This window comes from Canis lupus, chromosome 3 (genome assembly GCF_048164855.1).
Source record: "Canis lupus baileyi chromosome 3, mCanLup2.hap1, whole genome shotgun sequence".
Lineage (NCBI taxonomy): Eukaryota > Metazoa > Chordata > Mammalia > Carnivora > Canidae > Canis > Canis lupus.
The window spans coordinates 23,294,788-23,426,897 of NC_132840.1; the positions used below are offsets into that span (position 1 = coordinate 23,294,788).

At 49.7% G+C, this 132,110-nt stretch overlaps 1 protein-coding gene and 2 long non-coding RNA genes across 10 annotated transcripts; 2 read left to right on the forward strand and 1 right to left on the reverse strand.

The window, feature by feature from the left end:
• Positions 1–1,014: 1,014 nt before the first annotated feature.
• On the reverse strand, positions 1,015–58,470 carry ZCCHC14 (zinc finger CCHC-type containing 14). 2 transcript variants are annotated; one of them, XM_072819525.1, is made up of 13 exons: positions 57,858–58,470; positions 34,815–34,938; positions 24,793–24,866; positions 16,513–16,584; positions 13,672–13,781; positions 12,848–12,942; positions 12,711–12,765; positions 11,525–11,804; positions 9,492–9,583; positions 8,701–8,828; positions 7,709–7,849; positions 6,155–7,624; positions 1,015–5,070 (listed from the first exon to the last, which is right to left on the reverse strand). In XM_072819525.1, the coding sequence occupies exons 1-13, from the start codon at positions 58,431–58,433 to the stop codon at positions 5,015–5,017; spliced, it is 3,273 nt and encodes a 1,090-aa protein (XP_072675626.1). In that variant the 5' UTR covers positions 58,434–58,470; the 3' UTR covers positions 1,015–5,014. The 2 variants fall into 2 exon arrangements, with proteins under 2 accessions (XP_072675626.1, XP_072675627.1); XM_072819526.1 differs by lacking the exon at positions 16,513–16,584.
• Positions 37,533–70,342, forward strand: LOC140630027 (uncharacterized). 7 transcript variants are annotated; one of them, XR_012027835.1, is made up of 6 exons: positions 59,319–60,355; positions 61,075–61,142; positions 62,778–62,888; positions 68,281–68,562; positions 68,799–68,896; positions 69,332–70,340. It is a non-coding gene; the product is annotated as an uncharacterized lncRNA (long non-coding RNA). The 7 variants fall into 7 exon arrangements; XR_012027836.1 differs by lacking the exon at positions 59,319–60,355 and adding exons at positions 37,533–38,156; positions 56,733–56,873 and having other exon boundaries at positions 68,281–70,342; XR_012027834.1 differs by lacking the exon at positions 59,319–60,355 and adding exons at positions 49,625–49,869; positions 56,733–56,873 and having other exon boundaries at positions 68,281–70,342.
• Positions 70,343–88,408: 18,066 nt separating this feature from the next.
• Positions 88,409–91,661, forward strand: LOC140630028 (uncharacterized). Its single transcript, XR_012027838.1, has 3 exons — positions 88,409–88,565; positions 90,289–90,463; positions 91,116–91,661. It is a non-coding gene; the product is annotated as an uncharacterized lncRNA (long non-coding RNA).
• Positions 91,662–132,110: the final 40,449 nt, after the last annotated feature.

Consider the following 132,110-nt stretch of genomic DNA (forward strand, 5'->3'; position numbering starts at 1 on the left):
AGGGAAAGATCCAGTACACACATGAGCCAAGTAGTGGCCAGCATTACTCATTTGAAAAACTCAACCCATTTCGCATTGAAGCAGGCACTTAAAATGTCTGTGGAAGAATCCAGGCAGGAAGCAAGATGACAAAATGTTCTGCTTCCCCATGTTTGTTGCTCGGTGTGTGTCGTCCCCCCCCCCCCCCCCAAATCTTCAGAGGGGCTGGCTGCAGTTTGTCTCCTGACAGGAGCCCTAGTGGCTGGAACTGTGTGTACATGAGCATTCTCCTATGGGTAGCCACAAGCCTGACAAGACCAAGCGGCCCTGGGGACCTCAGTTGGGAAAAAGGCACCAGGATTCTCCCTCTGGTGTCCGGCACTGCTCATGAGAACATCACAGTCCTGGGTGAGCTTGTGCTCATTAGGCTGCCACCATCCCCAACCCAGAGAGAAGACAGAGCTTTAAATGCCAGGCCATGTTCATGCTACGTGTATCACGTGTTTAGAAATGTTCCAAAGATGGTTCACAGATACCTATTTGTGCCAATCTTGATTTTTATCTTGATTTTTTTATTTTTTATTTATTTTTATTTTTTTTTCAATCTTGATTTTTTTTTTTTATGGAATCTAGAGATGGAACATCTTTAAACCCCAAATCAAGAGATCATGTTTCTGGTCATAGTAAAGATATTTTTTAAAACATGGGAAACTTGATAGGAAATGGATTTAAAACCATGTATCTCTTGTCAAATTGAGAAGGCATGGGACGCCTGGGTGGCTCAGCGGTTTAGTGCCTGCCTTCAGCCCAGGACGTGATCCTGGAGTCCCAGGATCAAGTCCCACGTCGGGCTCCCTGCATGGAGCCTGCTTCTCCCTCTGCCTGTGTCTCTGCCTCTCTCTCTCTCTCATGAATAAATAAATCTTCAAAAAAAAGTTGAGAAGGCAGAAAAGTGACTCCCCTAGTGTGCAGACCCAAGAGTTGCAATTTATTTGAAAAGATGTGTGCTTCATATTCTATGAGACAAAGACATAGTAAAATGAAAGTTTTTTTTAATTTTTATTTTCAGTACATTAAATTTACTCATAAAAACATTCTAAAAATGTACAATTTTTCTTTTTTAACAAAGTATAATAAAACATAAAAACTTCAAAAACAATACTTAACATTTACAATTCAAAATCAAATTAGCAGAATATTAAATATTTACAAAACTATATCTTTTAAAAATATTTATAAAGTTACATGCAATTTTGTAGAATTGACATAAAAGAATGGCTCAAAAATGGGAGAATTTTCCTTCATTCCTAAAAAGAAAATCTGTCCAATATATAAGCTGTGAAGATTCTTGAGTACACAAGGGTCTTCGGTTTCAGTACCAAAGCCTTCATCTTTGTGCATGTAAAAACTTAATGCATGTGAGGGGCTTGTTACAATACCTGGGACTGACTTGACAGAGATGCACTGAGCTCCCCTCCCCCCCAGAACAGTGTAGTAAAATTGACCTTTGGCCTCAACCAGCAAGTATGTGGTTTCCAGAGTGTTGATTAAAGATTTTTTTTTTCATTCAGAACCTAGGGACTTTGCAAATTGAGCCTCCTCAGAGCCCATGGCTTTAAACTGTTACCTGACTCATCCTTTGGGAGTCATCTGCGCTTTGGAAAGGACATCCGCCCCTTTGGGTTCCACAAGCCCATCCTCTGGGAAGGACACGGTTTCCCTTAACATCCTTAAGACTCCATGTATACGCCATCGGTAACCAGTATGTAAAACTAGCAAGGCATCAAATAACCCACCACAGAAGCAGGAAGAGTACAAGATGCTAGGGAGTGAGGACGGGTGCAACCTGATTCCTCCGGGCCAGCACGCTCCAGGGATACTGGAGTGAGCCCAGAGCAAGCCTCCATCAGATCTGGATGGGTCCGATCAGTCGGTGCTCCAACTGGGAGGCGCGGCAGTTGCTGCTGAGGCTGGGCAGCGTTGCTGCTGCTGCGCCGCACCTACACAGTGAACTGCAAACTAGCTACGGTGACTCCTAAATAGTGAATTAAAACACTGAACCTATTAACTACTATATTCACAAGCTGACTCCTGTAATCTTCTAGAGATTATTCTAGATGATGCTGGTTGCTTTTTTTTTAAATACCCAATCGCATACGTGCTTTGAAGAAAATGTTATTTAAGTGCTAGCTCCCATTTCCTCAGTGCTCTTTAGCAATTACGAGTTTTAACATTTAAACACTTTCCAATTTTCAGTATTACCATGACATAAAAATTAGAAAGTAGAAAATTGAGTGCTTGCTTTAAAAAAAAAAAAAAGGATTAAATAGTTGTTTTATCCCAACGTTGTATTCTACTTCAATCTGTACATTCCACTTCCCCCATTCTTGGAGACAAAAAAAGATGGGGAAACTCTGATAATATAACAGACCACACAGAGCAAAGTGGCTGTGCCACACCTACCTGGCTGCTACAGCATTTGGAAACTGAGCCCGTGATTTCTGGAAAATGACTACATAGTTGAAAGGGTCAGTCAGATCCATGTTTCTGAGAAGATGAGGACATCTGAGGAAATGCAAAACGCTCTTCAGCCTTACTGACTTTGGTTGCTTTTGGAGAGAAATTCACCAGAGATTACACTGCCAGCAAATATTCCCAAGTCCAAGTAGTCACTCAGGAAGAGATCTCACCGATCGGCAGCTGGATGCTTTGTGTCCCGTGTGGCTCACATTGACGTTTTACAATTCTCACCTTGGTATGGCCTCACTGGAGACATCACAGCGCACATGCACTTTCAAAGACAAGTGGGAATTTTTCTAAGACCTTTGATGACTGGAACACAGCCGCACAATGTCTGGACTTATTTACCTCAATTTGAATGTCCTACTTTGAATCGAAACTCCTATTTTAATTTTTTGTTGTATGGAACACACTAGCCTCTAATATTTGTCAAAATAGTCATAAGGGTAACAACAGACACTTTCAATCCCCAATACTGACCACTAAAACAAAAACCCTAAATATGATTTTTTTCTTTTATGAGACAGTTTTCAACAATTTCACTGTGTTGAAATAGGATTTATTTAAAATATTTCTTTGTTTAAAAAAAACCAAAAATTTTAAAAGTTTGGCTTTCAGCACATGTCCAGGCCACCGTAACGGCCTTCAGAAATATTAAAATCGTAAACATCAGCGGACACCCCCAAGTCTTCCTTTAACATCATATGACAAGTTCCAGGCTCCTACTCTTTAAGGCAAAGTTGTGTCAGTTCTCGTTATTTTGACATTTTGTTTATAATTAAGAGATCAATGTAACATTCCCCAAAAAAGTTGTTGTAAGCGTCACCATCACTTCAAAACTGTATGTAATACTGTGTACCAGGAAGAGAGAGAAGCATACAGAGGTCTGTCAATTCTGCATTGCATAGAAATGAAACTCTACTAAAATAAAACTCTAAAAAACTCTACTAAAAGCCTTTCATAAAAAAATGTAACAACTCTGCTAGTTTCCCTCCAGCCAGGAAACTGATCATAAAATTTGAAGCCTCACATCACAACGCCTCAAATTCTAGGATACTCTTTTACACCAATCGGGCATGAGGCTGATTGTCCCATTTTAAGAAAGGTCTGAATATTATGATTTTCTTTTCTTTTTTTTAAAATATTCATCTGCAGAATCCCTGGGCAAGGCTTTACCAAATATTTTAATATTGAAGGTTTTAGTGTTTAAAATAACAATATTTGAGCAGAAAATTCCCTTTTAGCTTTAAAGATTTATAAGTCCCTCAATTTCAGACCAAGAAGCTTTCATGGTAATGGGGTGACACAGAGCTGTACGGTGAGGATTTCTTTCCTACTTTGGATAAAACTAGATTCCTGCAGATCTTGTAGCTCTGTCCTGTTGGTGTGGTCTCTGTTTCAGAGTCTTACCACTTTCTATTGTAGTTTTCGGGTCATTTTTAGCAGAACTAACCATTAATACACAGCCTAATACAAAAGAAGTTGACAGGAGAACATTTCAAATCTTTTGCTCATGAATTATAGAACTGTATTGTTGAAATGTCTGTCTCAAGTGTGAATCCGTTAGCAGTAAGCCTTGGGGTCCTTGGGAGATCCGTGTGAGATAAAAGAACTTGCCAACTTTGCCAAGGACGTGGAGCATCCCTCAGAGCCAGCTCACGAAGGCTGTGCGGTCACCATGTCTCTGCAAGAGCTCCGTCGAGGTGGAAAATGACAGGACTTCAAGCTATTGATGGGCCGAGAAGGAAGGGATTCTCTGGGACTTGGACCCTTAGATATTAAGTTGTTGCGAGTAACTATTTCTATTTAATAACATAGTTTAAATTTATTCGCAGAAAAAAAATTAAAAACTTGAGACTGCTACAAGTGTTTTAAGGAGGGAAGGAAATGCTAAAATCTCTGCTGTGTACCAAGTCACATAGCCTGCTGGTGCCAACTCCTTAAAAACGGATGTCTTGCACTGACTGGTCTCAGGGAGTCTGTCTCCCAGAACGGCAGAGATTGACATCAGTGTACATTCTTCTGTAGTGCAATCCTTAAAAAGCCCAGAGAGATTAGTGTCTAACCACTGGAGGAACAAAACAAAACCAAACAACGAAACGAAACAAAGGCAACATGTCCCCTCACCCAGGGTATCAAGAGTCCGTCTGGCGGAACTCCACGTGGAGAACTCCAACCTGCAGTTCTGATTCCGATCTTGCGTAGCTGCCCTGGAATTACATGTGACCTGGTAGAACCGATGACGGCGATGCTCCTCGGGAGACGGAGGTCTCCACATCACAACCGTGGTGGAGACGCCAACCAGGCGAGTCCTGACGTCAAGCTCCAATCTAGGATTTTGGCAATAAAACTGAGTTTGATGCACTCCTACGCTAGGTTTTCTATCCAGTCTAGTAAAGTAAAGCACCTTTGGATTAAAAATAGTAAGCTCAACAGCAACTAGACTTCTCAGTTTTGGATTTAATTTTCCTTCTGTTTCCATGGCTTAATAGTGTTCTGTTGCCAGAGAAAAATGTCAGTCTGTGGAGTCCAGACTTTCTGCTGGAGGGGCATATTTCAACCTAAAAGTACCTATAGAGAGGGAGGAGGAAAGAGATCAAATTTAAATCACCGTGCAATTACTGCCAACAACTGAGCTGTCCCAAGTTCTTTCGAGAGTCACTGGTCAAGAGGTGGGTGCTGGAAATCTGGGCTACCTATTGGACCCACCTCCAGCTCCCCACTCACAGTCCCAGAATTAGACACTACCCATAGATCCACACAGAAGAGGAGTGACCTGGCAGTCCCTGGTCCCATTCTCTCTAGTCTTCGGGCAATCAGCTGGGCCAGGGAGGCCTGACCATCACCATGGGCCGAGGCTCCCAGCTTCAGAAGATATAGCCCCACCTCTGGCCACAGGATGAACACTGCCCACGGTCACCCCCACCTGCCCCCAGAGTTGTCACTAAACGCTCTCCAAGTGACCAAGATGCACAGGTGTGTTTCAGGATCCCAGGTCTGGGGCAACCATCAGAAGTGTACAGAGACCAAGTGACAGACTTTTCAAGGCTGCACAGTGAGTATCCCAGAGCTGGGAGAGACCCTCGGGCCTAGTTTAACCACCTTCCCAGAGCCAACAGCAAGAGCCTGTGTCACCACATCGGATACACACCTGAAGTGGACTAGAGACCAAAGAGCAAGTGGGAAAGGGGCGGGGGCACGTGGCAGTATGGGTGCCATCATACAGCCACACACCTCCAGCCCGGCTACCTAGGGGCAAAGACGACGGGGACAGTCCGACCTACCGGCAGCACCCGCGCTCACATGCCACACCCCTGGCTTTCAGCTGAATGTGGGGTGAGGGTGTCAAGTCACCCCCACATGCGACCAGGGCCACACAACCCCCTCCCCAGCTCACTAGTCCCTGGAACGAGGAGCAGGCTGAAATCAATGGCCAGCGTAGGGACAACGTAACCCTTTGAGGGGCGGGGGGGGGGGCTTTAGAGCCTATCAAGAATTCACGCTTTTCCAACTAGTATTCAAAAAACTGGTTTCTGCTTTAAAAAGATGATTTCCTACTGTTTCCATAAAGAGTAAAGCTCTGTGAGTGTGTCTCCTTGGGGGTGACGCTGCACCACTAACCAGGGCAGCCTGCTCTGTGGCCGCCCACCTTTACCTTGCCGATTGAAGTCCATGGACGGCTGCTTGCAATCCTGAGCGCGGTGCCCGGTGGCCCCACAGTTGTAACACGACAGATTGCCACTCTTCTTGTGGCCGGTGCCATTGCTGCTGCCCACCAGTCCTGGGGCCTGGTACACACCCGCCGCACCTGCCATGAAGCTCTGCATGGGTGGCACGGTGAACGCAGACTGGCCGCCCAGCACGGGCTCGGGAGGCACGCTGCCACCGTAGGGCGAATGCACCACGGGGAAGGCGCCACCACCATACTGCTGGGCACCCACGTAGCCGCTGCCACACACGGGGCTAAAGGGCAGGAAGGGGAAGGGGAACACAGACGGCCCCGAGAACGGGTGCTGGAAGTAGTTGGCATAGCTGACGGTCAGGCCACTCGAGCCACAGCTGCCGCTGCATCCACAGGACGTGCACACGACGCAGCCAGGCGGTGGGGCCGGTGTGGGCTGCTGGGGCGCCGATGGCTGCTGATGGTGGTGGTGGTGGTGGTGGTTCTGGGTGGAGGCAGGAATGTTCCCGGGGGAGCCGCCGCCACCTCCGCCGCCGCTACTGCTGTAGAAACTGCTTTCAGGGGCCGAGGAGAGCGCGGGGCTGGAGCTGGGAGCTGGGCAGCTGGGCACAGTGGCCATGCTGGCGAAGGACGTGGAAGGGTGGCTGCTGGAGGAGGCAGTGTTGCTGTTCGCACAGAAGCTGCCCTGCAGGGGCCCCACGGGCACACTGCTCATCGCAGAGAAGGCAGCTTTGGTGTTGGCGGTGTACAGAGCAGTCCGGGGGTTTATTATTGCAGGGGGCACGCTTATTTGCACGTTATTAGAACAGGGAGTTTGCCCAGAAATGGCAGAGTCCGCGGGGACAGATGAAGACACCAGAAGTTTGATGGGGGGCCGAGCCACGTGGAAGACCGTGCTCGACGTCCCTGCGGCGGCCGTGCTGCTCTCCGCCGCCAGGGCTGACTGCGGGGCCGGCTTCATCACCCGGTCCAGCGCAGACGTGTGTACGACTTTGGCACGGGGACCGAAGGAGACGCTAGGTGACACGGAGCTGCTCTCGGCAAGGGCGGAGAGGACCTGCAGGGGCTGCTGGGGGGTGGGTGCGGGTGCTGCGTCGATCACTGCGTGGCCGAAGTTCTTGTCCACTTTGATGCCGCCTCTTGGTCCCGAGAGTTTACTCCTTTCTTCTAGAGACAGCAGCGAGTGCACGGAAGGCGGGAGGAGCTTCATGTCCGCACCCCCTCTTTCCGACTTGTGCACCGAATTCAGCATCCGGATGGGCGCTAGGTGAGAGGCTGCGGCCATCATCTGGGGGGGCAGGGGGTGGTGGCCCGATGGACTGGAGCCTGCCTCATTCTGCACGGGGAGAACCTGGGCCGTGGGTCTGGCAGAACTGGAAGCAAAATGATTCAGTAGCATGACGGGCTTCTCCTTATCCGAGCCCTCCAAGTGAATCTCCACACCTAGGGATGGAAACAGGGCGGTCAGCACAGCCTCACAGGCCAGGGCAGGAACAGCGCAGTGCTCACCAGGCCGCATGTCCTTACGTCTGTCGTTCTCCTCGGCGCTGTCCGAGCTCTCTTCCCGGCCCTGCACCCCCATCGGGCTGGGCGAAGAGCTGGAGCATTCTGAGGAGCTGCCTTCCCGGGCCGTCTGGTGAGGGGCCTGCTCCACTTCTACCCGCAGCGCTGTGGAAAAGGGGCACCCACGTGGGTTGTGCTGGCCAACACCTCTTTGCGCCCTCCCTGCCCACCTGACCTGGATGCCAGCCCCAGGGAGGGGCAGATGCTGTCACTCCCACTGCAGACGGACAGGACCCAGAGGTTCAGAGAAAGCAAGCTGCCCAAGTCCCCACAGCTGGTCATCAGCAGGTGTGAGCATGGCCAGGCTCTTGGCCAGGTGCCGCCATGCCTCCCTACTCATGCTGGAGAAGGGACAAGGGTCCCTGGCCACCATGGTGTGACAAAGGTCAGCTCCCCACACTGAGAGACACCCCTATTCTACGAGGCTAAGGGATGTAAGACCTCTTATTCAAATAACCACTGAAAAGAGAACACTAGCATGTTTTCCTCCCTGGCTCCGTTACTCTGGTCCTTCAATGCCTTCTGCCCCATCTGTGGAGGCGAAGGCAGGGAACACAGGGGAGTGGCTCCCCAGGCCCCACAACAGGGAGGCTACACTAGGCACACTGGGGAGTTTCAAGATGGGCCTCCAGGGCAAGGACCTACACATGACCTGTCTGCACCTCCTGGGGGAGAGTATATTCATCTGTTTGGGGTACTTCCTTCTCTTCTCATCATGTAGCTTCTGGATCTAATTCTTTTGCCCAAACAACTTCAGGCGAGTCACCGGTCTCCAGCTTCTAATCCAAACGTCCCTTCTGTTTTCTAAGGTAGACATGATAAAAGCTAAACTAATGAGCAATAACTGTAAATTCTAAAAACAGGCAAATGGCCAAAAGTGTGGGTATCGTCTACGGTCTTAACTATTCTCAAAAGGAAGAGCCAGAGATCCATCCAGGCCGCCCGCCCTCACCCACCTGCAGCGTGGGTGCCTCGCACTGTCTGCACAGGCCCGACATGGCTGGTGGGTGGGACTCGGGCCACTCCGCTGCTGGTGACTGGGGGTGGGGCTGCGGGGTTCAGGCACCGTTTTTCTGACTTCTCCCTGTGTGGCAAGAGAGCATGTGAACAAGAGAGCGTTCAGGTCTTCTGCTAAAGAACCTTTTGACATTTCCCAAGCTCTGCTTTAGTGCACAGATTCCATACAAGGGTGACTGCCCCACAAATACCCTCATAGATGGAAAACAATTCATTCTGACTTGTTGGATTCTCTGCAAAGGTCCTTCCCTAGCACACCAAAACCACATCCGTAGATTTGTAAAAGCATTAATGAAGCTTTGCTAAGCAATCAAAGTGATCAATCAATGGCATTCAGCTGTAACTGCTAGCACCTGTTCCGTGTCGAGGCGCTTTCAAGCAAACATGCCAGAGCAACCCGCTGGCTGAACACAGGCCCACCTCAGAATATCCATAGGCCCCAACTGACCACTGGGCTACTTACAACCAGCACAGTTACTAAGAAAGGGAAGATTCCACACCTCCTCACCTTCCCTTTTTAAATACAGCCCCCACACCCACTGCCTCTAGCTAACAGCCTCTGCTCAATAAACTTCTGTCTCCTTTGTTCTGCCTCAGGAGAATTCTTTTGCCTCCCAGGGCACCCGATTGTCACCCCACATTCAGAGGTCCCTATCCAGTCCAAGACACCCCATTTAGATACCACATTCAGTATATTAGGAACAAAAAGGAACCGATGTTTCACACTTACTTCTCCAGCTCCAGCTGAGTCTTGAGTTTTTTCTTTGCTCCCATTGTGAGGGATTCAAATTTATTTAGATCTTCCTCAGTAAGGCTCAGAAACTTCCACAGAAGAAACACATTACAGAGTTATTGAGAATCAATTAAGACTCAGAAAACAAAGAACTTGGAGTATCATTTAATAAATGTATCCTACCATTAGGACATGCAAACAGATCAAACCTAACTGGATAATAAAAGGCAAATAAAAAGCTTGGAAACACCAAAATAGCTCGTTGCTAAATGATGTCATGTCCCTTGTTCAAAATATGAAATGTTCACTTTGCATAGAAGGCTCACAGACCATGTCCACTGGGCCTTCCCCACAGCCAGAGAAGATGGGGGACCTGCAAGGTCTGCACTATGGGGCAGGCAACTGAAGAATATGTCTTTAGTTTCCACTTCTAGAGAGACTGGATCTGTTCAAGTGTTCCCTCCTATCCATGGAAGTGTCTGAGGGATCCACCTCCTTGGATACAAGCCATTTATCCTCCTGCAGACAGGAGAACTCTTAACAGCTCTTTTTTCTCAAAATTCACTGTCATTTTAGGGGCAAAGCAACTTTGTTGAGAAGCAAGTGTTCCAGAAAAGATGATGCCATCTGAATTAAATGGCTAACTAACTGGTGGCTTTATACTGAGCAGGCACAACACGCTGGTTCTCACAACAGTCTATAATGCGATTTGTGATTTTTATGGCTAAAATTCAACTCCTACATTATGTTGAAACTTTTTAAATTGACCATGAGACAAGGTTGGCAAAATCTGTGGTTTTTAGGATTTATGTATCCTAAGCCAAGAATATTACAAATATACTTAAAAGCTGTTTATTTTTTTATTTTTAATTTTTTTTGTACTCAAAGCTTGATTTCTAGGTTCACTTGCAGATTTTTGGACAAATGAGATTTTTTACATAGATAAAAGTGCCAAGTGATTGTATCCAGCAGGGGGCATCAGAGCTCAAACACGGCCATGGGTCAAATTTAGTTTTTCTCAGTGATGCCACTAGTTCAGAAATTTCAAATTTTAACAACGAAAAAATGCTCATCAGAACTCTCTGTTGTAAAAAATAATTTTCAAGGCTCCTTGGCTCAGTTGGTTAAGCGTCCCGACTCTTGACTTCAAGCTCTGGCTGCGATCTCAAAGTCCTGAGATCAGCCATTTCACAGGCTCTGTGCTCATTTTGCAGTCTGTTTGAGATTCTCTCCCTCTCCCTCCGCTCCTCCCCTCACCCCTCCCTTTCTCTTAAAAAAAATTTCTATGTAGGATTGCTTGAAAGACATAAAATTCATCTATTCTTTTCAGCTGTATGACCCTCAATCGAGCCAGATCATCAGCAGGCTATTTCCTCGGATCCAAGTATCTGGGCACCTTGTAAAACAGGCCCTTAGGCACTGACCTCCTGCGTGTGCACAGCCTAAGCTGAAGGGCATCTAACAAAGGGGGCGTGCACACCCCAATTCACCGTTTTTACTGAAATGGCTGCTGGAGATACAATGTCCTTTGTATCACACAGTGTATCTAACACATGAAGACCCCAAACTATCTTTATTTTTTTTTAATTTTTTTTTTAATTTTTATTTATTTGTGATAGTCACAGAGAGAGAGAGAATGAGGCAGAGACACAGGCAGAGGGAGAAGCAGGCTCCATGCACCGGGAGCCCGACGTGGGATTCGATCCCGGGTCTCCAGGATCGCGCCCTGGGCCAAAGGCAGGCACCAAACCGCTGCGCCACCCAGGGATCCCCCCTCAAACTATCTTTAAAAAAAAAAAAAAGTTTGTTCATAACTGTGTTCCAGTTTTTGCTTCGGCTGCAGGGAGCCTTCAAATCCAAATGCACTGCCACTCCTCCTCTGGTGTGTGTGGGACTTAGGGCATATACATACAGGTGTCAGATACCAGGCTGTGTGATTTCCACATCATGGACAGTCTAGACACCCAACTCAAGCCCACGAGGAATGAGAGCAGAGGAAGACTGTGTCACCTGCCCAGTCATCCACATACCTTCTCCATTGTGAGCTGTTTGAAGACTGGGTAGTACTTGTGCAAGCGCAGTTTCCTAAGCCAGTCTAAGATCCCATTCTGCTCCTGGGTCTGAGGGGTCTGCAGACTGGAGGGCATCAGGATGGCAGGCGAGGTGTCCATCTGGGCCCGGTAGGCCAGTGCTGAGCCTGTACCCCCTGTGTGGGAGCAGTGGGGCAAGGTGGCTGCACTGGCCGAGTGCTGCATGTGGTGCTGGGCGCCGCTCTGAGAGGATGGGATGCCAGCCACACCACACACAGGCCTGTGGGGATAGCAGACAGGTGGTTTTCACAAGACTGCAGCCTCCACCACAACTGGGTGGGAAGCGTGCAGTAGCCAGCTCTCAGGTGCTGGATGGCATCAGAGGCCATGCCTACTGTCAGCACCAAAGCCCTTTCCTGCTGCTGTGCCTCTGTGATGCCACCCCCCTGAAGGTGTCTGTAGGCATGCTTCAGAGTATGCACATCTGTGTGTGTGTGTGCATGCGTGCGTCACCGACTCCTGGCTGAGCGGCCTAGTTTGTTACTCTATCATAGCATGATACTGAAAATCTTAAATTAAAACGGACTCCTTAAATCTTTTATTTGAATGGACTTTTTTTGAAAGGGAGTCTTGGTAGCAGGCAGGAATGCTCAGCATTCTGCTTTCTGCCCTGCCCCTTCCACCCAAGACTATAAACCCAGAAAGTCAGCACTTTCAAAGACCTCGTGACCTGACTGCATCTTCACATAACTATATGCGTGTGTGTCACTGTCCATGATACTGACCCATTTTAATGACAGCCTGTTTGCCACCCGAGCACTGCTATAATCACTGTCAACTCGAGGCTGACAGAGAACTCTTGGAGCAGTGCCTCTGCCACCTCATGGGCAGTCGTTCCCTGGGAGCTCGTAAAAATGAATATTCTCTGAAATTCTAGGATGCACAGGGCCCAGAAACTGGCACTTGCAGTAACAATCCTTAGGAATTACAAGTGCAATGGCTCAGAGAACCACTTCTCTTTTTACATGGAGAAATCATAAACTGGAGTATCTCTACCCAGTTCCCCTCACAATATTATTCAAGACTAAAACCAAAAATGACTTTGCTCTACAAACAATTATTTACACACAGTCAGAAGTAAGCTCTATGCTGATCTGAAACACACTGCTTACACAGGACGCCTCACCTTCCAGACACGCCCATCATGGTACCCACTTTAGAGAGGGAGGGGGTGCCAGGACCTGTAAGTTAAGATAGATGTCATAAAGTTTACACATAATAAAGATGTTTCTATCTTTATGTAATTACATTTCATAAACTCACTTGGACTTTGAAGCTGTTGGGTGGGAGATGAAGTGCTGAAAAATCTCTTAACGTGGTCATTTTTTAATAAGTGAGAAGGTAATGAGGCCAAATACCTACAAATTAAACAATGCAGGTTTATCAGCATTAAAATGGTTATTACCAAAAACTAATGGGGAGAGAAATTGTAATTTTCTGTTAAGAGAAATACAAGAGAGAAAAAAGTAAACAGAAGTGCCACAACCTATGTTCTCCCTGCCTCAATTCGACTCCTGTGTGAGTCCTTTCGTTCCCCTGAGCCCCTTTCCCCACACCCATCGCATCTCACAGTGGGAGGTGGGCAGCAGGCTGGCACAAGAGCCGCGCCCGCTGTGCTGCCTCTAGTTGCTGGTGCTGGGATGCTGGGCCCGGGCAGCAGGCCTGCCCCGTCAGCCATGGACTCGGCTGGGAGACACCAGCTTTTGGGACTTTATTGGGTCCTAGTCCCCTCCTGCAAATCTCAACTTCCCACTATGGGACAGAAACAATACTTGGATTTTATTTTGTCAGAATGTCAAAATCACATTAAGTGGTGGCATGTACCGTGAAACTCCTTTACTCACATCCTCAAAATCATGCCTACGTTACTAGCTCCACCAAATTCTCCGTAACAGATGAAAATCCCCAGGGACAGACAGAGACCCGGACCTCTGGGAGCAGCATGTGCCCTCATAGCTGCTGGGATGACCAGGCAGCCCAGGTGTGCACCCGCCCCACTCTGGCTATGTCCCACATCGCCAACGGGTGGGCCCATGGGCCCACTGCCAGAACTGCATCCTTGGCCCGCAGGTGCAGGATAGCATTACCTCAGGTCTGCTTCCAGATCCATGTGATTTCGCTCTACGTAAAAGGAATCTGGGCCAGCTAAGCAAGGAATGAACTTCTCCAGATTTTCTTCAGGGTACAGCTGGGGTAACTGAAAGAGATGGAAAAGCATCGGACGTCTGTCAAAATTCACCTGACACTGGCCTCCCCCAGTTGAGAAGTGGGAGGGTACTAGATGCTGACACCTGCAGGACACTATGACCCACCCTGCTCTCAGCTCCTTGGGGTTCTACTTCCACTTAGGATGTGGAAAGCCACAAAAGAACATTGCTCCCACCCATAGCATCGGTAAAAACCTCGATAACCTACACGATCGTACCTTCCATGAGCCCATCAGGAATTCATTTGCAAGGTCACCAAGTGAACTGAATTTCAAGAGGGACCTGTCCCTCCAAGGAGAGACAAGACACACAACCCGTCTCTGTTGCAGCAGAACACGAGGAAGAGGTGGCCGCCATGCCAGCAGCCAGAAGAGGTCAGAAGATGGACACTTCCCACGGGCTGAGTGTGGGCCACACAGTGGTCAGCCAAGAGCCCAGACACAAGGGGGAGTGTCCTCCCTTCCCAAGCTTGCTTCCAAAGGAGACTGGAGAGAGCCTCCAAGGCAGCGGTGGTGTGGGCTGGCTGCCCCTGGGGGCCTGGCAGGAACTTCTATGCCTTCCCCTGGAGCTTTCTCTAAATCTGAGGCAAAATCCTTAAGCCTCTGGGGGAGGGACAAGACAGCTCCTGCTCCCAGAGCCCAAGCAGACCCTCTGTTTCTGGGGATGAAGCAGAAGCACTACTTTTCTGCCTCTGCGGGAGGGGAGGGAGTCCTCCTTGCACCAGGCCATGGGCAAAGATGCCCTGCTCCCAGGAGAAAGGACAAGCACACCCCTCTGGCCCTGAAGAAAGGGCAAAAGCCTCACGGGCTGAGGATATGCTCCACCAGTACAAAGAGGAGGTCAGCGGTTGCTGGGGAAGAGAGGGGCGGGGATGCCGGGGAAGCCCCCAAAGACCCTGTGCCTGGGACTGGGCTGGACCAGGAGGATGGAGAACACTTCACCCCCAGAAGTCTGTCATCAGGCTGTTAAAACAAGCAACCGTAATCTCCCTGGGGCTGAGGAGGGTGCTCAGCAGAGCAGGGACAGCCCCTCCAGGCCATGGGCATCCAGGACTGCTGAGGGCCAAGGGTGAAGCCAGACCCCTGACAGAACTTCTGACACTGCAGGCCCCTCTCCCGGGGCTCAAGGTATCAGCTGCCCTCCCCCAGAGGAACCTGAAGCCCGCGGGATAGCAGCAACAAAACCCAAACCCGGCCCAACTCCTAATTAGGTCAAATCGAGGACCCCACCGAGGGCTTGAGAGAAGCAGCAACATGCCCATTTCCAAGCAGACATACTGCTTCCTTCAGTCTCCTACATTTTTTAAACATGATGTTTAATACTCAATAAAAAATTACAAGACATAGAAAAAAAAAAAAGAATGAATGAAACCTGTTATCAAGATAATCATCAGAGCGAGACTCAGAGATAACTGGAGGTTGGAACTATGAGATAGGGATTATAAAACAACTAGGTTTAACATAAAGATTGAGAAAAAACAGACAACATGCATGAACAAATGGGAAATCTCAGCAGAGAGAAGGAAACTTTATTAAAAGTCATGTCAAGATGGAAAAGCCAGGAACAATAGGAAACCACGGTCCCAGAGATGAACTCAGCACATAAACCAGGCTCAGCGGCAGTCTGGGCAGAGCTGCAGACTGAACATCAGGGAGCCTGAAAACAGGACAACAGAAATCGTCCGACTCAAACGCACAGCAAGAGGAGCAAGAAAACAGAAGGCGCCCCCAAGAGCTATGGATGATGTCAAAGGTCCAGGTGCATGGAGTTCAAGTCCCGGGGCAAGAGAGAGACAGGGCAGAAGAAATATCTGAAGAGATAACAGGGAAGAATTCTCCAAAATTAACAGGAGACGACAAACCAGATGTCCAGGAAGGTCAGAGAACCCACAGCCAGGCGAACATGAAGCACTCTCAGCACCCAGTGGGGTCAGAATTCCTGCCAGCATCAGTGCAGTCCAGAGCAACAGATGTTCTTGGCACGCAGGAGAGGAAATGTAGCGCTCTCAGGGTTACAGAGGAAAACGTGAATCCCAAGGGGAATCAGTAACCCCGGAAAGCCTGGCTTACAGGCCAACAGGAGAAGCATGAGCAAACAAATATGATCCATCCCCTGGATTTCCCCCTATAGGATTACAGCCTTGGTTTTATAGTGAAAACCTCAGACTCATTTTGGAGACACTTTAGCTCTGTCAGTTCATGAAACAAAGGGGATGAATTAAGATGCACCACTTTGTCACAGCTACGGCCCGGGCCAGTGGACTAGAAACACATACTGACTGTGGAGGTGGGTACGTACGTATGTATGTATGTATGTATGTATGTATGTATGTATGTGTGGACACACGTCTATGTAGGGAAAGTGGTTATTTATCTAGTAGTGGGACCTTCTGTTTGGATGACATTTGTTTAAGCCAGCAGAAAAGGACCAGGAAGCCCTGCAGATATGACAGACCAAGCTGGGACCATGTGGACTCTCCCTCAGTCTCCGCTGCAGAGTAACCAAAGCAGACACCCCTCCGCCGCGTGCGCAGGCCACAGCGTCCTGCCTCTTCTCGTTCTCAACAACTGCAAGCAGCGCAGATCAGGGTGTCGAGGACCATGCTTTCACGGCCATGCACGAGCTACTTGCTCTGCCAGCTGAAGGAAGCAATCCACTGGGATCACTCTGCAATATTATTGAGAGCCTTTTCATTCTTGTAAGAGCCCTTAATCACCTTACCTTTGAAATAAATTCAGTCACTTCAGAGGAAGATTTGGTTACTGATGTTACTGAAGAATCAGACCACAAGACCTTAAAAACAAACAAACAAACAAACCTTAAAAACAGACGCCACGTACGCCCCTCACAGCACACCTGCCCAGGTGCCGTGAGCATGCTGAGCCCTGAGTGTGGTGCGCCTTCTGAATGGGGTGGTTCCACATCCCTTGACTCGTGAGAGAAAAGTTCACACAAATCAGGTCCTTTAAGGCTTAACTTCCTGTTTTGTGCAATTATTCAAATATCCCCAAATTATTCAAGCATGGAGTCTGAGGCTTGCTCCACCACATTGTAAGCAGTCACTGACAATCACGATTGCTTATGTGTGCCAGCGCACACCATCCTCCAGGGGACCTCCTCTCAGGTGAACATGAGACAAGAGCCCCCGCCCTCGGGCACCTGACACAACGGGGGTAGGGCAGTCAGCAGCAGGGGAACAGCAAGGGTGCAGACAGTTTTAGGAGAAAGCAGTCAGAAAGGGCTCTCTGCAAGCAGCTCCACAGCACCAGGGGCGCCGGACACCCGAGCACACAGCCAGTGTATCCTCGCTGCAGGTGGCAGGCAGGCAGGCAGCCTTATTTCATCACCGTGTCCCAGCCAGTCCCCCTTGATGGACAGCAGGTGCTCCGGGGGGAAGTCTCCTTCCTCATCTTTCCAGTGCTCCTCCAGTGTTTCCTGATCACACCAGGACACTGAGGACTCAGACACGGGAGCAGGGCAGGAGCTGGGCTGGGAAGCAGGGGCGAGGTGGGAGGGCTATAAGAAAGGTGAGGTTGTGAAGCGGGAACTTTGCTCTCAGATCCAGAAGCTACCGGTTTCAAATCAGGAAGTAAAATGACCAAAAAAGACAGCATTATATTTGCAGCAATGGAGCAAATGGAGCATGGTGCTTGGGAAGACCCCTCTGCTCCCGCCACCCGTCTGCACCTTCTGAGAGGCAACCCACCATGGTCGCACACGGACCTCGTGTCCCCTCCTCTGCTGAAACCCACACGAACTCCGTCCCCACAGCTGCCGCAGCATGAAACCACCGCGAAGATGGCTGTCTCCTAGAGCAACCAGGACATACGAGCCAACTGAGGAAAGGGGCTCCTCCTTCCCTCTGATCTTGGGGCTCCCGGTACCAGGCCTCACCCATGGCAGGCGCTGGCACTCCTTGAATGAATGTGCCTTGCCGCCCAAAGGGACCTGCACCAGATACGGACCCCAACCTGCCTGTCAGAGACAAATCTCACAACAGCTTTGAACACAAGTCCAGGCAAGCTGCTACTCAATGAAATACCAGCACCATCTATGGCCAAAATCAGAAACTTTCTGGTCCTTAGATGTTGGACCCAAAGCATTGCTGACATTTTGCATTTGTCAAAGTACAATACATGGTGGAGGATTTCTCTTTTCCTTATGACGCATACAGCAGGAATAAGAACCTGATTCCAGCTGGAGTCCTTCTCTTTCTGTCCACATTCACATGGCATGAATGCTCTTCAACCCCACAAAAAATGAAATCCAACGCCCAAGCAACAAGTGCAGCACAGACAAATCATGTTATGTTGAAACAGACAATCTGTTTCCCCAACAATGATGTGCTTTAAACAGGCACAATTACTACTGTAGGCTGTCAGCTCCTGAGCTGTTTGACACTTTTACTTCTAAACGAAGCTGATACCTCAGTCTAAGGCAGGCAGAACTAAGGGCTCACTTCTGGGCTGACCTGAGCACCCCCATGCTCTGTAGCTGATGCAGGCTTCACAATCACCCTAGGTCTCACCAGCCAGGCCATGTCCCTGCACCAGAAGAGGGGCATGGACACAGAACAGCCTCATGGCATGCCACATGTTACACACACATTCCGTCAAATCTGAGGTGGCACCAACTGAAGCTACCCCATCATCTTACGTACCACCAGGAAAAGAGTTGCCAAATAAATTATGATGTCACTTGGACCTGTATCACTTTGCATAGCAAAGAGCTATGCAGCCCAAGACAGACCATAAAATACCCTAAGCTTATGCCAAAAGCAAAACATGCACAAACCAGATACTTAGGACTACATCACACTACATCTCAGCTCCATCCCCAATGTCCTTGAGTCACACACAGCACTCTGGATGGAGCGCATGGAGCAGTGAGCCAGAGGCCTGGCCCATGGCTCGTGCTACGCCGCAGATGTGAGTGGGCGGCCCAGCACCAGAACATCTAGCATGGAGCCTTCAAGAGCTCAAGGCAGCCAGGTGGAAACACAGACCACGTATGGAAAAGAAAACGGTATTAAAAAACTAAAAACTATCATTAATATTCTCCGTGATCTAAGAGAAGAAAAGCATAGCCAAGAACAGGACGCCATGAAAAAAGAATCATCAGAGAACAAGCATTCTTTAAAATTAAAAACAGGACAGGAGTGAAAAATCCCACTGATGAAGAGGGGAGATGAAGCAGTCCTCCATAAAGTTTAGATCAAAATACCAAAGGGAAAGGAAACAGAAAAAAATAAAACAAAGGACCAGTCATGAGGTCCAACAGGCAGACAGCAGGAGTTCCAAAGCAAGGAAATAGAGAAAAACAGAGCAGAGGACACTAAAAGGGAGGAATTAGGACGAGGCCCTCAAATTACAGACGTGTGCTTTCAGTTTAAAAAGGCCCACCAAGTCCCAGCACAATGATGAAAATAGACCCACAGCCAAGCACGGGTGAGGGGTGTGCAGACACCCAGGACTGAGGAAAAACCTTAAAAAATGCCGGAGCTCAGGATCAGGAGGTGGTAAGTTAGCAGCGCTCTCTGATTCCTGAGAAAGAGTGATGCCCAGCCTCCACCTGTGTTCTCAGTCACATGTTGGGGGGTGGGGGGGGGCATTTCCAGACACCTCCCGGGTGCCCTTTCTAAGAAGTTATCAGACAGAGAAGGACATAAGAACAGGAGGTAGCGCTTGCAAGGAGGGAGGGGGCCCCGGGCACGCGGGAATAAACGGGGAGAGCTTGGCCCATCGAGGGCCATCAGGTCCACGTGGGCGCAGAACCACAGCTCTGAGATGGAACAAACAATGCTGGGCATGTCTGAGCACAATGGGGGGGGGGGACTTTCAGGGTGAAATCATTTCGAAGCACTTTCCCTGAGTAAAAACACACCAGCAAACAAAAAGAGACTACCCTAGGGAAAGCCCTCAGCATGCCCCATGTGGCTCCTGGATCAGCACCCGTCATGCTGTTGCACTAATGCCACAGAACCACTGAGACAGACGTCAAAACAAACCGTTCCCCACTGCTCCTGGCATGTTCACAGAATTACTGGGCTCTAAAGTCTGCACAAATCACTTATGAAAAAAACTAAAAAAAAAAAAAAAGTTGTCAAGACTCCTCCTTGCTAACAGCAATAACATATTCAAAGCAGTTCAGATTATCTTGAAATGTAAAAATAAAACTTTCAAGGAAAAGATTTAGCACTAAAGTAAATGTAATACCTGGGTTAAGAAAGAACCACAGCTTTTTCTAAGCCACTAAAATTCTACAGTCTAGGGGGTGCTTCAAGGGTTCGGGTCATCTTCTGCTGTTTTCTCTATCCTTCACTTTTAACAAAAAAAAAAAAAAAAATCTTTTTGTTAAAAAAAAGTTTTAGTTATTGCAGTTTCTCAATGGTGAGTCTGGAAAAACAAGTAAAATCCAGACACTTCGTGTGTATGTAGTTACATGCTGATGTTACATTTGCAGTCGCTTGCTTCCTGCACACCAATCTGATCCCCTCGGTAGCCAGTGAGGAGCAGCCATGACTCCAGCAAAAACATGATCAGCCCCATGGAAAAGAACAGGAAGTGCAGGCTCCTATTTGCAGTACATGTTTACATACTGAAAGCATCTCAATCCAGCTACATAGGCCTTCCTATAAAAGAAGCCTTTCATTTGTATCCTGGAAAATACCGATCCACAAAGAGTGAAGCTAGAGACAAACAGGACTGAGGAAACAGTGGGCAGAGTCCACAGATCCTCCGGAGCCAGGGAGGCTGGCAGGAGAGCCTTCTCTGTGGCCAGCATGGCCGTCCCATCAAATCCCAGGAAGCAGTTTGACGGCTCTGGTCCCTGATGGGTAGCTGTTAACTTCCACATAAAAAAGACCCCTTACTTAAAGGGCAATTAATTTAAGCTTCATTATTTAGAGTTCTGTGGACAAAAGGGGAGGTTTAATCCTCAGGTGACTTTCCTTTTCTTTTTTTTTTTTTAAAGCTTTACTGAGTTGTAATGGGCGGTAAGCTGCGCCTATATAAAGGGCATGATGTGAGAAGTCTGGGCATATGTGCATGTTCAGGATACTATACCACCCCCAAGAGTTTCTTCCTCCTCTCCCCAAGAAGCCACTCTGTGGCTTCTGTCACTGTAGACAGTTGGCATTTCTTACAATTTCATGTAAACAGGCTTGTATCGTATCTACTCTTTGGCAGAGGTTTTTTTTTTTTCTACGTTTTTTTTCTAAACTCAAGGACTTGAATTTTCTCCACATGCTAGTATGAGAACAGTTCAGTCCTTTCCACTCTGGCCGGTGTTCCACGGTGTTTACGGTACCATGTGTGTCTCTCCATTCTCCTCTGGACAGACATTTAGAGGTTGTGGTACATATAAGCCATATATTTCTTACATAAATTTTGAGCGTTCACGTAAATATTTGTGTGAACAAATGTTTTCATTTCCCATGGATTAATACGTGGGAGAGAACTGATGGGTCATACTTTAGAGAAAAGTTTAAGCTTTTGTAAAACTGCCAGACGGCCTTGCAAAGAGGCTGTAGCGCTGAGCATACACACCCCATGTGCGCGCACCCTTGCCAGCAGCTGGCCTGCTCAGGGTCTCCAGGTGCGGCCATCCTGCGGCCACACAGCACCACTTCCCTGTGGCTCTACCTGCCATTCTCCTAATGACTAGTGAGGCCAAACATCTGCTCACATGGGATATTGGCCCTCTTAACTCTTTTCTCTGCTAAAGTGTTTCAAATCTTGGGCTCGCTTCTTAATGGTTTTTTTTTTATTGCTGAGTGTTGAGAGTTCTTTGTATATTTTGAATGAAAACTGTTTATCAAATATGCATTTCCTAATCTGCATCCTGTCCTCCCATCTCCTCAGGGTACTTTCGAGGAGAAGTTCAACCCTCTGATTACGTCTCACATACTCACTTTTTCTTTTAAAGATCATGTTCTTTGTGGTGTAGCCAAGAAATCTTTGCCTAGCCACACAGTCTCATATGCTTTCTTCAAGCACTTTTGTCGTTTTAGGTTGTACGTTTAGGACTATGATCAGTTTTTTTTTTTTTTAAAGATTGTATTTATTTATTCATGAGAGACAAAGACTGAGAGAGAAAGGCAGAGACACAGGCAGAGGGGAGAAGCAGGCTCCATGCAGGGAGCCCAATGCAGGACTCGATCCCAGGACTCCAGGATCACGCCCTGGGCCGAAGGCAGAAGCTCAACCGCTGAGCCACCCAGGCAGGGTCCCCTAGGACTATGATCAGTTTTGAGTTAACTAACTATGAGAGGTGAGGTTTGGTCAAAGGTTCTGGAGCCATTTGTTGAAAAGACCATCCTTTCTTCATTGAACTGCCCGCCTGTCAATTGGCTGTCTACCTGCAAGTCGATCTCTAGACTCTCTGCTGGCCTGCTGAAAGGTGCCCCATGCTCACGGCAATCCCACAGACCAGCGTCCCCCATAGGTTAACAGCGAGTCTCCAAGACAGGCTGCGCGCAGCTTCCAACTTCCTTCTTCTCATAATTATTTTGACTACTCTGTTCTTTCCACACACATTTTAGGGCTAGTTTGTTGATTTCTAAGGCAGAAAAATCCTACTGGGGCTTATTTTTGAGAGGAGTCTCCTCAGATGCCAGAAGATGGGTAAGTTTAGGTGGGCTCGCTATCCTCAGGCTGCCCACCCTCAGTTCTGTCACTGGAGTGTGGCGCTGGTAGCAGCTAGCTGGAGCCCTTGTGCTCACCTGCCCTCAGGCACATGGCCTTGAGGCCGCTTCCTTTCCTCGGTGACAGAAGTCCCCAACCTGACACAGGAAGGACAGCCATCAGCGGCAACCTATGGAAGCCCCGCATAAAACAAGCATGCAGTTTAAGCGGCGCAAATGAACAGAGTGTTTTGCAGTAACAAAGTAAGATTTCTTTTTTTTTTTTTTTTTTTTTTTATGATAGTCACACAGAGAGAGAGAGAAAGGCAGAGACACAGGCAGAGGGAGAAGCAGGCTCCATACACCGGGAGCCGACGTGGGATTCGATCCCGGGTCTCCAGGATCGCGCCCTGGGCCAAAGGCAGGCGCCAAACCGCTGCGCCACCCAGGGATCCCTAAGATTTCTTTTTAACGTTGATCATATCTTTCCTTTATGCCTCGAGTAACCATTCAACACACAGTTTGGGCTGTGGTTCCCTCAGGCCATTATCAAGTTAGTACCCCAAGGGTCACCCGGATGGCTCAGTCGGTTAAGCATCTGACTCTTGATTTTGGCTCAGGTTGAGATCTCAGGGATTGGGCTCCGTGCTGAGTCCACATGAGATTCGATCTCTCTCTCCCTCTGTCCCTCCCTCTACTCACCCATTCTCTCAAATAAATAAATAAAATCTTAAAAAAGAAGTTAGTACTCCAAAAGGAAAAAACTACTTTGGACTTCCAGGTGAGAGATGGATTCTCAATTTCCTAAACACAAGAATATTTTTGTCACTTATCACTTCAGGAAAAGTAAGATCCGCAGATAAGTGAAGCTTTTGCTTTAACTGTTAAAACCTTCAGCTCACCCACTGGGGTACAAATGTCTTCAACTACATACCTCACCCGTGTGACACTGTCAACACCAAGTGACACTTTGGAGTCTAGGGCCGCAAGCTCAGAGCTCCAGGACCCTTCTGGAGTTGTGTGGCTTGCTTGCAGAGGACCCTGGACACCGTGTCCCTGTTGTCACCAGCCAGTTACCTCCTGACTCCTGACCATAACTCCCATCTCCTCCGAGAGGCCACATATCTATTTTGCTAAAGCTCATTTCTTCAGAGAGAAGCTGCAAGCAGTCACACTGGCCAGAGTCACCATATCTCACACTGTACAAGCCAGCAGATAAGGGTGGATCAAGGCTCAGCACAACCAGACAGTGAGTGGGGCCCACCACCTGAGGATGGCTCAGCCCAGTGGAGGCAGATGAGCCTGAGGGGAGGTCCAGCCACGAGAAAGAGCATGCTGGAGGGGGAAACAACACGCTCAGGATTCCAGGGACCTGCTAGGCTCCCACCCTTATGAGGCCCTGAAGATTTTGTGACTCCAAGGTTCTCCAGTAACTGAGACCTGGGTGCTGGTTCCAAGTTTAAAGAGCCTGAAAACTTTAGGTGAGTCTTTCCTGTATGTTCTGAAGACACATGCATAGCTTATTGAGGGATTCTCACAATGCTGTACACCTCCTGAATCAAATGAAGATTTCATCCTTTTAGTGATAAAACTATTTAAGTCTCTGGATGCAGCTACACTTTGAAAACTTAGTGAACCACACAGAGCATCACAGCATACATACTAGATACAAACCAGAGGCTTCTATTCCTGAGAATACTCCCTAGTAATGCAGGAAGCAGATTTTCCTTGTCAATCAGTGTTCAGGCACATGGTCAAAGGAGAACCTCACACAACATAATGAGCAAGTAACAAGACCCTGGAGACATGGCCAGCCAGAATACATTCCCCAGCCTCCTCCGAAGCCAAGTGGGGCCAAGAAACCAAATTTTGGCCAGCAAAACATATGTGGAAGTATCTAGCGGCTGCTTTCAGAATGTTCCTTAAAAAAAAGAGAAAAGTAAAAAAAAAAAAAAGAGAGAGAGAGAAAAGTAAACTTTTCTCTTGTCTTCATCCTGTGTCTTGCTACCTGGAATGAAAACGTGAGGACTAGGGCCCTGGCTGCCACCCTGGACCATGAGGCTGAGAGCCGCACCCCAAGGATATCAAAGTGGTCAACTAGGGGTCACCTAGGCCCCCAAGGACCTCATGGAACACAGCCGCTGGGACACTCTGAGGCCTCCAATCTTACTGCGCAGCACACATCTTCGCTTCAGCCAACTCTGGTGACCAACCAGCCGCAGCTGAGCACGCCAGTCTAGACAACAGTTGGCACATAGGCTGGAGGTGGCCGGCCCATGGCCCATCTTCCATTTAGATCAATCTCAGTATCTACTCAAGGCAAATGTTTCCTTCCTACCCCACAGAGGAGAAAAGGGAGAAAAAACTTGGCATCTTACCTCAAAGGAACATTCAACATGTCTTTCATTTTTTTTGTGTGATAATCCCTTCAGGTCTATCTTTTCAACACTCACTGTAAAAGCAAAAAACAACAACAACAACAAACAAAATTATAAAAATGAAATAAAACCTTGAAGTACATATTAGTTAGCATTTGATATTTTAGCAATTTTCAAAACAAAGCTTTCGACGCTGGCGCGGCTGACTCTTTTGCAATGTGCTCGCCTGGGAAGAGGGGCCGGAGAGGAACGCAGAAATCTGTCACACTCAGGAGTGGAGGCGAATGCAAAAGTAGAACAGAATAGGCCAAACATAAAAACAAATCCTAGAAGAGGAAGAAACGGCACTTGGAAAGAGAACAGGAGTGATGTGGATGCATGAGGGCACAGACCCGGTTATTATTGCAGAGCGGGCCGGATCTATTCTGGCTCCTGAGAAACTAGTGCTCCACATTCTTGGCTGTGACGGTGCCAGACACCAGCGGCCAGCCAGTGGTGGCGCTCATGGCAGGTAATGGAAGCAGCACCAAAGCCTTCCAGCACCGCCTCTGAAGGACATGACGGGCTGTCAGAGGCCACAGCAGCATAGCCAGAGGAGACAAAGCTCCGCCAGAGGCCTCTGCATGCAGCAGGCTCGCTCCGCCCTCCTCCTGACATGGGTACCTTCTCTGTGCCTCAAAACTAAAAGGGCACAATGAAGTTCTTATGCACTCAAACTTGAGTTTGAAAATCCGAATATCTGAGCAAACATTATGTCAAAGATAAAATAGCCACTTACAAACATGATGCAGTTCCCAGGCCACACTGAGGTGTGCGCGTTCTATTTCTGATTCAAATGTGAATGTTTCCCAAGCACTAACATAACTGATTTCTGAAGCATCTGTGCTGTTTGCAGACACCAGCAGTCTAGTAACTCCTCTTTGTGGCTAAGAAAGTCCACGACCAACAAGGAGCTTTATTTAATACGTGCGTATTACACACGTCCTCCTCCATGCTAGCATTCACTGTCCCAGACAGCCCTTGGCCATGGACTACGGGGACTTCCAGACCCTGAAAACCTAACTGTCCAGTAGGAAGCACTTAACATAACCTCAGAAACTATTAAGCTCCAAGCCCTGCGGATGCCCAGCGTTCTGGCCTGCCACACAGGAGCCTCCCAAGGTCTTCTCCAAGAACGCCAGTGCCCTAAGGTGTTCAAGGGCACCTGCAGAAAGCTTCACGGTCAAACAGCTCAGGAAAAAAAAAAAAAAAACTAAGACTCTGGTAGGCTGTCTGTGTACATTAGCACATTAAAGGCTCTAAGCAGTCCTGAAATGAACAAATATGTTCTTATTAACAATTCCTCAGTTTTTTGAGCCACAGAACTTTCTTCCCCTACTGTGTACAGACCTCCAGAGAACAACAAATCGCTCTGTGCAACATGCTTCGGGGAAGCTTCTAACCCTGCAACACCCAACACTGTAGCCACTAACCACATGTGACTACTTAAATTTGTATTAATTACAACCAAACAGAATTAAAAATCCAATTCTTTGGTTGCACTAATCTCATTCTAAGTGCTCAACAGCCAGATGTGGCTAGTAGCTGTCATGCTGTACAGCAGACACAGAACACTCGCTCATCACAGAGTTCTACTGGACAGTACAATCCTAAGAGGGCCTGGCAAACTAGAGGCTGCCCTCCGCCTGTTTGTGTACATGGCTTTGTTGGCACTCAGCCATGCCATTTGTTTACATATCATCGATGGCTGCTTTCCACCCCAAGGCAGCAGAGCCCAGTCGTCTTGCCAGAAACCCTATGCCTCCCAAAGCCAAAAATATTTACTATCTGGATCTGTGCAGAAAAAATGTGTGATCCTTGTAAAACCAACAATTGTTCACCCACCAACACGTCCTATCAGATTCCTGCTGGGCGCAAGGTCAAATTCTAGGCACTGGGAACAGAGCGGCAAATATGACAAATGGGTCCTCACACTCTCAGAGGTCATTGACTGTGGCAGAAAAGACCCTTCACTGGTTAAACTGTTTTCTCCTAGGCCTCCCTAATTTTGCAAAGTGGCATCACGGTCGATGTGCATCTTGAGAGATACGAGAACTTATTTGATTTGAAGTATTTTAAGCTTAAAATAGCATCTTACAGGAAGGAATTACTAAAAACAAATCAAAACAAAACAGTCAAGTGTTTCCTTTCTGGCGAAACAAAGGACACACCACATTTTGAGGCTGCACACCTCTCTATTTTCACTAAGTGAAGCCGCTTGCTGTTCCTGCCTGGCTTCCTCTGTCAAACTGTCAGCAAACAAATAGCTTTTATGTTTTCCCAATCAGTATTTTTTAAAACTGACCCACAATGACATCTTCCCCTTTCTTAAACAATAGAACATACGAAGTCAATGAACACAGAAAAATGTAGTCAGCATTTTCCCTGGCCACAGAACAGCAACGTGCACCTAAATGTTCCAGGACTGAGTAATACTAGAATTTACAAAAAAAAGTAAAGAGAGAAAACCCCATCTGGACTGATAACGGAAGTGACTCATCCTTGGACAGGAGAATATGAAAAGCAGACGAACATTATCCAGCTGTTTGCAAGTAACAGGCATCTAGAAGTCTAGGGCTGCAGTCTGAGATGCCTGTCTAGGAGCAAACGATGCCACCACCCCACCTGTGGGCAGCGTGGACAGCTTGGGCACCAGCACCTAGGGACAACTCTGCTACTTTGCCTGTAGTGGTACTGTCCCTGTGGAGCACCTGTGGTCACAGGGGGCCCTCTGAAGTGGGTGTGGGGGCAACAGTGGCTGACATGGAGTGGGGCTGTGGGACCTTTTTTTTTTTTTTAAGATTTTGTTTATTTATGCGTAGAGATACACACACACACAGAGGTAGAGACACAGGCAGAGGGAGAAATGGGCCCCATACAGGAAGCCGGACGTGGGACTCGATCCCGGGTCTCCAGGATCACAACCCAGGCTGCAGGCGGCGCTAAACCGCTGTGCCACCGGGGCTGCCCTGTGGGACCTTTAATTAGGCTTCAACGATGGTGAAACATGTTCTTGATTTTGGAACTTAGGTTAAAGACCATGATTAGAAAAACAAAAACATGAAAACAGCTTGTAATATTAACTAAAAAATTACAAACTGTATAGTTGGGTTTTTTAAAATTAATTAATTAATTTATTTATTTATTTATTCATTCGTGAGAGACACAGAGAGAGAGAGAGAGGCAGAGACACAGGCAGAGGGAGAAACAGGCTCCATGCAGGGAGCCCGACATGGGACTCCATCCCAGGTCTCCAGGATCATGCCCTGGGCTGAAGGCGGCGCTAAACTGCTGAGCCACCGGGGCTGCCCCTAGTTGTTAAGAATAGGAAAGAAAGATGAAAAGTTATCAAGACTGACAAGGATCATTGTGCTTGCTGGTGGAATTATGAGCACTTTCCCCCAAATTTCCATAATGTAGTTTCATGATTTTAAAGAGTATTCGTTCCTATATGCACACGAACTTCTATTTATGATCCACTTCTCTCCTGGTTCATACAGTGACCCCTGTCCCATATACCACCCCAGTCAGACCTGCAGGCAGTTATCTGGTATATAGAAGCCTCACAATTTTCTGAAGAGTGTAAACAAACACAGCTAAGTCTGAGGGGCTAGAAATCAATCCACCATGAAGGGATGGGATTTGCACTGCCCACAAAGACTCCAAGACAAAAAGGCCACAGCCAGAGGGGTAGTTAGAAGGTAGACCGGGTAGGGAGGGCTCCTATGTGGGGAGAAATGGGCACCTGAGTCTAAGCCAGCCTGCTCACTCATGCTGAGCTGAGAAAGCAAAGTGGGATGTGTTATCCTTTTAAAATTGTAACTTTCGTTTTCTCATTCAAGATGCACATGAGGAATCTGCCTCCAGTCCTGCAAGTCAGACCACATGGCCTTCAATAAAACATCTAATTGCACTGAACTATCACTTTTATAATTGGATCCATACCTAATTTCAAAAGCCAATACACGAATGTAATTGGAAAAGGCAGGAAGGAATTCCTGTGGAAGGCATTGCTCTAGCAGTACAGGCAGGGGTTCCAAACATCCTGAAGCAGGACTGGACATCCGAAGCGGGGAGGGGCTAGCAAAAAGTCACAGACAGTTTAGGACTGAGCTGAACCCAAAGGCCTCTCAGCCAGCAGCAACAAACCCAGGACCATGAACACATTCTCACCATCAAGTCCTGGGAGCTCCCAGTTAAAACTGCCACACTCTAAAGTCATCTTCACTGCCATGCATCTTCAAGTGACTCACAAGAGTGGACTGTCATGTCATACTTATATATCAGACACCTGTAGAAAACAGCTTAGTGTGTTCCACAAATGAGTCACTCCTTTGAAACTTCTTCCCTTTCTCTTCTAAACTCTTCTGGGAAAAAACCAGGTAGTTGGTACTTTTCTGCCTCAGAACTTTTACTTGATTTCGACGTCTCTCCAGTCAAATAGTTTAATTTCTATGTGCCCCACATAGGAGACTGCTTCAAAACTTAGCAGAACTATGCTACAAGCCATCGCAGTCAGGAAGGTATCATTTATGACTTTGGGAAAGGACGCAAGATCATCCTCTGGCATGAACACTTCCTTTTCCCGAGTCCTGTACAATAGAACTCAATGCTTCCTACTTCAAGAAACCGAAGCAGAATAACATTTAAGATGTTTCCTGCTTAAATTTTTATTACTGAAATCTAGCTTTCACTTACAAATTGAAAAAGTGTATCTTAAAAGTCTCAGCTGAATAATAACGTTCCTCAAATATTGACTCACTTTCTCCCTTTCTCTTGGTCGTTCGCATTAGTGGGGATCATTTTTAGAAGCAGTTCTTCAGCTGTTGTTAAAATCTGAGCATTCACAACTACAATGATTAACCTGACCTTCCTCTCTGACAACTTTCTAGGATAGAACATATTATATTTAAGAATTCCCTAATTTGTTTTTCTTTGATTTTTTTTTTTTTTAGCATCTAGCTACCTTGCATTAATTTGTTAGTTCTACAAAAATAGAAATAGAAACAAGAGTAGTACATGGCATGATCTAGAAAACATAAAGCTGATAAAAGGTATTTCTCAAGTAGCAAAAACAGGAAATGAACATATACACATTCCATTTGAATGGTTAATGATACAGCACTAGAATCTAAGAGCCCAAGGATTCTCATTTATTTATATATTGAGGCAAGCATTTTATTCAGCATTGGTATGTACCAATATAACCATAAGTTACAGACTAACCATAAGTGACACAAAATTTACAAAGTTCACAGAGCTGTGACATGTGAGCTCAACTTCAAAGCGTAAAGCCCATCTGGGCAGAGGGATGTGAGGATCGAGGCCCAGGCAGGACAGCACACGGTGTCTAACAAGTATGCTCTCAGCTGGAGCCAGGAACTCAGAATTATGAGAGACCAGAGTAGGGACATGAGGACAAGTCACAAGGAGGGGAGGGCATAGATGAGGCTGGCCCACAAATCCCACAAACCCCACAGCAGGCTTCCTCCAAGCAAGTCAAGGTAAGCCCATGGGCTCTGCTTTCAGATGGGCTCAGTTTGAAATGTGACACTTTTCAGCTTGGTAACCATGGGCAGTCACTGAACCCCTGAAAAAGAGGAATACAGGTTCCCACTTCACGGGACTGTGACATCAATGAGGTGCACACACACTGTCAGGGTGGACCTGGGGCTGATCAGTGCTATGACAGCAGCTGTAGCCATGAGCACCGTGACAAGCTTCCTAAGTAAAGGCTACTGTGGTCCAGCTGCAGGTAGGTCCCTGCTTAGGGATGGACTGTACAGAAGAATCCACAGACAGCAGGGGGACAGAGGCCTGATCCAGGATGGTGGCCTCAGTGAGGGGAAGAAGAATCTGGGACGGCCCCGCAGAGCCACAGCTACCAGGGCTGTGAGGCTGAGCCTGCTCGTGTGGACCTGCAGGCGTGGCTCCAAATGCCTGAAGGCTGGCACCAACCACATTACTGGAGACTCATTTCAAGGGCGGCCATAGAAGTGATGGGTCCACTCTGGGCACATGGGCAGAAGCACCAGCAGGCCACCTCAGTGGAAATATTCACAGGGATTTTGGGTCCCAGGCAAGGGTCTCAGCTGAATTCTCAGATATGAAAGTCATCAACAGATGAAGAGAAGACACTCAAAGTGGGAGTAGATGCCAGAGAGGAGTGCAGACAGCACCAGCATCTCAGGGGCAGGGATTTCATAGGATACGAGCAGACAGAGAGGCAAGAGGAGAACTGGGAAGTGTGTTACCAGGAGACCAAGGGAACGAGCCACAGCAACATTTCTCTATGTAGGATGGTCCAAAGTTTAAGAACAGAAAGGAAAAATAAAAAATAAAAATAAATAAATAAAAACAGAAAGGAACCAAGGGAGGACAGAATGGTGGTGGAGGGTCAGATATGCCAAGGGAAGATAAGAGCAGATAGATCTGTCGTGACCCCTCACAACAGCTTCAGAGAGGAGGATGCTGAAGTTAGGATGCAGGGAGTCCCAGGTCACACAGAACCACCTGCTCTTCCTGGAGCTGGGCTGCAGGCACACAGCATGTGTCACGTGATGGACAGAGATGCGTGCAGCAGACAGGACAGGTCGGGGGCTCCTATAGTGGCACTTTGCAAAATGTGTCATAGCTGGCTTGGGGGACAGCCCCACATCTATGGCATGTACGGACTTCCACGGTATAAGTACTTCCGACCATGGCTGGTTTCTAGCCATCAATAAGACACTGAGAGGCTAAAAATCTCCCTGCACTTTTAACAACTGGCCTTGCGGGCCAGCACGTGCTGGCTCAGTACACCACCAAATACACTGCAAGACACTCCCGCTCCACAGGAAGTGGTTTGATAGTAATTCGAGGTAAGGCCTGACAAGTTACAGACGTTCACTGTAAGCCCTGTAGCTTCTCTCCATGGGGACTGAGAGACAGCTGAGCCCTGCTATCTGAAAGATGCCACTGCGGGATGGACCAACCTAACTCTTACCTCTCCAAGGCCCTCCTTCTTTAGGGGATGACGAACAGTCACTCAGACAACTCTGTTCTGTGGTTGAAACGAGAATCATTGGCTGAGGAAGGCTGCAACAACCAGCTTTCAAAAAATAATAATGCATGAAAGCAGCAAAAAAAAGTGAAAAGAACAACTTACTTTGAAATGTACCCCAAAATGCAATGTCTTCATGGATGAAGAGGCAGACAGAGAAGGACAGTTAGAGAATAAGCAGGTAAAATAAAATGGAACTATGGAATCTGGAAGGTAGGTATTCACTGTAAAATTCTCTGAACTGTGTTTTTTTTTTTTATTATTTTTTAAAATACTTATTTATTTATTATTTATGATAGACATAGAGAGAGAGAGAGAGAGAGAGAGAGGCAGAGACACAGGAGGAGGGAGAAGCAGGCTCCATGCCAGAAGCCTGACGCGGGACTCGATCCCGGGACTCCAAGATCGTGCCCAGGGCCAAAGGCAGGCGCTAAACCACTGAGCCACCCAGAGATCCCTGAACTGTGTTTTAAAGTCTTAATGAAATGTTAAAAGAGCCAAGAGAAAAGTTAAAATGATCAAAATGCCTCAATTCCAAATGTACCTTCAAATCCCCAGTGCAGCCCCAGAAAGGCAGCCAGAATCTGGGTTTTACTGTCATGCTTCTTATCAGAATTCCTACTCTAATTCTCTGCAGTGGGTTTTGCATCACCAAAAGGACAAGACTTTTGGAGCTTGACCTTGATGTAACCCTGTGTCATAACGCTGCTGCACGAGAAACACAAACACCGCAGTGGCACACAACAAAAAGCATTCATTTAGGTTAAAAAAAAAAAAAATCCCAGTTTTAAGTTCTAATATGATAAATATCTATAGTTATAACCTCCATTTAACAGAAGCTCTTTGGAATCGTTCCATTTTAAGAATGCAAGGAGGACTGGAGAGCAGGTTTTCGGACACTGGTAAGTGGTCTGCTGTGCTACCAGGCTTACTGCGATTCTCGGTCTCACACAAGGATAATTCTGAAAGATAACTAATCCAACCCAGAAAACCAAATTACAGAACTCCTTTCACTGAGAGCATCACTAAAAGTAATTTCAACCTTACCTTGTATATTATACGTGTTTCCTCAGTAACACAAGTCTGGACGTGTGGGTTTGGGGAAAACTGAGCTCTCTCAGAGCGAGCACAGCTGTGCTGCTCGGCGGTCCTGAGGACAAGGCCTACTACCTGCTCCCAAAGCCAGATGCTAGGAACTGCAGTCCCCTTTCCTCTTTCACACTTGAAAATCTTCACATGAAAGAGCAGAGGAAAAGAGGACACTATCACTTTCAACATGTACTTTGCAGACCACCACCTTGATTGTCATCTGTTGGGAGCAGTCAGTTTCTGGCTGTCCTCAACACTGCCCTCTGAAGTTTTTATACAGAACAAACATAAGTCTGATGTCTTATTGCTGAAGACTTCCAAGGAAGCACAGAAAAATCAAAACACAAGTAGAATACAAAAAAGACAGCGAGAAAACTCTATAGTATTAACACTCGCGGTGACTTTAGGCTTTGCCAAGAGCAACCACCCAGGCCTGACAGAGCATCACGAGAAGCGTGACTAAGAAAACCAACTTCACTTGCTTGCCAAGTTCTAGGCAGAAGAAACTTATTACTTAGAACCACTGAGTGGAGACTGTGGTAGACAGCTAATAATGCCTGGGCCACTATGCTTTGCTATATCTGATACTAAAGCCCGCTGGTCCATGGGCTCTCTGCCCCACAGCACACGGACAGGGAAGCAGAGTGAGATTAGTCCTATATCTTGCAATTATATTGAAAACATAGGAACAAGGGGTCTTGATGATTATGTGTCAAGGAAAAAGCACTATGGGAAAGAGGATGCTGTCCTCACTTTAGGAGGGTGCAGGGCACAGGTCACATGCTGGACACAACACCTCCTTCGAAGGCACTCCTCCCAGGATGACAGGTATCAGGAGAAAGGGCAGGGGCAGCTTCAGGGTAGAAAAGTCTCTATGCCTGAGTGACAACTATCCATCCTGGGAGGGGAGGCCTTGCCATGTCTTCCAAACAACAGCCCCATCCAGGAGCTCTGTGCTCCCAGGGTCACTATGAGGGTTCACGGTTTTAGTACCAGCACGTATTTATATACATAAACATGGTACGGCAGTCAGGATATAGCTATCTCTAGCACATGACTTTAAGTCAGGCATGGCTGGCTCTGCGATATTGTCAGAATGGGGCTTTATTTTAAAAACAAAGTATTTATTAAACATCTGTGAGGTACACTGGGCCTGAGACACAAATAAAAGGGAAACAAAGGACAGGGAGGGAGAGGGTGGTGGCCTTGAGTGCCCTGGGGCTCTGGATCAACCTGGCCCTCAGTAGGCCTACACATCACCTGCAATGGCCTCCTGGGAAGTCCCCACACCACCACTCCGCCCACCAACTGTACACTAAGTGCCACTCTGTCACTGTCCAATGGTGCAAGAACCAAGAGACTCAGCTTCATCTAAGATGTGCCCTCTGTCATCTCCAAAGCAGCGCTGTGCAGTATAGTGGCCACTCTCCACACTGAGCTATTACAGTTCCAAGTGAAAGGAAATAAACTAAAATTTCAGGTCCTTGGTTGCATGAGGCATATTTCAAGTGATCAAAGGCACATGTGGCTGATGACAGCATTAGTGCACAGAGAGAACATCCCATTATCTCCATAGAAAGTTCTACAAGACAGTGCTGCTCTAGAATTTAGGACTCGCCGTGGTGTGAGGCAGGGAAGAGTGTAATAACTGTCATTTTCCCCCTTAACAGTGTTTGAGATTCTTACAGCCAAGACACGCTCATGTATTACTTACAGAATTTAGAAACAATGTACCTTACTAAAAGACTATAGGTGATGAAAGATCTGAAAAGTATATAACCCAATAGCATCACAAAGATCTGCTTTCCACTGGTGTGCACCTCTTCCTCTCTGAGCCCTCGCACAGACTCACCTTTGGAGTGTTTCCCCACAGTCCTCTTGGGCAGCGACTCCTCTGTGGAATGTGCTGATGTATGTAGTGCATTCTCCAAACTATTACTCACACTGCTGACGGGGGCCTCGGTTCTTGGAGTCACCTGGGAGGACAAAAAAAAAAAAAAAAAAAAAAATCTTATTTTCTTCCATTTGGTTCATGTGAAATGATTTTTTGTTGTTATCAGAAAGTCACTGATGTTTATGGTAGTTTCAAGTTTTATATAAAATATAGATTGTCTATTAAAAATTTACATAAAATATAAATTTTATATAAATTCTTAAAAATTTTTATATAAATTATATAAATTCTTAAAATTTTTTATATAAATTATAAAAATTTATATAAAATTTTTATATAAAAAATTTTAAACACTACACAGTAGTGTAACAATTAGTACTTCCCACAAAAGAGGAAGACATCACCAATTTCCTAGGCATCACGGAAACTTGAAAACAGCCAGGTGAGCGTAAGCACATGTGGGAGCTGGTATCTGCACCCGTGCCCCACTCGCCAGCGTGGGAGCTGTGTCAGCCAGCCTTCTGCGAACTACATACCTCTCTCTGAGGTAAAAACTTGTATTTTATTTCTTCAAATTGTGTAATTCCCTATAAAATTAATTACATAGCTGGACCTGACACTGTCCTATAAATCTTAAAGAAGTCATAAAATGCTCTAAACAGAACAGCCAGGGAGAGAGCACGACCGGATCCACGCGGGGTACATGTTCTAACATGACATTACCATCCCACTTCTAGGACTTCATCGCACAAAGTACCCAGGCAGGGAGGGCTGACGCGACAGCTGTGACAGAGCTGTGGCAGACGCCGGTGGGTGCAGGCGGCTGCGGCACCGCGGGCACCGGACATAGCAGCCGTGCGGCGCGCAGCTGGTTCGCACGCCCAGTCAGAGCGGGGCTGCGGCTCCTGCGGCCCCTGCAGCTCCCGGCAACACGCAGGTGGAGGCCAGTGGGCAGCAACCCGCGAAGCGCAGGGGACCTCGGAGGAGCGAGGAGCCCCCCGGGGGTGCCTGGGTCGGGGGCAAGAGCTTTCACTTTCCCCCCTCAACACGGATCAGTACCTGAAATGCTTACAGCCAACATTCATTTAGAGCTTGTAGGATTCAGAAGAATGAAAGTGACCTATAGTTTTACCTCCTCAGAATCACAACTTAATGTACGTCAAAATTTCAAAGAATGGTAAAGTTAGGATTTTAAAGGTTATCAAGAGAGGGGTGAGTTTTAAGAAGTGAGAAACACTATGCTCCACACACAAGGAAGGGGACAGGTTTGGGGGAGGAGAGGGACTGCTGACCTCCATCCTCATGTGGAGACAGTCGTGAGAGATGCACACCTCACCGGCCCTCAGTTTTCCAGCCCGTTAGTTGGCTTCCTTACCTGGAAGGCAGAGGACAGCCCACGGAAGGCACAAGAGGGGGCAGGGGGATGGGGGGCATGATGGTAGAGGCACAGAGCCACCAGGAGAGGACAGAGACGCCGCTGTGCCTGCAGCAGCCAAAGAGCATCTGCTGGGTACCTGACAAGCCCTCTCTTCTTCAGGCTGCATCAAAGCCACAGCGGGGAGGCCTCCCCACACACAGCACAGGACCTACATACAGGTCCTACACCACACGAGAGATGCCACTCAAGAAAAGCCACCCAGCACAGTCTAGTTAAATGTGCAAGTTCACATAACTCAAGGAAATAAATCCTAACCACCCAATACTCCTCCAAAAAGTCAGTTTTTTGGACATTACCAAGATTTTATTAAGACAGTTTAAATTTTAAGTTACTTTTATTTGTAATTTAACTAAGTTGGATTATTTCCCTCAGATTTGGCAAAGTTTCATCTAATGATCTGAATATTCCAGAAATGAACTTCTTTCTTATTAAATAACACAAGCAATAGTTGAAGTAATTCCTGAAAGAGCAAGATTTTTAGTTCCAAATAGTAAGGATTACTTGGGAAGGAACTCAGGAGGTTAACTTTTTTTTTTTTTAAGATTTTTTATTTATTTATTCATGATAGACACAGAGAGAGAGGCAGAGACACAGGCAGAGGGAGAAGCAGGCTCCATGCAGGGAACCCGACGCGGGACTCGATCCAGGGACTCCAGGATCACTCCCTGGGCCAAAGGCAGGAGCTAAACCGCCGAGCCACCCAGGGATCCCAACATTTTAAACTCTTGTAATAAACTTAACCACAGCAGATACCACCAGGTCTGGCCTGACTCACGGGAGCCTCCATGCTCCCAGGCCACCTTGGTCAGTACATCTAAGTCCTCGTCTGAAGAATGAGGCTGAACTGTCAGGACCACCAACCAGAGAAGTGCTAACCTTGCTAGCGACAAACCTCTTCGGCACAAACAGATGCCATCACAACCATGAGGTCCTGCACATATACCAGTGCCCACCCTAAAGCATCCTAAAAGACACAAGCAGAAAACCAGCCTCCTGACTCCACCTCTGGGATGCAGAAGCAGGGGTGGGGAGGAGAACGCACCACAGCCAGGACACTTCCAGTGAGCACAGCCTGTAAAGTACCAGCAGCTGGACTGGATGGGTGGTCCTCAACCCTGATGCATGTGGAACCTCCAGGGCCTGGCAATAACAGTGTCACCCAGCCCTACCCAATCAGAATTTCCAGAGTGGGGCCAGAACACTGGTCACCGTGTTCTTTTGTTTTGTGCCCGGTGCACTTCAGCCAGGGTGTGAAGCACAGGAGGCTCGTGGTCTGGTCCACCCTGTAAGGACCAGGTGTCACCTGAGGGGACAGAAAGCTTCTTTCATGGGCTGACAGGAAAGCTAACAGGTATTAGGTCCACATGCCACAGCTTCCAGAAGGGGAAAGCCTAGGAGTTACCCTATGGAAGCACATGCCATGCTAACAATATAAACATGCGAAAGAAAACTCTAAAATTATAACCAGCAGAAAAGAAATATCTATTTGGCTCACTGTGTTTTACCAGAGTGTCTCTTCCTGGTTTTCCAGATGCTCACTTTTTCCAACCAAGCCTTTATCTTGACTTTGCTCCTTTGTTTACATTGAAAGCTCTCTTCCCCTGCATTTCCCAGAAATGCTGTGTTTGGGGTTATTTTTGGTTAAGTTAATTTGCCCCATGTGACCTCCACAGTTCAACTCAGATGCTCTCTGACTCACGCTCACAAGCAGAGCTCCAGTCATGAGCCTGATGGACACAAGAATAAAGACTTGATCAGTTCCAAATGTCGCCTCCTGCTACGGCTAGAAGGGCAACAAGAAGATGCTCTCCAACAATGAGCCTGACTCTGCTGTTTCCCTGAAGTTCAAAGTCCTCTGTCCTGTGAGTACCACACCTTCTCACTCAATGGACACTCACTCTGCCCCCTGGACCAGCTTGTCACTGCCCCACCTCTACACAGAATCTGCCATGACCTACGGGGACCCTGCCATCTCTCACTTCTCCCCTCTGCCCAACCCACTGCAGCCACTGGGCCTGGAGCCAGGATCTTCCTGGGGTGCCCCCAGGGGCCCTGTATCTATCTACATGGCCCCCTCAGGGATGTCACACTATACTCGTGCAACCTTAGTATAAGGACCTCTCAAAGCTCAATGAAGTGGGGACTTTTTTGTCTGTTTCATTTGCTGCTGTACCCTCTGTACTTCAAACAGTACCTGATAGGTATCTGTAAAATCTGATCATTTTACCAACTTTTAATGAAATCAGGAATAACCTGACAAAAACAGTTCTCCTTCAAAGAAAACCGTCTGCGTTCTCATTTATACACAACACTGCCAGCATCTCACCAGATCTAACACAGGACCAACAGAGCTGTGAGCATGAATGAAATCGGATTCTGGAGTATGTTTCTAGCCATGAGGCACACACTCCAGTCCAGTGCCCCTCAGGGAAAGCAATGTGGTCCAACACGTGCCGCACACCCAGGGACATAGTGACAGGCCAAAGCGCCCGGCCCTGGACGCAAGCAGCTGGTGTCACAGCTCTGAGCGCTAGCCCTCTGGCTGGCACAGCTGTGTGAATGGAGATGAGCTCTTGGCCTCCAAACCCATGGTCTTCTGGTTTCTAAAGTGCAGGTTCTGACGTCAAGGGTCAGATAGGACCCAAGACACTGCATTCCTCTCAGGTGCTGCAGGTGCTGCAAGACTGTTTCAAGATGAAGAGGCTCACCACGGTCAGAAGCCCAAAAAACAACCTCGCCTCGGGTGGGATGCAAAACGGGAACTCCAGCACTGCCCAGAAAATGAGATCAGATGAACTCTGAGTCCCCTCCCAAGGGTAAGGGTTGAAGGTGCCAAAGTGTCACACATCAGCCCTGGAGATTTGAGGCCGGCTAGCAGCGAGGCTCTAACAGATGCTTTCCTAAGTGCTGGCCTCTGACCAGAGAGACCAGAGGGACACAAGCTGCCCAAGGCTCTGTGCTGAAAATTCACTTTTATACTCATGGACCAGAACTACAACTGTTAGAAGAGAGGTTTCACTTTTAAAAGTCTATTTCATTAAAGATTATTCAAAGTCATCGGATGGGACAAAGGTAGGCAGAGGGCAAGGCGTGTGGCATGTGTGCAACATTCAACATCTACGTGATAGCAGGGAACTTTTAAGAAAAACCTGGTAAAAACAATAGTGAATATGCTGAAAAACCAAAGCCCTAGTATTCAAACTATGCTGGGATGTAAACTGATCTTTAGTAATCGAGGTAAGAAACTGAAGGGGCTCAGCAGGCAACATGAGAGCCCCATGTGTGTGTAAGGCCATGGTTCTCAATGGGGAGCCTCCCCGAATCTCTTGAGGAACCTACAAAAAGACAGCCTTTCCCAGACCATGAAGCCATAAGTTCCCAATTCTACCCTCAGATACACCCAAACACATTCAACACAACATCTCTAGGTTTTCCTCTGCAATGAGACATGCAGTAACAACACTAAAGTGCTGGTCCTGACGGCTGTAAATAAGACAACGGCTGTGCACGGGGCTGGGAATGAGATGGTGAGCCAGGCTGTGCCACCAAGAGGCAGTTAAAACAGCATTTCAACTTCAAAGGCAGATGCACATGGAATGCCCAAGATGTGAACACATGGGAAGATGCCATGGAGAATAAAAAAAAAAAATGCAAGCGACTAGAATTATGAACATACTTTACACCATTCTTATCATGGATGCAATCTGCTTGTACCCACACCAACCTACTCAACCCCTGTAATCCTCTCCACTTGAACAGTAGGAGCAACTGGCCCTCCATCAGGAATTTCCCTAAGGTCACCAGACCAGTAGGGGCAGTCCTGCAGCTACCAAGCTTCACTAGTTGGTTGTGCAGGTCAACTCCCAGCACAGCAGAGTCTGCCTACAGAAGCCACAGCGCTGGCAGAAGCAGCCCATGCTTGCTGCATCGATGGCCAGGATCATTGAGACCTCACTCAGGTCCAGTCTTCCCCAATGCAAAGTGGGGATAACGGTGCCTGCCTCCTCAGGGCTTTGTGACAAGTATAAAAAAATACATTGAAAGTAATGTGCTGGGATGCCTGGGTGGCTCAGCGATTGAGTGTCTGCCTTCAGCTCAGGGTGTGATCCCAGGTCTGAGGATCAAGTCCCACATCCGGCTCTCTGCGAGGAGCCCGTTTCTCTCTCTGCCTATGTCTCTGCCTCCCTCTGTGTCTCTCATGAATAAATAAATAAAATCTTTTAAAAAAGAAAAAAGAAAAAAAAAAAGAAAAGTAATGTGCTGGGCAAACAGTCAACATTCAATATAAGGTCAACTGCTATTGCTCCTGCGGCTGCGAGTCTGGTTGGGATCCTGTGGAAGAGACTCAAGCCCCCTGGTAGAGACCAGCTCTACAAGAACACCTGAAAGAGACACACACCTCTGACGTCCTGGCAGAGAACCTCTTCCAAGAGGCTGACTCTCCCTAAGGGCAAATCAACTCAACAGTCTATGCCTGCAGCAGGGCAGACAGGCATAGACATGCTGGCGACACACACCCTGGGACGAGCTCCAGACAGACAGCCACCTGTATCTATGGCCCCTTCGCCAGAAGCTGGAGGCTCCCTTCTCCAAATAGACATGCCACTTAAAAATGGACTCTACCATGACAAGTGATCACCTATTCTAAAACTAGCACATAACAGCTAAAAAGATCATTTATCATTTTTGAAGTACAATTCGACAGAACATTCTTAAGAGTTATTGTTCCTACTGTTGCAATGGGAGCAATCTCAGCCCCAACTACCAAGTGCAAAATGGGTCAACTGTCTTCACAAAAATTAGGTGTACGTAGTAATCTTTAATGACACCTACACAGCAACTCTGGATCTACTAATCCCTCTGGGAATAATAACCTATCCTAAGCCCAGCAAATGATACAGTCACAGCTTTGTGCACAAGGATGTTCATTGTAGCTTTATATACCCAGCAAGATGAATATCTAAATATGTAAATAAATTCACATCCAGAGGATTGAATATTATGCAGCCTTGAAAAGGTAATTTTAGAAACAAAAGGCATGGGAATGCTCACGCTCAGTTCCCGGGAATGAGGCAGAATGTAGAACATGTCAACAGCACATATCCAAAGGCAATGAAGACAGAAGAAAATGTACCACAATACTGACAGAGTTTATGATCTTTGGGTGATTTTCTACAAATATTTTTCGATTTTCCAATTTTTCCACAAGGAACAGTTACTGTTACAACTAGAAACAAGAGTTAGACGCTATTAGGTCTCAGCCTAAGTAACTTCCTACGAGACAGGAACACAACACAGTAAAACAGAAGCAGCTTCTAAAACCAAAGGGCTCACCCTGAGGCTCTCAGAGGTGCTCAGGGCTAGGACAGGTAGGGTAGATGCTGCCAGGGGACCGGACATGCAGGGCAGACAAGGGAACAACTAAGACAATTCGAAGGGGTGGGGCATGGACACTGGGTCCAGGGACCGCACCGCTAATGCCCTAGGACCTTCCAGGCACGGAACTGACGGTGTGGAGCGCCAAGGCAGAAGGTCTCCCTGCCTCCCTGCTTGAAGCTTATGAAAGCCAAGGGGCAGCAGGGGCCAGGGCCCTCAGGCACAGACATGAGCTCCAGAGTGCTGACAGACACACTCATTTATTTTCATTGTTTTCCAAGTAACCCACCTCCATACAGGAAAGAGTATCATCTGTTAAATACTTTTAACTCAGTGGGAAAAAAATACATAAAATCAAAAAGAAAAGTGATTTGTAAGCATTTTACTAAAATAGTAATTATGTGTCTCTAAAAACCAGAGAAGGAAAATAGATAGTTTAGTAGTGAAAGCTATTTGCTGACTTAGGCCAAGTGAAAGCCAATGCTAACCAGAAACCGTTCTCTATGTAAAAATATTCCTTTTAAAAATCTCTTACCCTAGAGCTGTACTCATTACAAAAGACAGAAAAAAGATCTCCGCTCAAAATCTCGGCAAAAGGTACCAAGTACTTGGCCAATTAAGTCCTGGCAAAGTGACTATAAAACCAAATCCTTCCACCAGCAGCCTTCAGAGCAAAGCAGCCTCTACCAGGAGCTCCCAGCCCTTAATGTGCACACTTGAGAATCCCTCATAAATTATGACTCCAGGGCACCCCCAACAGGCCAATTAAACTAGAATGAGGCGGGGAGGGGGCAGACACAAACAGCTCTGCAAACCCAGAGACTCTACAGTGCAGACTCAGCATGGATTCAAAGTCAGGAGCCCTAATTGGCTAAAAATGAGACTTCCAGCTACACAAACCTATAGACGGGCATCAAAGCTGCAGCCTAAGCCACTTCCTTGGCTTGTGCAGGACCAGAGCAGCTAGTACCTAGAAAGTGGCTCTTCTGGAACCCATCACATAGCAGGTGCTCAGCAAACAGAGGCACAGCCGAGGAGCAGGTGTAGCACAGAGGCTTCCATCCCAACAGCCACACTGCCAGCGTCTCAGTCAGATATGCACTTTAAATACAATGCCAGCAGGCTTGCTGTATTCTCCAGAGAAGAGGCAGCAAATTTAAGGTGTGAGGAGGGGAGTAAAAGAAACTGCCGGTTGCTAGAGAAAGGTACAAGGTACAAGGTTAGCAGGAAAGAGCGAGTGACAGGAATTTAAAAGGCGCCGTCACACGAGAACAACCCAATCTTAATAAATTCAAGGGCAACACTGCATGTAAATATAAAACAATACATTCAGGAAAACAATCCCTCCACCTTCCAGGAAAACTTGAATCCCGTGACCAGGGTCGTATGGAAGATGGTAAGGAGTGGCCATGGCTTCAGGAGGACGGGCCACAGCCTGCATCTGTCCCAGGCCAGCTCAGGCAGGGCTCCACTCATGCACCCCACCTCCAAAAGGTCAGCCTCAGGCACCCATTGCGGGCTGTGTCTACCTTCAGGACTTCAGATGTTAAGTGCATATATACCCAGGACTGTTATTCTACATATTTTGGCCAAAAGTAGTTTAAATATTGAGGTTTTCTTGAAGAAACTGGCTCAGTGTCTAACAGAAGTAAGTAAACTGTGCTATAATGACCATTTTGGTTCCCCATGTAATACTCAACTGCTAAGATGAACCATTCAGAGCTGTTAGCACATTAAAATGGTTGCTTTATGACCCCCAAGAGATACTGGCCATGATAGTTCAGTTACAGAGCATTCAGACATCCAGGATGGGAAAGGATAAGCACTAAAACCAGCTAGAAATGAGCAGGAAGCATCTGGAGGAGAACAGAGTGTATCAAAGGTCCAGAAAGTCAGTAAAACATGCCCCTGGGTTTTAGGTCCTTAGAAGCCACAAATTCTATTTAATGAGTCTTGACTGGACGCCTATTAGGAGCAAGGCAAAGCTGCTCAGGGAGTCAGAGACCAGGCCCCTATGGTTAGCCATGCAGGGAAAGGTCAGGCCAGAAAGGGCTCAACTGGACTGAAAAGAAAAGACACTGAGGTCAAGAAATTAAAAATTTACCTCCTATAGCAGTTATAACCAGACCCTGCATCCAACAGGGAAATGGTATTTGCCTACAGGAGCCCCAGCTGCCCTTCCACATTCCCTAGCCCAGGTCACTCTCAGCTCCTCAGCACCTACTCAGGACCAGAACACCTAATAATCACCCCACTTACATTTTCAAACGGCACCAGGCCAGCTCCTTTCTCCTCCACACAGAGCCTTATTCTTTGTAAGGACAAATGTCACAGTTACTGTAAAACACTCCTTCAAGCTACACTTCCTTAGAGAGAGTTAATCCCTTCTACAACACATGGCCCGTATTTACAACACGTGCATTACCAAAAGCAGGTGGTTGTACTTTTGATCATGGCTGATTATTTGGACCAACTTTCTTGCAGATAACCATAAGCTCTGGACAAAGTATAAAAAACAATAAACTGAACATGACCCAAAGCAGGCAGAAACTAAAAGAAGGTCTACACTTGGAAAAAAGAGATTTGCACTGGTGGAGTGTTATGTGCTGCAGGCCCAGTCCTCACCAGAAAAAGCAGCAGATGAAGCTCAGATCCAACTTGAGGAGCCTAGCAACTTGAGGAGCCAGAGATCAGAATCTGGTAAATTCTGCTACCAGAATCTGGTAGCAAAGTGAGGGACCAGTCCTTGACAAAGGAGTGCTTCAGAAGCAGAACATGTCTGGGGTGTCTGGGTGGCTCAGTTGGTTAAGCATCTCAGGTCATGATCCCAGGGTCCTGGGGTTGAGCCCCACATGGGGCTCCCTGCTTAGTAGGGCATCTGCTTCTCCTTCTCCCTTTGCCAACCCTTGCTCCCCTGCTCATGCTGTCTCTCTAATAATAAAATCTTAAAAAAAAAAAAAAAAGAGGATAAAAAAAGGACGGACCCAACAAAATCCAGATAAAAATCCAAGAAGTAATCTGTAATTCCTAGACATGTAGAGAAACAAGAACATGACCCATACAAAGAAGAAAAGGAGACAGGCAGAAGATGAATCATATGCTGGAATCAGAGGCAAGCAGCATTAAGTGGCCATTATAATCAAGCTCAACAACATAAAAGAAAATGTTTGTGATACATAAAAAAAAGGACATCTCAGGATAGAAAGGAAAATCCTTTTTTAATTTTTTTTTTTAATTTATTTATGATAGTCACACAGAGAGAGAGAGAGAGGCAGAGACACAGGCAGAGGGAGAAGCAGGCTCCGTGCACCGGGAGCCCGACGTGGGAAATCCTTAAGATATGAAAATTCAGGAAGCAATCAAGATGTTCCACAGTAGGTGAACACAAATGAACACATGGACACGTGTGTTCACCCACACAATGGATTATTATTCAGCAATAAAAAAAAAAAAAAAGCAGCTGTCAAGTCATGAAAAGGCATTGAGGAAAATAAAATGCATACCTGAAAATGCCTATACCCAGCACGACCCCAAATGGATGGTACTCTGCAAAGCCAGAACTATGGAGAGGGTGAGAAAGATCAGGGGCTGGAGAAGTGTGAACAGGCTCAGACTAAGGACTATAAGGACAGTGAAAATACTCCATGGGATATCACAGTGGTGGACACCTGTCATACATTTGTCCAAACTCACAACTTCTACCACACCAAGAGTGAACCCTAATATAAACCACAGACTTTGGGTGGTTATGATGTTCAATTTTTCTGTGCACTTAAAACTGCTCTAAATAAATAATAAAGCCTTAAAATCATAAAGAAGAGTTAAAATAGAAATCCTAAAATGAAAAAAAAAAATGCTATTCCTGAACTAAAAAAATCCATTAGATAAGCTTAACAGCAGTTTGGAAATTAACAGAAGACTTGAAGAATTTCTTTTTTTTTTTTTTAAGATATTATTTATTTATGCATGGGAGACACACACACAGAGAGAGAGAGAGAGAGAGAGAGAGAGAGAGAGAGAGAGGCAGAGACACAGGCAGAGGGAGAAGCAGGCTCCATGCAGGGAGCCCGAGGCGGGACTCGATCCCCGGTCTCCAGGATCAGGCCCTGGGCCAAAGTCAGGCGTTAAACTGCTGAGCCACCGGGGCTGCCCCAAGACTTGAAGAATTTCAAGACAGATCAAGTCAAATTGTCCAATCTGAAAAAAGAGACAACAACAACAAAATTGGAAAAGAAAAGAAAAAGGTTCTGGGACTTGTGGGATAACATCAAAAGGCCTAATATTTCTACAGCGGGAGTCCCAAAAGGAAGGAGACACTGAGGCAGGAAAAACCAGAGAAATCTGAATGAAAATTTCCCAAAATTAGTAAAAGACATGAACTTACAGATCCAATAATTTCAGAGAACACCAAACAAGAGCGATTCAAGCAAATGGCACTGGGCCACATCATAGCCAGGCCGCCCCACACTGACAGTGCAGGTGGGCACACCACTGGGCCTCGGCAGGAGCCAGAAAGACATGCCAGTAGTGGGCCTCCCTTCTTCTAAATGCTGGAGGAGGGCTGTCAACAAAGACACCTACATCTAGTGAAAATGCCCTGTCATGACACAGGTAGAAGCAAAACATTCTTGGATGAAAGAAATCTAAGGGAATTTGTAATCCACAGACCCAGACTCCAAAAAATGCTGGAGGAAAGTTTTCCAGACTGAAGGGACATAGTAACAAACTGGCTCTTCAGTGAGGAACGGAAAGCACTGGGATTAGCAAATATGTGGGTAAACATAGGACTGTATTTTCTTAATTTTTAAGAATACATCTGTATTAAAGCAAAAGTGCTGGGATACCTGGCTGCCTCAGTGATTAAGTGTCTGCCTTTGGCTCAGGTCTACATTTGGGATCCTGGAATCAAGGCCAACATTGGGCTCCCTGCAGGGAGCCTGCTTCCCCTTATGCCTGTGTCTCTGCCTCTCTCTCTGTCTCTCTCATGAATAAATAAAATCTTCAAAAAATAAAAAAATAAATAAAGCAAAAGGGCTGTGGTATCTATTGCTGGGATGCCCAGCACATGTAGAAGTGCAACATATGATGGCCACAGCATGAAGGGCCAAGAAGGTAAGCGGTCGCGATTTAGGTCAAGAGTCTTACATTTCACGACAAGCAAGGCAGCTCTTGCTCCATCGAGGTGGGTCATGGAAAGTTAAAAATACGTGCCATGACCCCCACCCAGACAACCATAAAAAGAATGCAATGTGGCATGCTGAGAGCCAAGAGCTAAAATGGAATTCCAGGATTCCACTTAAAATGAAGTTCTAGCACAGGCAACAATGATCAATGCTGGGACATCATGGAACAGAAGAAACCACCATTAAAGGTGGGAGGGAGGAGGAGGCCTGAGAACTGACTGGGAAAAGGCGGTGACAGGAACGTTCACCTCAACAGGGCTGGGATACTGAGTTGCACACGTTTACTGAAGCTCAGATGATTGAAAAAAAAAAAACAACCCTGAAAAGGCACAGTGAAGGGTGTGTGTCTCACCAAGCACCGGCTGTGAGGAGCTGGGGCGCTGAGGATCCCCCTGCGGCAGCTGGAAGAGCAGAAGTGAAGACCGTAGGTGGTGTGGGTAGGACTGTGCTCTCACGACAGCACACAGGGAGTCCACACATACCACGTGCACTGCCAGTGCCAGGCCACCAGGGCCACCACACACCCCAGAAGCCCTCTTCTCCTATCACCATCTTTGCTTCTCCCGCTCACTTTTAACGATAAAGTGAAAACATTGTTAAATATACTTTTGGCTTCTCATAATAAAAATAGCCACTTACTAATGTCACCTTCGGCAAAATTACTTACACTTAACCTCTTGGTGTCTGCCTTCTCACTGCTAAAATGAGGACAAAGACAGATGGGGACTCAGAGTTGTTCTGAGGACTAAAGAAATACGTGGGAAGCTCACAGAGCAGCGCCTGCGCATGGCAAACACTGGCATCATTCCCTCCCACTACCTGTTCTCTCCTTCCTCTATTGATAATTCTGAAAGAAGAAATCGGTTTGATAGGCAAATCAGCCTCCTCAACACAAATGTCAATAGTACACCAGCTTATGAGCCTCATACCTCATCTTTCAAATAAAGAGAATCACCCCCACAGCCAGTGTTCTCCGAAGTCCCACACCGTGCAGAAGTGCCCACCCAAGAAAACTCACCTGCCAGGAAGCTGCAGTGAGGAGAACCCCATGCTCAAATCCTGTGTGGGCTCCAGATTGCAGCTGAGCATGAATGGTGTCCAGGTCTGGCACACACACCACTCAGTGCCATCACACCACTCCTAGACCAGGGACTTTCAAAGTGTCTCACTGATTTCACTAACTCTACTAGGGCTAGATTGGTAGCATTATTCCCAAGATTTTATATTTTGTTGAAATGCCCAAAAGAGATGGGAGAAGGGAGCCTCTTACCCATAAATTAATTCTCCTCCTTTCACAAAGTTATTTTTTCTAGTCTAGACTGTATTTCCAGAAGTAGTTCCTACATATACATGTTTTAATTAGATTCACTGTGACTCAGTAAGAAACCTGAGGATACAATTTCTTTCTAGTAATTCTACTGAAGCTTTTACATAAAAGTCCCAAATAATTAGGACATGACTCTGTAACACTCCCTTCTAATTAATCTATGTTCCTATTGAAAGCATAGAAAAATATAAACTACACTTTAATTGGCATGATGAACAGTTGTTTGGTTTATTGTCATTCCATAGCAAACTATAATACCAAGCCTTAACATGATCTATACTTCTGTAAACCCGAGAGAACTATAATCACAACAGCCTTACTGCTAAGGCTGCCAACACCACTCCAACAGCAAAGTCATAGGACTCAGGTCTACAAAGTACCAGGGAGGTAATGTCTTTCCATCACCCAGCAGACTAATCCATACACTTGATTCTGTCATGGAGTAATACCATTCAAACTATCATGCACAGAGAGTTGCTCCTAGGGGAAGCTTTTACATGCCAGCTTTTGAAAAATAATAAAGTAGGATACTTATGTTAAAAAAAATTCACTAGAATTCACAACTATGCAATGCATAAGAGAAACAGCCACAAAAGCAATTAAGGAAGAGTGTGATTTGGTAACATGCGTTACTGACAGGACCACAGAAAAGCAAAGCAGGAAGGAAAAAAATTTTTCACTAGAGTGGCCTTTCATAAACAACCAACACCTCCCTCCCATTTGGCTCTCACAGATGTTCAGGACACATCCCCTGTTGGGTGGCAGGGATCACAGGGCTCTGGACTGAGAGACAGCCTCTGTCCTCCAGTAAGTCAAAGTCTGGTGATAGAAATTTAATGAAACCCACTTCAATATAGTGGAGGCCACAAAAGGCTTATAAATGTGAGCCAAGAACTGGGGGTTGGAGAGCCCCAGGTACCAGGTGTCCTATCTGAGAAAACAGTATCTACAAAGGCTCAGAGGAAAGAGAGACTGCAGTAAACATAAAGAACCTCAAGTATAGACAAAGGTGAGTATAGACAAGTGGCATGCCATGCTAAGATCTGCATGTAAGAGAGCAAGAATTCTGTAGGCATCTTACCAAGAGCATTTCAGGGACACCTTGGGACCCATTGTAAGAGGCTAAGAGTGGAGCCAGGGGGCCGGGTTGTCATTGTAGACTAGAACCAGGCCAAGGGTGGACAGGTTATCATAGTAGACTAAAATCAGGCCAGAGGGATAGGTTATCACAGTAGACTAGAAACAGGCAAGGGGGATGGGTTATCATAGTAGATTAGACCTAGGCCAGGGGACAGGTTGTCATAGCAGACTAGATCCAGGCCAGGGAGGTCGGGTTGTCATAACAGACTATAGGCCAGGGGGATGAGCTGTCATAGTAGCTTATCCTTAGGTCAGGGGGACAGGTTGTCATAATAGACTAGACCCAGAGCAGGGGAACAGGTTGTCAAAGTAGACTAGACACAGGCCAGGAGGATGGGTTTTCAGAGTAAAGTAGGCCCAGGCCAGGGGTGACAGGTTGTCATAGTAGACTACACCCAGACCAGGGGGTCGGGTTGTCATAGTAGACTAGACACAGACCAAAGGCACAGGTTATCATAGTTGATTAGACCCAGGCCGGGGGGACGGGTTGTCACAGCAGACAAGACCCAGGTCAGGTGACTGATTGTCATAGACGAGACCCTGCTCAAGGTGAGAAATAACATGTCAATGTTATTTTTAAGAGTTAAGGTACTAAAATTTCTAGATAATATAATTAAAAAACAAAACAGCAGCGACAAGTTGTTTCTTGTAAACTTTAAACAATGACATCAGCTTAATTCTAAAAGGAGGTGATCACTCACTTGCATGCCAGTGTGCGTTCTTGACTCAGGGGAAGGAATGGAGTTACACGAGGCTAGAGTTGTGCTTGTTCCCTGAAGACTATTTTAATCTACGCCCTGGCTCTCTGGCAAATGGCCCAAAATCTAAGTCCGCCTCCACAGAAGTGTGCCATATATGGGACCATCATGTCAAATGTGATGGGATAAAGAGACAGAGAAGAACAGACGGGAAACACTGACTTGGGCCGTGGTGGTATCAGCAGAAAAGAAACCTGCAAAGACGTGGAGGGCCTGGTAACTGGGGGACCAGGAGAGAAGGCAACTATAGGAGAGGCATGCGCTTCTGGCTGAGGGACTGGGGTGCAGCAGTCAAGGAGAGTTAGATGGAAGTATGCCTTTGGACATACTGAGCTACCCAGAACCTCCAGCTGGAGCTCAGATCTAGTTGAGCATGCAAATTTTAGATTCATCAGTGAGAACATCAGCATGAAAAGGGCAGGAGAGCTGAGAGAAACTGAGAACACTCAGAGAAATGAGAGGAAAATCAGCAGTGTGGGGGAATGAATGGGGCAGGAGACTCTCAGCAGGGTGCTCAGGGCGCGCCCAGACTCCTGAAAGCTAGCATCTGGGGGAAGCACCTCCACAACCATACTTGCTTAAAACACACACACACACACACACACACACACACACACACACACACAAACCCACCCTCCCTGGGATATTCCATCGTATGGGGAGATAAGAAAGATAAGGACTGAAAAGCATGCAATGAACCCGGCAAATCAGAGGCCATCCAGATAAAGACATCAGTGAAACCAAATACACACTGTCTAGAGGTAAACCCACATCAACAAGGGGATGGCAGGCAGCATGCAAGCAAAGGTATCACTTCAAATGTGAGAGGGAAAAGATGGATTATTCAACAAATGGCACTGGGACAACTGGGTTTTCATTCGGAAAATATAAAACTAGCTCCCTACCTTACACCAAATAAATTCCAGATGGATCTGTGAAATGTAAGATGAGAAGCCACACAAGTTCTGTACCAGAAGACACCACAGGGAATGCTTTCACAATATACATTGCATAACACGTGCCTGACCATAATCCATCATGCATATCATGATCTGTGCAATGCATAAAGTAGAATACATGTCTAATTATGACACAAAACCCAGAAGCTGTAGGAGATGGGTAAAAGGGACACAAAAGAGGAGCTTCATGTTAAAGTCAACAGGCAGGAAAAAAAAACAGGAAAACAGATTCTGGCCCACTTCTACTAAAGATAAAAAGATCTTTTCCTTGAAACTTAAAGTGATCCTAACAAACAATAAAGAAAAGACCAACAACTCAACAGAAACAGGCAAAGGATACGGAGAGCTTGCTAAAAAAAAAAAGCTCACTTGAAGAAACGTTCAACCTCACAGTAAAACACAAACCTGGAGCACCCTTAGCACCCCAACAGGTTCTTCCCCACAGCCACGGGCAGGACATGCACCCCACGGTGCTCAGAGGCATAGGCACAGGCACTCACGTTCACACTGCTGTGGGGGTACCAGAGGTGGGCTACCCCAGGATCTAAAATCACTAGAGGCACACACCCTTTGGCCTGCCATCAATCCCATTTCCAGGATTCTAGTCCACAGATACACTTGCCGAAACGTGAAAGGCCACCCATCCTGTTTGTCATGTGACACGTACATGATCCGTAGATGACGAGTTGTTTGTGACAGTAACGTGGGAACCAAATGTCCACCAGCAGGGATTCACTAAAGTAGCTTGCCCTAAACCAGAATGAAGATGCTCCCAGCCTGATGTGGACTGTACATCTGGAACAGCTGCCAGAAGAAAGCAAGGCACAGACCCGTGTGGGGGTACCTACAACAGGCACCTACTTGTAAATACAGAGCAAGTTTCTCTGGAAGGTTCTATAAGGAACAAAGAGGAGCAGAGAACCAGATGACTGGGAAAAGGGTACGAAATCTTGTTTTTTAAAATGTGAAATAACAGGCATCAGCATCAAGGTAAAGAAACAGAAAACTGCCCACACCTCAAAAGGTCCTGTGTGCCCTTCTCTGATGTGTGTGTGTAGAGAAGGGAGATGTTTCACTGAGTATCCTTTTGTATTTTTTCAATATTTACCTCTGATCATATTATAATTTTTCTTTTAATTAAGAGATTACTGAGTTCCCTTTACTAAAAATAGATTTAACCAAAGAAGTTGGGGGTAAAAGCCAGGTTCTAGGAGGCCACGGCATAAGCTAAAGGTGAACTGGCTCTAGTCTATCACTTGGGGGGTGGGGTGGGTAGCGTGCAGAACAGCAGCTGTTGGAAGATCCTGTATTTAAATATGGACGCAGAATGTTTTAGAAGAACATGTGTGGGATCCCTGGGTGGCGCAGCGGTTTAGCGCCTGCCTTTGGCCCAGGGCGCGATCCTGGAGACCCGGGATCGAATCCCACATCGGGCTCCCGGTGCATGGAGCCTGCTTCTCCCTCTGCCTGTGTCTCTGCTTCTCTCTGTGTCTCTCATGAATAAATAAATAAAATCTTTAAAAAAAAAAAAAAAGAACATGTGTATGTTTACATGTACATTAACATGTCAGAAGGAGACACACCGAATTGTTAAAATGGGTCTAGCCCTGGCAAGTAGGAACGAGGTCAGCTAGTGGAGGACTTGGCGAGGAAGGGAGACAGAAGAGCGGCTGACGGATGCGGACAACCTGGGAGGAAGGAGCCACGACCACAGTGATGCACCCAGTGGAGAAATGGAGGTCGGAGACTGACGTAGGGGGAGGCAGGAAGGTCAAGAAATGACCAAGTTCAGACACCTGAGCTAACAATATCCCCAAGGAAACCGAAAGATGTGACCAGAACAGAGTCTGAGGGACCAGCCTATGACAGAAGGCCCAGAGAGCTCATCGCTGTTTCAGAGATAGAGCCACACACAGGTCTGCGCAAGTCTAGGCCCACTTCATTACGCCCAGATCACAGATTACAAGTGGCCGATAGAGCATGAGTTTATGGGAAAGATATTCAGTCGTCTTCACTCTAAATAGCCTCAGGTTTCGTAACTCAGAACAAAACAAACTGCCTAAGAATGAACCTATTTTATGCCCATCCATTTAATAGAAGAGTGCCTGAATAAACTCTGGCTCTAACAACAAAAAGAATAAAAGAAAAAGAATTAACATATCTCTTGAAGCTCTTGATGATGGCTTTCCACCATGACAGGAGGCAGCTCTAGAACGTGGCGGGTCTCTGCACACGCAAAGCTCTGTGGAGAGGGGAGAGGAGCCAGCTTGCTGATACTACTCTGAACGTCAGGGCTGGAGTCCAAAATCAGAAACCCTCAATGATCTCTAAACTCACTGGAGAGCTTGTGGCAACAGTTCTCAAAGTCATGAGAGAACTGGTGTCCTGAATGGTGGTTTCTCAAAAAAAAAAAGAAAAAAAAAAAAAAAGACACATCCAAGGGACCTTTTTTCTGAAATACAATCTAAGATTGGAAAAAAAGAAAAAAAAACACTTACATAGAAACTATTTTCCTTAAACATCATAGGAATTCTTTGTTACTAACAGTCTCTGGGAGGTCAGCAGCCACCAAATGAACAAACAGAAATGTTCTACTAGCTTGCTTCTGAGGTCAAAAGACGCCTCTGTTGATTTGCCGGGAAAAAAATATATGAATCCCAAATGTCCTCAGTCCAAAAGAAAGATAAATGAAGTCTGGGTGAAATGAAGCCAAGCCCAGGGAACTGGTGGACGCCCAACACTGCAGAAACAAGGCCGACGTGGACGTTTATGTGTGATCACCTGCTAACCACATATGGAACACCGCATCATTCTCCCTAGTAGAAGCTAACAGGAGATGTGCAGTTTCCACAGCTGCACTGCACAACGCCAGCTAGAGCAAGAGCCCTAGCGGTAGCGAGGCTGGACACAGCAAACGGGCACTAGCGCACACAACGGTTCACAGCCTGGATGCCGCCGGAGGCCAAGGGGCAGAAATGGAGGGCCCTGTGGGCAGCTTAGCCTACGGTGCAGTCCCAGGTGGATGTGATCAGGGGCGCAATTCCATGGAGGGGCAACACTGCCACCGCCAAACAATCCTGCATCCCAGCTCATCTCAATGACCCTATCATGGACCTCAGCAGAAAGAGGGCAGTCCGTGGGCCTACAAAAACTGGCCAAAACCAGGCTAGGACATCATCCCCCGTAGCGTCATAAACAGAGCAGGGGAAGCCAAGGCAGCCAGACTGGGCTCAGAGGGCAGGCCTGAGTCTACGCGCCCAGGGAGCCCGGAGCATAGGCACTGAAGGCAGAGCCATCGCAACGCCTCGAGATCACAGCTCCTCGGGCAACCATCAGCGAGAACAAGGGCTGCCCGGCCAAAGTCCCTTCCTGTGGCCTGCTACATCACTCTTGGGGCACCAGGCAGAGTTTCGGGGAGAGGCCAAGAGGGGCCACCAGAGCACAAACTCCCGAGATGCCACCTTTGAACCTCCAAGATTTTCAACAGCTTGCGGGAAGCAATGCGACAGAGCCAGCTTGGCGCCTCGTTAGCAACTGCACTCACAGGATTTGTGTGCCACCCCACCCCCACCCATGGCACTTACCCTAGAGCGCACCAGGTGGAAGCCACAGGAGCACACCCCATGGAGGACCACCATCCCCACGGCGGGCGCTTTCAAAAGGTGCAGCACCCACTCAAAATAATCAACCTCATCGAGTTATCCGGTTGTGACCCTGTCATGAGATTCCGAAAACACCGTGGTGGGAGCCGCTTCCTGCCACCCTGGCTCCCCCAGCATTGCACCAAGCCCATGGCACCGCACCTCCCTCTCAGAACAGCACGCCCTCTGCCACCATCAGCCATGGTCCTGGGGAGCCACGTTGTGCCCCGTGTCCCCCCATGGGCTCTCACCACCACAGGGGAGTCCCTCAGCATGGCCACACATGGATGATATTCCCAAGGTGACTCGGTAACTGTCAGATATAAGGGATGAAAACAAGAGCCTACTAGCCACAGGGGCAAAAAATGCCTAAACATAAGCACATGCAACAAGCCCACTGTCCATCAACAAACAGATAAATGAAACAGGGTCCATCCATATCGTGAATGCTATATGACCCTAAAAAAGCAGAAAAGCACTGATACATGCTAAAATAGAAATAAACTTGAGAATGTGACCCTGAGTGAAAGAAGCCAGACTTGAAAGACCACACACCATGTGGTTCTACCTCCATAAAATGTCCAGGACAAGCAGACACACAAAGCAGAGAACTGGCTGCCAGGGTCTGGGCACAGGGAATGAAGAGTGACTACAAACAGGTACGGGGGTTTGTTTGGGGAGTGATGAAAATGTTCTGGAAGTAGGTAGCGGTAATGGTTACACAACTCTGTCAGTACATTTAAAACTAAATTTTTTAATAATATACTTAAATATATTAAAAACTATGCTTCAAAAGGGTGAGTTTTATGATTTTTTTAAAAATTAACTCTCAAAAACTTAAAAAAAAGCATTTACCCATAGCACATTATCATTTACATGAAAGACTACAAAGAATAAAATTAAACTTCTTCCAGACTACAGCTTTTCACTTAAAAAGGAAGAGAGTGAGAGTCCCAGGCGACCTTTATCACTAACTCACAGGGAACCCCGAGGAGCAGCATACCTATGGCACCTGTCAGCTGCTGAGTGCACCACAACCCATCACCTTTGCTGCTCCCAACTGTTTCCTTTCTGGACACGAAAATATCTATTTTACCTCACTCACACTCTTAAACACCTGCTCGTCCTCCAAGGAGGAAGGATTATCAAATAACAGTGAAGGTTTGGAGATGCCATTGCAAATCACGACTCTTGTCAGAAAACATCATTGTAAGAACCATCGCTTTTAACAAAGAAAAAAACCAAACTCAAGTCTCTATCCCTAAAGGATAAACACAAAGCCTCTAAGCTCAAAAAGTTCAAAACAAAATACAACAGCTTACAAAAGAAATGCAAGCAGAACTTGAAAGGGGCTGCTTTCCAGGATCACAGTAAATGTCAGATTCAGAGATGCTAAGGCAAAACGCTCAAAGTTAGATTCCACCAGAGGAGCCGCCTCCAAGCAGCAAAGGGTGCGTCAGACCTAAAAGTTACATGAATGGGGAAAGTTAGACGCCATGGCTGCTCTGAAATATGGAAGCAACAGCCCTTAAGATAACTTACCATAATGTCATAATTAAGGGTCAGAACTCTCGAATTTCCCACGGACAAGGAGAAAAAACTGTCAGCTCCAAGTAACTACTTAAAAATCAATTTAGAACACAGGAACTTTCTGAGACGTAAATATTTCACTCTCTAATAACGTGCCTTGCCTAAGGCAGCACTCCTCTATAAAAACCCAGAGAGGACAGACCAGGCAGAGAACGGAGGACTCCCTGAACATCTGCTGGGCATGTCACACGTGACCTCAGATAGCGCTCCAATACACCCAGGAGGCAGGTAACCTGCCCTCTGCTCCACAGACAAACACACCAAGAGGAGGCAGGATTCTGGCCAAGGTCACACAGCTGGCTGGTTCAGAGTGTGTGGGCAGGGGGGAGGGGGAGGCCAGCCTTTCATGTCATCAGAGGGATTTCAGACTAGACAGAAAGGCTCTCTTATAAAGCCTATTTTCATTCTAGGGCTAGCTTCTGCCCCATCAAAATAATAATGGCCATCTTTCCCTTTTATAACAGGATAAATCTGTATACGCAAAAGAATCCCCTTCAAGAGCTGACTAGAACAGGAGAAAGCGCCCCAGCCGTGAGTGCTCGGCATCTAAACAGAGGCTGGTGGCACATGGACCAGGCCATCGGAGACTGAGATCCCACAAACAGGTGATGTACCACTAGCACCCCAAAGCTGACTGAGCCCCCTGCAGACAAGCACATTTCCTGGGACACCACTTCCCCTTTGTTGTAGCTAGAACATCATTTTTCTGGGCACACCATGAGATTTATAGCAGGACTCAAACACACATTTAAAGAGAAACCACAGTCTCGGAGCTCAACATCACCAAAAAGAGATATGACAGAGATTAAAACCAACGTAGGTGCCACAGCCACATCTTAGAGACCTTAGAGGAAACAAAACCACAAGCCGGGGTTGAGAGACAGCTTGAAAACCACAGCAGCAAACCAGAGGAGCCAAGTGTCCACTGCAAGCAGCTGAGACGTGGGAGAAAGGCCTGCAGAGCTGCTGGTCCTGACTGCAACCTTTTCCCCTAGAGCCCCAGCGTCATCCAAGCACCCGCCACACTGGGTGAAAGACAAACCCTTTTCCTTGGAGCACCATCTTGGCACTGGGTCCCAGAAGGCTGTGAAAAATGAGTTTGAGCCCTGATCGCTTGATGTTTATGTAGTTTTGAAACATTGAGACAAAGTTCACATGGCCAAGTGGATGACCACAAGGCCCTTCCTGTTTAGTTTGGAGACAAGAGCCGTGAAGCTAACATTCCTGAGAAGCCCAGCATCCTGGGACCCGGGCAGCCCCGGGATCTGCTCCCACAAGGGCGGGCAGACTCCATGCATGCCAGGCTCCAAACGTGTGTTCGCACCCGACACGGGGGCAGGGACCCCCACCCCAGGAAAGGGCACAGGCCACAGAGGCCGCCGTCCGCTAAGGTTCCCGCCCCCACCTGGACAGCGGCTTCCCTTCCTGCTCATAAAGCGATCTGGAGAAGCCGGGCACGCGGTGGCTAACTTCTCTGCCGCCCCAGGGCCCGAATAGGGGGGCAAGAAGGCACAAGGGGGCGGCGAACTCTGACCAGACAGAGCGTCCCCGTGCCCGAGCGCCCCGCGACGGCCCCCGGAGGCGCGCACCTTGTGGCAGGCCGGGCAGGTGGGCAGCGCGCTCTTGCCGCCGCTGTGGCCCCCGCCGCCGTGGCCCCCGCCGCCGCCGCCGCTCAGGCTGCTCTGGATCTGCGTGAGCTCCTGCCGCAGCACCTGCTTCTGGTGGAAGCTGAAGGCCGGGTGGTTGGAGGCCATGGTGAAGAGCAGCAGGAACTCATCGCCAGTGCGGCCCTCGTTGAGCTGCAGCCCGTAGTTGTGGATGATGGAGTCGATGTGCGTGAGCGTGCGGTACAGCACGCCCGCCGCCTCGCGCTGCTCCGAGCCCAGCAGCGCCAGCGACACCAGCAGCTTGCTGCGCACCACCTCGTCCGTCAGGTTGGTGAGGCTGCCCAGGTCGGCGGGGTTGTTGGCCTTGATCTCCGAGTCGCGCAGCGAGTGGTAGTCCTTGCGGGCCAGGTCCTCGAGGCACGAGCCGAGGAAGCGCAGCTCGAGCGGGATGCACAGGTCCAGCAGGCCGCACAGGAACTCCACGCGCTGCGGCGACGGCAGCTCCGAGAACCAGCGGTACACGCCGTCCCTCTGCAGCGGGCAGCGCTTCTCCACCATGCTGCCGCCCGCGCCGCGCCGCGCCCCGGGGCCGGAGGCCGCCGGCCGGGACCGGGGGCGCGGGCGGGCGCGGGCGCGGGCGGGGGGCGCGGGGGGCCGGGGCGCGCCGGGGCCGGGGGCGCGCGGGCCGGGGCCGGGGCCGGGGCCGGGGCCGGGGCCGGGCGAGGGCGGGCGGGCGCCGCGGGCCGCGCCGGGGCCGGGGCCGGGGGCGCGCGGCGCGGGCGGGACCCCCGCCAGGGGCCGGCGGGTGGGCGCGCGCGGGGCGCCGGGGGGGCCCGGGGCGGCCGGGGCGGCCGGGGGCGGCGAGCGGCCGCGGGCCCCCCGCTCACGGGCGGGCTCCTGGCCCGCGCCCGTCCCCAGCGGCGGCCGGTGCGCGGCGGCGGCGGCGGCCGCTCCTCGTCGTCGTCGTCGTCGTCGCCCGGGAGGCGGCCGCCCCCATCTCCCCCCGCGCCGCAGGGTCTGTCACTGCGGGCCGCCCCCCGCCGGAGCCGCCCGGGCCATGCCTCCTCCTCCTCCTGCTGCTGGGGCTGCTGCTGCTCCTCCTCCCCCGCCTCCGCCTCCGCCTCCGCCTCCGCCGCCTCCGCCTCCGCCGCCGCCGCCGCGCCTGGGCCGGCCGGCCGTTGCCGGGTCGGAGGCCGCGGGCGGCGGGCGGGCGCGTCGGGAGCGGCGGGCGGGCGCGGGGCGCGCAGGGACTGGCGGGCGCGGCGGCGACGGCGGCAGCGGCGGCGGAGCGGCGGCGGCGGCGGAGGGATCTGCGCCGGCACTCGCGCGGCCTCGCGCTTCGGCCTCTCCCCGCGCCGCGGACGGATCCGGGCCGAGCGCGGCCGCGTTCGCTGCTGACAGGCGCCGGGACGAGGCGCAAGTGGGCGGGGTGGCCGCCTCTCGCGACAGCCGCGCCGGCCAGGCCCGCCCCCCTCGCTGATTGGCTCGCACTGCCCCCTCTCGGCCCGTGATGGTTCCGCGTGCCCAATGGGATTCGCCGCCGCTGAGGCCACGCCTCCGAGGAGCTGCCGATCACGCCGGAACCGCCCCGCCCCGCCCCTCGGCTGCCGGCGGGGCCGGGAAGGCGGAAAACCTGGGGCGGATTCCCTCTCGCTTTTGTTCCCGCAGATTTGCGCCGAGCATTGTTTGAGGCGAGAGCCGGCGTCCGGCCTTCCCGTGTGGCTCCCGGGCGTCCCCGAAGGCCGGCGGCGGCGTCTCCGGAGCCCTTCGGGAGCGGGGCTCCTACCCCGAGCCGCGCGACCCGGCGCTCCTTCGGCGAAGCTGTGTGACCTTGGCCGAGTTGCTCGGCCTCTCTGAGCCCTGGGCGCCTCCCGGAGCCTGAGGGTCACCCTAACTGCTGGGGGGGCGGGGGCTCACCGGAAGGTCGTGAGCTCCCGGGGCCGCGCCCGCCCCTGCGACCCGGCGGCCTACTTTGGGGTGCGCAGGGAACCCCGTCCTCCGCAGACCTCGCCCAGATGGAGCCATTGTTAAGCCAGCCTCCTGTCCGCGCCCCGGGAGCCGAGAGCTCAGGGGCGCCGCGCGGCCTGGGGGCCTGGGGGCCTGGGGCCGGAGCATCCCCCCCCCCCGCCCGGGCCCGTGCGTGGCCCCTGGCTGCGGGCCGGGCCCCATCCCCCTGGACACCCTACCCTGCAGGCCGTGGGTGCGGGAGCCACCGCCCCATCCTCCCGATCCTGCCGCGGGGTCCCGTCTGTGGGTGTCCTGTGCAGGTTCGTTGGTTCGGCCCCCGTGTGTGCCAGGTTCCGAGGCCTGGGGCCCGGGTTGCGCGCCGCCCTTCCCTCCTCGCCCTGCGGAGCTCCCAGCCTGCTCCTCTGGCCTTGCACGAGAGAGCGCGGACGGACCCGTGCTCGGATTTCTGCAGGATGTGGTTCAAGGGGCTGGAATCGACCTAGCAAGACCTTCTCCCGCCCTGGGACTTCAAGGTTGGACAGATTTTGCAGAGCCACATAGGCGACAAAAAAAAAAAATCTGCTTCCCACTCCCTGACTCCTCTCTGCTCCTTGAGCAAAATTTCCCAGAGCCACTCTGGGGTTCTTGGCCAGGGACAGGAGAAGTAGGCATCCAAGTGACAGTCCCAGACATCTCAGTATCCCAGTGACAGTCCCAGGCATCCCAGCATCCAGGTGACAGTCCTAGGCAACCCAGTAACTGGTGACAGTCCCAGGCATCCTAGCATCCAGTGACAGTCCCAGACATCCCAGCATCCAGGTGACAGTCCCAGGCATCCCAGCATCCAGGGACAGTCCCAGACATCTTAGCATCCAGGTAACACTCCTAGGCAACCCAGTAACTGGTGACAGTCCCAGGCATCCCAGCAACCAGTGGCAGTCCCAGACATCCGGGCAACTGATGACAGTCCCAGACATCTGAGCAACCAAGTGACAGTCTCAGATATCCCAGCAACCAGGTGACAGTCCCAGACATCCTAGAAGCCAACTGACGGTCCCAGATCTCCCAACAACTAGGTGACAGTCCCAGGCATCCCAGCATCCAGGTAACAATCCTAGGCAGTGTAAAATCCACATAGGAAGCAGGGACAAGACTGGCCCCCTTGGGTCTCCCTGCCTCAATTCCCCAGTACAGGCTAATTTCTATAAATAATTAAATTAATCTTTGTTCTCTTTAACCTCATCTTTTCAAGTGATTCTGGGAAAGTAGCCACATTCCAAAATCTGTGATATGAGGAAGTAAAGCAATGTGAGAATCAAGGCAAGTCAACACTTTTGCTTTCTCTTGGTTAATTAGGTTCCTTGGAACAAAAAGATGTCGGGACCTTCAGGCGCTGAGGGTTCCTCCAATCCAGCCTGGCCAGGTTGCAAAGCCCCCAAGCGATGGTATCAAGTAGACCTGTGTCCCTGTTCCACTTCTAGGCAGCTGTGTGACCTTGGCCGTTCACTCAAGCTTTGGTTTTCTCATCTGTGAAAGGAAACCAGGACCGCACTCCCAGCTGGCAGTGGAGGTCACAGGTGTTAACAGGGCCTGGGACGGGTGGGATGACTGAGCCTCTAGTACCTGAATCAAGGCATCCCAGCTCCTGACTATCTCCTTGCCACTTTTCGCTGTACTTTTTGCTATTGGATGTGTGTACTGGGCTGAATAGTATCCCCTAAAATGTCATGTCCACCCAGAACCTCAGGATATGACTTTTTAGAAATAGGGTCTTTGCAGATATACTTCAGGTAAGAATCCAAATAAGAGTGTCCTTGTAACAGATAGAAAAGAAAAGCAGAGACTCAGGGGATGGGAGATGCCCCTGAAGACAGAGGTAGAGGTTTGAAGCCAGGGGATGCCTGGAGCCACCAGGAGCTAGAAAAGGACCCTCCCATAGAGCCTGTGGAGGGAGCGTGGCCTGTGACTCCTTGACTGTGGAGAGAGCACGGCCTGTGACTCCTTAACTTTGGATGTCTGACTGCAGAAGAACGCTTCTGTCGTGGGAAGCCCCCGGACACTCTTACAGCGTGATTTCCCCCCAACTTCTCTCCAGTGCAACTTAATTCAGCTCCACCCATAGTACATTACTACACTGTAGGACCAGACTCCACTAAGGACTTGGGGGCCTCCAAGAAGAATGAGACCCAGCTCCTCGACTTTAAGGAACAGATGGCCTGGACTCCTGTCTCCAGAGCAGATGGCCACCCATCTGCAGGAGCTTTCTCTTCGCACACTGTTCCCTTCCCCAGAAGGCAACCAGGAGCCTCCTGGTGGCAAGAACGGACGACGACCTGCCAGTCCCTCCCAACACTATCCCTCTGGCCTGGCCGTGAGGCTGTGGTCCTCTGAGCCAGCCAGTGCCCTCCCTCCCACCCAGGGCTCCTTCCCTAAAACAGCTGCTTGGAGCTGGTCCCTTTCTCTCCCTCTGCAAAAGGTGACCCCTGGCCTCAAGTAGGATTTGGACATTTCTTCACCTCCTACAAAGTGGAGGGCCTGAGGCTCTAGGGGAGGAGGCTGGGGAGGGAGAGTAAGTCATATGGTAGGGCACTCTTCCACAGCATCCAAGAAGTTCAGGTAAAAGGGAAGCAGGCCATGTGTTTAGACAAGGAGAGATTCCCGGTAAGACGCTGAATGGGACAGCAAGTTCACTCCCAGGAGTGAACAGACCTGCTGCATGCCTAACTCAGGCAAGGGGCTGACGGTAAAGTGGGCCCTGCCCTCAGGAGCTCCCTGAGGTCCAGGGCAGAACTATATGTCTATCTACATTTTCCATAGAGCTGGAATAGAGTATAAATACTATTTTTGAGAAAGAGTTCTCTCCTTGCTTGGGGCCTCAGCTCCTGAGAGCCTCGTGTAAGCGCCACAACCTTGAAGGCCTGCTTCTAAACTCTTGCCCTTGTTCCCCTTTTATAGGTATGGACTAGTCATCTTGGGCTAAAGGCTATGCAGTCTGTACATGCTGGAACCACCTTCCGACCTAAGTCTGTTACCCAGACTCTGTCCCTCCTGGAGGAAAGCACAAAGGTGACGTGTCATTTATTCATTATTTCTGCAAACCAGAGACTCTAGTTGTATCAGTTGCATGCCAGTTTTTCCTAGTCTGGACTTGCTGACAAAGTCCACCTGGAGTCATAAATGGGCAACTGTCCCAAACAGTGCCCAGCACTCTCTCTCTCTGCACTGCCACAAATTTTCCTCCAGGACAGACCTGCTCCTTTGGGTTTCTTTGGCCTTTGGCCAGGTAGAGCATTTCTACTGTACCTGGACTCTGATTTAAGATGGACGTTCCTAAGCCTGACCCCCAGGTATGGAGTCAGACTCCCAGGGGGTGGGGTCTTGGACTCTGCATTTTGCTAGCTCTCCAGTGACCCTGGTACACACTGACATTTGAAAGCTGCTTTGGGGAATGGAAGTTTTGCTTTCAGGCATCTAGCCTGCTTCTCCGGACCAATAGCAACCACCAAAATAATCATTTAAGTTCGTGTCCCAGGCCTGCCTGTGGACAAGGATCCTCCCTGTTTTACAACCCCAGAAGCTGAGGCTTAATAAGGTTGCACTATCAGTGGCTCAAGGGTTCTTGTTAACTCCTGAGCCTTATTTCTTTTGTAGGTTTGTTCATTTTTCACATTTCTACCTTTCTCACACCATAATTATATCCTCTGAAAGCCAACAATTAATTCACTGCTGCTTTTGGTTTTGTGTGTTTTATCTTTGTACTATGAAAATTTTCAAGCATACCCAAAAGTCATTTGACTAGTGTGGTGACTCCCCGTGTCCCTGTTGCACTACTTCCAGAGCAATTACATTTGCTGTTCCTAGCTCACCTATTGCTCCCACTGCTCCCTGGCATACATACATTTTTCTAATGGACTATTTTAAAGCAAATAAATTAGGGGTTTTGTACATATGTAAGTAATAGCATAGGTATATATTAGTGTTGTTTTGCCTGATTATGAGGTAATACATACTTATTGTATCTATTTAGTGAGATTATGTTTCACTAAAAAACTATGTAAAAGTCACATATAAGCTTGCTTCTCAGTCATAGCCAATGTTAACATTTTAAAATACATCCTCCTAGACACTGTTGTAGCCACACATATTTATGCACACCTGTTTTTACGGAAGTGGTTTTCACCACAAAGATAGGGCTGTTCCCACATTTTATGATCTCTTTTTTCCATTTGACAACATATCCCAGATGTCTTCCCACGCCATGGACTCTCTTCTAAGTCCTGGTTTTCAAGGGCAGCCCAGAATCCTGTTGTTTGGCTATACCACAATCTATTCTACTAATCCCCTACTGCTGGGCATCCAGGTTGTTTCTACATTTTGCTGATTGAGTTTTAGAAGGCAGCTCTGCTTATCCTGGACCTTGCACCAGGCTGAAACCTAATCTGCCTCCTCTAGATCCCCCGAATGTTTCTGAAAAGTTCGGGCAGGGCTAACGCAGAGGAACTGGGTTGTTTCCCAGTGTCATCCCAGTCAAGGCTTCACCACCTGGCTTGAGGTCTCAAGACAGGACACACCCAGACTCAAGTCTGGGTGAAAACACATTCCAGAGGCAGATAACGTATTGTCTGGGTGACAAGGTGTAACTGTAAAAGATAGGAGGAGCCAGAGCTCACCCAACCCAGTAACACACCGTCCTTCAAGGAGCTCACCCCAGAAGGCAGTGCTCCTGCTGTGATAAAACTGTGATTGCTTAAAAATATAGACATGAACTCCTCTTACACACAGCTGTCTCCACACTCCATGTAGGTAATTTTTGGAGATGCTATAGGCTAGAAAGTCTTTATACTTCGAGGTGGATTGATATCTGGAAACACTCTGTGCTTATAAAATAAACTGCCTAGAGCAGTCTACTCTGGTTTGAGGAAAAACACGTTTATTAAATTATATCAGGGGACTCAGAGTCTCTAGCTTCGTTGGAGAACCAGATGTGGATACCATTTTTGTATCTTTTTTTTTTTTAATGAGTTGCCTATTCATGTTTTTTGCACATTTTTCTAGCAGGTTTTGGGTCTTTGTTTCCATCAATTTTTTACTTACTTATGTATTTAAAGATTTACTCATTTCATTTTAAAGAGATGCAGAGAGAAAGAGAGACAGAGAGAATGAATAGGGAGTGGGCAGAGAGAGAGAATCTTTCAAACAGATTCCCTGCTGAGTGAGGAGCCCAAAACAGGGCTCAATCCCATAACCCATGAAATCATGACCTGAGCTGAAACCAAGAGTTGGGTTTTTAAATGACCAAGCCACCCAGAACCCCCTCCGTCAATTTTTAAGAGTTTTTAAAATATATATTAGAGTTAATAGCCCTTTATCTGTGATTTATGTTGAAAGTATTCTGTCCAAATTTGTCAATTGTCTTTGACCTCATTTATGGTGTTTTTACCTTGAAAAGGTTTATTTTTTATGATCATTTATTACATCTGGGTTTTTTAGTTGTGATTAGAAAACCCCTCCCTATACCCAGGTTGTAAAGAAATTTATTTGTTATATTTTTTTTGTTTGCTTTTGTTTTTTTTGTATTATATATTTGGTTTCATTTTTTTCATGTTTAGATTCCTGACCCATTTGGAATTATTTATTTATTTATTTATTTATAAGATTTTATTTCTTTATTTCTGAGAGAGAGAGAGAGAGCACACATAAGCAAGGAGAAGAGGGGCAGAGAGAGAGGGAATATCTCAAGCAGACTCCACACTCAGCACTAGCCGATGCAGGGCTTGACCTCATGACTCTGAGACCAGTGACCTGAGCCAAAATGAAAAGTGGGATGCTTAACAGACTGAGCCACCCAAGCACCCTGGAGTTTATTTTTGTGCATAATATGAGGTATTTGCTTTTGAAAGCCAGTTTTATATTTAATTACCACAGGGGTTGCAAATTAAAATGCTTTAAAGTGGTTGGCAACCACTGAATGTGGTTGGTATAAAATAGGGTGAGGGTTGTAGGTAGTCAGGATTCCATTTATTTTTTTATTTTATTTTATTTATGATAGGCACACAGTGAGAGAGAGAGAGGCAGAGACACAGGCAGAGGGAGAAGCAGGCTCCATGCACCGGGAGCCCGAAGTGGGATTCGATCCTGGATTGCCAGGATCGCGCCCTGGGCCAAAGGCAGGTGCTAAACCGCTGCGCCACCCAGGGATCCCAGGATTCCATTTAAAAAGCAGGAACACACCTGGGGCGCCTGGGTAGCTCAGTTGGTCAAGTGTCTGCCTTCAGCTCAGGTCATGATCTCAGGGTCCTGGGATCCAGCCTTATGTAGGGCTCCCTGCTCAGTGAGGAGTCTCCTTCTCTCTCTCCCTCTGCTGCTCCCCCTACTTATGCTCTCTCTTTCTCTCTCAAATTTAAAAAAAAAAACAACTTAATAAATAAATAAGTAACAAGCACACATAGTGGGGTATTAGTTTCCTAGGGCTGCTGTAGATAAATTACCACACACTGCATGGCTTAAAACCACAGAAATTTATCCTCTCACAGCCCTGAAACTGGATGTTTGGAACCAAGGGGTCGGTAGGACATCTGCCCAGGCATCTCTCCCAGCCTCTGGTGGCTGCTGGCCATCCTTGGTGCTCCTTGGCTCATGGCCACACCACTCCAGCTCTGCCTCCATCTTCACGTGGCCACCTTCCTTTCTTTGTCTATGTCCAAATGTCTGTCTTCTCATAAGGACCCCAGGCTTTGGGTTCAGGGCCTGTCCAATGCAGTATGACCTTGTTTAATTTGTTTACATCTGCAAAGACCCTTATTTCCAAATCAGGTCACGTTCTTAGGTGCCAGGTAGACATGGATTTGGGGGGACACCATTCACCCCAGTACAGTGAGGGAAAGTCAGCTGTCCACAGCCCCCACAGCCTGCCTGCTGAGAGCGTGGGAATCCTCATGGGTCTCTTATGCTGCTGCGGGGGTCATCCATGCCTAGTGATGAAGGGTATCTATATTGAGAATCTCATTACACTTCATTCTGAGAATCAGTTTTGAAAAGTTCTGACAGCTTATCACTTCAAAATGTCCTGACAAAAGGAAGAAGAAATCTAATGGCTAACTCTTCCAAGTAGGCCACCTAATGGGTGGCCTCCTCCACAGCCTGCAGAAGGCAGATTTGTTCAGTATATTTGGGTTTCCCCTTGGAGGCCAGGTCTCCCATATTTTTTCCTTCAGGGTACAGAGTGAATTTCTGCAAATTCCTCTGTACCAGAAAAAGGGCCCATTTTATACCAGAGGAGGAAGATGGTTCTTTCCTGCCTAGGGATGGGAAGGGGACAGGGAGAGAGGCTCTCACAGCTAATCTCCCTGTAAGACCTCTCAGAGTAAGCAGAATTCCAAGGATGGTTCCCCCAGGATTTACAGCCCCTGGTTATCCAAGCACTAATCTAGTGAAGAGATTTTGCAGAAGTAAAATCCCAGATCAAGTGACCCTAACACACAAAGGTGATCTGGGTGGGCCTGGTCCAATCAAGTGAACTTTAGAAGTAGAGCATTTTCTCAGGCTGGTCAGCAATCTTAGAAGGGTCAGGAGGATGGGAAATGTTGTTGCTGCTTGTAACAGGGCCACATGGGAAGGGAGCAAAGGGTGGCCCTGACGTATAACCAGCAAGGACACAGGGACCTCAGACACACAGCCTCAAGGAAGTGGCTTCTGCCACAACGTGCTTGTGCCTGTAAGCAGATTCTCCCGCTGACAAGAGCTCAGCCACTGACACCTTGATTTCTGCCCAGGAGACCCTGAGCAGAGATCCTAGATGAGTCTGTTCAGATTTCTGGCGTATGGAGCTGCCAGATGATACAGGGGCGCTGTTTCGGGTCTCTGAGTTTGTGGTAACTGGTTCTGCCACCACATAAATGAATGTACCTCTGCTCCTACGGAAGGTCTGGGAGTGGGGACTCTTTGAATGGTGAGGGGGAGTGAAGGTGTGGGATCGGACAGTCCCATAGTCTCCCTCCCACAGCCTCTGCATGTGTTCAACCACTACCCGTGAGATCCACGTCTTTGCAGATGTGGTCGGGTTGAGGTGAGGGCATGAGGGTGGGTCCTAATCAAGCACTGGTGTCCTGCTAAGAGACAAACAGGGGAGAGGCCATGTGATGATGGAGGCAGAAGTGAAGGGACTCTGGGAGCCTCTGAGGGAGGCTGGAGGGAAAGGGGCCCTGCGCCCCCTTGACTTTGGCTTTGGCCTCAGGAACTGCGAGAGAGCAAATTTCTGTTGTTATAAACACCACCCCTACCCTACCACCTGCTCCTGGGTTTTTGGCTCCAGGGCACGGATCTGGTCTTCGAGACAAGGGTGGGGACAGCCCCTTGGGAGTGTGCCGGGCTGGTGAACCATTCCCAGTGGTTCTTTCTCACTGGCTCTGGCTACAGAGGTTGGAAAACAAAACTTTTACGATGTTTCCCTCGAATCCAGGAGTGACCTTGTGATCCAGGCTGGCCAGTAAGACTCGGGTGAAAGCCTGACGAGGGGTTTCTGGAAAACTGCTTTTCAAATAGGAGGGGAAATGTGTCAGGCAAACCCCTCCACCCTCCCCACCGGAGCTCTCTGGTGTGGCCGGGGCATTGGAGGCCATGGCTGCCATCCTGTCACCTTGCGATGAGGAACACAAGGGACGCTCGCCCAGACCTTGAGCCTGGCACCATCCGACTGCTCCACCAAGCTTCTTGCTTGAAAAATAAACCCACGTTTGTTCAAGTGAGTTGGACTCTCTGCTACCTGCTGCTGAGTGCGTTCCTAGTGGCTACATGTGGTTTGCCCAAGGGAGCTTCTCAAACCTATCTTCCCTGTGGTGGACCAGAGAGGTCGAGGGCAGGAGCTCTGGAAGTCAGAGGGAGCAAATTTTAATCCTGGCTTTCACCCCCAGTGTGCAACTAACCTCCTCTCCCATGTCTCCCTCCCTCTGCAAAATGGATGTAAAAATATCTCCAAAGGAGCCTGGGGAATTAGATGAGATACTGCTTAGCAGGCGCTCAAGAATTGGTGGCCGCCAGCACCTCTGGGAACACCTTTATCCTGTGTTCTAATGAAGGTAGGGGTCCCACAACAGGCTCAGGGCAGTAAATAGTGGAAACGGGCCAGGGCTTCCAAATCACCTGGACTCTCAAGCAGCTCTCGGTGCCGGATGCATACTCCTGACCTCAGTGGGTGTTTATAGCACAGACAACCCCCGGGTTGGCCCAAGCCATCTCCATGTCACAGAACAAAAATGATAGGATGTTATCACACCTGCTGTCATTTATGCAGTGGGTTCGGTGCATAGGGCACAGAGTGGCAAGTCCATTTTAAAGGACAGACAGCGAGCCAGCGATGGAGCCAAGCCTCGAGGCTGGGAGCTCACTGTGCCTCCTGCCAAGCCCAGCCAAGCTAAAGGTTTTGGCACCAAAAGCAGGAAAGGCAGAAATGCCAGGGGACAAAGCACTTTCATGCCTCATTTAACCCTGTGACATGCCTTTGAAATCAATAGATCCTTATCCTCACCTGGCAAAGGAGGCGATCAGGCCTTGAGGAAAGAGAGCAGATGCAGGCAGAGCAGGACTGGAACAAAGGTTTCCCGGTCCCCGGTCCTGCTGCCCTGTCCCCTCTGGAATGGCACAGTTGGAAGCCGAGTAAGGATGACAAGTCCATGGACGAGGAAGGTCATCGGACAGTGTCTCTTTGACACAGCTCAGATGACCCTGGTGTCGTGGAGGAGACCTGCTGGAGGCTGGGTGCTTTGCATCTTTTCCCTAGATTCTCCTTTCACAGATGAAGAGACTGTGGTTCTGAGAGGCTACCTGCCCTCTGCACACAGCCAGCAAGGACAGATCCCATGTCCTGTCCACTCTGTGACCCTAATCACACTAGAGTTTTCCTGCCTTGCCCTCACCTGTTAGCTACAGCAGCTTGGATACTGTATGTTTGTATGCTTGTGTATGTAGTGTGTATTTGACTTTAGCTTCTGTTTGAATAGTTGTTTCTATAGCTGACATTTTTTAAAATCACTGGTCCTTCTGTCACACATGTGATTCTTTTCATGCATTGGCTTCTTGGTCCTGAGACTTACTCTCTTTTACACAGGGACAGCATTCCAAGCAAACATCTGTACAGAACCATCAGAACCATCCCTGGCTGTAAAATATGATAAGACTATGCCAGCATGTCCCTAGGGAAGGTCAGTCCTGTGGACTCACACCTACTGGTTCCTTAATTAAATGCTAAGCTCCCCCAAGAACAGGGACTGGGTCTGATACATTTTTGTCACTTTGGGTTTCCAGCTCTAGATGGATGCCTTGTATACAGTAGGCATTTATTAAATGTTTGCTTATGGGGGATCCCTGGGTGGCTCAGCGGTTTAGCGCCTGCCTTTGGCCCAGGGCGCGATCCTGGAGTCCCGGGATCGAGTCCCGCATCAGGCTCCTGACATGGAGCCTGCTTCTCCCTCCTCCTGTGTCTCTGCCTCTCTCTCTCTCTCTATGTCTATCATAAATAATAAATAAATAAATATTTAAAAAATAAAAAAATAAATGTTTGCTGATGGTCATTCTGACTTCCCAAATAAGTTTTTGCAATGCTGCTTCCAAAGCTCTCTCTTTAATTCTGTAAAGATTATGGCATCATACTAATTTCTCCAGTTAGTATATATCTTATCTATCAGTGATGATTTGTTATGTGTAATTATGTTTCTACCCTAGTAGAAATTCCTTGCAGAGTGGAATTTTTTGCCAAAATATTGTTAATATTTCCTTACAACATGATGTGAATCCCAGAATGGGAAAAGACTTGATCTGAAGAGAATCTGGCAGTCATGTGAAATTAACATCTTAATTAGCAGATGAGAAAAGTGATAAAGGGGCCATCAGGGATCACCCAGCCAATCCACTTATCAACCTGTGTTTGAGAGATGATTGCTAACTGTAGAAAATAGTTGGTATGATTTACAACATCTTCATATTTTGGATCACCTTGGTTTGGCCACATTTTTGTGTATTAAATGTGTAATAACATTTTATGGTAATGCACTCTATTCACTATCCATCTGTGCTTCTGACATTAGATGTGGCATTACCCATGTAACCTGCTAACTAGCAGCTTGAAAAGTCAAAAAGTCCTGAGATAGGAAGGTTCCAGGGTTGTTTAATGCCCTGGCTTCTTCTCTCTATACATTATACCCTCCTCAGGGTGTCAGCCTTGACCTCTGGCTGGTTCTCCTCATGCTGTGGTTGCAGGTGTTCCAGACATCACATCCAGCTTCTGACAGAAGAAGAAAGATTATCTTTCTTTGTGTATGAATTTTAAGGAAAAAAAATCTTCCACTGAAGCCCCTTGGCTTATTGGCTAGGTTGCATCACATATCTATGCTGCAAGTAACCACAGACAAGAGGACTAGAGGCATCTAGTGATGGCCATTGATCAATCAGAATATGACTTCTGTGGCTGGAGCCTGCCTTTCCTAAAGTCCATGGATGAGCAGAGTGTTTGGAAGCCAGAACAAAATAAAGGTTCTGTTTGCAGATGAGGACTGGGAGGCTCAGGAGGTCACCTGTGGCATGCTGTAGTACCAGGTTTGTAACTTAGCTCTGACCCCAGCTGTTTCTCCATGAGGCTGCACTGCCACATTACATGAGGCGTGGGTGTAGTGGGGCTGATACCATTACAGGGTTGTTGTCACCCTTTATCATAATCGTGGAGCCATTGTACTCCATTCGAGCCAGCTTGTGATCATGTATGTGCTCTGTAATCAGTAATTTCACAGCTGGGCAGATAACCACCTGAGTGCATTCCAGCATTGTCTGAGGCCAGGTGTGCCCAATTAGTGTTCTTGTCTTCCAGGATAGACTCTATGGCCTCTCCGTGTACTTTTTGCCTTCCCATCCACCCTGTGGTTGGTTCTCCCAGAGTGGGGCAAGGGGCTTGTTGGTTCTTTATCCCCTGTTAATCCCTTTGGGAAATTAACTCAGGGGCGAGGATGAAGGGGCTGTCTGTGGTGAGACGGGACTATCCTGGACTATCTCACCATCACTGGCCCATTGCCATGGGTAACTGAGGGGCTGGCACCTCCACAACACCCTTCTCGCTCCCTGGGCATGCATACAGCACTGCGCATGCCCCGCCTGAGTCCTGCGGTGACCGTGCCAGCACCCCCTTCTTCATGTCCGCGTTCATTAGCAGTTGGCTGTGTTGGAAATGAGAGTGAGCTAGAAGAGCCCAGAGCCTTGGGGACCTCGGTTCGTGGCTGCATGGCCCTGGGCACGCCACTCAGTCTCCATGAGGCTCACTTTTCCTGTCTGTGTAATGGGCTGCCTTGTGGCTCAGGGACCATGAGTGCTGGCACCCAGGAGCCATGGCAGTTTCTCACAGTGATCACCTGACATCTTAGCATTCTCTGAAAGGGGAGCTTAAATTTTCCTGGGGGTAGAGGGCCTCCAGTTGTGTGGGCTTGCCTGCTCTGTGCGGGGAAGCCGGGAAAGCAGCCCCGAATGTATGCTCCTGGACAGGTGCCTTGGCTTCCTGTGGCTGCTGTAACAAATGCCCACAAACTCCAGAGCTGAGGACATGCATTTCTACCTCCCCATTCTGGAGATCTGAAGTCTGACACGAGTTCTACAAGTTTAGAAATGGGGCTGAGACTGGAGCTCCCAATAGCCAAAAATGTTGGGGGCCAGGCCTGGCTCCCTCACCGTGCAGAGTCCTGGTCCTGCGCGCACAGGGCTGCTACAGAGAGAATGCACTTCTGGTCCTTCTCCCCTTCCAGGCTGTGGTAAAAGGTAGAGATGAACATCCTTCCCTCCCCTTCCCCTGAGGACTGTGCTGGCCCAGGGATGCAGGGTGGAAGGCAATGTATTTGGAGAGATTCTTATCAAAGGCCTTCGAAGAGAGCTTGACCTCTCTGAATTTAGCTGCCACATTTTGCATGAAAATCCTGTGCGCATTTTTTAAAGCAAGAGACTCTGGGGCTTTCACAGTGTCCCCAGAGGAGTCGGAGTGAAGAGGGTTGGGAGAGCATCGTTCTGAGCTCAGGCTGTGTTCTGGCTGTGGGGCTGTCATTCACCACTCTGAGCCTCAGCTTCCTTCGCCTGGACAATGGGACCATCCTGCCCCGTCGTTGCCATGGATGCACAGCCTGGTGCCTCGAGGAGCTCAGTGGTTGGCGGCGATGCCCAATGCCCGCTACCAGTGACCCTGGAATTTGCTGACTCCATCCTTCTCTCCCAGGGCTGCAGGGGCTGCCCTGGGTTCCCTGCCACCAGTTTCCCCAGCAGCCTTTTTGTTTGTTTGGAACAGCTTCTTGGGGTCTCCTAGAGAAAAGATTCACATCCGAGTTCCAGCAAACCAGTACGCTCCCCAACCCCAGGCTTGGAAGGCTCCCAGCTGCTCTCTTGGCTGCCCAGCTGAGAAGAAATGATATCAGAAATGTTTATCTCTTGAAGAAGCTAGAGACTCCTTTCGGGAGGACAAGAAGACACCATGAAAAGGGGTGCAGGGGGGTTTGCCAAAGCATCCTTGTGTGGAACTATGGGAATATTCATTTCGTTCGTCTGCCTCCAGGAAGGGCTGGGCAGGCTGGGCTGGGTCTTGGTCTTGGTTTTCTCAGCCTGATTGCACTCATTTTATCCCACAAAACACGTTGGTGGCTCAGGACCAAAGGGCTGGGGGAGGCCTCAGCCCCAGCCCCAGCCCCTAGCCTTTGGGTAGCCGTGTGAGGAGTCCTCCCTGGGCTGCACATCAAGGCCTCCCTTCCTGGCCAGCAAGGAGGTGGCACTGTCCTTAGATGCCCTGCAGTGTGAAGACCCAGAGCCCGTGGTGAGGTTCGTGTCTGCACATAATGGTTAAGAGCCTCTGCTCTGGAATCAGGCTGACCGGAGCTCCAAACTGGGCCCCACCACGCTGGAAAAACTACTGGTCTGAGTCTCAGTTTTCCAACCTGCAAAATGGCAACAGCAAGGATTCCTGCCACCACAGGTGGTTGTGAGGCCCTGTCGTAGGGCGTTCGGCACAGGTGGGTGTGGACACATGGAGAGGTGGTCAGAAGCAGGAGATGCTATCATTTTAGTCACGTGACCATGAAATCAGAAAATCAGAAAATACAGGAAACCTCAAGGAAGAGAACCCACAGCGCTCACAGCCCCGGTGCCTGGAGACACAGTGCTGGCTTTCGTTACGTGTCCCTCTGCCTGTTTCTACGCTTGCGTGTTTCACAGACTCAAATCACTGTTGAATGAGCACAGCGTACGTCTGTATATGCGTGCTAGTTTTTCTTAAGCCCGGGTATGATGTTGCTTAACCCACTTCTTTTAAACTTAAAAATGTATCCAGAACATTTTCTCCAAATCATTTCATTTTCCCAGATTGCATATTTTCCCACACTTTGATGTTTCTGAAATAGGGATATGTTTTAGAATCATCGTCAAAAGAAACGTGCCAGCTGCTGCTTCTCTCTTTTTCTCCCCTGAAGGGGGTTATGGAATGGGCCATCCGTGTGACAAATGACAATGTCTCAGACTAGAAGAAACAGGGCGTTCTGAAGATGCTTCTGGAAGACCACATTGTATTCTTTGGTGCCTCCACCATAATTAACTTGATTGACCTCTATTTTTGGATGTTTTAGCTCCTTCTGGTTCTTCACTATTATCAACAATGCTGCAAAAGAAAACATACGGAAATGCAGTCAGGTGGGTCACTGGCCCAACAGGGCAGAGGCTGGATGGAGGGGTCAAGGTCACAGCCAGCCTGTAGTGACCTTCTAGGGAGGAAAGTAAGAAATGAGTCGATTCCTTAGGTGAGTCCCTCCTTCAATGCCTGGGTGCAGAACGGCCCTGGGTGGGAGGGGTGATGCCCAGTGCAGCAGCCCCGTTGAATCTTGGTGCTGGCTTCAGGCCGGGGAGCTTAGCACATGGGCTTTCCTTTCTCCACGAGGAACAGAAGGCAGGCACGGCTTGCTTAGAGTCCACGTGCAAGGGAGGAGATGCTTTCTCCTTTTCTGGAGTTCCGTCTCATGCCTACGTTTCGGGTAGGATGCTATTTTTAAGTGCCTGGCACTGTGGGTTTGTACACCCCAAGGGAGGAGGGGGACTCGACACAGGGTGGGGCTGGGCAGGCAGCAGGCAGGGGAGCGGGCGGGGGGCTGCATTTGTTCTGCTCTAACAATGAGACTGCGGGCTGGCAGGCTGGCGGGCTGTCACACCCACGGCCGACATTAATCACATCCTGCCTTGCCTTCCCCGGCAGCTCTGACACATGAGGCCACATCCCACTTCTGGAAAGTGCCCCACTCAGACTGTAAGGGTGCTTCTTGGCCACACTTCCGATGTTGGGTTTGTCGTTCCCCCGCCCCCCTCCTGCCAACATTGTGTCCCTTCCGCCTGGCTCTGGAGACGGTATGCCCTGGCCACCACCAGAGCCAGATAAAGCATGTTGCAGGCTCTGAGGCGAGGATGCCAGTCCCCTTTGGAACCTTAGCTGTTGTGTGGGGCGGGACACACGGCGCAGGGCATGATGCCCAGCTGGGTCGCTCTGTCACCCAGGGTTTTGGGGTTGACTCTTGCTAGCCATGTTGGGTTCAGGGGGTTCCTGGGTGGAGACAGGCTGGTTTATAGAACAGAAAGGAAAGATGGATACCAGATTACGGGTTGGACAGGAGCGGCAAAGTACCCAGGGTCCAGGAGTAGGAGCAATGAGCCACCTGGGGGTGGAGCAGGCCAGGGTGCTGTGGACATCAATTGGCTCCATTTTATACACGAGTGACTGAGAGTCAGAGAGGAAGGGACTTGCCCAGGGTCAGGTGGCTCACTGCAGGCACCGCTGGCCCTGGACCCTAGCCCCCTGATGTGGTGTGGTGGGACCAGCCCAGGTCTCTAAAGACTGGGGCCCCTGCAAGGGTCCATTCTGCAAAGCTCGAGGTCCTCGCAGCAAGAGTGCCTATCCCATGGCTCCTTCGCCTCCCAGATCCTGACCCCTTGGGCCATGCATTGCTTATTTTGAATTGGCAGGCAGCCTGCGCCCCAGGCAGAGGGAGGGGGACTCAGGCAGGACCGGGGTGTGACTCATTTCTGTCTACCCAGCCAAGTGCCAAACAGAGAGGCTGGCAAGCAGGAGCCAGTCCACAGCCACTAACTAGCAACTGAAACCCTGCTCAGAGTGGCCAGGCCTCAATTCACTCATAGGTCACCAAAGAATGGCCTTGGCAGGACACCAGTCCTGGCCTCTCTGACCACCAGCAAGCCCCCTAGTCAACATTTGCTCCCATGATGAGCCCCTCCCCTCCTTGCTCCGGCCACGTGACAGACTTGCTGGCCCTCCTTCCCCACACAGAGTCAAGCATGTGGTCCACCTCGCCTAGAACGCCCTGCCCCGGTTTCCTCCCAGCGCCACTAGCTTGGCATGAAAGAATCCCGGCAGTCAGAAACCCACACGTCTGGCTTCACAGCTTCCTGCTGTGGATCTCAGGCAAGTTGCATGGCTTCTCTCTGCCTTGTTTCCTCCTTTGTAACATGAGACCTCCCTCCCTTGCCGGATTACTGTAAAGATTGGAAGTAAGGTGGGCAAACACCAATGCCTGGCACAGAGCAGATGCCAGCTACAATTCTGTTACTTTCTGCCTAACGCCTGGCATCTCCCTGCAGGACCAGCCTGGAGGAATGTTCCAGGCCCGAAGGTTGCTCTCTTGGGCAGACAATTACCTTGATCTGGGTCATTTGGATAGCACTTTCCAGATGCTACCCTGTATTGCACTCGTGGCAAACAGGAACGTTTTGGCTGCTTAAACCCAAGCCAAATAAAAAACTGACTGTCATCAATTCTTGCCCTCTAAAGGGAGTGGCAAATTCATACTGGGGATGCTGGCCTGGGGACTCTGGTTAGCCAAGAGCAGAGGAAAACATGTCATTTCAAAGTACCGGGGAGTGTTTCACGCTGCTAACTACTGGAGTCCTGCCTTAGCCAAGGTTTTTAGCGCTTATAGTCTGTATGTTGCTTGGTATTCTTTTGGCTGCAAATGATAGAAATTCCACTCAAATCTCTAAAGCAAAAATAATGTTTATTGGCTTACTAACTGGAAAAGACAACCTACAGGTGAGCCAGACTTCAGGTACAACTGGATCCAGGGGCTCTCCTTCTCTTTGCTCTGCTTTCCTCTGTGTTGACCTCATTTTGTAGATATCTTCAACATTTGGCTAAGGAAGGTAGTAGTTCTAGGTTTCTGTAGTACGTTGTTGTGTTTTCCAAATTTGGCCACATCCACACACGTTGCATCCCACAAACTGTTCTAAAATGTGATGTTAACATACTTCCATCAGAAGGTAGGGTTCATATTCCCTCCTTTTGACAGTGAATGCCCTTTAATTGCCTCAATCAAGATAGTGGTGGAAGTTACATGTAATTCCTGAGGCTAGGCCTTAGAAGGCATACAGCGTCTACTTGGCTTGCTCTCTTTGGGGTCGCTAGCCCTTGGAAGCCAGCAGGCATGCTATAAGGAGGCCCAGGCTGGCCTTCACAAAGAGGCCACAGAAGAGGTCCACATGGAAAGGATCTGAGGCCCTGCTGACAGCAGCCACTGCCACTATGCAAGGCTGGGCCTCCAGTTAATTCCAGACTCTGCCTTTCAAGATTTGCAGTCGAGGCCCCACACATTGTGAGGCAGCTGGGACATCCATATTGTGCTTTGTCCTGACCTATGGAATCCATAAGCCCAGTAAATAGTGGTCTGTTTTCACTAGGTTTGGGGCTATTTGTTACATAACTGTAGCAACTGCAATAGATTTTATGATCACTACAGCTCAAAATCTCAGGTGAGGAGCTAGATCATCCCTCTCCCAACATCCAATATCAGGTCTTGGTAAAAATGCAGATTGATTCAGCTTGGGCACGGGTCTCAACTCTAAAGCAGTTGCAGTGGCCAGAGGGATGAAGAGCCCTGATGCTTAGGCTGGGTTGTGAGCCATGCTCTGGCCTGCTGAAGCATGGGTATAAAGATGGTCTGCCTGGCCGGGACCATAGGGACTTGGTCAGGGGAGGCTCAGGAAGGAAAAGAGGGGTGCAGCTGTTTGATGAAGGGGGGCCAATCTGGGGTATAAAGGCAGGTCCACAGCTTCTTTATGAATTGTTCTCCCTACCAAGGAAGTGTTTTATTTGTTAAGGTATGTGTGGTGGGGAGCTGGGAAAAGGAACCCAGAAAAATAAGAGTCATGCTACTTTTCCAGGATTTAGAGAAGGCAGGAGAATGTCAAGATAACAATGGATGCCTGAGTTACCCGTGTTTGTGTGAGGAACTGGCTTTTCTTCCAGGCTGCGCTGTGCTCAGCACTGCATTGGGTATTCTATATACATTCTCATTTGATGAGCCCACAACTCTTGGAGGGCAGCATCTGGCACATAATATGTGTATTAATTAGGATTACATCTTGGCTGCTAGAACAGAGGCCAAAATATCAGTGGGTTAAACAAGAAAGAAGTTTCTTTCTTTGATGCACAATTGCCCAAGACTAAACAATTTAGGCTAACGTGACATCCCTAGCTGCTCTTTTATATTTTGTTTTGTTGCTCTTCCAACCCCAACACATAGTGTCTACCCTAACATCTAAGATGGCTGCTCCAGCTCCTGCCAGCGCATCTGCATTCCAGTCAGGGCAAAGAGGGAAGCAAGAGGAGGGAAAGGGTGCCGCCTTCTTCTCTGCAAGGACAAGGCACAGGAGTTTCACTCATTTCTTCTTCTTACATCCCATTGGCTGGAACTTAATCACATGGCCCCAGCCAGCCAGCTGCAAGGGAGGCTGGGAAATGTAGTTCAAAGCCAGTGACCAGGTGCTCTCTGAAACTCAAGGTTTGTCATGCTAAAGAAAGAGGGAGAGAATGGCCATTGAGTGGCAGCCAAGAGACTGCATAAGACTCTCAAAGTTGTAGGGTTGGTAGTATTTCCCAATGGGAGATTCAGTGTGCAGTCTAAGAGCTCAGGTCCCAGAGCCAAACTTTCAGCAGCTTTCATCTTGGCTCTACCATTCACTCATTCATTCATTTAGATTTTATTTACTTATTTGATAGAGAGAGCACAAGCAGGGGGAGGGGCAGAGGGAGAGAGGAGCAGACTCCCCGCTGAGTAGGGAGCCAGATGTGGGATTCCATCTCAGGACCCTGAGATCATGACCTGGGATCATGACCTGAGCTAAAGGCAGACACTTCACTGTCTGAGCCACTCAGGTGCTCCTTGGCTCCACCTTTTAATAGTGGTGTGACCTTAGCCTTGATTTTCGATTTTCATATCCATAAATTAGGGATGATGATGCCACCACATTTCATTGATTCAAAGATTCACATGCTAACATCTCTAAAATCGGGATGTGTGGTTTTTTTTAAAAAGATTTATTTATTTATTTATTTATTTATTTATTTATTTATTTATTTATTTATGAGAGAGAGAGAGAGAAAGAGAGAGAGAGAGACAGGAAGAGGGAGAAGCAGGCTCCATGCCGGGAGCCTGACGCGGGACTCGATCCCGGGACTCCAGGATCGTGCCCTGGGCCAAAGGCAAGTGCCAAACCGCTGAGCCATCCAGGGATCCCATAAAATTGGGATGTGTTTACAAGTAAGGACATATTTCACTGGAAGTTTCTTTGATTCTAAATAGAACATAATGATGTATCTTAACAACTATTGACATTAATATTTGATGAAATAATTGTTTTAAGAATGAGATATGGAGTAAATGTGCTTTATTTATTAATAAAGTTATCAATAGAATATATAGATTGTAGAGATCAGTATTCATATTTTTCACATGGTTATGCCGGGATTGTAGGAAGGACTCTGTAAATGCCAGCCACTGTTATCAAGCATCCCCCGTGGGGAGAAGGAAGTGGCTCAATCAGCTGGGGCTGACATAATACCCAGGGCTCAGGGAATCTATAAACCACCCATCTTTCTGAAGGCAAGAGACCCGCAGTTCCTTCGTCCATCCTACACACCACTCAGGTTCTCAAAATCAATTTTGCAGTTGATGGCTAGATGGAAGGGATAGGGACCAGACTAGTATCATCTTAGTCGATTGCTCTGCTATAACAAAATACCACAAATTGGGGTGGGGGGTTGGAGTGGTGCTTATAAACAACACATTTATTTCCCATGGTTCTGGCAGCAGAGTGCAGCATGGTGGGGCTCTGGTGATCTCTGAATGTATCCTCACAGGATGGGGTTGGGGGGGCAGTCAGGCAGTAAACCGCTCCCGACTTGCAGATGGGTACAGCTCCCATTCCCGGGGCTCCATCCTTATGGCCTCATCTAACCTGAAGCACATCTCAAAGGCCTCACCTCCTCATGTCACATCTGGGGTGGGGTTTCAACGTAAGAATTAGCGGGGGGGGATACAAACATTCAGTCCACCACACTTACCTTCTCAGTTTTCCATCATAAGCCCTGGAAGACTTTCCTGAGGCTGCCATACAAATTATCACAAACAGGAGGGTTTCAAAAAGAGAAATTCATTCTTTTAATCCTGTAGGCCAGGGTCTGAAATCATGGTGTGGGCAGAACCATGCTGCCTCTAGATCCTCCAGGCAAGTCCTTCCTGCCCCTTCTACCTTCTGGGGGCTCCTGGCGTCCTGTGGCTTGTGGCCACATCCCTCCACCCTCTGCCTCTACTGCTACCTGGCAGTATCTCTCTGTGTCCTTCTTTTACGAGAAGTAGGCCCACTTTAGGGCACACCCCAATCCAATATGATCCCCTTATAGCCTAACTACACACCTGTGAATACCCTGTTTCCACACAAGCTCACATTCAGAGGTTTCAGGTAAATACAAACGCTGGGGGGCACAGTTCAACAAGGAGCACCCCTCATCACGGTCTGCTCCCTGCCTGGCTTCAGATGCGGCTGCTTTTCACCTCCTCACTTCTGCTTTTTTCCACTCCCTGGCACATCTGCCAGTTCTGTGTGGCATCCCTGACACCAACTGTTCAGAACATTCTGTTCCACGCAGATGGGGAAGGCAGTACCCGAACCATTCTGCTAGCTGCCGTGAAAATAGAATAAGTTATAGAGAAGAGATGAGGGAAGATAAGCCTGGGAGAAATAATTAATAGGAAGGAATGTCACATGGCGTGAACTCACTCGAGCACAACAAAATTTGTTACCAAAGACTTCCTTGGAGCTCTATTTATTTTTATTTTTTTTTTCTTTCAGTAAATATTCTAGTTCAGCAGTAAACTTGTCAGAGCGCAAGGAAATGGCATAAGAAAGAGTCTGAGTTTAGGGTATCAGCTTTTTTCTTCCTTGAGTTGAGAAGGAAGCACACAAGGCAAGTTGGTTGTAAGCGTGTGGGTTTCGATGAGCTGGCGTTCTACCCAGAGGTGGAAGGAAGCCTCTCGTGAGTCCACAGGGTCAGGTAGTGGAAATCAACTTCTGGATGCACATGGGCCACTGTGGTCCAGCAACGTTTTTGAAATTGTTTAAAAGGCACCACAGGCTCGGTTTTATGAGAAACGTGGAAAAAGTTTTCTGAGTTCAGGTTTCATTATGTAGAAGCTGGATCTGAAGAAATCAAACATAGCTCTGTGGTCCCCAGATGTATCTCAGCATTAAATAACACCTTAAAAAAATTTTTAATGCTCCTTTTCTCATTTTGAAATGAAATTCATAGAAAACATAATCTATCCACACACCTCTTGGGAAAAAAAAAAAAACAACATGAGGCCCTGACTGTAACATAAAAGAAAAGTCGCCTAAAATAAAATGGTATGGATTTCAAAGATAAATGTTTGGGCCTGACTGTACTAGACAGCACAGTGGCCAGTCGCGTGTACCTGCACGGGGAATCTCGGTGACACGGGTGTGTCCCATGGAAGTTTGAATGAAGGCATTGCCACTGGCAGTGCGATTTTCCAAAATGGTGAACAACTCTTGGCCAAGTCCAAATGGAAGCGACGAGTTCCTCTCAACCATGTGGTACTTGCAGTCCTGGACCCAGGGTACTGTACAGCTCTGCAGGAAGCAGACCAGCAAAATGGAGCAAAGTTCTAGACCTAGAAATTATGAGAGGATCTTTCATTTACATGGAAGTGTCTGGTGGCACACTGAAAAGTGGAAGGATTGGGGGATTCTCCATTTTGGGGGACAGTCCCACTCATGGAAGCCCTGCAAACTTCCAGAATGCTCCTTAGGGGGCAGCAGTGCCCCTGTTAGGCACCAGGGATATGTGGGGTCCCTCATTTTTTAAGATCAGCAAGATGAGAGAGAGATAGGAGGGGGCTTACCAAGGTCCCACAGCACGGTAGCCACAGGACTGAGTGTCAGAGTGGGGACCCCGTCCCCTTAGCACAGGCTTCTTTCTGGCAACAGAGGGCCTTTCCTTCTTGCTGAGAGATGAAGGGCTGTGCCCAGGGTAGGTAGCCTTGTGAGCTGCAGTCAGCTGAACCAGCATCCTGGAAGGATGAAAGAGCAATCCCCCAGGAACCCAGACCTTACTTTTGGACAGTGAGGCATTTGGAACACTAATTTTGGAGTCAGATGGGCCAGGGTCCAAGTCCTGGCTCTGCTGTCAGCTGGCCGTGTGCTGTTGGGCCAGTTGCTTAATTTCACTGTGAGCTTCTGTTTTCTCACCTGTGGGTTGGGTGAATAATCCTACCACTTGGAAGGGGGTTGAAGTACTTTGTGGAAAAGAAGTGTGTGAGGTGCTTCCTTAGCTTAGGACCTGGGTGACTTGGCCAGTCCCGCTCAGTGATCACCGGAGGTTTGTAGAAGGCCCTCGGACCCCCATCTGAGGGCCTTCTACAAACCTCCGGTGATCGAGGGGGGTGGAGAATCTCTTCTCAATTAATCCTGCACTTTGTTTTATAATTTGTAATTTGGTGGCTTTTAGGGTATTCAGACAGTCGCATGAACATCATGACTACCTACTTCCAGAACTTTCATCATCTCCCAAAAGAAGCCCCATATCCAGTAGCAGCCACTGTCCACTCTTCCTCCCTTTAGCCCCTGGCAACCACTGAACTACTTTGTTTCCCTGTAGAATTTCCCTTTCTTTGCCTATATTGGATGTTTCACGTACATGAAATCACATTGTGTCTGGTCCTTTATGACCGACCGCGTTCCACTCAGCATAATGTTTCAGGGGTTCAGCCCCACTGCAGCCTGAGTCAAGACTTCATTCCTTTTCCTGGCTGAATGATATTCCACTGGATAGACCACACTCTGTTTATCCATTTATTAGTAGTTGCTGGATTTATTTTCCCCCATTCATTTTTGGCTGTTATGAATAATGCTCCACTTTGATGGCAGTACCCCTGATATGTCACAGGTGCTGAACAAGAGCGAGCTGAATGTATTCTGCATCTGGGCCTTTGTTTGGGGTGGAAGGACATGGATGGGGCAAGCCTGGTTTTGGATACAGTTCCATATAAGTCCCTGTGTGCCTTAATTTCTCTGTATCTGTGTTTCCTCATTGAGCAAATGGATGGTGATGAGAAATCAAGATAACATTTTGTATATGACTAATCCATAGTAGGTGTTCAACATGGTCTCTCATTCATTGGAGGGCAGCCCTTTTAATGCCTTAATTATTGCTCTCTGGCCAGGGCAGGGCATCTTCCTTCAACCCAGCTCACATTTATAGGATCCATTGGGTTTTTGTGAGGAGTGCTCTGGAGCTGGCTTGTGCACATCACTTCCCAACTTTGCAGTCACCGACATTGATTGGTAGCTTGAAATTAACTAAAGTGGGAGTATTTACACCCTGGAAATCAGCAAACTTTGCAATGCGGGCTCTTTCCCTTCCTGGGCCCCTAGAGAACTGTTGTGAAACTACCCAGCACACCACAGGTGCTAGTACTTTCCATCAGGTGGGCCCAGGGTGGCAATAGGCCAGAAAGGTCAGGAGGGGGCCAGGTGAGACAGTCCGTGGGTGAAGCCCAGAGGCACTGGGGCAGACAATTTTCTGTCCAGGGCCCCCCTACTCCTGGCCACAGGGCCTGCCACCCACTGTAGAGGTGGAAACCTCCATTGTGAGCTGACTATTGGCAATAGGGCCTGGGATGGGGGGTGGTTTGGGGAATGTTTTCCTTCTTTTTTTTTTTATTTTTTTTTATTTTTATTTTTATTTTTTATTTTTCTTATGATAGTCACACACAGAGAGAGAGAGAGAGAGGCAGAGACACAGGCAGAGGGAGAAGCAGACTCCATGCACCGGGAGCCTGACGTGGGATTCGATCCCGGGTCTCCAAGATCGCGCCCTGGGCCAAAGGCAGGCGCCAACCCGCTGCGCCACCCAGGGATCCCAGAATGTTTTCCTTCTTAATAAGTCTTGTAAAGCAGGAGATGCCCCTATTTCTGGGTCTTCACGTCCACATATGTGATGCCTACAACTACAGCGCTGTCATGTCCCATATACAGACCAACGTGCCCGGGTGAGGGAGCAGAAAGACAGAGGTGGAGTCCTCAGGGGCACGATTGATCCCCTTAATCAGCCAGCCCTGGAACTGCCTGACTCGGGACTACTCACATGAAATAGTAAAAATTCTTTGTTGTTTAATCCAGTCTTAGTCAAATGTTCTGCTATCTGTAGCTCGAATCATCCCGACTCAGACGCCAACACAGGAAGAGAGGAGCAGAAGGAGCCTGGGTTTCTGAAGAGTTGGGGGCAGCTCAGAGATGCTGTCCTCGGATTCAGGAGGCAGGACCATCTTCTATAGCTGGCCAGACGAGGATTCTTCTAATTCAGGCAGTGGCAGGGAAATGGAAACATTAGGGAAAAAACCTATCAGCCAAAACCACCTCACAAAGGAGTAGGAGGTCTGAACAGTCCTGCAACCAGAGATGACTTTGAGCATTTCCAATTCCTCCTACAAAGAAAATAGCCCAGTGAGTTTTACAATTTTAGTTCCTTTTTTTTTTTTAAGATTTTATTTATTTTTTCATGAGAGAGGCAGACACATGGGCGGGGGTGGGGGGTTTGGGAAGCAGGCTCTCTGTGGGGAGCCCAATGCGGGACTCGATCCCAGGACCTAGGGATCACGACCTGAGCCAAAGGCAGATGCTCAACCGCTGAACCACTCAGGTGCCCTACAGCTATAGTTCAATCAGACATTTGAAGTCTATCATTGTGGTCTCATACGAATTCTTCCAGGGAATATGGAAAGAAGGAATATTTCCAAACTCGTTCTCTGAGGCTCCTGATACTGAAAGAATAATGACACCAATGGCGTGAGAATGGAAAATTCTATGTCAGAATTACCCACGAAAATAGACACAAAAATCTTACAGTATTGGCAAAACCAATCTTTATGAAATGGTAATGCTTCAAAACAAATGTAAACTTATACCAGGTATACAAGAGTGATTTAATATTTGAGAATCTATAAATGCCATTTATCACAGTAGCAGATTAAAGGAGAAAAACCCTGTGATCATCCACCAGATGCAGAAGGAACAGTGGCTGAAACTCAACATCCTTTTATCTTAAAAACTGGTAAATTAAGAAAAAATTAAACTTTAGCTGGGGCACCTGGCTGGCTCCGTCGATAGAGCATGCGACTCTTCATCTCAGGGTTGTTAGTTCACGTCCCACATTGGGCACGGAGCCTACTTAAGATAAAAATAAGACACTTTAAAATTTTTCTTAAAAAGGACAAAATTAAATTTTCTTAATATGATAAAGCACATCTACCAAAATGCTTTCATAAATGCCATTCTTGGTAGCCCTGGTGGCTCAGCGGTTTAGTACCGCCTTCGGCCCAGGGTGTGATCCTGGAGACCTGGGATTGAGTCCTGCGTCGGGCTCCCTGTGTGGAGCCTGCTTCTCCCTCTGCCTGTGTCTCTGCCTCTATCTCTCTCTCTGTGTCTCTCATGAATAAATAAATAAAATCTTAAAAAAAAAATAAATGCCATTCTTAACCAGGCACATTTGAAGCAGTGTCTTTAAAATCAGGGACAAGACAAAGATGACTCTTGTTTCTGTTCAGCATTGTATGGGACAAGCTACCAGCATAGGGGAATGAGAAAAGGAATAAAAACCATCAGAGTTGGAAAGGAAGAGATAAAGCCATCATTACTCTCAGATGGTATGGCCATTAAAAATTTGAATCTACAGAAAAAAATAATTAGGAATAAGATTTTAACAAGGTTATGCCCAGTAATTACAAACTCAAATCTAGAGCCAAGTAAACAGAGCAGCAGGCAGCACGGCTTAGCCAAGAGGCACAAGAGCATAGTCCATCACTGAGCCACTTGTCCTCAGGATGGGTTCTTCTTTTTTTTTTTCTTAGAATGGGTTCTGCCCAAGGCCAGAGCTGGTGCAGGAATGTGGGTGGGTCTGGTTCCATCTGGTTGGAGAAGAGGCATGGCAAAGTGGGAGCAGACGTTTCCTGGTGCTAGCCACATCTCTTGCTTCACTGTCCACTGGTCCCAGAAATACTGTCTCTGGGTTTCTTCCAAACCAGCTAGCCTGCAACCAAACGGTCAGCTTAGATTCTTTCATGTCCATGAGAAACAGGCATGTCAAGGCCTTGCTCTGTTCCCAGTGAGCCCGGCATCCTCCCGTCTCCCTTTGGCCCTCACCTCCCCAAGAGAAAGGATCTGCTTGAGCACACTTGTCCTTCACCTATGCTTACCTCCTCTTGTTCTACTGGTCTGGTGCTGCCTAACAAGTAACCCCAAACCTAGTGACCAGAAGACAAAAATCACACATAATTGTGACAAATCTGTAATTTGAGCAGGGCTTGGCAGGGACAGTGCATCTGTGCTTTATGTGGATTGAGGTGTAGCAGCTCGGCACCTGACAGTGATTCAGTGGCTGGGACCTGGGATCTATCGAGGGTTCTCTCACTCGCAGGGCTGATGGGACCTCACGCAAGCACCTAAATGTGACTTCTCCATGGTGGCTGGCTTCCAAGAGCAAGCATCCCAAGGCAACCAGGTGGCAGGTACATTACCTTCACGACCCAGCTCCATACTGGGATAGAGTTACTTTGACCATTGTCACAAGCCAACTCCACCTCAAGGGAAAGAGATCTAGTCCCCACTTCTTTTGGAAGGAGAAGAAAAATCTCACTATAAGAAGAGCATGTGGATGGGAGACAGTGTTGGGAACCACAACCTGTAACTCCTTTTCCCTGGTCCTGGCCTCCCCTTTTGTCTGGCAAACCCATCCTCTGTCCATAGAGGAAGCCCATGACCCAAGCTGAGCCAACTATAATGCACGGTCTCTCCAGCCACAGGGATCAGGCCAGGAGTGGCCACATGACCCCGACCAGCCCAGCAGAAGCCAAACCCATGGCCACAAACCCCGCATCAGGAATGGACAGCAAGGCAGAATGACACAGATGATGCCATTCTGCTGCTGTGCCAACCTAGAACTCTTGTCTTCAGGCTCTTATGAGAAAAATTATAGCTCAGCTGGGTAAGCCACGGGAGTGGGTTTTCTGTAACAGCTGAGCACAATCCTAGTTTATACTCAGAACAAACAGCCACTTTCACATCCACCCCATGTTCATCACTGAAGCAAACACAAAGCCCAGGATCACCGTGGATGGTGACTCTATTTGAATAGCTATTCACAGATGGACCACGTCTCTTTTGTTCATCTTTCCAAGCACTGGACATAAAAGACTCTCAATAAACTTGTCTTGGATGCATGAGTAAGTGGAGCAGACTAGCAGAAGGCTCTGTGGGTCTGGTGTCCGATAAATCTGGGTTCAAAGCCCACTCCCTCCCCTCACCAGCTTTTGGATCTTGGGCAGGTCCATGAACCTCTCTCAGCCTCATTTCCTTATGTGTAAAATGGTGATACTATGATCAACCACATCTGAGGGTTGTGGTGAGGATGAGGAGGTTGAATGAGAGTTCGCTCTCATTGGCTGGAATGAGGGCCGCACTGCGGACAGAGGAGGTGGAGAGTGATGGGGAGGTGCCCCCACCTCCACACCTAAAGGGGTGGGATCTTTTACAAGTTCCTAGTCCTTAGGTGGGGTGGCTTGGGCTGGGCTCAGCAGGTGATTCTTCCGTGGGATGCTGTGGGATCCCTTGTGTGGCTGCAGTGATCTGATGGCTCACTGGGGCTGCACAGTCAGAGCAGCTGCTGCCACATGCCTGGTGATTGGTGTGGCTGCACTGCTGTCCTCCACTCAAGGGGCCTCATCTTCGCCCTAGGCAGATGGGGCCTCCTCATGGCCATCTGAGAGAGTGAGAGTGGGGTCAGAGGTTGCACATCACTTCTGCCATACTGTATGGGCCAAAGCCCTTTGCAGATTCGCAAAGTCGCATTGCAGAGAAGCAGTGCACAGGCCTGCATGTTTCAGCTCCATACTGAGAATCACCTTCTTCCAACTGTATCATCCCCTTGGTAACCTATCCCCTAAATCTGCAGCTTTTCCTCTGAATAACATTCTACCGCTATTGTCATAGATTACCACAAATCTAGTGACTTAAGCAACACGATTGTATTAAAGCTCTGGGGGTCAGAAGTCTAAAGTGGTCTGCAGCTCTGCGTTTCTTCTGGAGGCTCTGGAGGCTCTGGAGGCAAATGTGTTTCCTTGCTTTTCCCAGTTTCTGGAGGTACATTGCTTCCTGGCCTGCGGCCCCTCCCTCCCTCCCTCTTCCCTGCCAGCATCTTATGTGTCTGACCCCCCTGCCTGCCTCTCATGAGGACACTTGGGATTGCATTTAGGGCTTGCCTGAATCATCCAGAGCAATCTCCTCATCTCAGCACCATTCATCATATCGACACAGTTCCTTCTGCCAAGTGAGGTAAATATTCACGGGTTCCAGGGACTTGAGACACAGACATCACTGGGGTGGTTATTCTGTGCAGCACAGATTCTCACATGCTTTCTGTCTAATCTGGTAGTTTCCAGACTTTTTCTAACATATTCTAATATGAGCTTGGAAAAAAAAAAAAAAAAAAGCATGCCCCATTCTATGTAATTAAAAGTCTGGGTTCCTCAGCTAAACTCCCTGGATTTACGTCCCAGGCCCACCCCCTGCCTGCTGCCCTGCACACTCCTCAACCTCCCCACACTTCTGTTTCCCCACCTGCGTGATGAGAGGTGCTCGTGTCCTGTGGTGCCTTATCACACGCTGGCTGATTTAAACAGCACACTTCCTCTGATGGCTCTGGAGGCCAGTAATCCAAGATCAAGGTTTCCAGGGAGGACTCTGGCTCGCAGGCTGCCAACCCTCTTGCTGTGTCTTCACATGATGGTTGGAGCAGGCGTGCTGGGCTGTCTGACGTCTGTTCTTATAAGGACACCGAACCTCTCGGGTCAGGGCCCCCCTTAGGAACTCATTTCATCTGCTATGTTATTGCCACAAGTTCAGCCATATTGGAGGTTAGGGCTTCAACACGTGGATGGGGGTGCACAGTTCTGTCCACAGTAGAGGTGATAGCATCTCACTGAAGTGTGAGGAGTGAATCGGTGTGGGTCTGTGAGTGGCTGGGGCAGGGCTGTGTAGCGTGGGCAGCACAAGGGCTAGCCAGCACTGTTTTATCTCTCGGAAGGCATGGATCTGTGCTCTGCTGCTGCTGCTTTATGCACGTTGTCAAACATAGCTGAGAAACTTTAAAAGGATGAGATGAATTGAAGTGGAAATTATAATTGTTTCTTCCTGTACTGCCAACAGATTCTCTTACATACGTCTTAGGGCACGTGTGCCCTGCTGTCCTGGCCTGGGGGTTCAGTCACTTGTGGCTCTTACAATGCAGCTTCCTGAGCCCTCTCGGAGCACTGGGCTCCCTGATGGTGGAGCCCAGTGTTTGCATTTTTAAAAAATATTTTATTTATTTATTTGAGAAAGAGAGAGAGTGTTGGGGAGAGAAAGAAGCAGGCTCCCCATTGAGCAGGGAGCCCCACGTGGGGCTTGATCTCAGGATCCTGGATCCTGACCTAAGCCCAAGGAAGACACTTCACCAACTGAGTCACCCTGCTGCCCCCAATATCTGCTTTTAAAACACATGTTCATGATGTCTGAGAAACTGCTCTTGCTCCTAGGAAAGCACCTGAGCCCCCGGACATCCCTCATGCTGGCCGGGCTCTGAGTCATGGTCACTCTGCTGATCTGAGTGCAGATGCAGCTGAGGAACATGAAGTTCTTATATCCACAGGGGCCATGCCACCACACCCATGCCCAAACCATCCTGGCAGCCCCTTACACCCTGCCCCCCCCCATTTCCCATCTTTTTTCTTCGAGATACAAAACCATCCTGGAAGTTTGAGATTGGACTGTCACACCCAGGCCAGCACTTCCCTTTAAAGGGTACTTCCCATGGGACGCCTGGGTGGCTCAGTGGTTGGGCACCTGCCTTTGGCTCAGGTCGTGATCCCGGGATCCAGGATCAGGTCCCACATCAGGCTCCCTGCGAGGAGCCTGCTTCTCCCTCTGCCTATGTCTCTGCCTCTCTCTCAGTCTGTGTCTCTCATGAATAAATAAATAAATCTTTAAAAAAAATAAAGGGTGCTTCTCATGTTCTCAGTGTACAGCGAAGCCTGCCCTGGACTTCCATCACTGACTCCGGTTCTCCCTCACTGTGAGCCCAGCTGCTCGCCAGGGACACCAGTTCTGGAGGCCCACCTGCCTGAGGCCGGCATTCATTTGAGAAATGTGGGAAATGTCAGCACCGTGGGCTGTGGCTGGCTGGCTGGGCGAGGGTAAGTGCAGCTGCCCTCCAGAGCTGCTTCCTGTTCACTCAGCTTCTCCAGAATCGCAAACCCCAGCCTCCACTCAGTTGGGGAAAACAAACTCACAGTTTGCCCTTTGCCCTCCAGGAAGCATTTACTAACAGAGCAGGGACTGATGAAGGCAGAGAGAAACTCTCTTTTCTGATTTGCGTTTTCATTGCCTGTGCTGGGTGCACAGATTGAAACCGCACTGGGGATCCTTCTGCTGACCTCCCAGCCATGCACCTCTGACATCCAGAAGAGGTGAAGATTCCTGCCTCCCTTTCTGGCTCCCTCCCTTCTTCCTGCCTCCTTTTGTTTTCTTCCCTTCATTGTGTTTTTCCATGCTTCCATTCATCTTTTCTTTTAATTGCAAAATTACAGTATGCAGATGGTAAAACATAACCCAAACACTACAGACAGGTATGCAATGAAAAGTCTCCTACCCCAAACCTTCATGGTGCCAGACCCACCTTTCCAGAGCCAAGCAAAGTCATCAGTTTCTCCATGTATGTTTTCAGAAACCATCTCTATCCACACACACGTATGCACATGCACAGATCTGTTGTTTGTACACGATTGTGAACATGTGTGCGCAGATGCAAATGTGTGTTTATAATACGTTATACATCTCTTCTTACAGAAATGGGAGCATCCATATGCCTCATTCCTTTTCCTTCATCTGTCCCAGAGACTGTTCTGCATCACCTTGGACAGACCCACGTCTTCTTTCCCACTGACTGAGAGCTGCGTGTTGGTATACGGACATCAAGCTGAATTTATCCACTGCTCACTCCAGAGGCATCAGGCTGTTCTGGGCCTTCACTCTAGTAAACAGAGTTGCATGGAACATCGCTCCTGCACGCTTGTAGGAATGTGCCTTGGCACACATGTGCTGGTGCCATAGACAATGTGGGGAGCCTCCTCCGAGGCAGAACTGTGCTGGGGGACCTTCCATCGTGCTCCTGCCCAAAGCAACACAATGCCCTGCGGTCTCGTCACTTTAGGTGTTTCGTGGGGGGACTCACTCTCACCAGAGAGCAAAGATGTTCCATCAGCTTGATTTTCAAATGACTTAACCACAGAATCTACCTCGTCAGCCCTTGGTTTGTGAATGTGAGTCCTTCCCTGGAAAACACTGTTATTAAAAAAAAAAAAAGAAGAAGCAGCAGCAGCAGAAGAAGAGGGCTGGTGGAGAAGAGCATCCTCAGAACATGGCCAACATTGCTCCCTGAACGGAGGGAGCCAGATGGACTAGAACCCAGACCCGCAGACCCCAGTCCCTTTGTTCTGCTGAGCTCCCCCAGCACCACAGAAACATTAAACAGCACTATCTCTGTCAGCTCAGACACAGTAAGATCTGTGCCTGCACCCCTCTGAGCCTTCCTCAGTTGCCAGAAGGGGTTTGGAACACACACATCACCCCCTGCCACCGTGTAGCCCATTAGCATCTGAACATCTCTGGGGTTCGCAGAGGAGATGGAACAGCCCCAGATATGTTCTCCGAAGCAGAAACTTCTCCGGGATGGGGCCAGGCCACCCCTGCCCAGCTGGACAGAACAGGACTTTGGGCAGACTTGCCGGCTGCCACCTTGCTTCCCAAGCATGGCCGTTTCTGTGGACGATGGCCTGGCCTGCTGCCACCGCGAACCGCCCTGCCGAGCCCACCCCATTCATACCAAAACAACTGATCTAGAAATTATTTATAGATCCGAACTCCACAGAAACCATTGTGTCCTCCGTTGCTGTGACAACAGGGATGTGGCGCAAGAGCTGGGCTTGGAGGGACCATGGAGGCCAGTGAAGGCGATTGATTTCCAGCCGGGAGCCCCGGCTCACACGCGCCATCGGGGGTCACTGGGAATGAAAGGAGGCTTTCAATTGTGCTTCCAGTGAGGGCTGGCTCGTGTCCCGGAAAACAGCACCACCTGGGTGTTCAGCTGCTGGCTAGGGGTTGGGTTTTGTTCAAACCTCTTGATGAAATCATCCAGAACAAGCCTGGCGGAGCATCGGCCAGCTGTGAAGTCTTCAAGATCTGGCTCCTCACCCCAGGCCAGCTGCAGCAGGCTCCTGGGAGCATGGGGCCCAGGAATCTGTATTGTAGTTTCTGGATTGGTGAAAACCCATGGGACGTGGTGAACTAAACCTCTAGAGAGTCACACACATGCATCTGTGTCCACTCGCTGTCCTAGGCACTTTTGTTAGCTTCTCCGTTTCTTCTGGTTTTCTGCATGGATATCAAACATGTAGAATATAAGTGCTTTCCTTTCAAAAAATAAGGGTACTGTGTCCCCTCTTATGCACTTTGCTTTTTTCACTCAACAGTACATTTAAAAAAATTTTTTTACAAGATTTTATTTATTCATTCATGAGAGACACACAGAGAGAGAGGTAGAGACACAGGCAGAGGGAGAAGCAGGTGTCATGCAGGGAGCCTGACGTGGGACTCGATCCCGGGTCTCCAGGATCACGTCGTAGGCTGAAGGTAGCGCTAAACCACTGAGCCACCTGGGCTGCCCTCAACAATACATTTTAAAGGGGTCTCCAGGGCACCTGGGTGGTTCAGGGGTTGAGCATCTGCCTTTGGCTTAGGTCATGATCCCAGAGTCCCGGGATTGAGTCCCACGTCAGGCTCCCTGCAAGGAGTCTGCTTCTTTCTTTGCCTGTGTCTCTGCCTCTCTGCATCTCTCATGAATAAGTAAATAAAATCTTAAAAAAAAAAAAAAAAAAGGTGTCTCCAAAATAGTAGCTGCCGCTGCTGTGTTTTTATGACCACACAGTGCTGTCCCTCTGTGTGCACGTACCACATGCTTACCTGGTTTTTTTTTTCTTAGGACAAATTGCCCAGAAGCAGAACCTAACATGAGGATTTGTTTTCAGGTGACTTTTAGGAGTGTCCATCTGCTGGAGAAACAGGTACAGGTGTGGGGGAAGGAGGCCACACAGGGTGCCCACATGTGGGTGAAGGGCTGCCTGGAGTGATAAACTCCCAGGCATTTCCACTGGGGATGGCAGAGCAGCTGCAAGTGCCAAAGGTATCTTCCGAACCATCACCACAGCCTTGCCTGTTGGACGTGTCAACACGCCAAAGCTTCAGGTTCACAGAAATGGCAAACATGGATCCCCAAGACCACGGAGGATCCCTGACATCATCCACTCAACTGAAGCTTGTTCTGTTGAAGTTGATTCAGATAGGCAGCTTCTCAGAGGTGCTCCCCTAGCTCGGGGGCCACTTGTATTTACAGAGTGCTCCCGTGAACAAGGGAGTGCAAAGGATCTGCGGGGTCCAGAATGATGCTTATTTCCTCCTGAAGCCTGGGGCCCAGCAGGTGGGCGCAATCAGACATGCTGGCCTGCTCCCATCACCCTGCTGCCGGGGCCTCAAGATCAGGAACCCCGTCTGCCAGCACCCTCTCTCCGTGGTGCACATGGAGCACCAATGCCAAAATGACTCCAGTCGTCACCACATTTAATAATCTGTGTCATTAGTGTGAAATACATTTATTGGTAATAACATGGAGATTGATTCCCCGCATTTGATAGTAAACGCTCAGGTCTTTCAAGTAAGCAGAATCCCAAACATGCTGGGATGGACTGTGTCATCCCAGGCCTCTTAGCGGTCTCTGTGATCACTGGGCGCTGCTCCCACACAGGCCTGCCTGCCGGGCCTGCTCTGTAAATCATCCTACAGCTGGAGGCCTGGCTCCAGCAGAAGCTGTGTGGTCCCGAGTGAGCCACAGTCTTCTCAGTTGAGATGTGTTTCTGGAAGAAGCTCCCTGTAAGGACTTCTGACTCTGCTGGCCACCATCATGCTGTGATGGGCCTCACTGCCTCCCCCCTTCTGTGCAGATCCTGCTGTGGGCAGTCCTCAAGCCATGTGGCATGTGGGGCTTGAGCCAGTCTTTGGGATGTCTTAGGGCAAATGAGAAAAAGCACAGCCCTCTGGGTGCAGGAAGCTTAAAGGTTCACATAGTGACAGGGACTCAGTCCATCTGGGCTGCCCGAGCATCTGTGCAGCCTGGTCTGTTAACTAACAAAGAAAACCAAAGCAGCAGAGGTGGAGGTTTCTATCTGCCTCTCTCGTGTCCAGGGCAAGCTGGCACGGTTCAGGCACCCTCTGATTTACTCAAAACTCTCTGAGTCCCCTGCTGCTGACTTGTTTGCTGGCCATAGGCTGTAGGCTGGCCCCCAGGGAAGATCTGCATGCAGGAGGGGCCTCAAGGTGCTGCCAGGCAGAGGGAGCACCTGCACTGTGATGAAGCCTCACAGGCCTCAGCTGTCCCCACAGCGAGCTCTGAGACTAGGGTGGCCTTTGAAGGTGTCTCAAGCATGGGTGAGGGGCTGAGCCTTCGTCTCCCCTCAGGGATCACAGGGGACTATGGCTCTGGACAAGACCACTGTCTTCAGCTTGAGGGTGGTCCCAGAGAGGGCTGAGAGCGGAGGGCCACCTCCCAGAGCAGTCGGAACCAGGTGGAGTGCAGCATGTAGTGCCTAACCAAGCTGGCTCACCTCAGGCCGCATCCCAGCCAGCAGGAAGGGGTGCAAGGGAGGGTGCTCCCCGGGCTTTAAGGGTGTTCGGGAGCTGTGCACATCGCCTCTGCGCAAACCCCTGGCAGGAACTCAGTCACATGCTGTGTCTCCCTGCAAGGAGGCTGGTGGTGCCGTGAGCTGAGTATGCCTGTTAGAAGCCAGGGGTCTCTGCTATGAGAGGGGCAGGGAGATAGATCATGGCACCAGTGCCACCACAGGCCAGCCCAGAACCCAGGGCCCCAAACATTAATGATGCCAAAGAAGAGACTGAGGCCTGACTCTCTGGGGCAGATAGGAAATATGGGATGTTTAGAACTCAGAAGGACCATGTGTGTTTGTTTTCTAGGCTGCATAATAAATTACCGCAAGCTTAGTGGCTGGAAACACCCGGTAACTGTGGGTCAGGAGTTCAGGCTCTCGGCTGTGCTAGGTCTCTGCTCCAGGCCTGCAGTCTTGATGTTGGCAGGGCTGTGCTCTCATCCCAAAAGCCAGCTAGGGAGGCTGGTTCCAAGCTCACTCATATTGTTGGTGGTATTTCTTTCCTTGTGGCTGGAGGACCTCACTTCATCACTGGGTATCACCTGGAGGCCATGCTCAGGCCCAGCCTCACGGCTCTGTCCATGGGCATTTCCAGCACGGCTGTTTACTTCTGCAAGGCCTATGGGAGGCTCTCCCTTCCTCTATCTAAGACAGAGCCTAATGCAGTCCTAGCAGTGGCATCTCATATTCTAGTGGTAAGAAGCAAAGCACAGGGTGCTTGGAGGAGCTCAGTTGGTTGAGCATCTGACTCAGGTCATGATCTTGGGGTCCTGGGATCAAGCCCCTCATTGGGCTCCTCACACAGAATGGAATCTGCTCTAGGATCCTCTCCCTTCCACCCCCTCAAATAAATAAATCTTTAAGAAAAAAAAGGGAAGCAAGTCATAGGTCTTGCCCATACTTGCAGGGAGGGGATCCCACAGGGTGTGGTTCATTGCTGGTCACTCTAGGATATGTCTGCCACAGCATGAGATTGTGGAAACAGTTTCAGAAGGTCTGTGTTCCATTCTAGACTCACTTCTGCTACTGCTGTGTGACTTCAGGCAAGCTACGCACCTTTTCTGGGCCTCAGTGTCCTCATCTGTGTGACTAAGCAGTAGAGATCATGGTTAGTAGTTTTGACATTGAAGTAGATGCACAGTTTTCTTATGTTCAAAGGGTGTGTTTAGCTGTGCTGTTTTTGTATTAATCCTAAGAATGCTCCCAGCTGTGGCTACAGATGCTAGCAATAAGTGTGCCAAGTTTAAATGGTCCGTGTACACATCTGTATAATTCTACAAGGGCCAGAATGCTGCCCTCACTTCACGGACCAGGACAGCTAGCTCAGAGAGGCCGAGAGACCTGCCCAAGTCACCCAGCAAGAAAGCGGCAGGGCTGGGCACTTGGCCAAGGCAGTCCCAGCCTCAAAGCATGTGTCCTTCCTGCTGTCCCTCTACTTCTAATTGGCAGCTGTCACTGCTCTCTGATGGAATTTAACTTTCTAGCCGGTAGGCTGGGGGTGGGGGGAGGCTGCCTTTTTGACCTTGACAAAGTACTGGGTGGGGGGAACCTGGGCCACCACACCATCCTGCCTACCTCTCCCCTCCCTCTGGCCAGCTGCCTCCATCAGAGCTCAGGACACATTCAGGAAGGGATGGCTCGGCGTTCTGGTGGCAAGGTGGGCCCTGGAGCGGGCTGAGCGTCACCATACATCTTTATGACATCCCATCTCAAGGAGAACCATGATCCAACCAGTCATCACCAATGAAATTGCCTTTGGAACCCATTGCTGCATTTGCCACCACTGCCTTTCTGACTTTTACTGGGGTTTCCATATCACAGGAATTGGGGTTTCCGAAGTGGGGGGCATTGCACACTCACAGTAGGACAGCATGAGTAGGTGCTTATGGGGTTTGGCTTACAGTATGGTAGGCAGAGGGCCATGAGGATACTGCAGTGACCCCACATGCACAGCTGCAGAGCTGCTTCCACACTGGGCCTGGGGGATGCAGGTGAACATGGAGGGAGCACATGACGCCATTGCCTTGAGGGGGGTGACCCTCAGTTGAAGGACTTGGCCAGACGCAGCCCTGGGGGAAGGGTCCAGAGGAGTACACACTTGGGGCTCCTTCTGCACCTCACACTCCATTTGCACCAGGGCACCCTAGAGGCATCCAGAAACCAGAAGAAAAGGATGGCTATCTCTGCAGAATGTGTAGCTCAGCTCGTTGGGCAGACAACAGGGTGGACAGGGGCAGGACGCAGATGTGCAGGGTGGTTTTGGTGACACCTGTGCAGTGGCAGCCATCTGAGCAGGTGTTTGTGCATTTGCACCAGGTTTTGGGGCACGTGTTTGTGGCAGGCTGAGGATGTAGCCAAAGTCACATGGTGAGCAAGGAACAGAGCCGACGTGTTAGTCAGACTCTCTGGCCTGGATCTGGGTGCAGGAGGAGGTGCAGCAGAACCATTCTGCATGATACATGGAAGATTGGGAGATGGGGAGAGCAGACCCAAGGGAGGACGCGAGGAGGGATGGAGGTGGAGGCAGTCTGACTCTTTGATGGCACGCTGCCTTTAACAGCAAAGGGGCCTGTGACTACAAAAAGCAAACATCTACAACTCTGGGAAACAAAAGTCGTATCTTCCTGACTTTATGGCTGGGGAGGAATTTTTTTAACAAGATCCCCAAAGCACAAACCATGGAAGAAAATACTGGTGGCTTTGATGTTAAAAATGTAAAAATTTCTGGGGGCGCCAGGGTGGTTCCATCCATGAAGTGTCTGCCTTCGGCTCCGATCATGATCTCAGGGTCCTGAGATCGAGCCTCACACTGAGCTCTCTGCTCTGTGGGGGAGCTGCTTCTCCCTCTCCCTCGGCCGCTCCCCCAACTTGTGTTCTCTCACTCTTTTTCTCAAATACATCAATAAATAAAATCCTTTAAAAAATGTAAAAATTTCTGTTAAAAAGTGAAAAACTACGAGACACAGACTAAAAGTTACTTGCAATATAAGTAACAGATGAAAGATTAGCAACCAGACCATAGGAAGAGCCTCTGAAACTCTGTATGAAAAAGACAAGGAACCAAGTGGAAAGATGAGCAGAGGACACAAGCTGGTGAGGCGAGAGGGAGAGAGAATGTGCTTGGGCCACGTGTGCTGCACACTGCGGGACTCTCCAGTCCACAGGACCACACAAGTGAAATCACAGCGTGATGCCTCTTCATGCCCAACAGGTCAGTGAAGCACCGGGTGTGGTCAGGATGAGGGAGAGTAGGTGTCTGACACTTGGCTGCAGAGAAAGTCCCAACGTGCAGCACCCAGCAGGGGAGACACCGCAGATGTGCAATGACCCAGCAGTACTCGTTAGAGTTCAGGCCACATAAAAATGCTCCCAGATGTGCAAAGACACACGCATGAATGCTCACTGTATTATTGTTTGTAATAGCAAGCAGCCTGGAAGTGTCAATCAGTGGGAGAATGAATCACTAAATTATGGTAAATTTGTATAATGTGATCCTGGAGCCATTGCAATAAATGAAGTAAAGCTGATAAAATCTCCCAACATAATGAATTAGAAAAGCTTAATGGCAAATGTGGCATAACACTACTTCCATACAGTTTGAAAGGAAGCCCAGAAAAGGTGGTCTAGGGTTTACCTGGGATGGCTCGCAGGGCTGAGATGCAGACTCCTCCCTCCACCCTCCTTCCACCTTCTCAGAGAGCACCACTGTACAGGCTGGGAGGGGCTGGGGTGTGAGGCAGTATGTAGGGGTGTGTGGGTGTGCGGGAATGTGAGTGTGAATGTGCATAGCACATAGTGCTCAGCTGCGAGTGTGCCAGAGTGTAAGTGGCAGAGATGGATATGTGAACATGGGTGTGAGTGTGCCGGAGTGTAAGTGGCAGGGATGGATATGTGAGCGTGGGTGTGAGTGTGTCAGAGTTTAGGTGGCAGGGCCGTGTATGTGAGCATGGGTGGGTGTTAGTATGGAACAGTGTGTAACTGAACATATGTGCACATGTTGGGCGAGTGTGAGAACGTGTGTTTATATGAGCATGTGTAGGAGTGTGTGCGAGTGTGTGACTGTAGTGCATGTGAATGTATGTGAGAGCGAGTGTATGAGTCTGACTATGAACATGTATGTGTGTATTGTGATGAGTGTGACGACGGGTGTATGAGTGTGTGCTAAGATGGGGCTGAGTCTCTGGGTCACAGGTGTGAAACCCTGAGCAGCTGCAGCTGGCTATGCTGGTGACTTGGGGGCCATCCCCAAGGTCCCCGTCACTGGGCACGGGTCACTCTTGCAGCCAGAGCCAGAGGGGAGACACCCGAGGAACAGGGTCGCCGGCCTCCTTGGGAGTCACCTTTGAGGGAAGAATTCCGTGATGGGGCCCCAGGCTTGAGGACCTTGTTCCCCCCTCCCCTCCGCCCCCCCCTTCGGTTATAGGAAGGTTCCTGCCACGTGCGCTACCCAGGATGTCCGGCAGGTGGCGCTGCCCAGGCAGTTTGCAGCAGGATATCTGGGTCTGGGCCCACCGCTCTGGGTGCAAGCCGGGGAAACTGAGGTAAGAGTTCTCGTGCCCCTGAGACTTTTCCTTCCACACCAGGGAATTCATTCTCACAGGCGCCACGTGTTTGTGAGGACCTGCTCCATGCTGGGGGCTGTGAGCAGTGGTGAGCAGAGCAGATTGGGGCTCCCCTGGAACTCGCATCCCTGAAACAGGACAGGTATGTGCTCGTGGGAAATGCCTGGCCCTGACACAGGGCCCTAACCCCATACCCAGCACAGTCTGCATGTAAGCCCCCCAGTGTCGGCTGGCCCTGAGCCCCATCTGGGTTCTACAGTTATGGCTGTGCACCTCACCTCTCTCGTTAGCCCCTGGTCTCTTCTGTCTCCATGTTTCAGGGATAGAAAGCACATCCTCGTGCACAAGAATGGGGACATCGATGGACCTGACACACTGTGCAAAGGCACTGGGGTCCCTCCATGCAGGCACCTGGTTTGTTGGAAAGTGTATGTTCAGGATGTGCTCAAGTCCTGTTACCTGCGGACGTGGCCTTCTTCGGAAATAGAGTCTTTGGAGAGGTCATCAAGTTAAGCTGGGGTCATGTTGGATGGGGTAGGGTGAGCTTTAAATCCAGTGTCAGTGTCCTTATAAGAAGAGACACAGGACAGACACACAGCGGAGAGCCCCTGTGGTGACAGAGGCACAGCCTAGAGGGACGGGTCTAGGGGCCCAGGAACACCCTGGGTTGCTGGTCACCAGCAGAAGCTGAACGAGACAGGAAGGCACCTCCTCTAGAGCCTTGAGGGAGTGTGGTTCTACTGACATCTCACTCTCAGGCTTCTGGCTTCTGGGAAAGCCCTGCGGCCTGCGTGCTTTGCGATGGCAGCCCCAGGGCGCTAGTGCAGAGGGCACGCCCAGCACTGGGAGGGAGGCTTCTGGCTCACAGCAGCCCTGAGGGGCGGGCTGGCTCCCCAGGCTTGGCAGCCGACACAGGCCAGATGGGTGCCTCCGGGGCTGGAGAGCAAAGGGCTCCCACCCAGACTCGGCCCAGATCTCTGCTCAGCAGCTGCAAGCTGACCCCTCAGCCACCACTTTCATGCACACGTGTCCCTGTGTGCACCCCCCTCTGGCCAGTGTGTGCTCTGGGCATGCACCTGAGTGGCGCTCCAGGCCGAGCATGGTGAGGGGTCCTGTGCCTGCCACTCGCGGAGACTCAGCTGTCTCACCTGCAGGAGCATAGTAATAGCTGGCTCACGGGGCTGTCGTAAGGATGAAGGCAGCAGCCCCTGCTGCCCCGCTGCCTCGCGGGGGAAGAGAGGTGCTCTGCTAACGGTGGGTCCCGACTGTGAGGACTGCGTGTGGCTCAGAACACAGGCTGAGTGCGCAGAGGGACTACGGCGCCCTGGTTCCCACTGGGAAGTGGCTAGCCTGCAGCAGGGGGCTGGCAGTCGGTCAGGCGGGGTGGGGTGGGGGGTGGGGCTGGAGCAGCCGGGGGCTCAGAGGAGATGCTGCACCCCAGGGCTGAGGGGAGAAAGTCCACCTATGCATAGGGCTCACACGTAAAGCTCCGGCACAGATTGTGGGTTGAAACCCCTGCTGGAAGAGCTTTGGACACGGACAAACACACACCCCATGGGTCCCTGGGTGGAACGTGAATGCTTAGGAGGCATTGAATCCATCAGGAAGACTCCCAAAGTTGGGGTAGAGTGTACAGCATGCAGTGGATCACGTGATTTTCTAGCAACACCTGTCAAGATCCAGTTTCAGACACTGACTAAAATCCATTCATGTGACGGGCACCTGGATGGCTCTGTGGGTGAAGCATCTGCCTTTGGTTCAGGTCATGGATGTCATGATCCCAGTGTCCTGAGATCGAGCCCCAAGGTGGGGTTCCCTGCTCAGCAGGGAGTCTCCCTCTGCCTCTCCTCCCTTACCCCTGCTCCTGCTCTCTCACTCTCTCTCTCTCAAATAAAATCTTAAAAAAAAAAAATCCATTCACATGAGTATGGGAACCAAAAACAGACTGTGGGGCAGCAGGAAGCACAGGCAGGAGCAGGGGGCCTGGGAAGACATTGGGGCCAGGCCTCCCACCCTCTGCAGAGGGGGGCCTGCATGGTCTGGCCTACAGGATCATCCTCTGTGGCCAGAAGTATCTGCTTCTGTCTGTAGCAGGAATAGGCAGCTGGAACCCCAGGTGAGAGACACTGAGGTTCAATTTTTGTCACTTTTTTAAGGTCAGATATTTCTGTAGGAGCCACATGCTGGCCGTCTAATGGGGGGCATATTACTGATGTCAGTGGACACATAGACTATGAGATACAGTAGTCATTCTGGTCAGATTTGTCACTCTCTCTGATGTAAACTTTGGTGCACCTGGCTGTTTTAAATGAACTGTCAAACACGGCCTGAGGGTCCCTGGGCATCTTCTCTGCAGCCAATTCGGTAAAGCCAGGCTGGCCAGAGGTGCTTTGTGCTTGAAGATGTTCCCCCTCAGTGTTATTTATTGTGGAAGATGTTGGGAACAGTGGACGCATCCAACCACAGGAGATGGCAGGGTGAACAGTGTTGCTTTCTCCAGCCAGAATGTTCCAGGATCCTCCACCAAGGCGGCCAGAAATGTGAACACGTGCACTCCCAGGTCCAGCGATTTCACTTCCCAGAATCCCTCTCAAAGGCACGCCCAAGGGAGAGTATACGGTGTTGCACAATTATTGTGAAAAGTCGGACTCCACCTCGCTGTCCCCCAGCAGAGACGATGTTCAATAAGTTTCTGAACTTGGACGGTGCAATAGAATGCAGAACAGATGATGGGCAAGCTCAGAGAATTCAGTGGACGGTGGGTTTGTGAAGGTGTGCATGGGGCCGAGGGCCGTTAGCAGGGGATGCGGGAGCCTGCAGCCCTAGGCCGGCGGGAATGCAGCCCCTGACCGCCCGCCCACCCGGGACACTGTGCAGGGCCAGCAGGACAGTAGGTTCCCGGACAGATGCTGTGGCATTTACAATGTAAAAATGCGTATGAGTATATCCAGAACTCCTAAATCCGATATTTTTTAGTGTCCTCTCTTTGTGGGGGTGTGAGGTTATATAATGAGGTAAAACATATGAATATATGTACATGTGTGAATATATACGTATGTGTGGATACCTCTACACACATATATGTGCATATAGATACATCTATAGAGATGATTTTTAAAACTCAGTCTGGAGGCACCTCGGTGGCTCAGTTGGTTAAGCATCTGCCTTCGGTTCAGATCATGATTCCAGGATCCTGAGATCGGGTGCTGCAACGGGCTCCCTGCTCAGCAGGGAGTCTTCTTCTCCCTCTCCTCTGTGCATACGCTTTCTCTCTCTCTCTCTCTCTCTCTCAAATAAATAAATAAGGTCTTAAAAAAAAGTATAAAAAAATAAAACTCAGTCTGGCCTGGTGAGAACCAAAGGGTTACCAGTGACAACCCATGGATATTAGGGTTAAGGGCAATCTTTTTTTCCTCTCTCTTTGTTATACTTTTCATTTTCTGAAAATTTTGCAATGAGTACGTACGTACTGCTCTTACAATAAGAAAAATAGCTGTTTTGCAATAAATACATAAATAAATAAATGTTGCAAAGGAAAGCAGTGCTTACCAGGATTACGAAACAGTACGGACAGACGCTTCCAGAGGTGCCGTGACATGGGCCAAGAAGGTGGGTGGCCTGCAGGTGCTCAGTGTGTGTAGGATATGTGCAGACAGAGGCGACCCTGCCTGGGCAGGGGATGCAGGGTGGCCCTCTGGTGGGCGAGGTAGCATGCGAGGGGCTGCTTCTGCCCCTTGTCTCTGCACTCAGCTTTTCTGTAAGATTCCCGCACAAAAATGAACTGAACAGGCTTTTCAAAGAGGGCAGCGAGGCTCAGCTGCGAGGAAGGGGGCTGGACACCATCTCCAGACAAGAGGAAGGGATCACATTGGATTTAGAAGGTTCTATAAGATGGGACAGAGTCTGTTTTCCCAGTTCCCATATGGGAAAACTGCGGAGCTAAAGCTCCTTCCACTCTCACTGTGCCCTCAGTGTGGCCACTGGCTCTCTGCAAGAGCTCTTAAGACTAGATGCTCTGATAATCCACATCTTCTTGAAAAAGAGCAGTTACGCAACTGGCCCAAGGCCGCACAGCCAGAAGCGGGCTTTGAACCCCAGAGCCAGACTCTGAGGCCGCATGCTTGGCCAGGCTTGCTGCTCCAGGAAGAGCTTTCCGCTCCAGCCCACGGTTCCATCCTTGCTGCTGAATGCTGCTGTCCTGCCTGCGTCCAGGCTCTTCCTTGCCTGAAACACCCTCACTTCTACGCTCTGCCTGGGGGGAGGAGTGGCTGGGCCACTAAGTGGGCAACGTCCCTTCCCACACACTGACTTGCCAGCCGGCTTTGGGCCATGCCGCTCACACCCAGCATCACCGGGCACAGTGGCCGCTTACTCACAGCTGGGTTAGCGTCTCCACTTCCCAGCCAGACAGCATTTTCCCATCCTGCCTACACTTTCCGGAAAACCAGGGTGATGGTTGGTGACTGGACGGGCCCGGCCCTGAGTGGCCTTTCTGGCGGGTTGGGCCCCGGGGACACAGGCACAGGAATAGCCTAGCCTGTCCCCAGCAGCTAAAAGACCACCCAGCTGCTGGCGTCAAGGGCCTAGTGCCTAATAGACCTGTCCTCTGCTTAGGACTGGCCCTATTTTCTTCCTGGGCAGAACAGAACGCAAAGCCTCAGACTGTGACCCCAGGGGTTTCCAGGCTGGGACTTGGGGTACAGTGGGGGTGCAGAGGCCATTGTCTCCAACAGCCTGGACATTCCTGTCACCATTTGGGCTCACAAGGTCCCCACTTCTCAGGAAGGACAAGGACAGGCTGCCTGGAAGCCCACAGTGAGATCTGGTTCCCATTGGAACAGGGATTCCTATGGGGTTCATGGAGGGGCTTCAAGGGTCTGTAATCTTAGATGGGAAGAAGGAATTACACTTTTTCCCCACCGATTTTTATCTGATACACGCAGTACCCAGCCTCAGTGGGATTCACTGGGAGGCAACTGTACTGCCCACAGAGACTGCAGAAGGTCATATCAGCCAGAGTCAGGGAGTCAGGGCAGGCATCTCAAAGAAATGCTATCCTCACCTCCAACCTTCCAGGCAGGTGCCGTGATCATCCCCACTTTACAGATGAGAGAACCAAGGGTCGGCCCGGAGACGTTACTCAGGCTTGTGAATTCCAATGCAGGTCCACCTAGGCCCCCCTGCCCATCCGTCCTCTTATTTTTGGACATATTTGAGAGTACGTTTGCTTCTCCCTAAGTACTTCGGCATGCATGCCATTAACAAGATGTTAATACTGCGGACACTTAATTTTACTTCTGGAGATACAGATGTCCTGCCTCCCTCTTGCCTGTCCTCACTCCCACCCTGCAACCAGAGGCTGGGATATCCTAGGCCAGGAACCAGCAGGACCCTCTGAATTCCCCCCCTAGACCCCCGGTTTCTGGAGGACCTTATTCCTGGGAGAATCTGAGGACAGAAGCTGGTGTCTTAGCTTGCTTGGGGCTCATTTCTCTGGAAGCCTTCAGTGCTGCCTTTCTGCTATGGGGACACAAATGCAACTTCTCCCCCTGGATGTCCTGCCAGCTCTGACACCGATGCCGAGCTCCTCACCTTGGACCAGCTGATCCCACAGGTAGTGAGCCCTCCATTGCTGGAGGCAGTTAAGCAAAGGCTGAATGGAGCTCTGGAGTGGGAGGAAAGATATCGTGGAGCTGATTTGAAACCAGAAAGCGACCTGAACTGCATCAGGGTTTCTCCACCTCTGCTGCGTTGGTACTCTGGGGCTGGTGGCTCTGCTCCTCCGCCCTGTGTGCTGCGGGCTGTTTTGCAGTTTCCCTGGTCTCCATGCACTAGAGGCCAGAAGCACCTCCCACCCAACCAGAATGACCATCAGACATGCCTGCGGCCATTACTAGACGTCCCCTGGGCAGAACTCATGCCCTGCTGAGAATTCGTGAATTAGAGGAAATTGAAGGTCCCTTCTATCCTCAAATCCCAGGATTTATTTTGCTCCCAGGACAACCCCCTCCATCCTCTGTTCACCGCTGCAGCCTTTCGTTGCTATGGAAACTGGGCATTTCCCTGCCTCTCCATCTCCTTGCCCACCTCATTTATACCTTCTTCCAACCAGCAAAACTCATGTGTGGAGCTGAGGGGGCAGCCCCACAGGCAGCCCTCAGTTTCTCTTTCTGCCAGATGGGAGTGACAGTCGTCTCATCCCCCAGGACTGAGGGTGAAGTGAGAGGTGCTGGCCAAGTGCGCAGAATCAAGGAGTCTGCAGGGGAGGAGGGGCAGCAGACAGAAGTGGCTCACTGCCCGGAGCGGGTGGGGTGGGGAAGCTGACACCCAGTTGGAAATGAAGGAAGGGGGTGCACGAGCAGCCGTGGACAGCTGGGCAGTGTGCTGGGCTTGCAGACAGACCTGCCCCGGGGGCAACACGCCCCTAGGGGCATTTAGGCAGGGGCAAGAATGGGGCAGGAGAGGGGGTAGGAGGCAGGCTGGAGGCAGTTACAGCCGTCCAGAAATAGGCAGTGAGGATTGGGCCCGGAGGTGATGGCCAGAGGCGGGCTGGGCAGGGGAATGCAGAGGGAGGGAGGACAGGATTTAATGGAGAAGGAAGAGCCAGGTGTGGGGACCCAGGCCGCCTGGGGGTGGGGCTACATATCCTGGGAGGGGGCCATATACCCTGGGGGTGGGGCCAGGAGTGCTGGCCTTCTGGCGGTCTCCCAGCCTGCTTTTCACGGGGCTACCTCTGTGTTTCCCTCATAGTCTTAGCCATCTGGCCAAATGGTACCTTTAGAAATCATTGCCTGGAAAGCATGTGCCTGGAGTGGTTGGAGACAGCCCGGTGTCCATCAGTGGGGTTCTGGTTATGTCTTCAGATGGTGTCACACAGGAAACACATCCTCTGTAGCAACTTCGCCTGGCCTGGGAGGGAATCGCGTGCAGAACTGTGTGCCTCATGCCACCATTCCGTGGAGAAGGAAAACAACACGTAATGATGGTGCTTGTATGTGCATCCAGATTTCTGAGATGACCCCGAGAACCTGGCCACATTGCTTGCCTCTGGGGAAACTGGGTGCTGGGATGGCTTCCCTTATTCCTGAGCTGGTTGGGAACTGCACGTGTGCACTTCAGGAAATAGAATCACACTCGGTAGAGTGGACAAGGAGCATGTCTCATCATGGGACCCAGAGGTGAGCAGATGTGGCCATGCTGGTTGGGGCGGCAGCATGTTGGCAACAGTGACCTCCCCCAGCTCCTGTCTTCATGGCTGCAAGTCAGTGGCTGCACCACCACCTTCCATGGCCTCTGCACAGGAAAGAGGACAGTGCGAAGTGCAAAAACCAGCTGAGTGGGAAGGGCTTTTCCAGCAGCCTCTTCCTGACATGTATGTGCTGTCAGTGGTGCTGGGTCCCACCACCTAAACCAGCTATAAAGAAGGCTGGGAACTGGGGGTTCTCAGTAAGGACCTTGATGCCCTGGATGAAATTGGAGCCCTGGTGGGAAAGAAGATGGAAGGCGTGGAGGCAGGATGGGCACGCTATGTGCCTTTTGAATTTTGTGCTGGGAAACTGTCACCTATGTAAAACAAACAGAGACCTCTCCAGCACTGGTGGAGGGGGTGCTGGAGAGCCAGCTGCCTGTCCTTCCCCCAGGGTTCCCGCTTGCATCTGTCCCACAGCCTTGGCCTCAGCACACAGCCCCCCATGGGAGCAGGATGCAGGCACAATTTGGAGAGAGGAGGCTCAAGGCAGTGTGGTCGCCCCCATTCCTGCAGAGGGAGGATGGAGATATGCCAGGGACAGGTGAGATGGCAGATGGTGGCAGAGGGGGGTGGCAGTCTGCAAGGTAATGAGGTAGCTCATTATCAGGCAATTTTTGCTGGTGGCTGAGGGCCCAGCCCCAGTCCGACTCACTCAGCCCAGGGAGGTGAGGTCTGGCCCTGGCCCTGCCTGTTTATAGAAGGCAGAGTCCTGCCTGCATGCAAAGGGTCCTTGACGCCCCTCTGTGATGGGCCAGGATCCCCAAATCTGCTACCTAGAGATAGGTGTGCTTCAATGGCAGATCCTGGGCTCCTCCACCCAGAGAAGAAGATTCAGCAGGTCAGAGAGGCCCAACAACTTGCTTTTTTAGACAAAGCTTGGGTGATTCTGATGCAGTCAGGTCCCTGGCCCCACCTGGGAGCATATGCAGAGGCGTTTTGCTGAGCGCCTAGGGGGAGCCTGAGCACAGCTCCTTTTGTACGCATTAAGTTTCATCCAGTCCTCGGGATTGCCACCAGAAGGTAAAACGGCCATTAGCCCATTTCATAGACAAGGAAATAGAAACCTAGGATGTCAAGGTCAAGGTCAAGGTCACACCACTGTCCAGAAGGAGCCTCTATCTTGCAGACAGGCTTACTCTCAGGAGCAGGCAAAGCCTCGCAAAACCTGTGCCTGTTGGCCCATGTGGTCTCAGTGACCCGAAGGTGGGCTGGTGTTGCTCCTCTTTGGCAGAAAGGCAGACTGAAGCCTTAGGGCTGTGTCCTTACCCTGAGTTCCAGTCCTACCAGAAAGTCGGCACCTGTATTTGTCAGAGAAACAGACTAATATGTAAACGATATCTATCTATCTGCACATCATATATTTATATATAAAAATCTCTCTCAGATATATACTCATATATTATATATACACACACGTCTATATTTATGGAGAAGTTGACTCATGCAGTGATGGAGGCCAGCATTCCAGAATCTGCAGGGTGGGCTGGCCTCTGCCGGACACCAGGGATACAGCTGATGCCGCAGGCCCAGGCTGTTGTGTGCTGCCATAATTCCCTCATACTTGGAGAAGGTCAGTCTTTTGTTCTATTCAGGCCTTCAACTGATTGGATGAGGCCCACTCTCACTATGGAGGGAGATCTTTCCTCAATCCACCGATTTAAATGCTAGTCTCATCTTAAAAACATCCAGCATAAGGTTTGGCTAAATAAATACCTGGACACAGTGGCCCAGTCACTTTGATGCATAAAATGGAACATCACAGCACCCAGTAGATATTTGTTAAATGAATAAATCAACCCTGTTGGGGCCAGGCAAGGCCCAATTCTCTCAAGGCAGATTCCTTTGATGGGCATGGGAAAGCCTGCTGTGTCCTAGGCCAGCCCTTGCCCTGCTGGCTACCTCTTGCTGTGGTCTCAGTCCTGGGCTCTCATTTGTTCCTTTGCTGGAGGGAGACCAGCTCAACAGGGGCCAGCTGGGTACCTGCCCACAGCTCTGCACAAGCAGAGGTGTCCAGCCCCGCAGGGCGTGGTGGCCTCCCCTGGGGGCAGCCGCCAGTTCTGCTTGCCATTGGAACTGTCCCGGGACTGAGCACTTACCACCCCCTCTGGGAGATTGTGGAGGTGTGTGTCTCCACACATTGACCTTGAGGCCCGGGCTTGGCTTCCCTCGCTCGTTATGTAACCTGCTGCCTGGGGGAAGGTTCCAAATGTTGACCGTGCCAAACTGACTTTGCCATCACCAGGGGGCACGCTCAGGGCCCAGGCTACCTGTGGGGAGGTGATGTCCAGCAGGTGGCTCTGGAGTCCAGCTTTCTGGGTTCCAATCGCCACCCTGCCACCTGGCGCTGTATGAGTGACATGCCTTGTTTCCTCGGCTGTTGAATGCAGAACACCCTGAGTGGTCGGGAGAGCCCAGGAGGTGATGCGCACAGGCTCTGAGAGGCCTGGCGGGCCAGAAGCCATCCATGAGCTGCCACTGTCACCATCAGTACACTCGGCCGCTCCCCGGCTGTAACGTGGGGTTTTAGGACGTTATAGTCACCCCTAAAAGAATCCCTGCATGGCCTAGGTATCATCCTCAAGGCGCCATTCCATCCAGCCCTGGGCAATCTCTGATTTACCTTCTGCTTCTGTATAAATGCATTCAGACAGGATGTGGTCTTTTGTGACTACTTCTTTCATTTTGTTTTCAAGGTTCCCCCATGTGTGGTGTGGGTCAGCACCTCATTCCTGTTTGTGGCTGATTAATGTTCCAGTGTGTGGACAGCTCACATTTCATCTATTCAATCATCAGGAAACGGTCACTTGGGTGGGTTCCACCTTTTGGCTGTTGTGAAGAATGTTGCTGTGGATATTCCAGTGCTAGTTTTTGTGTGGACACCTGTTTTCGTGTCTCTTGGGTAGATACCCAGGAGGGGCATTTCTGGGGCAGAGGGTAGCTCTGTGTTTAGCTATCGGAGGAACTGCAGACTGTCTTCCACAATGGCGGCACCACTGTACACACGGCCGCTCAGCAGCCACCTCTGTGCCCAGCAAGCATTGCGCTCCTGCAGGTGATGCGAGCATAGGCAGCCTCAGGGAAGGCGGCGTCTTCTTGCCGGGTGCATGCTGGTGGGGAGCAGGAAGGCCAGCATCTGGGGAGCATCCAGTTTGCCCTTGGGGGTCAGCCGTGTACATAGTGGCCATTGCAGTGTCTTGAGGCAGCGTCTGGCCTAGAGTCAACAGTGGGATTTATTGCCTGTGGCCACAGCTTTTCACCATGAGCTGTCCCGCTTCTCTGGTGGCAAGAGTCTTCCAGGAAGGACCATTGGTGCAAATTCCCCACACAGGTTGGTAGGGGGGTGCCCAGGCTTGATTTATTTTGTTGTTTCTAGGGAATTTCACAGAGGCCTGGCCAGCCTCTGTGAAATGTTGTCCAGCCCTGACTGGCAGTCCCATGCTCATGTTTTGCCAAAGCCTAGCTTTTGCTTGTTGGGGAGGGTGGAGCTGAAAAAGCTCCTTGGTTCTTAGTCACTCACAGAAAGTTCCAGAAGTTGCCTTTGACGTGGAGAAATCCCCCATTGACTGCTGACTGCAAAGTGGTCAGCCCTCCCAGGGGACCGTTGCCACTTGGATGGAAGCATAGAGGCATCTGAGCAGGCTCTGGTCAGTGGGGACACCGCAGCTTCGGTGTGAAGGCCCTGGGTGCTGGGTGGTCACTGGGCACCCTTGTGCCCACAGAGGAGGCCCTCCTCCTTGCCTGAGCCCTCGACCTCTTGCTCTAACAAGATGCCCAGTCTGGTGCAAGCTGGGCTCAGCGGGGTGGCAGCGGCTTGGAATCTGCCCCTGGCTCCCGAGTGGCCTTGGGCAGGTCACTGGCCGTCCTGGTCTCAGTTTGCCCATCAGCAGGAGCATGGGGTCAATCAACCCAGGGATGTCCTGGGCTTTCCCAGCTCTCTTGGGAAGTGGGCCCAGCTGCACGCTGGTCTTTGGACAGCCGTGCTCCGAGTCGGCTAGCAGGGCCTGTGGCCCTCCCGGAGGCCAAGACCGGGTGGAATGTGTTTATACTCTGGAGCTGAGGAATGCCTGGTTTCTGGAGGCGGCCGCCCTGGCGAGCGTTCCTGTCTGCCGGGGACCGCCCAGTGTCCGTGGAGCCCTTAGGCCTCCCAGTGGCAGGAGGGAGAAGGGACAGCTCCTGGGAAGCTCCAGACATTTCCATTTCAACCAAGATAGGAACTTCTCCAAAGCCGTGAGATTCTCTTTCCTTTCTTTCATTTACTTAGCTTTTAGCTCAATGACCTACACTCAGTACCTGTTTGATAAAATCATTCGCTCATTCACTCGATGACAATGTTGGAGTCTGTGCTCAGAAACTGGCTACAAAGGTGGCATAGGCTAGTTTATCCCCTGCATGCTGCAGTGGCCATGTTGGGTTAGGTCTGCACCCACGACCTCTTGATGGCCTCCATAGAGCCCTGGAGAGGCAGGGGTTCTTCTGTCCCCTTGAGGAGGAAGAAGTGCCAGGCGCAGAGAGGCAGGGCCCTGGGCCCAGGACTGACTGCCTCCACACTGCCTGTCCCCTTTGCTCCACACTGCCTGTCCCCTCAGGCCCAAGCAGGAGGGACTCCTCTCCTCTCCTGCCCATGTTCTGACTGCCTCCCCCCCAAGGCAGGGTGGTGCTATGGGGACATCTGTGTGCTGTGGGAAAGCCACGAGGGGTCTGTGGTGCCCTGAAGAGTGTGGGGAAGGCACTGCAGAGTGGCCACCCTCTGGACCTCTCTGCAGACAGCCAGATGTGCCCAGTGCAGGAGAGGGCACTCTGGGAGACTTGGTGAGGCTGTCTGCACAAGGGCCGTGACAGTCCTTGTCTCATACGGCCATGTGAGAATGCTGGGCACTTAGCAAGAGCTCAGTTTTAGAAAGGCTGCCACACTGGGCCTCTGCAAGCCCCTCACTTCATAGATGCCATGGGGCTGGGGGGCTCGGGTTCAGGACCAGTGATACTGAGATAGTTTGATGGTGAAGACAATGGTGCCACAGCACTAGGGCGCTGAGCCGAGGAGCTCCTAGGTAGAGGCTTGAGAAGAATCCTATCATTTGGAACCTGAACCCAGGGACACCTGGGTGGCTCAGGGGTTGAGAGTCTGCCTTTGGCTCATGTCGTGATCCCAGGGTCCTGGGATTGAAGTCCACATCAGGCTTCCTGCAAGGAGCCTGCTTCTCCCTCTGCTTGTGTCTCTCTCTGTATCTCTCATGAATAAATAAATAAAATCCAGAAAAGAAGGTTAAAAAAAAAAAGAAACCCACTGCAGCCTCCGCAGGCTTAAGAGGAACCCCATCATTGAAACCTGAACCCACTGCAGCCTCCTTTGCCTTCCAGAGCTGTATGGGCGTCCTGGGGCTGCCCCAGCATAGCCCACACACCTAGTGGCTTAGAACCACACAGCTTATTCTCTGGCAGGCAGGAAGCCAGAATCAGGTGTGGCCTCCCTGGGCTGAAGTCCAAGTGCCCGCAGGACTGGCTTCTGCTGGAATCTCCAAGGGGAGTCTGTTTCCTCGTCTTTTCCAGCTGTGGAGGTGTCCACACTCCTTGGCTTGTGGCCCTGGACTACATGGCTCTTCCTCCCGCTGCGTCCCCACCACCCTGCCACCTGCCTCTCCCGCAGACAGACCTTCTTTGGCCTCCCTTTTCTAAGGCTCACCTCCCACCTTCAGATCCTCAATCCCACAGGCACATTTGCCCTTTGCCCTGCAAGGTCGCATATCTACAGAGTCCAAGGATGGGAACGTGGACGTCCTGCAGGACTATTATCCAGCCGAGCACAATGACATAATGAGCCCCCCGGGGGGGTGGGGATGCTCGTGTATACTGTTCCCTTCCACTGACAAAAACTAGAGGCGCCCAGAGAAGGATGTGAAAGCATAAGAGTCATGGCCTATTCTTCCTGCCATGCAGTGTGAGACCCAGAGCAGAGGTTCCTGACCAGAGTGTTCAGTGAGCTGGGAGTCACCGAGTCACCCCAAGGTGAGGCCCCAGGGAGTTGGAGGTCCTGATGGTAAGAGCCCTTGCTGGCACCCAGTGTGTGCCCTAATCCCCGCTGCCTTGGCCTTATCTGTCCCAGATGGGATCCCTGGGCTGACAGAGCCTTCGTCCCCAACCCAGGGCTGGCCTAAGACAAGGTCCTGACCCTGAATGGCCTCTGTAACCTGGGTGCAGTGGCACACTCCCTGGCAGGCTAGAGGGCAAGACACACACAGTGGGGGAGACCTGGGTATCCTCTGGAGGGCCCCACAGCCTCCCTGCCTCCTGTGAGCCTCCCCTCCTTCATGAAGCCGCCTTTCCTGACTAGGGACCATAACTAGCTTCTTGGCATCACTCAGGGACCTTCACAGCCAAGGCTGCCAAAGGGAACCTCCAGCTGGTCCTCCTCAGATTCGCATCCTCATGTTGGGGTATGAAGGGCAGCACGCCTACCCAGGGAGGCCTAGGCATGGAGGTGGGCAGGGCCTCCTGTCGCTGAGTCCCCTTATTTCACAGGTGCGAGTCGTCCAGGTAACAGAGGCAAGCCCTCTGGGGACACGGAGCCTGGGGTGGCAGCTCTGGCTTGCGGACTTCTGAACTGCCGACAGCAGTGCACTGGGTCCCTCCTGAGTCCCATTCCCAGCCCGGATGGGGTCACTTCTTCCCAGAGCGATGGGCTGCTCTGTGGAGTCTGAAAGGACGAGCAACACTGGATGAGGAGCCTGTTTTCAGTCCTGGTAGAGCAGCAGGACAGCCCCCCAAAGGAAGACGGGTGTGGTGGGGTTGGGGGGTCCCCCAGAACTCCATGGCCAGGCCAGTTCTCAGGGCAAGACTCACCGTGGACACTAAGAGAGCCTTGCTGGGGCCAGGGACACAAACATGGCCCCCTTGAGGCCACAGTAATTGTGCAGTTCGAGGTTTCTGTGATTTGCACCCTGAAATCTCTCTGGTGTTTTCCTATTGACCCCTGAGAATCCTTGTCGTGACCTCTGATCACTGACCTCCTCTGCCCCCATCAGTAATACTAACAACCAGCACACTGAGTGCTCGAGGGGCTTCCTCGTCCCGCTGCCATCTGGTTCCAGAGCACTGACTTCCGTCTGGTGACAGACAGCTGGCCCTTGGCGTGGCCCTGCTCTGCGGCCTGTGCCTCAGGCTTCCCTCTGCCTCCCCTCCTGGGAAGAAGCCTCTGAAAGCCAGGTCCAGCCGATTCTCTTCGGCTCCAGGGGCACAGGTGTCCTGGGAAACCCTGGCTTGGGTGACCACTGTGGTCTCTACTCTCTCTGGCTTCTAGTTGGGCGCTGTCATAGGGGAGAGCCACAAACTAGGCCCCAGGTTGACATACCCTAGCCAGTGCCCTTAGGGCCTGGTGGACTGCCCAATGCATTGGGCACTGCCTTCCCTAGGAACCAAGTTGGAAGTTTCTGGAAGGAGATTGTTTGCCACAATGATCAGGGGTACAGCCTGCACTTGGGTGGGGGGGCTATCGTAAAATGAACATTGTCCCTGCCAGCATGGACAGTATAGTCAAGCGGGAAAGGCAGCCTTAGGAAAAAAAAAGCTGCTCCCACAGAGAAGGACCAGCAGCCCTCTGTCTCCTTCCTCCTACCTGCTCTCAGTTCAATTCCCTGCTGTCCTTAAGGGGCCTGATTTATTAATGACCTCTACCTCCCTCCCGTGCCACCTCCCCCATGCTCAGAAGCACTCCTAGCTACCTGCTATCATGTTCTTGATTTAGTGACAGTGGCCCTCGGGTATTCACACTGGGCTAAGCCCCCCACCCAGGTCAGCTGGTCACTCTCACGACTCCCTCCAGAGGCAAGGACGGTTACATAGTCCCTTTCACCAACCAGGCTTGGAGGAGTTAGTAACTTGCCCAGGCTCACACTGCTACTCAAACTCCGAGGGCGATTCAAACGCCAGCACAGTCAGGTGTTCCAGCTCTTGGCTGTGGGGTCTTTTGTCACTGATGGCTGAAGCGGCTGAATCGAGGTGGACACTTCTGTTTCTCTAAGTTTAGATGAGCTGTATCAGGTTGGCAAATCGAGCCACTGCCAGTTTTTGTAAATAAAATGCCTTTTCATTCATTTCTGGCTGCTTTGGTTCTGCAACCCCAGAGCCCAGTAGGTGCTGCAGAGACCCTATATCTGCAAATCCTCAAATATTTACTGCCTGGCCCTTCTTAGGAAAAGTTGGCTAAGCCCTGAGCTGCATGTTTTACACAACAAAGAAAAAGGGAAAGGAGCTTCTCCCCCCAACCTCAACTACTTAATAGCTTCGTCTTGAACTGGCTCTGGAAAGGATTTCCTCTTTTTCTGGAAGGCAGATGGTATTATATTGTCCCAGGTGCAGTGGGCACATGAGTGTCCCTTATACACTTCACTCTACTTTTATATATGGTTGAAAATCTCCAAACTAAAAAGTAAATAATGATACAAATAAAACATATCAGGTTAAAAATAAAGTCATCTAATAATTGTGTCTTTAGAGGTTATTCTTTCAATTATTTTATTTTGAACTAGCAAATTTATTTTATTTTATTTAGCACAAACCTTCTTCTGGAATGACCTCAAATGAGGCCCTTAAGGGGGTAACAGGAGGAAAGCAATGAAAGAGGATGCAGATGGCTAACATGGGTTTAGCAAATCTTCTGTGGGAGGACCTCCCAAGTGTAGGCGTCATAGCTAATAAGCCTTTCAAGAGTCTCTTTCAAAAGGAATCCTGTAAACGCTTAGGTTGTGAAGACCAAGCATTGAAACCTACAAGTGAACTTGGGAAAACACCACCCTAATATTCTGTCTGTGGAGACGTGTGTCTTGGAGAAGCCATCAACAACACAGGATGGATTCCAACCTCAGAACTCGAAGGGAGAGCAAGATGATGAGCTTGGGGAACTGAGCGTGAAGGCTCAGGAAGCAGTTCTGATGTTGACAACACACGTGATGAGTTTGAATAAAATTGACTCAGGAGACATGAAGTGGAACAAGCACCACGTATAAGTTAATGTGTTGAGTCAGAGCAGGTCAAGCACTGCACCGAACACTGAGACATTCGTGTGAAAAGCCATGGGTTTGTTCTTTCTCATCTCAATCATGGTTGGGTGTCTAGTGGGTGGCCTTTGGAGGCCCAGGGCCTGTCATGCTATGGGTCCACTGTCGCCTGGGCATGAGCATCCTGGGCTGGATTCGGTGTCCATCCAGCACTTGAGCTGCAAGCTGGGGAAGGCTGGATGTGAAAGGTTTCTGAGCCAGGCCTGGAGTGACACAGTGTCACCACTGGAGTTCCACCAAGTAAACCATTGTGTGCCTATGCTGCCTGCAGGGGTGGCTGGGTAGTGGAGTCAGCCTGTGTCCCCAGGAGTAAGAGGGAGCAGCTGGGTGAACAGTTTGCCAGCCTCCACCATAAGTTCTTTCATTCTTTTTAAGATTATTTATTTATTTATTTGAGAGAGCAAGAGTGCGAGTGCCAGTGCACAAGCAGTGGGGAGCAGAAGTCGGAGAAGGAGAAGCAGACTCCCTGCTGAGCAGGGTTCCATCCCAGGACCCTGGGATCATGACCTAAGTTGAAGGCAGATGCTTCACTGATTGAGCCTCCCAGGAGTCCCCCCACATGTTCTATGTGACCTTATTTATTATCTAAAAATGCATTTCTAATTAATGAGTTAAATTTCATAAGCATTCCTGTCAAGACTTCATTGACATCCAGAACATGTGTATATTCAAGTTGGAGCGAAACCAATTCAGAGGATTCCACTGGGCATTTCCGTGGATTGGAGGCTCCCTCATATCCAGGCACAGGTGTGATTTCCTGATTGAGAAAGATGTTTGCATAGACGAGGAGCCAAGAGCAACTTGCAAAACAGAGCGCTTTCCTGCCTGCTGGCTGCTGCCCTCCCTCAACGACGACGCAGGGGTGGAGCTGCTCGAGGGCTGGTGGTGGGACAGCTGCCGCAGTCTGACCAGTGACAACATGGCAGGCAGGGTAGACTTCATCTTCCCACGAGATAAACACACGCGTATCTGCACGCGAGAAGGTCTGTACGGTCAAGATGAATGGTGGCAAACCCCAGGAATAGGAAGGGCGAGTGCTTATTTGGTCAAGACGTTGCTGAACGTAGGGGTGGAAAAGTGCACTGTGGTAAGTGGAAGGGGCACAAGGGCACACCCTCCCTGCAAGGCCCTGCTCCTCTCTGGTGCCTCCCGCTTCGGCTTCCCGTGGCCACCATCCTGGCTTCAGTGCCTCCACCCCCAGACTCCGGTGGCCGCCACCGGGCCTCCGTGCCCGCCCCATAGTAGTCTGCACTGTCTGAAGTTCAGCGGCAATCCTGGAGGCCCTGAGCCCGGCTCCCTGCCCGGGGCGCCATCGCTGGGCCCGTGGGGAGGTTCACCTCCTCACTGTGCGGCGGGCTCGGGAGGCTTTAAATGCCTCCCAAGGAATTTAAATGCTTATTTTAATTTTCTCATTTTTTCCTGCAATGTGTATATATTACATTATGAAACAGTTTTAAAAAATGAAACAGGGATCCCTGGGTGGCGCAGCGGTTTGGCGCCTGCCTTTGGCCCAGGGCGCGATCCTGGAGACCCGGGATCGAATCCCACGTCAGGCTCCCGGTGCATGGAGCCTGCTTCTCCCTCTGCCTGTGTCTCTGCCTCTCTCTCTCTCTGTGACTATCATAAATAAAAAAAAAAAACAAAAAACACTTAAAAAAATTTACCAAAAAAAAAAAAAAAAAAAGAAACAGTTTTTAAAAATCAAAGCTGGGTGGGGGAGAAGCAAGCTGACTGCAAGGAGCATTCAAACGACAACAAAATGGCCCTGTCCTGGGGCTTCTGTTTGGGAGCAGCTTCACGACATGCCAGTCCTGGCCAAGACCAGCCTGTCTGGTGGCCAAAGGCGGGGAGCGCGGGCGGCTGTCACCACAGGCCACGTCCTCCTCCTGCCCCGTGTGCCGACCCCGGTGCGCACAGGCCCGGCGCCAGGAGCGAGGCTGCGTCTCGGCTCTCCCTGGGCCAGAGGAACCGCCCCCAGCCTTCTGGCCTCTGCCCGCCTTTCTCTTTCCTGCTAACGCTGGCAGTGGGGTGAGAAAGGGCAGCCACCCTCGGCGAGAATGAGTGGTCAGGCAGCAGGGGCCCTGGGCAGTGAGCGCGGCTGGGCGCAGGTGGGTGCTGGCTGCGGGTGGGCAGAGGCTCACCCGACAGAGCGGGTCCCGGCAGCCGTGGGAGAAAGGCCGCAGCTTGCGCAGGCTGGGCTGGACGTCGTGCTGCATTCTGGCAGACATGTGGGGTCGACGCTTCTGCTGGAACCGCCAGGATGTGGGGACGGGGGCTGGAGTCACACCTGTTACTGAGGTCCCGTGAGCTGGGGGGAAGGACATGGTGCCTCTCCCTGGAGTCCTTCCTCTGGATTGTAAAGTGAGCATACGGACCAGATACACTCTGGGAGTTTTTGCTCTCATCGGCTGTGAAGGAGCCAGCACACAAAGATCACTGAGCAGTGGCTCAGAGGGAAACAGATTTACGTCTTCAAGAACATGCCCTAGAGGTTCAGAGCGTGGGTTCCAGAGTCAGAATGTCTGCTCTTGCATCCTGGTCCCAATCTACCAGTTGTGTAGCATAAGGAAAATTACTTTGCCTCTCTGAGCCTCAGTTTCCCCATCTGCAAAATGGGAATAATAGTAGGAGCGACCTCAAAGTGTTGTGCAGATTAAGTGGGTTAGTACATGTAAAACCTTGAGGATGATGTTGGGCCTACGACAAGTGCTCAGTAGCTACCGTGATGTGTGCACACACACACACATGCACAATTCACGTAGGCAAACATACACAGAAATACACACAACACATACTCACCTACACACCCACGTGTGCTACACACGTATATACATATGCATGCATCCATGGTCACAGGTGCAAAACATACAAATGTACACACACATGCATACACATGTGTTCACCCATGTACACACTCACACGTGTGCACGCATGCGTCCACAGAAGCCTTATCTACTGTCAGGACGAGGGTCACCAGGACAAGGGGTTGCCACCCCCCGGGTGTAAGCCTGCACTGCAGGACTTTGAAGGCACTTGCTTGCCTCCCCTCCCCTGGTCCCAGCCTGACCTGTTTCTTCAGAAGGAGGTGGTGCAGCACCACACAGCCGTGCAGAACCAGAATGTAACCGTGCCTAGTCTAGCAGCCCCTTGATTCTGGTAAATTCTTGTTGTAAATGATCAGTCACTCCTCCCGATGGCAAGTCCAGTCTTCAGCTGGACCAGAGGGCACACCTACCATCTTAGATTAGGTTCCAGGAACAGACCTAAGCCAGGATTCAAGTGGGTTCATTCAACCTAGAGGTGATGGAGGAACATCTGGGGGGCAGATGGGGGGTGGAAGGAAGTACATGGATGAGTGTGTTAATTCTAACCACATTAGGATGCCATCCAACTGTTGTCCTTGGGGGTAGCATAGGACGTAGTGTAGGTCCTGCACCCCATCAGCCATTCAATAAGGGCTGCCTCTGTGCACTACCTGCGCATAAACTCCCAGCACTTCAACCTACCCCATGGCCAACTGAGTGTGTACTGCATCTGCCGGGTGGCCCTGCTCCTGGATTCTCGGGCTTCCTGCTAACATCTCTGCTCACCCGTTGGCTCATACCTGCAGTCCATTCTCACATTAACAGGTGCTCACTGAGTATTTTCATGCACAAGGCCTGGATGCAGGGTGAGCAGGCCCTTCCCTGCTCACATGAGGCTCACAGACCACCATTCAGATCTTTCCCCCAAAGTCTCATGGAATGTGGCCCCTGGAGAGTGTGCAATGACAGCACTGCACTCTGAGAGCATGGTGGGAGCTGGCAGGCAGGAGTGGGGGTCCTCAAAAGGAAACAATCTCTCAGGGAGCTCACACCCAGGTACCTCCCCAGGAGAATTGAAACTGCAGGTCCACACAAAAATCTGTGCATGAGTGTTCACAGAGGCATTATTCATGACAGTCAAAACAGGCCAACAAGCAAATGTCCACCTGCTGAGGAATGGACAAAGGCAGTCCACACAATGTAATGTTCCTCAGCCATAAAGAGGGATGACACTCTGACACAGGGTACAATGCGGATGCACCCCAAAAATGTTTTTCGAAGTGAAAGAAGCCTGCCTCAGAAGGTCACATAGTATATGATTCCTCTTACAGGAAACGTCCAGAGGAAGCAAATTTGCACAGACAGAGGTAGATTCATAGTTGCCAGGGGTGGGGGGCGGGGGCGGGTAGTGAATACTCATGGGGGTGGGTTTCCTTTAGGGTAATGGAATGTTCTGGAACTAGCTTGCAGTGACAGTTGCAACAGCTCAGTGCATGTAATAAATGCCACTGGATTGTTCACTTTAAACAGTTAATTTTATGTTGTGTGAGTTTTACTTCAATAAAAAAAGAAAGAAAAAATAGAGTTAGCAGGGGGTGGGAGGCAGCATGCTTCCATGTGGAGCCTAGAGAAGGTCCTGCGGGACATGAGAGACACCAGAAGGAACCAGGAGGGACCCTCCCTGCTTGGAAGCACCTCCCTGGCCACACCCCACCGCATCCCGCCCCAGGCCTCCCTTGGAAGCCACGCTCAGCCACGGTCTCAGGCGTCCCCCAGGGCTGAACTGCCAAGTACCTCCTGCATTCATGTTAATAAAGGGATGACACCCGCACAGCATGTTTGCTGAGGGCTCTCCACTACGCACCGGCCCTCCCCGTCTGCTTCCATTATTCTCTCTGTTGTCCTGGAGATGGGCATGATTACGGAGCTGCTTTCCAGAGTGAGCCTCGGGGGCAGAGATGGTGGGAGGAAATTGGAAACCCAGTCTGTCTGTCTCCAAAACCTCTTGACTTGGGAGCAAAATTCCAAAACACTTTCTGTGGTAAGGATTGCTGGATTCTGTGTCGGAACTGATGTTGGCAAGGAAGCTCGGCCAGGCGATTGAGCAGCAGATCAGAGCTGGTCTGAGTTTATTCTGTGGTGTCCATCCCTGGAGGGGCAGATGGTCGGGTGATAAGGGAACTGGCTGAGGATGGCCTCCTGGAGGACAAGGAGGGGGCCGGGAGGAGGCGTGTGCCACCGCTGCTCATACAGACATGCCTGGATTCAGCCCTCCAGGGCACAGCTCAGCATGCTGGGTCAGGGGTCCACACTGGTGACTCCTAGGTCATTACGCCGCATCCAATGCCAGGACACTGTAAGGAAGAGATGCTTTGAGACTGTTGGTGATGGAAACAGGTGGTGCTCAAGTCTGCCTATGTCCTAGCACCCAGCCTCTGAGTGATGCCAAATGGGTGTATTAGTTATCCATTGATGTATAACAAGTACCCCCAAACTCAGGCTGAAAACAACACACATATATTAGTTCATAGTTTTAGCAGGTCAGCCAGCTCCTGATGTTTCCTGTGGTTGCGGTCAGAGGGTCATGTAGGGCCCTAATGGGGCAGAAGGGTCAACTTCCAAGCTATCTTCATGTTGTTGACAGGCCTCAGATCCTTGCTGGCTGTTCATGGGAGGCCTTCACTCTTTGCTATGTCTCTCCATAGGGTGGGTCCCAACCTGGCAGCTGGCTTTCCAGAGTGAGTGATGAGAGAGAAAGAGAGAGAAGTAGGAAGAGGAGCACTTCAACTCTAACTTCGATCTCCTTAAAAAACATTCAAAGCAAATATGAAAAAAATTAACATTTGTTCGATCTGGGTGGTGGTACATGGGCGTCTGGTACATAATGAACTATTCATAATTTGGAATCTTGAGTGTATATTGACAATGGAACTGGTATGAGGATGCTCTGGGAGAGGTGGGCTGAACACACTCCCACAGACACTAATAGGATGGAGACTCACAGGGTCATCACGCTCCCCGTGTGTAGTATGCTCACATGTGCACATGTATGCCTGCCATGCATGTCACTGAGTGTCTTGGAACCGGGAAGCCGGCATGCCCACATGTGGTGGCATCTGACTCCATCTGAGATGCTGCACTGCTGGTGGCTGTTAAGCCCTACCCTCATTTCCTTGTGCTCCATGTCCTAGCTGGCTGATAAAAAGTCCAGCTGCTCCCTTCTTTGGTGCTACAGTAGGTTCATACCACACAGCTCCTTTCTGAGTGAAGGAACCCTCACTCTGGCCCCACCCTCCAACCACAGGACAGTCTCCCTTCCCTGCTCCTTCCTGCAATTTTGGAGAAATTTGGAGCTGCCCTGCTCTCCCCAGAAAGCCTTAGGATAGGAGTAGCAACCTGTTCCTACTCTTTGAGTGTATGTGTGACTCATCACTCTTGGCATCTGAACCGAACACTGGGTGAGGATCTGCCCTGTTTCTCCAGTGTGGTCACGACATAGTGACACCTGGGAAATTCTCACCTCCTGATTCTGGAAGGCCAGGGCCAAAGGAGTCAGTGATCTGGCTATGTATTCGCATATTAGCATCTTTGTTTCCTGGGAGCAGGCCAAACTCAGCCCCACGCTGGGTTAGCATACTCTGGGGCACAGAGCCCTTGGCCTGGCCTCCATCTCCACCCCACCTGCTGTTCTTCCCTGGGGCTGACCCTCAGGGTCTTAGTGGGAGAATAAAGAGGAAGAGGACGGCCCCCTACTGACACAGACGGACACCAGGCTCTTGAGGGGCCTCCTCCCCTGTGTCAGCTCATTATCCCCCACAGGCATGTGGCTCTCGGAAGTGTACCATGAGGTGCAGCAGCCTATTACGCTGGAAAGAGGAAATAGGAGCCGTAACTCTCTAAAGTCCCCAGAGCACTGTCTGGGGTTCCTCAGGTGTTGGAGTGACAGAGGGACCCAGAGTACCTGACACTTGGCGGCATCTCAGATTCCATGAAATACGGCACCCGTGGTGCCAATGTGTGTTAAAGCAATATGTGTGAAATATGTGATTGTGTGCAAATATACCAGCTTCATGCATCCATAGAACGGGGGGAATTTATACAAACAACCCCAAGTTTGCTCTGAGCATTAACATGGAAAGCAAAACTCTAAGTGTTCTGTGTTCTCCCTCCAACTTTTACCAGGATTAAAATTATTTGTTAATATCTTTGCTTCTCCCCTCCCCCCACCCGGACACAAGGAAAGGACAGGCATTTGCAGCTCTGGGAATAGAATGGAAACCCCTGTCCCACGTACACCGTCTCCAGTTCCTCATTGCTGGGATTTGCAGTGGAGTCCGCTGCGGTGCTGCATGGCCACTCCTGTCCAGACGGGGTCTCCCTTGGCCCGCCATCCTCTCTGGACTTGCTCACTGCCGTGCAGCAGGGACAGTAGCCCGCAGGCCCAGGAGGCTGCAGGAAAGGCCCTCCATGCACAGGGCTGGACCCTGGCTGCCTGGCCTTGGTGCAGAGAGCTGGACTCTCTAATCCTCTCTGGGTGGATTAGGTTTGCAGAAGCTGGCTGCGTAAACAGCCAGGCTGGGCTAGTGGCTAACGGCGGAGGTTCAGGCTCTGCGGGGTGGGCAGGAGCTGTGCTGGCCGTAGGCGGCATGCCAAGAACCAGCTTTCTCCAGCTCCCACAGCCACTTGCGGCTGACCATTACCACCCCACCCGAGGCTATGGTCTGCCCGGCCCCGCCAAGCACCAGGTTTCCTGCAGGAGGGGCAGTGGCAGAGAACCCGTGGACACCTGGGGACCCCTACCACCCAGAGGGTGCTCCTGGACCAGCGGCATCAGCATTGTTTTAGAAATGCAGAGCTCAGGCCTCACCCAGCCCCACCGAACCAGCATCTACTTTTTCACAAGGGTACAGGAAGGACCATGGTGCCATGGGAGGCTGAGAAGCACTGTGACGAGGGGGACCTTCAGGGGACAGCAGCAGGTGCCCTTTGACCTGGCCCTTGCACACTTTGGAATTTATTTAACAGAAGCAATCAGAGGCATATACGTGGGAACGTTTGATCTAGTGATGAAGCACTTACCATGGATGTTTCATTCCATCTTTGCGGCAACCCTGGGGGATGGGTCTCCAAGGCTTACGCAAGTTTGGGAGGCCAGAGTCACCCAGCCAGGACATGGCAGGGTTAGGAATTAAGGTCAGTCACCTGCACACTGTTTGCCTGCCCCCATCAGCATCTGGGCTGCCTGCTTGTGGGAGTTATGTTATTTATTTGCAAGGGGCAGGATGATGCATCTCCCACCCGGGGGGTTGGCCAGGTATGTTGCAGTCTGTCTCTATAGCTGGCTGCCCTGCTCTCTGGTTTGGGGAACCCTCATGGACACTTAAAAACAGCCCTCCACACTGACCTGAAGACTATGCTTTCCTTCCTTCTTCTTCCCCTCTTAAGGAGTCCCAGAGCTCCAGGGGCTCATATGGCTTCCCAGGGGAAGGCGTTCCCCTTCTGCCAGCTGAGGCCTGTGATCTGGCTCTTGCTGTGTGGCTGTTATTGGAATTGCTAGTTTCCATGGACCAGCGAAGCCCCCGTCTGTGGCGATGTAGGCCAGCAATGCCACAGGCAGCCCGAGGCCGTCCTCGTTCTAGAGCATGATGCTTGGGACCAAAGGGGTCAGGAGCCGTTACTGAAGCTAATGCGAGCTCCATGTCAAATGCGTTTCCAGCACTTTATGCAGGTGCAAGAGAGCACACAGGTCCACGCAGGCAGGTGTAGCCACCTTCCCCACTGCAGATTCCTGGGAACGGTGTGGCGGGGCCACAGACAGCCTAGCACCAGTTACATGCTTGGGCGCAGACTTGGCCAGGCATCCTGCTGCCTCTCAGGATGCTTCCAGAGCTCTGAAGAGGGCAGCATGCCCTCACCACCCAGTGCCACCCCTGTCCCATTTGCGCCCATGATGAGAGCACATCAGAGGCAGCGTGAATTCTGGAGTCAGACTCCTGGGTTCAAATCCTGGCCCCACCACTTAGCAAGTCTGTGACCCTGAGCAAGTGGCTTTGCCTCTCTGTGCCTCGGCCTCCTCCTCTGTAAAATGGGTCTTAATAGGATACCTAGTTCACGCAGGTATGAGGATTAAATGAAGAGCACTGAGAACATATGAGCAGGAGGTAAGTGTTACCAGGCTCTAAAGCACGATATAAACCACACCCATATATAAACATTTGCCATTATTAACGGCTATAGACAGACACCAACAACTATTAAGATGGGCTGTAGAACACCATTTAATGAAATGGGGAAATGTCTGGGACAAATTGCTAACTGAAGAAAAAGTAAGTATCAAACAGCCTTCTCAGTACAACATTGATTTCGTAAACTATATCCGTGTTAACTGTGCCCTGAAGAAAACAACTTAAAGGGCATAAATTATTTACTGTAAGCACTGGGTGTTCGGATAATGAGGATTTTCATTTCTCGTGTGCTTTTCTGCATTTCCCAGAAGGTGTACAGTAAGTGCAATGGCTCCTATTTGAATCAAGCACGTCCTTAACAGCTGCTCTACAAAGAAGAAAGCTATAGTTCAGGGGTCCTGACTCTTCCTGCAAGGGAGCTTCCTTTCATTTCCCCAGAATCGACACCCAGCGGCAGGACAGGGTGAGGTGGGGGGATTCAGACAGCGTGGGGTGTGACAACCGCTGCTCTCTTCCCATCCTGGTGAGCACAGAGGCCCTGCCTCTCCCTTTCTGGGGTGTCTGTCTCCTTTCCTGAGGTGCCACTCACATGGGGCACAGTCCCTGAGAAATGCCTAGGCCAGGTCCTGGCACACAACTCTCCATGAGCGGGGAGATTGTCACCACCTCCTACCAGGTCAGCCTGTCTGTGCAGGGAGGAGGGGCTGCTCTGTCTTCCTATGTGACAGGGCCACTCTGAGGCTCAGAGAGGCTTAGTGACCTGCTCAAGGCCTCACTGCCAGCGAGGGGAAGGATTACAACTGAGCACAGCTCTTGCATCCACTCTGGGCTTCGAGAAGTTCTTTATTTGGGCAGTTCTTCATTTGGTTAGGGGATTCCTTTACTGACATAACTGCTTACCATCTGAACCTGATTGCCATTTGCCAGTAGAATGTGTTGAACTTCCACAGTGTGATAGCTTTCTGGCCACGTGGACAGAGACTGCACCTGTCTTATTCCCTGTGCTTCTCCAGCCCCAGCCTTGAGCTCTTAAATGTTGAGGGTGAAGGGTCTATGTTTTGGGAGCAAGCTGCAGGGTTTCAGCCCCCAAAGGGATGGGATGGGACTTGCACTCACACTCCACGATTGGCCCCCTCCCTGTTGCCAGCTTCCTTCTGGTCATTCCTTCAGGAAGCCCTCGAATGTCCATCTGCTCTGGGTGCCTTGGGGGCAGGAATGTGTGGCTCAGATCCTGGTCCCCCCTGGCCCCCGAGATGCCGTCTCTGAGAACACACTGTTGTGGGAGTGGGCGACCCAGGCATCATGGGCTCACATACTCCCGTCCTGAGGTTCTCACTGGGAGGCCAGGCTGCTATGCTGGGAGTACAGAGGGCAGGGACAGACTCTTGAGAGTGAGCAGTCCTCTCAGAGAAGGTGGGTGTGTTAAGATTCTTAGCAATGACACCAAACACACAAGTGATGAAAGGAAAAATAGGTACATTGGGCTTCACCAAAATAAAAAACTTAAAAAAAAAAGATTTTATTTATTTGTTTGACAGAGTGATAGAGTCAGAAAGCCCAAGCAGGGGAGATGGTAGAGGGAAAGGGAGAATCAGGCTCCACTAAGCAGGGAGCCCGATGTGAGGCTCAATCCGAGGCCCTAGAGATCACCACGCGAGCTGAAGACATATGCTTAACCGACTGAGCCGCCCAGGTTCCTCAAATTGGAAACTTTTGTGTTGCAATGAAATATGCCATAAAAAAATAAAAATAAAAAAATTCCATAAAGACACCAAAAAGATAACTCACGGTAAAGGAAGACCTCTTCTGCAAATCATCTATCTGACAAGGAGTTTGTATCCAGAATATATAAAGAACTACAGCTCATAATAAAAGCACATATTTAGAAAAGGGGAAAAGTTTTGTGTTTTTTTGTTTGTTTTTTAGAGTTTTTTGAAAAATTTATTAATGAGAGACACATACAGAGAGAGAGAGGCAGAGACATAGGCAGAGGGAGAAACAGGCTCCAGGCAGGGAGCCGGACGTGGGACTCAATCCTGAGACTTCAGGATCACGCCCTGGGCCAAAGGCAGGTGCTAAACCACTGAGCCACCCATGAATCTCCAAGGGGAAAAGTTTTGAATACATGTTTCTCCAAAAGAAGACATAAAGTGGTCAGTAAGCTCATGCAGAGATAGTCCAAATCAGTAAGCACCAGAGCAGTAGGGCGGCTGGTCCCAGAAATGGGTGGGGACTCCTCAGAAGATGAAACAGTCACCTCATGACCTGGCAATGTCATCCCTAGGTTTACACCCACAGCAGGTGAAGACATACATGGACACAAAGGCTCAAACACAAACGTTTACTGCAGCGCTATTCACAGGACCCCAAGTTAGAAATAACCTAGACGCCCATCAACTGAGGAAGAGATGCACAAAATGTGGTCATCCACAGGGTGGAATATAACTCAGACATAAACAGGGAGGAAGTTCTGACACCTATTGCAACATGGATGGACTATGAGGACATTATGTTCAGTGAAAGAAGATGGTCCCAAAGGCCCTTCTTGGATGGTTCTGTTTCTATGAAACGTCCAGAGTCAGCAAATCTGTAGAGACAGAGAGCAGATTTGTGCTTTCCAGGGGCTGGGGGAGGGAAGAACAAGGAGTAACTGCTAATAGCTCAAGGTTCCTTTTTGGGGTGATGAAAACGTAAAATTACACTGTGGTGGTAGTTCATAGCTTTAGGATTATACTGCAAACACTGACTTACATGCTTTAAATGTATATATTATGTGACATGTGAATTATATCTCAGTAAAGTTTTTTTTTAATTCCTGTTGAAAATGCCAGGAAATCCAGCTCAGAGTGATATGAGCAAAAAGAGAATTTATTGGTTTTATACATCAATAAGTGGGTAAGTTCAAACATAGGCTGGCTTCAGGTTCTGCTGGATTCAGGGGCTGAAACAAGTCATCAGTGCCTGGGTGAAGACTGCCAACACCCAGGCTAAGAACTGGGGAGTGGTCTGAGTGCTTTAGCCTGAGTTGCAGGTTATGGATCCTGAGCACCCATTGCAGGCTTGAGTTGGCTCAGGAGGCAGCCCCCACGAGAAGCAGGGAGGGAGACCTTCCTGGCTTATCTATAGGGAAGGCAATGCTGGGGGACAGGCCCAGAAGAGGAAAGAAGCTGTCCCCACACCTGATTACACTTTTCTATGCTTTGAAAATACTTGATAACCTTATTCACTCAGTCACCCAGAACATATTTACTGAGCACATGCTGTGTCCAGACACTGAGTTGAGAGAAAATGTGAATACAGCAGCCGTGGTGTCTGTTCTTAATCATCCAGCAGAGAATGGTGCAGAAGAAACAAGCCTGGACCATATCGTGTGCCAGGTGCTACGATTCAGAAGGTCCAAGGGGCATTGGGAGCAACTGTCCTGGCCTTGAACGGGCTGGGAGGTCAAGCAGGCTTCCTGGAAGAAGAAGTCACTAAGCGGGGCCATACAAGAGTGCAGCAGGCAGGGCAGCAGAACCTGTGAGGGAGGAACAAGCCCAAGCAGGGTGAGGCAGAGGAGCAGGAAGTAAGGAGTAGACCATGGAGAGACCGAGAGGTTGCCAGGCACTGGTCAAGGAGGCCTGGTAAATTGTGTTAAGGAGGCTGGACGTTATCTGAAGGTCAGTGGGTGCTCATGAGATCTATTATTAATAGGACGATGTGAACACACCTGGCCTGGCCTGCTTGTGGAACAGAGGTGGTCTACACTGGCCAGGGCTCCAATCCACTAGTGTGACTTCTGGACTTGCATCCCCAACTTCTGAGCCTTTCTATGTTGGCTTGGACCCTTGGCTACACCCCCAACCTATGGGAGCTCAGCCCTCTGCCTATGGCCCTTGTTCAGACTCCATGACTTTCATCTTCCTCTTCAATAAAGGAGCAGATCTGGGAGTCTTCTGCTGCTGCCCAGCTCACTCCTCTTCCCAGGATGGACAGATCAGATACACGGTAGGTGAGGAAAAGTTGGGAGGAAGCCACTAGCTGCCTCCTTCTGAGGAGATCTAATCACCCTTATTAGCCCTGGGAAGCAGAGGAGGAGGAGGAGAAGAGGAAAGGAATCCAGCTGGGAAGCGTTTCTCTAGATGTCTTTATGTCCAACACACCATCTGCTAAGCAGGAAGAGAGGTCTCCTTCTCTCTCCTCCGCCAGTAGACTGTGTCCCCAAGTGCCATGTCGGTGATTCCAGCTGGTGTCGAACAAGGTCAAAATGCAGATCAGAAACAGCCACAGCTGAGCGTCTTAACAGTACCTCCAAGCTCTACCATTCACTTCTGTGATGTGCTTTGATTCAGCAAATGTTGAGGGAATGCTGACTGTTCATTCATTTATTCCTTTGCTCATTCATCATTGACTCTATGATGAATTCTATGATCGCATTCCTAGTGCCAGATATTATGCTGGGCACTGGGTGGGGAGGAGAGGAACCCAACAGGGTCCCGGCCCCAGGTGAGTGGGTGAAGCCATGAATTAAAGCACAACAACCTGGCAGAGTGACATATGCAATAATGGGGGGGAGAGCACAGGTGTTGACAAAGGTCAGAGAAGAGGCACCCCCTGGGCCTGGGGATCCTTGGAGAGGGAGGTTTATTTATTTATTTTTTAAAAATATTTTATTTATTTATTCATGAGAGGCACGGAGAGAGAGAGAGGGGGGCAGAGACATAGGCAGAGGGAGAAGCAGGCTCCATGCAAGGAGCCCAATGTGGGACTCTATCCTGGGTCTCCAGGATCACACTCTGGGCTGAAGGTGGCGCTAAACCGCTGAGCCACCCGGGCTGCCCATGGAGAGGGAGGTTTATGGTAAGTGTTCCTGTGCATACATTTTAGGATACACAGACAATAGCCCCTAACTGAAAACAACCCAAATGTCCAGTTACAGTGGAATGGGTATCCATACCATGGAACATTGTGCAGCCAAGGGGACAAAGGACCCCAAGAGACATATAACCATGAGGATGAACCCCAAGAACAACGTTGGGCAAATAAAGAATGTGGATAGTCCAATTCCAGCGACGTAAAGTCCAACAACAGCCAGAACTAAACTACAGTGTGAAGGGACACACATTCACAGGTGGGAAATCAAGATGACTGTAGATTTAGATGAACAGTTCTGTCTCAGGGGTGGAGATGGTTATGACTAGGGAGGGGCACACAACAGGTTTTGGGAGTGTGAAAAATGTTCAGTTCCTGGGCCTGGCTGCTTGATTGTTCATGGACATTTGATATATTACCAATCATTCAATTGTACAAATATGTGGCTTGAACGCAGACAACAGCTCATCTTCTCCAGTGAGGGGACATTTATACTCTTAAAACAGAGAAACATGGTAGTTATATGCTCATGCTCTGCTGTCAGCTGCTTGAGTTCATTTCTACTTGGGCAAGTGACTTGACCTCTCTAAGCCTCGGGTTTCCTCACCTGTAAAAAGGGGATAATAATAGTAGCAGCCTCATAGAATTGTTTTAGGATGAAATGTGATAGTGAACATAAAGTGCTCAGTACAGAGCCAGGTACAAAAATGTAACCACTATCATCATCACCACCATCATCACTATCATCATCACCATCCTCATCCTCATCCTCTTTATCTTAATTATCACCACCATCATCATCACCATTATCATCACTATTCTCATCCCCATCCTCATCCCTCTCATCTTTATCATCACCATCCTCATCACCATTATCATCATAATCACGATCCTCATTACCATCACCATCACCATCATCAATATCCTCATCACCAACATCACTATCATTATCACCACGATCATCATCCTCATCGCCCTCTCCTCATCATCACCATCATCATTATCATTAACATCACCATTATCATCATCACCATAATCATCACTATCATCACTATCATCATTATCACCACCACCACCATCATCATCCTCATCACCCCCCTCACCACCATCACCACCACCATCACCACCACTGTCATCACCACCAACATCACCATCATCATCATCATCATTGTCATCCTTATCAATGCCCTCATCCTTTTTCTGCTCATCACCACCATCATCACCACCAATATCATCATCACCATCATCACCACCATCCTCATCATCACCATCACCATCATACTCATCACCACCATCACCATCATCATCATCATCACCACAACCTCTCTTTTTCTTCTTGCTAATCCATCCAAATCACTTCTACATTATCCTTCTTTTCCTCTTCATCCTTCCCTCCTGTACCTCTCTCTTTTTCATAATAATCTTCATTTAGAAATTAAATAGCCAGTGACAGTGCCCCCGGGGTCATAGGCAGTTCTAGATCTTGACAAGGAGGTATAATTATGCCTACTATTTTTCAAAGCTCCTTCATTTTCAATTTCAAATTATCTGTTCCATCAACAGAATATCCCAACTTTTGCCTCAGGATGTCCTTCCTCTACTTGTGCTGGAAAGGCCAATCATGTATTCTTCCTGCTGTCACAATGTAGGTCCTCACTCCCAACTATGGCTGATGGTCAAGAATCAGTGCCTGACTCTATCAGAGTCTCTCCCAGGAATTTGGATCCGTAGAATCAGCTGGTTTATTGACTGTCAGGGTTGGGACTGAGAGGTGAAAGAAAGAGCAAAGTACAGCAGACCCAGCAGAGCAGACACACAGAGCAGATGGGCCAAGAGGAGAGATGGGGGGCCCAGTATGAGGGGCAGACTTGGGTTCTGACTTCTTTGTTCTCAGCTTCTGTCCAGAGCCTACTTTTACCTCTATCCTCAAGTTTGGAAGGGTCTCTATCTCTTCAACAACTGCCACATTCCTACCCGTGCTGGTCTATTAGTTGCCTAATATTTCTCTTTAAGTGGATCTCCCTCCACCTCCTTTCTTCTTCTTTTTTTTTTTTTTTTTAACTCGAATGGATTTATCTTTAAGGAAAACATTACATTAGTAATCTAAATAGAAAAACAATAGCATATTATACTTTCAGGAGACTGTAAAAATAAATACAACAAATAAATAATAAGAATAGATATATTTATATCTATTAAATTAAAATTAAGTAATGAGCTATAAGTAAAAAAGAAGCCTAATTAATTTACAAGGTGTTTCAGGAATGCAAATTAGAATCACAATGAGACACCACCAAGGTACATTCGATTGGCTAAAAATTAAAAGGCTGGGGACGCCTGGGTGGCTCAGCAGTTGAGCGTCTGCCTT

What these genes read in the sequence shown, in the direction of transcription:
- ZCCHC14 (XM_072819525.1), bottom strand. Translation starts at nt 58,433, where the DNA reads ATGGTGGAGAAGCGCTGCCCGCTGCAGAGGGACGGCGTGTACCGCTGG. An exon ending in AACAGCTCACAATGGAGAAG is followed by an intron (nt 9,584 to 11,524) that starts GTATGTGGATGA and finishes CTTCTGTGGAAG; the next exon opens with TTTCTGAGCCTTACTGAGGA. An exon ending in GCGAGGCACCCACGCTGCAG is followed by an intron (nt 7,850 to 8,700) that starts GTGGGTGAGGGC and finishes CCTTTTCCACAG; the next exon opens with CGCTGCGGGTAGAAGTGGAG.